The sequence below is a fragment of the Malaclemys terrapin genome, chromosome 3, assembly GCF_027887155.1.
Source record: "Malaclemys terrapin pileata isolate rMalTer1 chromosome 3, rMalTer1.hap1, whole genome shotgun sequence".
Lineage (NCBI taxonomy): Eukaryota > Metazoa > Chordata > Testudines > Emydidae > Malaclemys > Malaclemys terrapin.
The window spans coordinates 207,053,226-207,185,482 of record NC_071507.1 but is presented as its reverse complement, the minus strand read 5'-3'; the positions used below and the strand labels follow the sequence as shown (position 1 = coordinate 207,185,482).

Here is a 132,257-nt window from a genome sequence, read left to right as displayed (position 1 = left end):
TGCCCCGATGTCGCGGGGGGGACCCGGGATTATTCCAATGACACTCGGGTGGGAGCCCGGGGCGTGGCCCGGGGCGTGGCCGAAGGAGCCTGGAGTTCTCCAGCTGCAGGAGGTGGAGGGTGTGACGAAGTGGGACTGTTCTTAATGTTTCCTCTGAATGCTGTGTGCGTGCCTCAGTTTCCCCTATGCATTTCTTAAGTCTCCAGGTGGAGGGATAAAGGCCAGTGTGCATAAATCACTGACACTCTGTCAACAAATGGCCAGGGCTCCTTCCCCCCCTGCAAGGAAATAGCTAAAGGTGAACAAAGAGATCAGGTGACCTCCGGGGGGGGGGGGGGGGAAGAGACAAAGCCCAGAGAAGGAGGGGCTGCAGGGGGGTTTCAGCTGGAGCTAGCTGGGGATGGGGAGGGAGGCAGACGGGGGTGTCTGGCTCTCTGAACCCCATAATGGACCCGGCCGAGGGGTCCCGTTCGCCGCTGTACCTACAAGCTCTGTTTTAGACCGTGTTCCCGTCATCTAATAAACCTCTGTTTTACTGGCTGGCTGAGAGTCACGTCTGACTGCAAAGTGGGGGTGCAGGACCCTCTGGCTTCCCCAGGACCCCGCCAGGGTGGACTCGCTGTGGGAAGCGCATGGAGGGGCATATGCTGAATGCTCCAAGGTCAGACCCAGGAGGTGAAGCCGTGTGAGCTCCTTGCCCTGAAGACAGTCTGCTCCGAGGGAGAGGAGGCTCCCCAAAGTCCTGACTGGCTTTGTGGGGAGCAGTTCCACAGCATCGCCCGGGGACTCCGTGACAGAGGGAAGCGCGGGAACCCCTGGCACCGGGCTGGGCTGGGTGGGAGGCTGGCACTGCACAGCCTCAGTCTGGGTACCACGTAACTCTGCCGCTTCCTTGGCTCCCGCAGGCTCTTCGGGTCAGCAGGCTCCGGCGGAGGGGGACGGAGGGCGAGGAAGAAGGTAAGGCCCTGCCACATGCTCCCTGCTGGCTCCCGGGCTCAGAATCCCAGGGCCTCTCCCAAGCCCTACACCCTGGCCCAGGGGTCCCACACGAGGCCCCCAGGCGTGGCCTGCCCCTGGGGATGGGAGCGGGAGCCAAGGTGCTGACTGGAGCCCGGATAAGCTGACATGGTGCTATCGAACTGTCGTCTGGGGGCTTTGCCGCGATGGAGGCAAACGCCCGATTGTCTGTCCCCTCTGGCAGGTTGTCCCCATGTCCTCCAGGGCTTTGTGCAGGCTAATGGTGAGCATCGGGGGGGGGGGGGGGGGGGGGGGGGGGAAGGGGGGAGGGGCTACCTGCCCTTCCCAGGAGCCTCCAGAACAGGGCAGCTTTGCCAGCAGGAGGCACTGCCCACTACCCAGCAGATCTTGTCTTTCTTTCACCCCGTCTGCTCTGGCTTGGATCGGGGTGCAGCCCCCTGGCACTCCGTTGCTGTGCATTGTACCAGGGCTTGCAAGGCCAAGGCTGCTAGGTGCTGCCAGCCACTGGCATTTGCCAGAGAGTTTTCCTGGGATCCCGCACACGGGTGAGACCCATTTCTGCAGGATGGGGCACCGGCTGGGTTATTTGCACCAGGGTGAGGCACCATCTGGGTTTCTGGTACGGGGACAGCGCACCGGCCAGGTTCACAGCCCTGGCACGATGCCCTGGCCGGGTTCACGGCCTGGCACGATGCCCTGGCCGGGTTCACGGTGCTGGGACTTCACCCTGGCCAGGTTCACAGCCCTGGCAGTGTGTGAGAGGGGCCCGGCGTGGTGCTGGCGGAGTGTTTCATCGGGCCCCGGGCTCTCACAAGCTCAGAGTGCGAGGTCCTGGAGCAGCAGCGCAGAGTGGCCTGGGGCCAGGGCACTGGAATGAGGGGGCCGGGGGGCCATGCCTTCTGACTTTTGACTGGCTGTAAGGGCGAGCAACGGGAGGCCGGGGGTGTAGAGAAGAAGGGTCTTGGAGGGAAGCAGTGGCGGAGGAGCGGGGGCTTGGTGTGGGGGCGAGGCCTTGGGGGGAATGGGTCACAGGAGGGCGGGCATGGGGCGGGGCCTCGGGGTTAGGAGCAGGGCGGGAGTGGGGATTCGGGGTTGGGGCGGTACGGGTGGGCGGGGTCACGGTTCGGGTGCCCGTGGCCCCCGCTACGTTCAGACCCCGTCTCTCCTCAGAAGCCCTCTCTGCTGTTCTGTTCTGGGTGCAAAGAAGCAGCGGGGGAAGCAGCCGCATGAGCGGCTGGGCCGGGACCCCCCCAAGCCGTGCTCGCCAAGCCCCCGGGCGCCGCTCCATCCGCCAGCTGCTGGGTGACGACGCAGACTGCGCCCTGTGCAACGCGGCGGCCCCGGCAAGCCGAGTGGCTGCTGTACACCAACAAGGCCAGCGCATGGGTCCCTGCCGGGCCAGGGCCACCTCCCCCTCCGGCTCCAAAGGGAGGCACGTGCTGGACAGCCGCCATGGCCCGGGGGGAAGCAGCCTCTGTCTCGGGAAATCATGGGCCCCCTGGAAATGGACTATTGCACGTGCTCCTCTCCGTCGTCTCTGGAGGGCAGCGAGTCCAGGGCCTCTGACTGGTCTGCAGGAGAAAGTGCTCGCGCAGCCTCTCGCCCAGCGCCCGAGGAGCCCACACTGGTACAGGTGCATCTTGCTTCTCCGTGGGCCGCGGCACACCGGCTGGACTTCCACCTGGCGCAGAACGCTCTGGGCTCCTTCAACCTGCCGCCCTACGTCATACGCTCCCAGGCCATCCCTGCCGACCAGGAACACCGGCGGGAAATGAACATCCGGCTGCAGCGCAGGAGGGGCCGGAAAGCCAGCTGGGAGAAAGAGCCACCGAGGTCACATCCGGGACAGTCGGAGCATCTCACCTGGAGCGCCGTGGGCACCTGTGTGCCCTGCAGGACAGGATGCAGGCCCGGCGGAGGAAGCTGTCCCTGTCACTCAACAGCGCCGCCTCCGAAGAGGAGAGCCGCCTCCCGGCCTTGGACGAAAGTTAGGGTTGGGGTTTGCAGTTGGCTAATAAACCTCTGTTCTCCGTGCAATCTGCAGGAGTGATCTGGGGCCCGACACAGCAGCAGGGGAGGGCAGGGTCTAGTGGCTGGCACTACGGTTGCCAGGTGTCCAGTTTTCGACAGGCCTGGTCGAAAAGGGACCCTGGCGGCTCCGGGCAGCACCGCTGACCAGGCCGTTAACAGTCCACTTGGCGGCACAGCGGGGCTAAGGCAGGTTCCTGCCTGCCGTGGCTTCACACCAGGGCCGGCTCTAGCACCAGCAAAGCGAGCACGTGCTTGGGGCAGCCCATTTGCAGGGGCGGCAGCCGTGGGATCCAGCCTGGGAGCTGAGACCCAACAGGGGCCCTGGGAGCTGTAGTTCCTTGGTTCGCTCCCTGCCTATAGAGCCAGCCCTGGAGCCGGGAAAGAACTACATTTCCCAGCATGCCCTTGGCCACTACCAACAGGAAAGGGGGGGAGGGAGGGAGTGTAGAACTGAAACCTCGTGCTGCAATGGTAGGGACAGAGCCAGGTCTAGGTATTTTGCTGCCCCCCCACCTCAGCCCTGGGCTCCCCCCCCACCCCTGTATTGCCCCAGCCCTGGGCTCTCCCCCCCCACCCACACCCCCTGCTGCCCTGGGCTCTCCCCCCACCCACACCCCCTGCTGCCCCAGCCCTGGGCTCTACCCCCCACCCCTGTATTGCCCCAGCCCTGGGCTCTCCCCCCACCCACACCCCCCTGCCGCCCCGGCCCTGGGCTCTCCCCCCGACCCGCTCCCCCTGCTGCCCCAGCCCTGGGCTCTCCCCCCACCCACACCCCCCTGCCGCCCCGGCCCTGGGCTCTCCCCCCGACCCGCTCCCCCTGCTGCCCCAGCCCTGGGCTCTCCCCCCACCCACACCCCCCTGCCGCCCCGGCCCTGGGCTCTCCCCCACCACCCACACCCACCTGCCGCCCTGGGCTCTCCCCCCCCACCCACACCCACCTGCCGCCCCGGCCCTGGGCTCTCCCCCCGACCCGCTCCCCCTGCTGCCCAGCCCTGGGCTCTCCCCACCACCCACACCCACCTGCCGCCCTGGGCTCTCCCCCCACCCACACCCCCTGCTGCCCCAGCCCTGGGCTCTACCCCCACCCCTGTATTGCCCCAGCCCTGGGCTCTCCCCCCCCACCCACACCCCCTGCTGCCCTGGGCTCTCCCCCCACCCACACCCCCCTGCCGCCCCCGGCCCTGGGCTCTCCCCCACCACCCACACCCACCTGCCGCCCTGGGCTCTCCCCCCCACCCACACCCACCTGCCGCCCCAGCCCTGGGCTCTCCCCCCACCCGCACCCCCTGCCGCCCCGGCCCTGGGCTCTCCCCCCACCCACACCCCCCTGCCGCCCAGCCCTGGGCTTCCCCCCCGACCCGCTCCCCCTGCTGCCCCAGCCCTGGGCTCTCCCCCCCACCCCTGTATTGCCCCAGCCCTGGACTCTCCCCTGCACCTCTGTATTGCCCCAGCCCTGGCTCTCCCCCCACCCACACCCCCTGCCGCCCCGGCCCTGGGCTCTCCCCCCGACCCGCACCCCCTGCTGCCCCAGCCCTGGCTTCCCCCCCGACCCGCTCCCCCTGCTGCCCCAGCCCTGGGCTCTCCCCCACCACCCACACCCACCTGCCGCCCTGGGCTCTCCCCCCCCACCCACACCCACCTGCCGCCCCAGCCCTGGGCTCTCCCCCCACCCGCACCCCCCTGCCGCCCCAGCCCTGGGCTCTCCCCCCGACCCGCACCCCCTGCCGCCCCAGCCCTGGGCTCTCCCCCCACCCGCACCCCCTGCCGCCCCAGCCCTGGCTCTCCCCCACCCGCACCCCTGCCGCCCCGGCCCTGGGCTCTCCCCCCACCCACACCCCCTGCCGCCCCAGCCCTGGGCTTCCCCCCCGACCCGCTCCCCCTGCTGCCCCAGCCCTGGGCTTCCCCCCCGACCCACTCCCCCTGCTGCCCCAGCCCTGGGCTCTCCCCCCCACCCCTGTATTGCCCCAGCCCTGGACTCTCCCCTGCACCTCTGTATTGCCCCAGCCCTGGGCTCTCCCCCCACCCACACCCCCTGCCGCCCCGGCCTGGCTCTCCCCCCGACCCGCACCCCCTGCTGCCCCAGCCCTGGGCTTCCCCCCGACCCGCTCCCCCTGCTGCCCAGCCCTGGGCTCTCCCCACCACCCACACCCACCTGCCGCCTGGCTCTGCCCCCCAACCCACACCCACCTGCCGCCCCAGCCCTGGGCTCTCCCCCCACCCGCACCCCCCTGCCGCCCCAGCCCTGGGCTCTCCCCCCCGACCCGCACCCCCTGCCGCCCCAGCCCTGGGCTCTCCCCCACCCGCACCCCCTGCCGCCCCAGCCCTGGGCTCTCCCCCCACCCGCACCCCCTGCCGCCCCGGCCCTGGCTCTCCCCCCACCCACACCCCCCTGCCGCCCCAGCCCTGGGCTTCCCCCCCGACCCGCTCCCCCTGCTGCCCCAGCCCTGGGCTCTCCCCCACCACCCACACCCCCCTGCTGCCCTGGGCTCTCCACCCCCCGACCCGCACCCCCCTGCCGCCCCAGCCCTGGGCTTCCCCCCCACCCGCACCCCCTGCCGCCCCGGCCTGTGCTCTCCCCCCACCCGCACCCCTGCCGCCCCGGCCCTGTGCTCTCCCCCCACCCGCACCCCCTGCTTCCCCAGCCCTGGGCTCTCCCCCACCACCCGCACCCCCTGCCGCCCCAGCCCTGGGCTCTCCCCCCCCACCCACACAACCCTGCTGCCCCAGCCCTGGGCTCTCCCCCCACCCGCATCTCCTGCCACCCCAGCCCTGGCCCCCACCCACTCCCCCTGCTGCCCCAGCCCAGGGCTCTCCCCCCACCCACACCCTCTGCCCTGCCCCAGCCCTGGGCTCTCCCCCCACCCACACTCCCTGCCGCCCCAGCTCTGGCACCCACCCACACCCCCCTGCTGCCCCAGCCCTGGGTTCTCCCCCCACCCGCATCTCCTGCCACCCCAGCCCTGGCCTCCACCCGCTCCCCCCACTGCCCCAGCCCTGGGCTCTCTCCCTACCCGCATCTCCTGCCGCCCCAGCCTGGGCTCTCCCCCAAAGAAAGAATTGGGTGGACTAAATGGACAGTGCCCCTCTCTATCTGAAGCCTAGCAAGGGAGGTACGTGGATCCCACTAGAATTTAAAATGAAAAGTAAGGGAGGGGAGGCTCTACTAGGACCTGGGCAGCTTTAGCTACAGTACCAGGCACGTAGGAGGATTTCCACTTCTGAGCCATGGAAGCAGAAATTGACTTTTATTTTCCAGATTTAGCTAATATTCAGAAAGGGAATCCAGCACCTGCCTTCCAGATCTGAACACCTCAAAATTCAGGAGGGCTCCAGCTCCGTTTGGGCGGCTGTTACTTCATTTCCCCCAAATCAAATCTACTGATCCACTGGAACTTGCTGTAGGAAACGTAGGATAAAATGGAGCAAGAAATGCTTCCCAGTGGTTATTAGGACTGGAATTGCTATTTTCAACAGCCATTGCCTTGTTTGTTTGTTTAAAAGGAAGACAGTGATATCGCATTGGCAAATTCCCCATAGAAAGAAAGAGGGAACAAAAGAATAATAAAGACACCTCAACTTTCCCTCGTTTATGTAGGACAATCTTATAATACTGCAGAGCCGGCCCTGGCCTTGGAGCCAAGAAATGATGACGTAAGTGACCAGAAAATAACCCGATGCCCTAAGATTATGGGAAAAGAGGCACCAAGTGGTGATATTGCGCAAAATTACCCAAAAGATTAATATTCGATCATGAAAATACTGTAAAGCTGCATCTGTCTCCGATATGTGTCTTCACCATGGGCTACAGGTTGTGTCAATGCTAATGAGAACAAAGGGAACTTACACAGCCTATAGAAAATGTGGGTCCCTTAAATTTTCAGGGGACACAGACCAATAAGAGAAAAGAGGGTTGACACGTTGATGGGCATGTGCCGAATGTAGGTATAGACAGAATCACATTATAAAAAGGGGATGCCCAGAATGGGAAAACTGAGCTAGCCCACGAAAGCTTATGCCCAAATACATCTGTTAGTCTCTAAGGTGTCACAAGGACTCCTCGTTCTTTTTGCTGATACAGACTGACACGGCTCCGCTCTGAAACCCATCCCTCTACCAATGATCAAGCCATGAGAGACCCGTCAGACCCTAACACGGTTGTTAAGGATGGGAGTAGAACGATATTTGTAACTTGTGCATAGGTCTGTATAGAATCTCTATATGCTTGGGTAATCATAACTTGAATTGTAACTTTAATAACAATTGTAAAACAGTCTAAGCCTTGTACTGGTCAGTGTCTGTGTGGTCACTGCCCTTGGGCTTTATGTGTCCTAGAGACTCGAACTCTGAAGCAAGCAGCAGAGGTGACTTTCACTCTATTAAGCTTGACACTGTAGCCACCAGAGCCGAACCCACAGTGGTGTAATACCACATTACAAAACTCACTTCAAATAAAACAAAATCCATCTGCAGACTGGATTCGGTGGACGGGAGAGCCATTCTACTTGAGGACAGGGGTCTGTGGTTGAGGCAGTGTATTCTCAATGCCCAAGAGTGTCCCACTTGAAGAGTAACCTTTTTTTTCTGGGTCTTAGGGCAGCCACTAGACTGGATTTTTACCTGGGCCAAAGGACTAGTCTCAGGTACGTCTCCCCTCAACGGGGGTTTCCCAAAGAAAACTAACGGAAGAAAAAGATGCAAACCAAGAACGGATTTATTGACAGACGACAGTTAACAAGGTAAAGGTGAACTCAGGGAAGTATAACACGGTAAGTATTAAACAAAACATTAGGGACTCCCAAACTACAACCAAACGGGACCAAAAACGGGCACTGGCTGTAACAGAGGAGGGCTTGAAGCCCCAACCCAAGGCTACTCCCAGATTAGGCTCGGTAGAAAGAAAGCCGTTGGGTCTCTCCCACATTCTGCAGCTTTAGCCAAGGGCAGCGGCACGACAGGACTGGCTTCGGTCCCAGGTCCAGATGGCTCGGCAGGAAGGAAGACAGGACCTCCTGGCACAGGCGGATGGATGCTCTGTTCTCGCTCTTCTTGCAGCTCTTCTTCCCTGCGGCAGCGTGCGTGGAGGTATGCAAAGGATCAGCACGGCAGACGATGGCTCATTCTTGAGTGCAGGTGTGTACCCTCCCGCCAACCCTTAGTGTGGTTCTAGGCCGACCCTTCCAAGTGAGCAGCAGCAGCACGTGCTACCTCCCAGATGGGCAGCCCCTCCTGACTGGAGACCAAAGCCTTATATACTGCCCAGTCTCTGGGCAAACGACCAGTTTCCCGCCCTTAGATGAAAAAGGGCGCCAAAACACAACAGGGGGTGAGGAAGAAGGATATCAAACATGGATTCCCAGTGGTTGTTACAGAAATCCAAGATGGCGTTATGGGGAAGATGGTGCTATAGGGATATTGCACAACACAGGAAAATTTCCCCCTGCAGTGTGACTCCTTTTGCCAGTCTGACAATGAGGCCTATGCAGCACTGAGTGGCTCAGGGTTATAGTTCAAGTTGGGATAGTTTGCACTTTCACTAGAGTGGTGGTTAAGCAGAATGAATGTCTTCAGAGGTGTCCAGTTCAAACCTCTGGCACCACTGGTGACATCAACTGCAGATGTGATTGGGGGAGGTTTAGGTTGGATATTAGGAAACACTATTTCACTAGGAGGGTGGTGAAGCACTGGAATGGGTTCCCTAGGGAGGTGGTGGAATCTCCTTCCTTAGAGGTTTTTAAGGTCAGGCTTGACAAAGCCCTGGCTGGGATGATTTAGTTGGGAATTGGTCCTGCTTTGAGCAGGGGGTTGGACTAGATACCTCCTGAGGTCCCTTCCAACCCTGATATTCTGTGATTCTATGTGTCCAACAGTGGTTGGGTGCATCTGAATCATCTGTCTGTGCGAGGGCATTGGTCTCATCAGAAGATTGTGCATATCAGCGTGTTAGGGTTCAGAGCCATTTGTCTGGCCCTCAGATCATTCCTTCCTCACGTGCAGGGAAAGGTGGTGCCTGTAGTAACAGACAATACTGCTGCAGTGGGTTATGTCAGCAGACAGACTTTGTGCAGAAGCGCTAAGGGTACGGGATTGGTGCAGCCTCCACAGTGTGTTCCCAGTGGCCCTGAACTTGGCAGGAGAGAGCAGTGTGCTTGCAGACTGTCTCAGCAGAGACACATCTCAGATGCATGAATGGTCCCTGAAGGATCAGTTGGCTCGCAACATATTCGCTAGATGGGGTCAACCAGCTGTGGACCTGTTTCCAACAAGGTTCAACAAGAAGTGTCACCTCTTCTGCTCCAAAGCCAACAGGGACAGTAGATGCTTTTCTACTGCACTGGGGGGAAAGCCTGCTGGATGCTTTCCCCTCACGTCCATTGATCCAGAAAGAGGTAAGGAAGATATGACAGGCCAGTGCAAGGAGGATTCTCATCACCTCTCGTGGCCACCCCAGCAGTGGTGTTACTGATCTCCTCCAGCTGTCCAGAGGAGCATTCACGCCGCTTCCTCTGTCACCAGATTTGTTGGCTCACCAGGAAGGGAGACTTCTTCGTCCGGACCCACTGTCCCTCCATCTGACAGCTTGGGGTATCGGACTTTGACTGTTTAATCTCGAGCAGTTTGTTGGTTGTTCGCGAGATGCTGTTTCATGCTAGGATGCAGTCAATCAGACAATGTTACAAAACAGACCGGATATGTGACTTGGGTGACTGAGAAGGGTGGTTCTGGTTCGCTTGCTTCAGCATCCATACCCTGTGCTCTAGAATATTTCATGTTTTTAAAGTCTGAAGAGTTATCTAACTCCTCATTAAGGATTCATGTGGCAGCCATTTCTGCCTCTCATTCTTTAGTTGACGGTGGATTACTGTACAGAATATCATTCAGAAGTTTATGAAGGACTTACCTAAAGAGTATCCTCCTTTGCGAGAGATGCTGTCCCTCCTTGGGATCTCGGCTGGGTTCTAGCTAGTGTGACGGAACCACCCTTTGGACCTTTGGGAGATTGTTCTTTCCATGATTTATCTATTCAAATGGCTTTTATTGTTGCTAAAACATCTCCCAGAAAGGTGAGTGAGCCAAATGCTCTTATGACTGATTGTCACGGAGTATTGGGGGACTCAGGGCCCTGCACCCCCGGCTTCCTGCGATTCACCATGACTCTCAGCCAGCCAGTAAAGCGGAAGGTTTATTTGGATGACAGGAATACAGTCCAAGACAGGTCTTGCAGGCACAGACAACAGGGCCCCCCTCAGTTAGGTCCATCTTGGGGTCCCAGGGCATCCCAGCCCACCCCCCTTTGGGGGGTCAGAGCAATCTCTGCCTCCCAGCCATCTCTCCAGCCCGCTTCCAACACTCTGCCTTCAGCGACCCCTCCCACCGCCTTTGTTCAGTTTCCCGGGCCAAGGTGTCACCTGGCCTCCAACCCCTTCCTGGGTTCTCATGTTACACGCTCAGGTATTCTCCTCCGGGCAATCTCCCATCCCCCAATGCAGACTATCCTAGCCACACTCCCCTGTCAGCATTCACAGACCACAGTAAGAACAGTCCCAGTTCGTCACATCTCCCCCCTTCGAGACCGAACTGAGCGGGGTCACTTTAGCCAGTTACCCGGGGAAGTTCGAACCTACCCCCGTTCCCATGGATGCCCCCGCATCCCTCCCATTCCAAGGTGAGAATTACACCAGGCCCCTCCAGTTTCACGCCCCCCCTTAGGTCGGGGGTGCTTGATGGCCCTCGCAGTTCGCATGTGGGAAGGTTTATGCGGCCTGTGCCCTTTTCCCACCCCCATACCTCTGGGGTTCCAACTGGGCTGTGGTCTTCTCCCAGCGCTCCAGTCTGGAGGTCTGTGCTTTGGGCTCTCTTGGTTTAGAGCCGCCCTTTTAACCTTGGCCACCCTCCGGAAAGGATCCCTTATGCTGGGCAAGGGTCCTAAAGCTGTTTTCCCCTTGTCCCAGGCCTTCCTCCCCCTCTGACAGGGGTCACAGGATCCGCAGTACTGTCGGACAGTAACAAAGACCCCAGGCCAGTAAAAGCTCCGTAGCAGCCTCTGCTGGGTACGCCAGGTTCCCTGGTGCCCTGAGAGAGGAGTGTCATGGGCCCGGCACAGCAGCTGGCGGCGATACTTCTGGGGTACCACTAGCTGCCTCCTGATCCCCCCTGACTCCATTTTCCCTGGGGGAGCCCATTCTCGGTACAGGAACCCCTTCTCCCACAGGAACCTTTTCCGGCCACCTCGTCCCATGGTCTGTACCGCATTGAGGTCGGCCAGGTCCCTTATCTTCCGCAAGGAGGGATCTCTCTGTAACTCGGCCTGGAACTCAGCAGCTGGGACAGGGATGGCCACCTGCTCTTTCTCGCCCACTGGGTCTGAAGCTGCAGCCTCCCTGAGCCGTGTCCCTGGGTGTTCCCTCCCCACCAGGTTAGGGTCCTGCGCCTCAGGCAAGGCACCCCCCCCAAGGCCAGGGCGCAGTGCCCCTCGCCGGCTCTGACTGCGGGTCACAACCAGTGCCCTCTGGGGGTTGCTTGGCCAGTTCTCCAGGTCCCCCCCCATCAATACCTCAGTGGGCAAATACGGGTGTACCCCCACATCCTTGGGGCCCTCCTTGGCCCCCCACTTCAGGTGTACCCTTGCCACGGGCACTTTGACTGGTGTTCCGCCCACCCCCGTCAGGGTCAGGTAGATGTTGGCCACCACCTGATCTGGGGCCACCACCTCGGGCCAGGCCAGCGTCACCTCGGCGCCCGTATCCCAGTATCCATTGACCTTTCTCCCATCCACCTCCAGGGGAACAAGGTACTCTCTCCGGAGGGACAGCCCCGCGCCCACCGTATAAACCAAAAACCCTGAGTCTGGAGCATCCAGCCCCCTAGAGGAGCTGGCCTGGAGCTCTCCTCCCTCCTTAGCAGGTGGTACTCTGCCAGCCCCCCTTCCCTGGGAATGCTGCCTCTCGCCGGGCTGGGTCTCTACCCAGTCAACCCTCTGTGGGTTCGGTCTGCTCAGTCTGTCCCTGAGCCTGGGGCACTGGGCCCGTATGTGGCCTTTTTGGCCACAGTGGTAGCAGCCCATGTCCCATGGGTCACCCCGAGTGGGTCGGATGGTCCTGACGCCGGATGTTCCCCTTTGATGGGGTTTTCCTGTATTTTCCCATGGGGAGGTCCCATGGTGACTCTCTCTCTGCATTGTGGTGGGACTGTTCCTTTGGGACTCCTCCCTGTTATCTCCTGACCGGCTCTTTACAAACTCATCGGCCAGCCGGCCTGCATGTCGCGGGTTCTCTGGCTTTCTGTCCACCAACCACAGCCTCAGGTCGGATGGGCACCGCTAATACAGTTGCTCCAGTACCAGCAGTTTGACCAGGTCCTCCTTCGTCTGGGCCCCATCAGCCCACTTGCTGGCGTATCCTTCCATGCGGACGGCTAGTTGCAGATATGAGATCTCAGGGGTTTTATCCTGACTCCAGAACCTTTCCCAGTACATCTCAGGAGTCAGCCCAAACTCACGTAGCAGGGCCTTTTTGAATAGTTCGTAGTCCCCTTTCTCTGCCTCTTCCAGTTGGCGGTACAATGCCACGGCTTTGGGGTCCAGTAAGGGGGTAAGGACCCGGAGTCTGTCCGCGGGATCAACCCGGTGCAGCTCGCAGGCCGTCTCAAAGGCCTCCAGGAAGTCATCCATGTCCTCCCCCTCCTTGTGTGGGGCCAGGATGCACTTATCAAAGCTCCGTGCAGTCCTGGGTCCCCCCTCACTCACCGCAGCCGGGGGTTCGCTGCCCTTCAATCTCGCCAATTCCAGTTCATGCTGACGCTGTCTCTCTTCATGCTGTCTCCGTTTCTCTTTCTCCTCCCGTTCATGCTGATGCTGTCTCTCTTCATGCTGTCTCTGTTGTTCACGATCCTCCAGCTCTCTCAGTTTTAGCTCTTTCTCCCATTCCAGCCAATTCCGCTCCACGGATGCCGAACGTCGCCGGGAGGATCCTCTGCTGGGCAGCGAGCTTCGCCGGGAGGATCCCCTGCTGGCCGGGGGGGTCACGGCGCCCTCGGTATTTGCTGGGCTCCTCCCCACCCTTCCCCTAGGCATAGGAAGGAGGGGTCTCGGGAAGCCCTCAGCAGCCAGCTGACCACTCCCAGCTGGGACAGACACTGGTGCCTGCGCTGCATTTGCCAGGCTGCTTCCCTGAGACACAGGGATCAGTTATTCGCGCGATCTTCCGCCTCCAGCCGGGCAATGAGCTGTTCTTTGGTGAGCCTCCCACTGCGCAGCCCCCTCTGCTTGCACAGCTCCACCAGGTCGCTCTTAAGCTGCTTGGCATACATCTTCCTGCTGGCCACTCACCGGCCTGTGTGCTCACAGCTCCCCACCATTCCCAGGGAGACCCCTAGTGTGCCAGCCCTTCTCGAGGTCACCACCTCTCTGCCAGGGTCGAGCTGCAGACTCCTCCGCCCCTGGGACCACTCGCTGCGATCCCCCCGGGGGACCCTGTTACTGCAAAAGTCCTTCTCGCTGGTCACACACTCCCAGGGGTAATAACCGTCTCTCTCTCACTCTTCAGCACGCCTGGTCCCCGTCAATCCCCCTTCGTTTTACTGCTCCCCAGTCACTTACTGCAGGAAGCGCCATCCACGGGGTGCAGTAGATCCCGCCCCTGCCACCAGTTGTCACGGAGTATTGGGGGACTCAGGGCCCTGCACCCCCGGCCTCCTGCGATTCACCATGACTCTCAGCCAGCCAGTAAAGCAGAAGGTTTATTTGGATGACAGGAACACAGTCCAAGTCAGGTCTTGCAGGCACAGACAACAGGGCCCCCCTCAGTTAGGTCCATCTTGGGGTCCCAGGGCATCCCAGCCCCCCCCCCCCCGCTTTGGGGGGTCAGAGCAATCTCTGCCTCCCAGCCATCTCTCCAGCCCGCTTCCAGCCCTCTGCCTTCAGCGACCCCTCCCACAGCCTTTGTTCAGTTTCCCGGGCCAAGGTGTCACCTGGCCTCCAACCCCTTCCTGGGTTCTCATGTTACACGCTCAGGTATTCTCCGGTCAGTCTCCCATCCCCCAATGCAGACTGTCCTAGCCACACCCCCCTGTCAGCATTCACAGACCACAGTAAGAACAGGCCCAGTTCGTCACACTGATCCACTATTCATTATTGCCCATAAAGAGAAGGTGGTTCTTCGGCTTGATCCCAGGTTTTTGCCAAAGGTGGCTTCTGATTTTCATGTCGATCAGTCCATTAATTTGCCATTCCCCCCCCTCCAAACCACATCCTAACAATGCTGAATGGGCTTTACATGCTCTGGATCCAAGGAGGGGCCTTGCTTATAATTTAGACAGAACTGAAGGTTTTTGTAACTCATCCAGATTGTTTGTGTCTTATGCTACAAAATGCCATGGGATATATGCTTTCTTTCCAGATTGAGCAAGGTATTGTTGAATGTATTTCCTCAGCAGGGATCCCTATACCTGGAACAATACATCCACCTTTTACTAGAGTCATGGCAGCTTCTTTCGCTTGCCTTAAACAAGTCCCTGCTGTGGAGATTTGCAGAGCTGCTACCTGGAGTTCTGTTCACACTTGGACTAAGCATCATGCATTGGACTTGTCATCTAGGGCAGATGCTGGATTTGAGAGAGCAGTGCCGCAGCCTGTCCCCAGGTCCGGGTAATTTTCAGCCCTGCTAATCAGTCTGTCCCAGACGTGGGAACACACAGAGCCACTCAACGAAGAAATGAAGGTTTACTTACTTGGAACAAGAGTTCTTCGAGATGGCTCTGCACGGTCACACTTCCCCTCGGTCAGAGTCCTGGTCGCTCATTGTTCTCTGCTGTTGCCATGGAAGGGACTGAGGTGCTGGAGGGTGCTCCATCCCCTAGATAGACTTGCGCTTGGGCCATTCAGCGATGCTAAGGGTGCGAGCGCGCTCTAAGGCAGCGGCTCTCAACCTGTCCCGATGACTGTATCCCTCTAGTCTGATTTGTCTCGTGTACCCCAAGTTTCACCTCACTTACAAACTACATGCTTACGAAATCCGACGTAAAAATACAAAAGTGTCACAGCCACACTAGTAATGACAAATTGCTGACTTCCTCATTGTTACCGTAGAATTATAAACCAATTGGAATATAAATATCGTACTTATATGTCAGTGTATAGTCTATATAGAGCAGTAGAAACAAGTCAGTGTCTGTAAGAAATGTTAGTTTGTACTGACTTCGCTAGTGCTTTTAATGTAGTCTGTAGGCAAATCTCTAGATGAGTTGACGTACCCCCCGGAAGAGCTCTGCGTACCCCCTGGGGTACGTGTACCCCTGGCTGAGAACCATTGCGCTAAGAAAACAACGAGGAGTACAGTGGCACCTGAAAGACTAACAGATTTATTTGGACATAAGCTTTCGTGGGTAAAAAACCCACTTCTTCAGATGCATGGAGTGACAATTACAGAAACAGGCATAAATATATATTGGCACATGAAGAGAAGGGAGTTTTACCCACAAACGCTTATTCCCTAATAAATCTGTTAGTCTTCAAGATGCCACCGGACTCCTCGTTGTTTTTGCGGATACAGACAAACACGGCTACCCCCTGATACATTGCTAGTGGCTAGTCCAAGGGACACGGCTGGGAGAAGGAGCTCCCGTAAGGCACCACACGGCGGCGCAGTATCCATGAGTGTGACTATGCACAGCCATCTCGAAGAACTCTAGTTCCAAGAAAATAAGCTTCACTTCTCTGGCAGCCGGTTTGTGGTCCTGGATTGAGGCAAGGTCTCCTGGGAGATAAGGCCGCTATAAACCGAGCCCTTTCCCTAGCCGAGGAGTCAGGCTGGGCCTGGGGGGCTCTTCAGTGAGTTATGGGCAAAGATCCCACTTTTTCCAGTTGCATTTTGACTTGGGAAAGGCTTGGAGGTGGAGCCCTTGGGGAGGGGTGGAGCCGATGTGAGACGCCTCTTGGAGTGAACTGGGACGTCCAGAGCTAAAAGCACAAGCTAGGCCAAGGCTCTGTGGGTGGGACTGTACTGACCCCTCTCCTCTGGACTGGCAGGGAACGCAAACTGGCCACCGGTCACACCAGCTTCCGGAGGCTGCGGCTAAAGCCCCCGCAGAAAGGGTTTCATTTTCTTTTGCCTCCTGTTTGGCCAGCCACACTCCCCTCCCCACGTCCGGCTCCAGGGCACTCATCAGTCCTGTTGCTTCTTTCTCCTTCATACAAATCCACCCTCTTCCCCCAGTTCCTTGGCCACATCCTGATCAGCTCTTGCTCCCTCTGGCCCCCCCTTTCTCTTCCCCTCCCTCTGTCCACACGGCTGCTGCAGAGCTCCCCCCCCCCCGCCCCCAGAGCAACTTTCCCTGCTGACAAGTTTCAGAGTAACAGCCGTGTTAGTCTGTTTCCCTGCTGACTCTTGTTTGCATCCCCTCTTGCTCAGTGGTTTGAGCATTGGCCTGCTAAGCCCAGCGTTGTGAGTTCAAGCCTTGAGGGGGCATTTAGGGATCTGGGGCAAAATCAGTGCTTGGTCTGCTAGCGAAGGCAGGGGGCTGGACTCGATGACCTTTCAGGGTCCCTTCCAGTTCTAGGAGATGGGATATCTCCATATCTCCATCTCTTCTGCTGCCCCCCATGCTCAGTGGGAACAATCTCCACCTCCTTCCTCATCCTCTTCCCCTAGAGTCTCCCTGCACCTGAGCTGCCATGTCCTGTAAGCTCCTGGCTCTGTACGGACACAGGAGTCAGTGTCGGGACTGGACAAGACTGAGCCTGGGAAACATTCGTCTGGCACGTGTGAAACCTTTCCCAGCAGCAGGGAGAGCCCTTGGGCTGTGGAACAGTCTCCCTGACTGGCGTGGACACTCCATTGCTTGGACCATGGGAGGTGAGATGAGACGAAGCCCTGGAGAATACAGAGGTGTGTAGGGGAAAGCCCTGCCCTGCCCTCTGCGGGCCTAGTGGTTCTTCTTTCTCTCCAGAACCTGTGGTATAGGAGCGAAGCTCATTGCTGGGCTCACACTTGGTTCCCTTCTGTTAATAACCGGGAGCACTGCACTGGCTGCCCTCCACGCCCCAGGAACAGTTGCTGCTAAAGGCTAGATTTCATGGGCCCAACGCATCCCTGGTGTCATTGCGCTGAAGACAACGGGGATGCCCTAGGGATTAACTTGGCCCCAGAGCTGAAGCGGGGACTCAGCGCCTTCAGAACTCTTGGGTGGGAACCGTCTACCAGGGCGGGGCAGCAGCAGGGTCTAGCGGGCCGAGGACGCAGCAGGAGGTCCTGGGTTCTGACCACATCCCGCTGGGTGTGTTGTACTTAAAGTACTGCACAGGATCTTTTCAGGGGGAATAAGACAAAACGCCACATTTATTAGTAATACATGTATTCATTAACACTGTATCATATGCATATAATATATTACACTTACACTCACACACACACACAAACCCATTCCGTCTTGTTGTTACCAATTAGTTGCTCCCCTTAACTTCACTGGCCAGGTGAGTTAGATGGGGGAGGGGGTGGAGCCGGGCTTCTGCCGATCCGGATTGATGCTCCCATGTTGACAAGACGAGACCCGGGGTCCTCTGCAAGACACCTCACTTTTATAGCAGCTTTTCTCTTATGCAAATCTAGACCAGATTCAAACTCTGTGTTTGTGTCCATTGGTTCTTTGTGCTGGTTTCTTTTGAGTGTTGTCCCAATGCTGCAAAGAGGGTGTTTCCAAAAGAAGGTGCTTGCTTCTAACCCCGGAGGCCGTCCGTATGTCTGCTCGTCTTTAATGAGCCCACTTGACACGTTTTATTGTCCTTGGGTCTGGCTCCCAGCCCCTCTCCAACAGTTGAGGCTGTCTGGAGGTGCTGCCTTCCATGCCTTGCTCATCCACACCTCATTCATTCAAAAGGGCAATTGATTAAGAGTGGGGGGGGAGAGCTCTTGTTCTACTGCTAGCAAAAAGAAATTTTTCTTCTATCTTATTCTATCCTTAGGGGCTATAATATTCTACCAAGGGCAATGCAAAGTTTCTAAATGAGGCTTTGATACAAAGTTCCATGAAAACAGAGGTCACACATGGGTAGACCCACCACAAGGTTATATGAAGAGGCACAATGTAAAGTCATATGAAAATTATCAGAGATTGATCTACATTGTCCCCCTTTTGACCTCTCAAGAACAATTCTTGAGTGGTCACCATATAAATCTTTTGTATTTGTTGCAAACAAACCAAACAATTATAACCAGGTGAATATAACTAAAACCATTACAATTGACTAAACGCCAGATATAACATAAACACAAATGCAAACAATTATAATTATAATAATTGGAAATACAACAAAACCATTACCATTACAATAATTGGGTACATTGACAAACAAAATGAGGCCCAAGTTTGATGCTGCAATAGCCATCAAACAATAAAAGTCACTGAGGTCAGGACCTTCTTAAGCACACACAACAAATAAGATTTTGTAGGAGTACCACAGTTATGCAAGGTTAAGCTGATTTGGACTTAAACTAACATTTAGTTGCTAAAATGTTGTAGAATTTTCTATTTTTAACAGTTGTTTTCAGAGGTTTCTGGGGACCTGAAAGATGGGGCCATACAATTATGGGCCAAGGTCTTACAGGTTATGGGGGCCCAAGAACTACCCTCTAGGGTTTGGGAAGAAGAATCGGAGGGCATAGAGGAAAGTGTGGAATTAATAATAATACAAGCAAATGTAACTAACAATACAAATGTATTAATAACAAAAATTAACAACAAAATGATTATTAGAGAACCTAACAAAAAATAAACCTGATGCCCTGGGGACCAAAGTCTTTTGGACACAAGTGGTGATTGATAAGTTGGATGGACATGGGGGAAGTAGAGAGAGGAAAAGACATTTGCCCTGTCTAGTGTAGTATCCCCTCTTTTTCTAGACCCAATGCTAGCACAGGACACCACTAGAGACAGACACAGAACACTGAACACAGACTTTGTCATGACACTAGAACCATGGTATTTTATAACTCTTCAGCTGGTACCAGCTCTCCTGATGTTCTGGTCCAGAGCCTGAAAGATAGAAGCTTGGAAACAAATTAGCACAGTGCTTCCACCCTGGCAGAACCTGCTTGGTCTCTGCCACAGTGTGTTTGGTACTTGGGGCTGCACAAATGCTAATTAAGTGGTGCATTTCTTGTGAGTGTAAATGCTCCCTTTCTCTCAGTAAAAGGGCGTTAACACTCCATCTAGAAAAAAAATTCTGTTTTAAAATCTTTAGCCATTTTGCCATGGCCTGGAGATCTGAGGCAGAAGCAGGCACTGTGGTTAACTGTTTTAATGGCATTTTGGCCCTGGGAGGAGGAATTTACCCAAATATCCCAAATATCCCCCTTCCCAATCTCCAGAGGGGTCCCAAAGGTCTGCCCCCTTCTGGGGTCTTAAATGTTTCTTCTCCTGATGTTACTGCTGCTGTAAGATTTGAGAGTGCTGTTTTAACTCTCTGTACCCAACATGTTTTTTAGTTTCTCTATCTGTTGCTTGCCTGGGCCCGATCCTGCTTTTTCCAATAAACAGTTTCTTTCCATGGGCACAATCCTTGTTTCACTACTAATTTAGCAAGGAGGGTGGGCTTTCCAATCAGCCCCCACCCTTCCTGGTCCTGTTTCTTAAACATTTTTTTTTAATTGTGAAATTACCACAATATTACTTACAAAAAAACAAACAAACAAACAAAAAACAAACAAACAAACATAAACCACACTACACTGCCCAAACTCCTATATCCTTCAGAGTTTGGTTTAACAGAACAAGATCTGTATTTTATGTTTTTAACCCACTCTGGGCCAGAGGGAGAGATGCTAAGCCTCCCTCTTTATTACTCGGTCTGCTACCACCGAGGGTTTATACACCAATTGTACAAATCCTTCCCCGGATTAGATCCTTCCCCGGATCAGAGTGAGAAACACTAAGTTCTCGTCTTTACCTCAGCCTTCCTATGGCTGAGGGTGTATGTACCTCTACAACACAATTGAAACCTAAACTCCTATATCCTTCAGAGTTTGGTTAGATCCTTCCCCGGATCAGAGTGAGAAACACTAAGTTCTCGTCTTTACCTCAGCCTTCCTATGGCTGAGGGTGTATGTACCTCTACAACACAATTGAAACCTAAACTCCTATATCCTTCAGAGTTTGGTTAGATCCTTCCCCGGATCAGAGTGAGAAACACTAAGTTCTCGTCTTTACCTCAGCCTTCCTATGGCTGAGGGTGTATGTACCTCTACAACACAATTGAAACCTAAACTCCTATATCCTTCAGAGTTTGGTTAATCCTTCCCCGGATCAGAGTGAGAAACACTAAGTTCTCTTTAGCTCAGTCATGAACACAATTTAAACCTAAACTCCTATATCCTTCAGAGTTTGGTTAATTAACTGAAAGTTTACGCTCTTTTTCCTATAGTGCCAGGCTTGCTAAAGCTGGCGGTGTGCACACCAGTTTGATAATAACTGTGGATTTTATGCTTGCTCCCCCTTTCGCATTCTCCACCAAACTGTTGTACGTAAAGTACTGCACAGGATCTTTTCAGGGGGAATAAGAAAACGCCACATTTATTAGTAATACATGTATTCATTAACACTGTATCATATGCATATAATATATTACACTTACACACACACACACACAAACACACTCCGTCTTGTTGTTACCAATTAGTTGCTCCCCTTAACTTCACTGGCCAGGTGAGTTAGATGGGGGAGGGGGTGGAGCCGGGCTTCTGCCGATCCGGATCGATGCTCCCATGTTGACAAGACGAGACCCGGGGTCCTCTGCAAGACACCTCACTTTTATAGCAGCTTTCCTCTTATGCAAATCTAGACCAGATTTAAACTCTGTGTCTGTGTCCATTGGTCCTTTGTGCTGCTTTCTTTTGAGTGTTGTCCCAATGCTGCAAAGAGGGTGTTTCCAAAAGAAGGTGCTTGCTTCTAACCCCCGAGGCCCTCGGTATGTCTGCTTGTCTTTAATGAGCCCACTTGACACGTTTTATTGTCCTTGGGTCTGGCTCCCAGCCCCTCTCCAACAGTTGAGGCTGTCTGGAGGTGCTGCCTTTCATGCCTTGCTCATCCACACCTCATTCATTCAACAGGGCAATTGATTAAGAGTGGGGGGGGAGAGCTCTTGTTCTACTGCTAGCAAAAAGAAATTTTTCTTCTATCTTATTCTATCCTTAGGGGCTATAATATTCTACCAAGGGCAATGCAAAGTTTCTAAATGAGGCTTTGATACAAAGTTCCATGAAAACAGAGGTCACACATGGGTAGACCCACCACAAGGTTATATGAAGAGGCACAATGTAAAGTCATATGAAAATTATCAGAGATTGATCTACAGGTGGCCTTGCCTAAGTGCAGCTCCGCTGCTGCCTCGGCGGGGGCTGGCAGGACCAAGTACTTGGCATTGGCTGTTTAGCGTGGGGCCTCTCCGTGCACTGAAGGGTGATTGCAGGGGGGTCATGGTAGCTGTGACAAAGTGGGAATGTTCTTAATGTTTCTCTGAATACTGTGTGGGTGCCTCAGTTTCCCCTGTGCCTTTCTTAAGGATCTAGGTGGTGGGATAAGGGGGTGTGATTGTTGCAGAGCCCTAGGCAGGTGTGCTGTTGTCTGCACAGAGAATGGCCGACATCCTGTATCCTGGCAGCTGATGGCCTGGGCCCCTGCCCTGCAAAGGTGCCAGCTGAAGGTGTTGGAGAACAGAGAGATCAGGTGGCCTCCTGGCCCGGGAAAGAGACAAAGGCCAGAGGAGGGGTTGGAGGGAGAGTCAGTTTGGAGCTGGCTGGGGAAACGGAGGGAGGTTCAGCACCAGGGTTTGGGCTGCCTGCCCCCCAAGATGGACCTGACTGAGGGGGTCCTGTTGTCTGTACCTACAAGCTCTGTTTGGGACTGTGTTCCTGTTGTCTAATAAACCTTCTGTGTTACTGGCTGGCTGAGAGTCCCGGTGAACTCTGTGTTACTGGCTGGCTGAGAGTCCCGGTGAGGGACCGAATGGCTAGGTAGCAGTTCTGCTGAAAAGGACCTAGGGGTCACAGTGGACGAGAAGCTGGATATGAGTCAACAGTGTGCTCTTGTTGCCAAGAAGGCTAACGGCATTTTGGGCTGTATAAGTAGGGGCATTGCCAGCAGATCGAGGAACGTGATCGTTCCCCTTTATTCGACATTGGTGAGGCCTCATCTGGAATACTGTGTCCAGTTTTGGTCCCCACACTACAAGAAGGATGTGGAAAAATTGGAAAGAGTCCAGCGGAGGGCAACAAAAATGATTAGGGGTCTGGAGCACATGACTTATGAGGAGAGGCTGAGAGAACTGGGATTGTTTAGTCTCCAGAAGAGAAGAATGAGGGGGGATTTGATAGCAGCCTTCAACTACCTGAAGGGGGGTTCCAAAGAGGATGGAGCTCGGCTGTTCTCAGTGGTGGCAGATGACAGAACAAGGAGCAACGGTCTCAAGTTGCAGTGGGGGAGGTCCAGGTTGGATATTAGGAAACACTATTTCACTAGGAGGGTGGTGAAGCACTGGAATGCGTTACCTAGGGAGGTGGTGGAGTCTCCTTCCTTGGAGGTTTTTAAGGCCCGGCTTGACAAAGCCCTGGCTGGGATGATTTAGCTGGGAATTAGTCCTGCTTTGAGCAGGGGGTTGGACTAGATGACCTCTTGAGGTCCCTTCCAACTCTGATATTCTATGATTCTATGATTCTATGAACTGCAGGAAGTGGGGGGTGCAGGGCCCTGACTCCCCCACACTCTGTGACAACTGGTGGCCGCGGTGAAATGTACTGCACCTCGTGGACGGCGCTTCCTGCAGTAAGTGACTGGGGAGCAGTAAAACGAAGGGGGATTGACGAGGACCAGGCATGCTGTAGGCTCAGGGAGGGGCGGTTTTGGGGGGCGGAGGAGCTACGCTTAACCCCTGGGAGTGTGTGACCAGCGAGAAGGACTGTTGCAGTAACAGGGTCCCCCTGGGGACTGCGTTGAGCAGTCTCAGGGGGCAGAGAAGTCTGCAGCTCGCTCCTGGGAGAGAGGTGGTGACCTGGAGAAGGGCTGTCACACTAGGGGTTCTTCCTGGAAACCGTGGGGAGCTGAGAGCGCACAGGCCTGCGAGTCCACAGCAACTTGGGAACAGTGAAGTGATGGCCTGTCACCATCTCCAAGCACAGTTAATCGTGCAGCTGGAGGACGATGACCGCTCTAAGGAGCAGATTCCTGACCCAAATGGGGCTTTAAGAGGATCTGGGAGCAGCGGGAGTGGTAGCCAGGCATCCCCAAGACTCCTGTCCCCGACCAGATGGGGGTCTTCACGATCGGAGTCCCCATCAGGGGATTGGAGACGGATGGGATTGGAGCGGAGTCCGAGAGAGCTGGAGGATGGTGAGAAGGAGCGAGAGGACCGCGAGAGACAGCGAGAGCCTGAGAAAGCTGTAGGAGAAGCAGCACGAACTGGCGATGGTGGAGTGGAGAGGCATAGGGGACTTCCCAGGGGTGAGTGGGGATAGGCCGTGGGGTGCCAGTTCCGCAGGGAGCCTCCTGGGTAAGGAGGGGGGGATGTGGATGCCCACCACACGGCCTTCGAGCAGGTTGGCGATTTGAACCAGGGGGACCCTGCGGAAAAGCCCTGGTATCTAGCCCCCTTGCTGGGTCCCAAGGCCATAGACGCTGTCAGCCAGATGGGTGGGGTGGTGGATAGGCTCCCACTCCTGGCCCCGGCCTATATGTCTGCATGGAGTCTCCTGGGCTCAGGCCCCTCGGACCCCCAGTGGGAGTGGAAGGTGGTGGTCAGTGGGGAGACATGCCTGGGATGGCGAGACCCTGGGACAGAGAGAACCGTTGTCAGGCCCCGCATGGTGCAGCTTCACCTGATACTGAGGGGCTGTGTGACCTGCGTGAAGGTCCCAGGGATGAAGCCCCTCGCCCTGCCTATGGCCCGGATCCCTGTGCAGACCCAGGAGGGGTCGGGCTGGCTGGTAGTTGGGGTTCTCCAGGATATCGGCTGTGAGGTCCTGTTGGGGGGTGACTGTGTCTCTTTGGGACAGGATCCAGGCCCTGCCCCTGTAACGGCCGAGGATTTGAAGTTGAATCCAGGGAACCAATTGGCTGAGACTGAAATTGTCATTGAAAATGCAAATGACCGGCTGGCAGGGGGAGGAGCTGCTGGGCTCAGGATGCCTGCCTGTCTGTAACCAGACCCCTGGGGCTGAGTGGGAGGGAGAGATGCTCCCCGCCCCCCTGCACACCGGAGAGGGGGCTCGAGCTGGCTCTGATGCTGCGACCAGAGCAGAGAGCTCGCTGCCTACCCCCACTGGGACAGCAAGGGCAGCGCTGAGCATGGTGGGAGCTGAGACCCCAGCTGAGTGGGGGGACACACTGGCAGGGCAGGACGGCTGCCAACCAGGTTTGCCTGGTCCAGACTGCTGTTGGGAAGTGATTACACAGCAGAGAGGGAGCGACCAGGGACAGGGCTCAGCGGGGCTGTGACCCCAGACCCATCCAGCGAGAGGGAGCAGGTCCCACTCCCTTTCCCAGCAGCTGAATTCCAGACCGAGCTGCAGAAGGTTCCCTCCTTGGAGATGCTGAAGGAACTTGCTGGCCACAGCGCTGCAAACCCCCTGGGGGAAGGCTGCAGGGACAGGTTCCTGCGGGAGAAGGGATTCCTGTACCGGGAATGGGCTCCCCAAGGGGAAGTGGAGTTGTGGGGGAATCAGGAGGCAGCTGGTGCTGCCCCATAAGTATCGCCACAGGCAGAGCCGGCTCCAGGTTTTTTGCAGCAGCTAAATGTAAGCGGGGGAATGGTCCCGCTATTGTGGGGAACTTTCCTGGCTTCTGCACTACCCCGGTGAAGTGGGCTAGCGAAAGGATCGGAGTCCTCGCTCCCACTTCCTTTACCCAGGGGCCTCCCTGCCCTTGAGGACTCCCCTTTCACTCTCCTGTCTGGCAGAGTCCTCATAAACCCCGACAAGGCTGGGCCCAGGATTCCTGGGGGGCTCGACCCCCAACCCTGCTGTGGTCACCCAGGACAGGGGCTAGGGTGTCCCCACTCCGGGGTACTCTCTCTGCACTGGGCACCTCCCTGACCCACTGATCATTTCATACAATTTAAAGCAAATACAAGTTATTTAATTAACAATTAATTTTAAAAAAGAATAAGGAAAAATGGGAAAGGTTAAAGGAAAACACATCACCCCGCTCTGTGGCAGGGAACATTACAAACAGTGTCTCTGGAACGTCAGGGCAGTTCAGTCTGTTCCTTGTAGGTCCCAGGCTCCTTCTCAGGCCCTGTCTGTGCTGCAGGGACGCTGTGGGTCGGACACTTGCTCTGGTGGTGGCCACACGCTCTCAGGCTCTAGGTGGCAGGACCCTTCTGCCCAGCGTCGCCCCCGCCCCGTCAGGGTTACGATCCCCCTGCAAGTCTGGCCTGCAGGGCCTCTTGGCTGAGGCGTCTCCCTGCGCTGGGCCCACTGCCCAGGGTCCCCCTCACTCTCCCCAGCTGCTCCCCGCACCCAGCTCCGGACGGCTCCAGCCCCGGCTCCAGCTCCACTCGGCCTCAGCACAGCTGCTGCTGCTGCTGCTCTGCCTCCAGCTCCCTGGGCTGCTTCTCTGGCCTCTCTGGCTCTGGTGGCTGGAGCTCTGCCCCCAGCACAGCTCTGCTCTGCAGGCTGCTTCTGTGACTCTGCTCCCAGCTCTGACCTGCTTCCTGGCTGCTTGTCTGGCCCCTCTGGCTCTGGTTGCTACAGCTCTGCCCCCAGGGCAGCTCTGCTCTCTCTGGGCTGTGCTCTGGCTCTGGTTGCTACAGCTCTGCCCCCAGGGCAGCTCTGCTCTCTCTGGGCTGTGCTCTGGCTCTGGTTGCTACAGTTCTGCCCCCAGGGCAGCTCTGCTCTCTCTGGGCTGCTTGTCTGGCTCTGGTGGCTGCGGCTCTGCTCCCAGGGCAGCTCTGCTCTCTCTGGGCTGTGCTCTGGCTTTGGGCTGCGGCTCTGCCCCCAGGGCAGCTCTGCTCTCTCTGGGCTGTGCTCTGGCTCTGGTTGCTGCAGCTCTGCCCCCAGGGCAGCTCTGCTCTCTCTGGGCTGTGCTCTGGCTCTGGTTGCTGCAGCTCTGCTCTCTCTGGGCTGTGCTCTGGCTCTGGTTGCTGCAGCTCTGCCCCCAGGGCAGCTCTGCTCTCTCTGGGCTGTGCTCTGGCTCTGGTTGCTGCAGCTCTGCCCCCAGGGCAGCTCTGCTCTCTCTGGGCTGTGCTCTGGCTCTGGTTGCTGCAGCTCTGCTCCCAGGGCAGCTCTGCTCTCTCTGGGCTGTGCTCTGGCTCTGGTTGCTGCAGCTCTGCTCCCAGGGCAGCTCTGCTCTCTCTGGGCTGTGCTCTGGCTCTGGGGCTGCGGCTCTGCTCCCAGGGCAGCTCTGCTCTCTCTGGGCCGTGCTCTGGCTTTGGGGCTGCAGCTCTGCTCCCAGCAGCTCAGCTGGGCCCCTGCTCTCTCCTTAGCTCGGCCCCCCTCTGTCTGACCCAGGCCATTCCAGTTCACACGGAGGACGGGACCCCCCTGGCCTCCTACTCTCTGATTAGCTGCCCGCCCTGTCAATCAGGCTGATCTGGAGCATTGGCCTCTCCCCATTGCCCCTGGGGACTGTCAGTCTCAGGCTCCTGATTTGCCATCGACCCGCCCCTTTTAGTGCTGGGAGCTAGCGACCAAACCCCCCCACTGAGTGTTAGTACGGGGGCAACAGTCCCCTTACATAAAGGAAGAAGAGAGGGACTGAGGGACCCGCTGCCAAACTGCCACCAAAGACCCGGATGTGCCACCCCTTTCCATTGCCTGCCCCAAGCACCTGCTTCCTTCGCTGGTGACTGGAGCTGGCCCTGGCCACAGGCTGTTGTACCTGGCCCACGATGTCCCTCTCTCAGGACACCAGGGGATCCAGCGCCCCAGGCAGTGGTCCTGCATCTGTGACATAGTCCAGCAGTACTGCAGGTCCTGTGACCCCTGCCAGACGGTTGGGGAAGGCCCGGGATAAGGGTGAAGCTCCCTTGAGACCCCGGCCCATCATAGAGGAACCTTTCCATAAGGTGGCTATGGACATAGTGGGGCCTCTCAGCAAGGCGACCCGGTCGGGGAAGAAATCCATCCTGGTGGCGATGGATTCCGCTACCCAGAGGCGGTGACTCTGTCCTCCACCGAGGCAGGACTGACGGTAAAAGCTGGAAAGTGTAAGGTGGGGTAGCAGAGGTGTCGTACCTGGGCCACAAGGTGGGGAGCGGCTGCCCAAGCCCAGAGCCGGCCAAGGTGGAGACAATCAGAGATTGGCCCGTTCCCCAGACCAAGAACCAGGTCCAGGCCTTTATCAGGATGGTGGGGTACTACTGGAGGTTTGTACCCCACGTTAGCTCCCTAGCTGCCCCCATCACTGAGCCAGACGAGGTAGTCTGGACCAAGCAGTGCCAGAGGGCTCTCTGTGCGCTGAAGGAGGCTCTAATCCAGGGCCCAGTAAATCTGGTAAACCCAGACGTTGCCAAGCTCTGTACAGTGTTCACGGACGCCTCGGACGCAGGGCTGGGCGCGGTGCTGATGCAAGCCGATGCTAAGAGGGAGAGACACCCTATCGGGTACCTGAGCAAGAAGCTGCTGCCCCATAGCAGAACTATGCAACCATAGAGAAGAAATGCCCGGCCATGGTGCAGGCCCAAAGCTGCAGCCTTATCTATGTGGGCGGCGCTTTACTGCGTATACTGACCCCTCTCCTCTGACGTGGCAGCACCGAATGAAAGGGGCTGATGCTGAGCCGCTGGTGACACAGGCGCCTGGTCAGAGGGTGGCCAAGGTCAAGTTGAGGCACTGGGAGAAGACCCAATCTCAGTTTGAACCCAGGGGTATTGGGGTGGGAAAAGGGCACGGGCCACATAAACCTTCGCACATGCAGCCTGCGAGTGCCATCGAGCACCCCCGCCCTAAGGGGGGGCATGAAACTGGAAGGGCCTGGTGTAATTCTCACCAAGGAATGGGAGAGATGATGGGACATCCCTGGGAGCGTTAGTGGGTTCGAACTTCCCCAGGTCACCAGCTAAAGTGACCTCGCTCAGTTCGGTCTCGAAGGGGGGAGAGATGTGACCAAGTGGGACTGTTCTTAATGTTTCTCTGGGGGTTTCTGGGTTGCTCCAGGAGCTCTCAAGGGAACACGCTGCCGTCTGAAGTCCCTACCGCCTGTCGCAGGTGGTTGTCTTTCTCGCTGCCATCACGTTGCACCTTTGATGACTAGCTATGTGGGGAGGAGGGGAGTGCGGGACAGTGGGGGGGGGGCTATATGAGGGGTGGGCGGTTGTGGGGGGCAGGGAGGTCTGTGGGGATGGGTAGTGGCAGGGGCTATTTAAGGAGCATGGGAGTGCGGGGGCTGTGGGGGAGGGGGCTATATGAGGGGTGGGCGGTTGTGGGGGGCAGGGAGGTCTGTGGGGATGGGTAGTGGCAGGGGCTATTTAAGGAGCATGGGAGTGCGGGGGCTGTGGGGGAGGGGGCTATATGAGGGGTGGGAGGGTTGTGGATGGGCAGGGAGGTCTGGGGGTTCAGGGGCTGAGGGGGATGGGTAGTGGTGGGGGCTATGTAAGGAAGATGGGGGTGCGGGGGCTGTGGGGGAGGGGGGCTATGTGAGGTCTGAGGGGGCAGGGCTTGAGGGGGATGGGTAGTGGCGGGGGCTATGTAAGGAGGATGGGGTGCAGGGGCTGTGGAGGAGGGGGGCTATGTGAGGTGTGGGGGGCTGGGGAGGTCTGTGGGGAGGGGGTGTGTGGGGGATGCGGTAGGGGGACTATGTGGGGAGTGTGGGATGTGGAGGTTGTGAGGGAAGGGGCAGGGGCTCTGTGGGGAGGGGTTTGGGGGTTGTGGGGGGCAGGGGCTGTGGGGGATGGGGTAGGGTGGGGGCTGTGGGGAGGAGGGGGTGAGGGGCTGTGGGGAGGGGGGCTATGTGGGGAGTGTGGGGTGCGGAGATTGTGGGGGAAGGGGCAGGGGCTATGTGGGGAGGGGTTTGGGGTTGTGGGGGGCAGGCGCTGTGGGGGATGGGGTAGGGTGGGAGCTGTGGGGAGGAGGGGGTGCGGAGGGAGGAGGGGGAGGGGGGCTATGTGGGGAGTGTGGGGTGCGGAGGTGGTGGGGGAAGGGGCAGGGGCTATGTGGGGAGGGGTTTGGGGTTGTGGGGGGCAGGCGCTGTGTGAGATGGGGTAGGGTGGGGGCTGTGGGGAGTAGGGGGTGTGGAGCTGTGGGGATGGGGGCTATGTGGGGAGTGTGGGGTGCGGAGGTTGTGGGGGAAGGGGCAGGAGCTATGTGGGGAGGGGTTTGGAGGTTGTGGGGGGCAGGGGCTGTGGGGGATGGGGTAGGGTGGGGGCTGTGGGGAGGAGGGGGTGTGGAGCTGTGGGGATGGGGGCTATGTGGGGAGTGTGGGGTGTGGAGGTTGTGGGGGAAGGGGCAGGAGCTATGTGGGGAGGGGTTTGGGGGTTGAGGGGTGCAGGCGCTATGGGGGATGGGGTAGGGTGGGGGCTGTGGGGAGGAGGGGGTGCAGAGGGAGGTGGGGGGCTATGTGGGGAGTGTGGGGTGCGGAGGTTGTGGGGGAAGGGGCAGGAGCTATGTGGGGAGGGGTTTGGGGGTTGTGGGGTGCAGGCGCTATGGGGGATGGGGTAGGGTGGGGGCTGAGGGGAGGAGGGGGTGTGGAGCTGTGGGGATGGGGGCTATGTGGGGAGTGTGGGGTGCGGAGGTTGTGGGGAAGGGCAGGAGCTATGTAGGGAGGAGTTTGGGGGTTGTGGGGGGCAGGGACTGTGGGGGATGGGGTAGGGTGGGGGCTGTGGGGAGGAGGGGGTGCAGAGGGAGGAGGGGGGCTATGTGGGGAGTGTGGGGTGCGGAGGTTGTGGGGGAAGGGGCAGGGGCTATGTGGGGAGGGGTTTGGAGGTTGTGGGGGGCAGGGGCTGTGGGGGATGGGGTAGGGTGGGGGCTGTGGGGAGGAGGGGTGTGGAGCTGTGGGGATGGGGGCTATGTGGGGAGTGTGGGGTGGGGAGGTTGTGGGGGAAGGGGCAGGGGCTATGTGGGGAGGGGTTTGGTGGTTGTGGGAGGCAGGGGCTGTGGGGAGGAGGGGGTGCAGAGGGAGGAGGGGGGCTATGTGGGGAGTGTGGGGTGCGGAGGTTGTGGGGGAAGGGGCAGGAGCCATGTGGGGAGGGGTTTGGGGGTTGTGGGGGGCAGGCGCTGTGGGGGATGGGGTAGGGTGGGGGCTGTGGGAGGAGGGGGTGCAGAGGGAGCATGGGGGCTATGTGGGGAGTGTGGGGTGCGGCGGTTGTGGGGGAAGGGGCAGGGGCTATGTGGGGAGGGGTTTGGAGGTTGTGGGTGGCAGGGACTGTGGGGGATGGGGTAGGGTGGGGGCTGTGGGGAGGAGGGGGTGTGGGGCTGTGGGGATGGGGCTATGTGGGGAGTGTGGAGTGCGGTGGTTGTGGGAGGAGGGGCAGGGGCTATGTGGGGAGGGGTTTGGGGGTTGTGGGGGGCAGGGGCTGTGGGGGATGGGGTAGGGTGGGGGCTGTGGGGAGGAGGGGGTGTGGGGCTGTGGGGAGGGGGGCTATGTGGGGAGTGTGGGGTGTGGAGGTTGTGGGGGAAGGGGCAGGAGCTATGTGGGGAGGGGTTTGGGGGTTGTGGGGGGCAGGCGCTGTGGGGGATGGGGGAGGGTGGGGGCTGAGGGGAGGAGGGGGTGTGGAGCTGTGGGGATGGGGGCTATGTGGGGAGTGTGGGGTGTGGAGGTTGTGGGGGGAGGGGCAGGGGCTATGTGGGGAGCGATTTGGGGGTTGTGGTGGGCAGGGGCTGTGGGGGATGGGGTAGGGTGGGGGCTGTGGGGAGGAGGGGGTGCAGAGGGAGGAGGGGGGCTATGTGGGGAGTGTGGGGTGCAGAGGTGGTGGGGGGAGGGGCAGGAGCTATGTGGGGAGGGATTTGGGGTTGTGGGGGCAGGGGCTGTGGGGGATGGGGTAGGGTGGGGGCTGTGGGGAGGAGGGGGTGCGGGGCTGTGGGGAGGGGGCTATGTGGGGAGTGTGGGGTGCGGAGGTTGTGGGGGAAGGGGCAGGAGCTATGTGGGGAGGGGTTTGGGGGTTCTGGGGGGCAGGGACTGTGGGGGATGGGGTAGGGTGGGGGCTGTGGGGAGGAGGGGGTGCGGGCTGTGGGGATGGGGGCTATGTGGGGAGTGTGGGGTGGGGAGGTTGTGGGGAAGGGCAGGGGCTATGTGGGGAGGGGTTTGGGGGTTGTGGGGGCAGGGGCTGTGGGGAGGAGGGGCTGTGGGGAGGAGGGGGTGCGGAGGGAGGAGGGGGACGGGTGCTGTGGGGATGGGGCTATGGGGGGAGGAGGAGGTACCGGGGGAGGAGGGGGTGCGGGCTGTGGGGAGGAGGGGGTGCAGAGGGAGGAGGGGGGCTATGTGGGGAGTGTGGGGTGCGGAGGTTGTGGGGGAAGGGGCAGGAGCTATGTGGGGAGGGGTTTGGAGGTTGTGGGGGCAGGGGCTGTGGGGGATGGGGTAGGGTGGGGGCTGTGGGGAGGAGGGGTGCGGGGCTGTGGGGAGGGGGCTATGTGGGGAGTGTGGGGTGTGGAGGTTGTGGGGGAAGGGGCAGGAGCTATGTGGGGAGGGGTTCGGGGGTTGTGGTGGGCAGGGGCTGTGGGGGATGGGGTAGGGTGGGGGCTGTGGGAGGAGGGAGTGCAGAGGGAGGAGGGGGGCTATGTGGGGAGTGTGGGGTGCGGAGGTGGTGGGGGGAGGGGCAGGAGCTATGTGGGGAGGGATTTGGAGTTGTGGGGGGCAGGGGCTGTGGGGGATGGGGTAGGGTGGGGGCTATGGGGAGGAGGGGGTGCGGGGCTGTGGGGAGGGGGCTATGTGGGGAGTGTGGGGTGTGGAGGTTGTGGGGGAAGGGGCAGGAGCTATGTGGGGAGGGGTTTGGGGGTTGTGGGGGGCAGGCGCTGTGGGGGATGGGGGAGGGTGGGGTCTGAGGGGAGGAGGGGGTGTGGAGCTGTGGGGATGGGGGCTATGTGGGGAGTGTGGGGTGTGGAGGTTGTGGGGGAAGGGCAGGAGCTATGTGGGGAGGGGTTTGGGTGTTGTGGGGGGCAGGCGCTGTGGGGGATCGGGTAGGGTGGGGGCTGTGGGGAGGAGGGGGTGCAGAGGGAGGAGGGGGGCTGTGGGGAGGGGGGGTGCAGGGCTGTGGGGGAGGAGGGGGTGCGGAGGGATGGGGGCTATGGGGGGAGGAGGGGGAGGGGTGCGGGAGGAGGGGGTGCGGTGCTGTGGGGGATGGGGTAGGGTGCGGAGGGAGGGGGGCTATGGGGGGAGGAGGGGGTGCGGGGCTGTGGGGAGGGGGGGTGCGGAGGGAGGAGGGGGAGGGGGTCTGTGGGGAGGGGGGCTATGGGGGGAGGAGGGGGTGCGGGGCTGTGCGGAGGGGGTCGTGCGGAGGGAGGGGGGCTATGGGGGAGGAGAGGGTGCGGAGGGAGGAGGGGGTGCGGGGCTGTGGGGAGGAGGGGGAGGGGTGTGGATGGAGGGGGGCTATGGGGGAGGAGGGGGAGGGGTGCGGAGGGAGGGGGCTATGGGGGGAGGAGGGGGTGCGGGGCTGTGGGGGATGGGGTAGGGTGCGGAGGGAGGGGGGCTATGGGGGGAGGAGGGGGTGCGGGGCTGTGGGGAGGGGGGGTGCGGAGGGAGGTGGGCTATGGGGGGAGGAGGGGGAGGGGGGCTATGGGGGAGGAGGGGTTGCGGAGGGAGGAGGGGGTGCGGGGCTGTGGGGAGGAGGGGGAGGGGTGTGGAGGGAGGGGGGCTATGGGGGAGGAGGGGGAGGGGTGCAGAGGGAGGGGGCTATGGGGGGAGGAGGGGGTGCGGGGCTGTGGGGAGGAGGGGGAGGGGTGTGGAGGGAGGGGGGCTGTGGGGGAGGAGGAGGGGGTGCGGAGGGAGGGGGGGTATGGGGGAGGAGGGGGAGGGGTGGGGAGGGTGGGGGGCTATGGGGGAGGAGGGGGTGCGGGGCTGTGGGAAGGAGGGGGAGGGGCGTGGAGGGAGGGGGGCTGTGGGGGAGGAGGAGGGGGTGCGGAGGGAGGGGGCTATGGGGGGAAGAGGGGGAGGGGGGCTGTGGGGAGGAGGGGTGTGTGTGGAGGGAGGGGGGTATGGGGGGAGGAGGGGGTGCGGGGCTGTGGGGAGGAGGGGGAGGGGTGTGGAGGGAGGGGGGCTGTGTGGGGAGGAGGGGGAGGGGTGCGGAGGGAGGGGGCTATGGGGGGAGGAGGGGGTGCGGGGCTGTGGGGAGGAGGGGGAGGGGTGCGGAGGGAGGGGGCTATGGGGGGAGGAGGGGGTGCGGAGGGAGGAGGGGGAGGGGGGCTGTGGGGAGGAGGGAGAGGGGGGATGTGGGGGGAGGAGGGGGGGGTGTGGAGGGAGGGGGGCTGTGGGGGGAGGAGGGGGAGGGGTGCGGAGGGAGGGGGCTATGGTGGGAGGAGGGGGTGCGGGGCTGTGGGGAGGAGGGGGAGGGGTGCGGAGGGAGGGGGCTATGGGGGGAGGAGGGGGTGCGGAGGGAGGAGGGGGAGGGGGGCTGTGGGGAGGAGGGGGAGGGGGGCTGTGGGGGAGGAGGGGGTGCGGGGCTGTGGGGGGGCCCGGCCCGGCCGTTGCGGCGGTGGTTGCCATGGCTCCGGGATGGGGTGGGGGGGGCAGGCCGGGTCCCCGGAGGGGGGGCAGCGGCGCATGCGCGGTGCGGCCCCTCCCGCAGAGCCCGGCTCGGTGCAGACGCAGGGGAGCAGCGGCCGGAGCGACCCGGCGGCCCGAGCGCGGTGAGTGCGGGGCCGGGCCCGGCTCCGACCCCCGCCCCTCGGCCCCCGCCCCGGGCACAGCCCCGGCCTCCCCGAGCCCGCGGGGCCCTGGGGGCGGGACACGGGCGGGGGGCTGCGGGGGGTGACCTGGGGGCCCCGCTGCCGGAGGAGATGTGGGGTGACGGGCTGGGGGCTGGGGCAGGGCCCCGCTGCCGGAGGAGATGTGGGGTGACGGGCTGGGGGCTGGGGCAGGGCCCCGCTGCCGGAGGAGATGTGGGGTGACGGGCTGGGGGCTGGGGCAGGGCCCCGCTGCCGGAGGAGATGTGGGGTGACGGGCTGGGCAGGGCCCCGCTGCCGGAGGAGATGTGGGGTGACGGGCTGGGGCAGGGCCCCGCTGCCGGAGGAGATGTGGGGTGACGGGCTGGGGGCTGGGCAGGGCCCCGCTGCCGGAGGAGATGTGGGGTGACAGGCTGGGGGCTGGGCAGGGCCCCGCTGCCGGAGGAGATGTGGGGTGACGGGCTGGGGGCTGGGGCAGGGCCCCACTGCCCGAGGAGGTGTGGGGTGACAGGCTGGGGCAGGGCCCCGCTGCCGGAGGAGATGTGGGGTGACAGGCTGGGGGCTGGGGCAGGGCCCCGCTGCCGGAGGAGATGTGGGGTGACAGGCTGGGGGCTGGGGCAGGGCCCCGCTGCCGGAGGAGATGTGGGGTGACGGGCTGGGGCAGGGCCCCGCTGCCGGAGGAGATGTGGGGTGACGGGCTGGGGGCTGGGCAGGGCCCCGCTGCCGGAGGAGATGTGGGGTGACAGGCTGGGGGCTGGGCAGGGCCCCGCTGCCGGAGGAGATGTGGGGTGACGGGCTGGGGGCTGGGGCAGGGCCCCACTGCCCGAGGAGGTGTGGGGTGACAGGCTGGGGGCTGGGGCAGGGCCCCGCTGCCGGAGGAGATGTGGGGTGACGGGCTGGGGGCTGGGGCAGGGCCCCGCTGCCGGAGGAGGTGTGGGGTGACGGGCTGGGTGGGTGTGGGGTGGCTGGTGCTGATGGCGGGGTGCAGGACCATGCATCTCTTTGCCGGCTGCGTGTGGTGGGCATTGCCCCGAGTGGCTCCTCACACCCCGGGTATTTCCCTGCTCTGCGGGGTAACGGCTCTTGCTGGTCCCCAGCTGACAGGGAGCGGTCTGAGCCCCGCCACGCTGTGGCCCGAGCGCACCTGTGCCAGCCCATCCCACCGTGGGATTTTTAGTTTTGTGACAGAACTGAAGGTTCAGCGTAGCTGTCGCTTTTTGGTAGCTGTCCGTCCGCTGGGGGTGGATTAAACCCTTCTTGTTCCTGACATAAACGTAGCCGTGATCCACTGGGCCAGGCTGTCCGATGTGTACGTGCTCAGCGACAGAGCTGGAAAAGTCTCTGATCACTTCACTGCTTTTGAGATTAGAGCCTTGGACTCCAAGACTGAGTGTAAACCTATTCTGTGCTGTATGGATGAGTGGGAAAACCTCCTCCGAGGGAGAGTAATCGTCTAGACACTGACTCCCCGTGCAAAGGGCCTGCTGCTGCCAGGAGCTAGAGAGCTGAAAAGCCAGCAGATGCCAGCCTTAGTTTCTGTGATATTTTACCTACTATAAATTGCTTTGTATGCACATTTCCCATACCCCAGGGATCCCTGACCCTTCTCCTACCAAGGGCTACGTCCGCAACTCGCCAAGAGCCCTAGGGCTGCGTGGAACTTGCAGATACCCTCGCCTTTAATATGGAGGAGCAGACAACTAAGACTACATGTCCCAGCATGCTTGGGATGTTTTGTTCTGGGAGCTCGTATGGGTGTGGGGCAATGCATACTGGGATCTGTAGTCTTTCTGGCCACCAGCTAAAGATGAAGGTGGCGATGGACCACTCGGTCTGCCCCAGCAGAGGCACATGGAGATCTGAAGTCAGGGCTGTAGCTCTGTGGTGGTTGGTGAAGCAGAAGGTGGTGGAAGTGTATCGGGAACCCTGAGGAATGACTTGGTGAGCGCGGAGAAGAGAAAGCCGGACAAGCAGCAGAAAGCGTCTCTTTGTGCTCCTGCCTTTGGAGAAGCAGTGGTGGTGGGGGAGAAATGCACACAATATGGGGCAGCTTAGCGCTGTGATGGGAAGTGCAAGAAGATGGTTTTGCAGAACTGGTAGTTGCCATCGGTGAACAGTGGCCATAGAACATGAATGTATGCAATTCAAATCCACTCTTGGGTTACAGGCTTTTCTGAGATATGGCTGAAAGAGTAAAGAGCAGTTCCTAACTTAAACCGGCTGGGCTACTGCAGATGTCACAGTGTATTTGGTGCAGTGGCTGTGCTTATGGGGCTGTAGACAAAGACACCAGGTCCCAGAGGAGCTTACCGATATAACAGGGTTACGGTGGTGGCGATCAGCAGGGATAGAGGAGAGAGGCATCAGTAAAGCTCAGGTCTCTGCATTTCTAATGTTGCCGTCACTCAAAATGAAGGATCACCTAGGAAAGGAACTAAACGCTTGTCCCCGTTATCAGGGTTCTGTCTCACTGGGATCAGGCTTGGAGAAGCTTTGCTTGGCCCCTCTGTTAACTGCACAGTTGCCTGCTTAGAGAAGAGTCTTGTGCTAGGCCTTAAAATGGTCAGGTGCTGGCTCCTCCTGGTCCCTGGGGGTGGGGAATTCCACAGCCCTGTGCTGTGACATCCTCGCCCGGCAACAGTGTGCACGTGGAAGTGTGGTCACCGAGGTAAACAGGTCTGGAATTGGATGAGGGGAAGTCAGAGCAGCACCCTGGTGTGAAGTGCTCACCTCCACCCTTCCCCAGTTCCTAGGGCTCAGGGTGTAATCTTCTGTGGGTTTGCTGGGCCTTTTACCAGTGAAAGGGCCTTACGCAGTAATATCCTTACCCTCTATTAATTATCAGTTACCAACACAGAATGCGCACGCTACGCATACAATGCTCACCACTCCCCATAGGGCAGATGAACTTTTCCTGCTGGCCAGTCAGGATCCGGTCATCCGAGGGCTCCAGCTTCTGCACGGTGTGGTTGGCAGGGTGTTGAGGTCTGGCAGCTCTGATCTTGGAGCTGTGTCCTGGAGTTGTTCCCAAAGAACTTCCTTTTGGACCCCAGTTTATATGGTGAAACCTGAGTCCTGCTTAGCTGTACCTTCACCAATCATAGTAAACTAAAGTCCTGCCAAACAGTATTTTTCACCCATCCTAGCCCATTATGAAACAGTTCTTTACCCAATCAGACCCCACCACCTTAGCTGATTTACATCTTACAGAATTAGTTATGCAACAGACAGAGACCCTACAGATCAACAATCGAGAAGTAGGGACCATAAAGGCAAGACAATAGAAGTAGAGATTTCACAATCACAGCTTTTAAGGGGTTCCTTGCCAGGCAGAATGCCATCAAACAAAGTTTTCTTTAACAATCTTAAGCTCTGTTTCTGGCTCTGGGGGTGGTGGGCACTGTGAGGACAGGAGTCTTCTGAGCAGCCCCCAGGACAGTTTTGGTGCAATGAATGGAAGGTGAGGCTGTGACTCTCTGCAGGTTAGCTCAGGGCCGCTCTCTTTCAGTCTGGCTGCTATTTTTACTGCAGAAGAAGGTGGGATGATTGCAAATCTCTGCTTGCCTGTTTCCAAGCGATTTCTCACCAGCTTTAGACTTCTTATAAATCTGGCCAGTAAAGACGGAGGTACCGACCGTACTCTGAAAGTGTACTTTGCAGCAATCGCTCCACCTGCGTGAGTGGAATTGTTTCTTTCCCGTTACCCTCCATGCCAGGGCCAGTAAGCAGACTTTGCTGTCCCTTTTTCTGACTGCCCTGCAAGGCTGTGTTAGTCTGCTTCAGAACCAGTGGAAGGTAAGAGGATCAGAATGCACTCGACATTAATATTTCAGAGGATATTGTGTAGGGTAATTATGTCTGAGTAGGCGAGTCCAAGAACATAGTCACTAAATGAACCCTGTGGGGTGTCATCCAGAGTCATCAGTTTTCTGCCTGGACTCTCTAATAGATACTAAATGGTACTTAGTTTACTCAAGACCAGAGGACTGTGAGTAACTCCAGTGAGATCTAACCAGGCTAACAACCAGACATCAACGACTCGATGTCTAGTTGGCAGCCGGTATCAAGCAGAGTGCCCCAGGAATTGGTCCTGGGGCCGGTTTTGTTCCACATCTTCATTAATGATCTGGATGATGGGATGGATTGCACCCTCAGCAAGTTTGCAGATGACACTAAGCTGGGGGGAGAGGTAGATACGCTGGAGGGTAGGGATAGACAAATTGGAGGATTGAGCCAAAAGAAATCTGATGAGGTTCAACAAGGACAAGTGCAAATTCCTGCACTTTGGACGGAAGAATCCCATGCACTGCTACAGGCTGGGGACCAACTGGCTAAGTGGCAGTTCTTCAGAAAAGGACCTGGGGATTACAGTGGATGAGAAGCTGGATATGAGTCAACAGTGTGCCCTTGTTGCCAAGAAGGCTAATGGCATATTGGGATGTATTAATAGGAGCATTGCCAGCAGATGGAGGGAAGCGATTATTCCCCTCTATTCAGCACTGGTAACGCCATATCTGGAGTATTGCGTCCAGTTTTGGGCCCCTCACTACAGAAAGGATGTGAACAAACTGGAGAAAAGAACAGGAGTACTTGTGGCACCTTAGAGACTAACCAATTTATTAGAAGAACAGGAGTACTTGTGGCACCTTAGAGACTAACACAAAGGTGCCACAAGTACTCCTGTTCTTCTTTTTGCGGATACAGACTAACACGGCTGTTACTCTGAAACTTGTCAATTTATTAGAGCATAAGCTTTCGTGGACTACAGCCCACTTCTTCGGATGCATACCTGGAGAGAGAGAGTCCAGTGGAGGGCAACGAAAATGATTGGGGGCCTGGGGCACATGACTTAGGAGAAGAGGCTGAGGGAACTGGGCTTATTTAGTCTGTAGAAGAGAAGAGTGAGGGGGGATTTGATAACAGCCTTCAACTACCTGAGGGGGGTTCCAAAGAGGATGGAGCTCGGCTGTTCTCAGTGGTGGCAGATGACAGAACAAGGAGCAATGGTCTCAAATTGCAGTGGGGGAGGTCTAGGTTGGATATTAGGAAACACTATGTCACTAGGAGGGTGGTGACGCACCGGAATGCGTTCTCTAGGGAGGTGGTGGAATCTCCTTCCTTAGAGGTTTTTAAGGCCCGGCTTGACAAAGCCCTGGCTGGGATGATTTATTTGGGGTTGGTCCTGCTTTGAGCAGGGGGTTGGATTAGTTACCTCCTGAGGTCTCTTCCAACCCTAATCTTCTATGATTCTAGGTGAATGGGCACCATGATGGCAAATGCACTTCGATGAAGATTAATGCAAATAAATGCGTAGCAGAGAGAAACTGAAGCTGCTCATACATTACAGGGTTTTAAATTAACAATCAGCTCCGGAAAGGGACCTGGGCGTCCCCAAAAACCTTTGCTTAAATTGTGGCTATGTGCAGAAGAGCACGCGAGGTGTCAGGGGGCGTAAGGAACAGGGTGGAGAGTGATAGGCTGTATTAATGCAGTTTTGTGGTGTGTGCAGAACAGCCCATCTCACACAGGGTCCTGCAGACTGGACGGGGCTCAGAGAAGAGTGATAAGAATGATGAAAGGCTTGAAAAAAACCTCGGGGATGGTTACCTTGGAAAGGAGACGAATGAGGGGGGATGTGATAAAAGTATTGTGCTGACCAATATTGTCTCACGGTTTCCTTGTGCTCCCCCGTCTGTCTGTCTGTCTCCCTCTGGTGTCTCTTGTCTGGTACTTAGAGTATCAGCTCCTTGGGGCAGGGCTCATCTTTGTGCTCTGTATTTGTCCAGCGCCTGGCGCGAAGGGGTTCTGCTCTGTGAGTAGGGTAGGGTGACCAGTCAGCAAATGTGAAAGATCGGGACAGGGGGTGGGGGGTAATAGGAGCCCATATAAGAAAAAGACCCCAAAATTGGGACTGTCGCTATAAAATCGGGACATCTGGTCACCCTAGAGTAGGTCACCCCTAGGCGCTATTGCAGTACAAAACCGCAGCGATGCTATGATAACAACACTAATAATACGATGAATGGTCTGGAGAAGGGACATCAGGAATTTCTGTCGGGCAACTCCTGTGTTCCTGGGGGAGACCTAATGTGGGGGCAGCTTATCCCACATCTTACTACAGGGTTCTTACACCTTCCTCTGTAGCATCTGGTGCTGGCCACTGTCAAAGACGGGCCTCGAGGCTGCTTCACTTTGGCAGTTCCTGTGCCCCTAGGATATATTCAGGTAGGGAAGGCTGATCTCAGACAGATCTGTAAAGAAAACCCTCCATACAAGAGCCTGTTGCCCAGGAGGGAAGTCTGATGTCATGTGTTGATCTGTCCCGCTGGCACAGAGCACTCCGTTGTTGTTATGTACAGCATCTTCACACAAACATTGGCGTTCTGTGGGAGGGAGGGGAGGGAAGGGAGAAAAGAGAGGGGTTTTCAGCTGAGGGTTGAAGCGAGCAAGAAAATCTGAGGTGGGAGAGAGCAAGTGAGGCAGTTCAAGGCTTCCGAGGAGAAGGCTCTTGCACCAACAGCAGCTGGGTTGTGTGAAGAGCTGGAGGAGACAGCTGGTAGAAGAGCAGAGAGAAACAAGCTCTCAAGGATTTAAAACCAAGGAAGGCAGGTGTGAATGGGGGCCAGCGGAGGCAGGTGGGGATGCACTTCTCTATATTTGTGCTAGTGCTGTCTCATCTCAGGGGTAGCCTGGAGGTGCTGGGATACCTTACCAGCACCCTGGCAGGCAGGAGAGAGGACCCATTGGAAGGAAATGGAGAGATCTGGGCAAGCCCTGGGATAAGATAAAGGAATTCTCAGCTCTGGCAGGTGAGCAGGGGTCTTGCCAATGGGGATTAAGCATGTGGGCATCAAAACAATTCCTCCTGGTTTTCTAGCCACTGTTCCACCCTGGTCTGACTTCTGGCCACACGAACTGTCCAGGCTAATTCATCTGACTTTCCAGTCTTTGTTTACTCATCATTTTAACAAGCATCATAGAGATGGTCCTAGAACGGGGTGGACAAACTATGGCCCACGGGCCGGATCCGGCCTGTGAGCCGTGTTAAGCCAGCCCATGAGCTCCTGCTGAGGAGCGGGGTCCGGGGCTTGCCCCGTTCTGGCGCTCCAGGCGGGGCGCCGGGTCGGGGCCTGCACCACATGGCTCCGGGAAGCAGGCCGCTCCACATGTAGGAGCTGGAGACGGGACATGGCACTGCTTCTGGGAGCCGCTTGAGGTAAGTGCCACTTGGAGCCAGCCTCTCCCCCATGCCCCAACCCTGATCCCCCTCCCGGGCTCCAACCCTTGATTCCAGCCCGGAGCATCCGCCTGCACTCCAAACCTCTCATCCCTAGCCTCACCCCAGAGCCTGCACCCCCAGCTGGAACCTGCACCCCTTCCCGCCCTCCGAATCCCTCGGTGCCAGCCCAGAGCACCCTCCTACACCCCAAACTCCTCATCCCCAGCCCCCCCCCCCCCGAGCCCTCACCCCCTGCTGCACCTCCACCCCAATTTTGTGAGCATTCATGGCCTGCCATGCAGTTTCTAGTCCCCTCCGTTCCCTCCAAAAAGCGTGCCCACTCCTGTCATAGAATAGAAGACCTGCTATAAGCCTTTGTAGTTAATGATTCCTCCCAGCAGGTATTCCTGCATGATTACTCTGGAGTTGGATGAGGCCACCCAGCTGCTGTTTGTTTGTTCACCTCTATGACAAGTCAGGAGAAACATGCAAAGTCACTGAGATCACAACTTATTGCAGTGAGTTTGTTGGCGTGCTACAGCAAGCAGGGCCAGGGCTGAAATATGAAACTGATTCCCACTCACACATGCATAAGCAAATCTCCCGAAGCATTATCTCGCTCGGCTGTAATCTGTACTGCTTAGTTATGTTTGGGGAGAAATGTTGGCAGATTCTTCCGTTTTTTTCCTTGGTTAATTGCCACAGGTTATCCACACACTGATTGCCCGGCTTCTGGTGGAAAATAATTCAGAGCAAGTAACAACCAGGATGAAAAGTTGATAATGAGGTTTTGGCAGCAGTCCTGGCTGTTTTGCCTTTAACACTGAATAAACAAGTCCAACGTTGTGACTGATTTCATTCTTCTCCTGCCTTCTTTTTTTTTGGCTGGACTGTGTTTGTTTAAAACTGCATGCTTAACATTTGTGACATTTGCTTTTATTATACATGAAGTATTTGCAGTTGTTTTGTCGTCTTCTGCATCTAATTGGGGATCTTCATTAGGAGTTGAGCTAATAACCTCCAGAGACTCTTGTGGAAAGAGGTCAGGACTGTGCAGTGATTCTCTGAATAAAAACATATCCAAGCATTGTTTAACGATTGGTCATTAATTAAACAACATTCAGTAGTTCAACCATAAAAATGCCAGGGAAGCTAAATTCCAGCTTTGCCTTGCAAGCGTTTCTGGTGAGGAAGCGGGAGGCTTCTGTGGACAGTTTCAGAATAGAGTGCTGGGAGTGAGAAGAGACCTTTGGACATCTTTCCCTGATGGCCTTGGCAGCATGTCTGGGAAAATCCATCTCTGCTCTGAAAAGGGAACGCGACCGTTGCAAATTCCCTCTGCTCTTCGCATGCTTCGACATTTGCTTTTCCTGGTGTTCCTTAATTTCCTTTGTGTCTAGAGTGCTGATGTCCTTCAAGGTGGTTATGGAATGAGAAGTGACGGTGTAAAAATAGCATCACACCTGGCAGGCTTTGCACAGCGCTGCTCCTGCCTGTGTCTCCGGTCTCGGTTCTTCCGTCCCCCATCTCATGTTGGCGTGAGTGAGCTGGTGCTTGATATTTTACTGACCCAGCCAGTCCCTGCAGGTCTGAACATTGAATTGTGCTTGGCTTTGATCTAGAAATACCAAGTCTTGTCACCTGTCTGAGCCCGCAGTCGGAGGAGTGGGTGTATTGAATCTTTAACAAAATGCTCTTCTCTCCCAAGCATTTGGCAGGAGTTTGAGTTAAATAGGTGTTAACAAAAACAAACAAGAAAACAGTCTGACTAAATCTCTTCTCCTTTCCGCTGTCGGATTTCAGGCTCTGGGCATGTGGGTAGGTTCTGAGAGCTACACCTTTTTAAAAAGCCAAAGAAGACATTTTTGAGGGAAAGAGGGGACTGGACTTTCGGGTCACATTCGTCCATTGCGAACACTCCCCTGTGTTTTCCTTTTCAGGTACCTTTGTGGAGGTGGGGATTTGCCCATTCACGTAGATGAGGTGATGGCCCTGAAGCCCATTTAAATGTCACCCCCTAATGGTTTTGTTGGTGATCCGTTTCCCAGAATCATCTACTCTGGGACTGTGGCAGGAGCCAGAGTCTCGCCCCTGCCTCCCTCACTGCTCTGTGTGTCTTCCTCCCACTCCTGCCTTCACACCTTATTCCTGAGCTCGGAGAGGACGGGAGCCAAACACCCTTGTGAGAGTTGCTTCTTCTGTGGGTTGTGCCCTCAGTAAGAGCTGTTGTCACACTCGTCCTCCAACCCAGGCCCATCCCCTGGCCCCAGCCTCTGGTCTCGATTGTTTTGTCTGTGAGCTCTTGGGGGCAGAGTGTGTCACCCCCTCTATTTTGTACAGCACCATCACACAGCCAGGGACATGTGCTCAGTTCTGGGCATGACATTAATGGAAGACAGAGCCAAGCTCTAGCAAAACCCCTGATTTTGCAGGGTGTGAGGGGGGAGCTGGGGTGACGGCTGTGCCCATGGATGGGGCCGCATGGGGAGGAGTGAGTTCTGGAGGAGACAAAGTGAGCAGTCGGGAGAGAAGAGCTGCAGAGGCACCGGGAGGAGGAGGAGGATGGCAGAGGCAGGCAGAGCTGCCCTAGGGAGAACGCGGCAAGTGAGGAGAAACTTGAACCAAATGTGGTGTGAGCTGGGACGCCAGTACGTAGACTGACTGGGGAGACGTGGTCAGAACAGCGCGTGCGGGGGAGGATGGATCTTGGCAAATTCAGAGCAAGCCCAGCTCCAGAGGGCTCATTTGGCAGGAAGCTGCATGGTGCGACATGCCCGACGGCCTAGGCCACTGTTTGCTCTCACTGGACATGGTACTTGGGAAGGGCTCTGCAGTGAGCATGGGGCTGTGAACGCAGCCCAGGCAGTTGTGGTTCTGTACCAGGGGAATGTTGTCTTTCACTAGGACCAGGAGCCGAGCACCTGGGTGGGGAGGAGGCAGCAAGATGGGCCTGGACAACTTAGTGCTGGAATTCTGTGACCCTGCTGGGGCCCAAAGGGTTCACGAGCCCCAGGATTGCTTGTAAATGCATCTGGCCTTACTCAGAGGGACTTTGGTAGTGTTGCGACTGACAGCCTGACCTGGGCAGGGTCTGGCTTGTGCCATCCAGAGGTGTAAGAGGGGAGTTTGGAAAACATCCTGAACATTTAAAAAAAGCCTGCAGTGACTGTTCAAGGGGAAGCGTTCAGTAACCGTCCAAGCATCAGCTTAGCCTTGGGGCGGGGAAGGGCTGCCCGTCTCTGATTCTCGCGCACAGCTTGTACAAACGCTCTCAGCTGGGATTGGTGCAGACTGTTGAGTTTTCTTCCATGAAATGCTAGCAGCGTGCCTAGTGCTGAAGTAGCCGCTGGTGCTACGTACAGGCCTCAAGCTCTCTCTTGGCGGCTGGGAATGAACTTGAAGCCAAGTCATGGGTGCTATTGAAGAACGTTTTATAGCGCGTTCTCTGAAATATTGCAGTTGCACGTGACCCTGCTGTCTACACCCAGTCAAACGGCCTTTGACTTTGGATTTTTTTACAAGCTACGAGTCAGGGGAGACACGTATTTCCTGTGCTTGTTTCTCCGACGCTGGTAAGGGGAGCATGCGGAAAGGGGGGAATGGGATGGGTTTGAGTACATTTGTCAGTTTCAGCCACAGAGGTAAGTGGGAAATATTGCTTTTCTAGGGAATGTTGGTGCTCGTACGTGTGTTAACCATCTGTGGCTGGTTCCATGGGTGGCAGAGAAGGACACTGGGCTGGGCTAGCTTTCATTTCAGCTTGCCAGTCTGTGTGCTTTTCCCAGAAATGGATCAGTCTCCTTAAAGTATTTTAAGTTTACTGAAGCAAGATTATCCCATTCCATGTTACAGGGAAAAATCACAGCCATGTGGAATCATGCTAGGCAGGGCAATTACAGGATGGGTTTGTCTTGGGAGGGATGCAGATACCATCCTAAGTGCTGGCTGGATGGCAGGCAAGAAATAACTGAGTGGCTTTTTCGGTTGTACCTTTTACATCTGCAGAACAAGCTTGTCACCAATTTAAGCCCCAGATTCATCCTACCTTGAAGCTCTTCCACTGGGCTGGGCAGAATCCAGATTCATTGTCCTGATTTGTTTTTCTTGGCTCCCACTCGCTGCGCTTTTGTTGAAGGCACACGCTTGTAGAGCCCCATGCAGTGTTTTCTGCGGCAGCAGGTAACAAGTCTAACCAGCCCTGCCCACGCAGGGAGGCTCTGCCGGATCTGGCCCAGATCCTGTAGTTTCGTGAAACATTGCGTTGTACCTGAAGTGGCAGATTCTGGTTCATGAGACAGTTTGTGTTCTATAGTGTGTGAGATTTTGAAGGCAACATTAAACCAAGGCCCTGCTCTGTGTGGACGTTGGGCTGCTCTCAGAAGAGCAGTGGTTTGCCTTGGCATCCCCTGCAGTGTGGTGGGATCCAGTGTCCCTCCCGCCCCTGGGCTTGGAGAAGGCAGGCTTGCCCAGAAGCACATTCAACCTTTAGTTTGGTATTTCTTGGCTCTTATGTGGGCAGCCTTCGCTCTTCCCCCCGTGCATGTGCAACGTGAGACAGCCTCTCCGCACAGGAGCGGGCACCTTTTTCTGCAGAGTCCCTCTGGCCTCAGCACTGAGCCTCAACGCATGTGGACGTGCAGAGAAATGCCTCATACGTGCACGCTACCAAAAGGACACTGAGGGATTGTGCAAGGAATGAGAAATTCCACTTGATTTCATGGAGACAAGATGGATGAGGTCAGAGTGTCACGAGAAGCACCTTTCCCAGACCTGAGGAAGAGCTCTGTGTTAGCTCGAAAGCTTGTCTCTCTTATCAATAGATGTTGGTCCAATAAAAGATATTCCCTCCCCCACCTCGTCTGTCTAATATCCTAGGACTGACCCGGCTACAACACTGCGTCTTCTATCTCATACTCACCTGTACACGGTGCCAGTGGCATGCTGGGAAAGGTAGTGAAAAACCTATTGCCGTAACAGAAAGCAGTGACTGCTTGTGCAAAGTGCGTTGTAAACCTCTGTAATCTACCTACTCCAAAGTCTCTCTTTGGGTGGCCGGTCAATGACCGTCTCTGTAGCAAACTGCGGGTTCCTCTCGCTGCCTGCTGACGGGCTGCAGCTGGGTTGTTTTTTAAGTTGCACAATGGCGACTGTATGTATATCAGTCTCTTCCTGCTTGGAAGTGGCGTAAGTTTCTCTTTAGATTTTCAAAAAAAATATTGTGCTCAACTGAGACCCAAGGTGGAAAATGTAATCTGGAAAGTTAAACATTTGACACAGTTATAAGCTACTGAAAGAAGCTCTGTGGATTGTGTAGTCCTTAAGAAACTGATCTCCAGGTGTCACCACCTGTAACCAGAGAGAGAGACCCCCTCCAAGTTATCCCCACCCCCTCTGGATTTCCCAGGTTCAGCCCATCCTCTGTGTGACTGTTTCTTATACACTGATCCTATGCTCAATCCCCTAGAGAGGAAGTCCTCCGCAGGGCTGGGGCCCTGACTGTACACTCCTTAGGATGGGCACTGCCTGGGTTTGTTTTGTCGAATTTCAAGCAGGTCATTGGTGCAGAATAGCAATGATGAATTTGAAACTAGGCACGAAGTGTATGAAAGAAAACTGCAGCTCATGGCTGATAAAGGAATATTTTATTTTATCCTGAAGCACTTCAGAGCACTTAGATTTATACTCCTACAGGTCCTCAGAAATGCAGCCACCTCTGGGGTGGAGAGAGCCATCCAGACGACAGCTAGCATACTGGTCAGCATAGGGAGGTAAAACTGAGCAAAGGATAGCAGGCCACAAGACTGTTACGACGAGAGCTTCGTTCCAGTAACAATGTCACGTTTCTGTCTCATTGTGTTGTAATAACCCTCCACTCTTACATCCATGGATCGCTGTGTGTTTTATTAATGTGACTACGTACAGCACCTAGCACAATAAATAGGGCCCTGATCTCGGTTGGGGCCCTAGGGACTATCATCCTACATAGAATCATAGAATATCAGAGTTGGAAGGGACCTCAAGAGGTCATCTAGTCCAACCCCCTGCTCAAAGCAGGACCAATTCCCAACTAAATCATCCCAGCCAGGGCTTTGTCAAGCCGGGCCTTAAAAACCTCCAAGGAAGGAGATTCCACCACCTCCCTAGGTAACGCATTCCAGTGTTTCACCACCCTCCTAGTGAAATAGTTTTTCCTGATATCCAACCTGGACCTCCCCCACTGCAACTTGAGACCATTGCTCCTTGTTCTATCATCTGCCACCACTGAGAACAGCCGAGCTCCATCCTCTTTGGAACCCCCCTTCAGGTAGTTGAAGGCTGCTATCAAATCCCCCCTCATTCTTCTCTTCTGGAGACTAAACAATCCCAGTTCCCTCAGCCTCTCCTCATAAGTCATGTGCTCCAGACCCCTAATCATTTTTGTTGCCCTCCGCTGGACTCTTTCCAATTTCTCCACATCCTTCTTGTAGTGTGGGGCTCAAAACTGGACACAGTATTCCAGATGAGGCCTCACCAATGTCGAATAAAGGGGAATGATCACGTTCCTCGATCTGCTGGCAATGCCCCTACTTATACAGCCCAAAATGCCGTTAGCCTTCTTGGCAACAAGAGCACACTGTTGACTCATATCCAGCTTCTCGTCCACTGTGACCCCTAGGTCCTTTTCAGCAGAACTGCTACCTAGCCATTCGGTCCCTAGTCTGTAGCAGTGCATGGGATTCTTCCGTCCTAAGTGCAGGACTCTGCACTTGTCCTTGTTGAACCTCATCAGGTTTTTTTCGGCCCAATCCTCTAATTTGTCTAGGTCCCTCTGTATCCGATCCCTACCCTCTAGTGTATCTACCACGCCTCCTAGTTTAGTGTCATCTGCAAACTTGCTGAGAGTGCAGTCCACACCATCCTCCAGATCATTAATAAAGATATTAAACAAAACCGGCCCCAGGACCGACCCTTGGGGCACTCCGCTTGAAACCGGCTGCCAACTAGACATGGAGCCATTGATCACTACCCGTTGAGCCCGACGATCTAGCCAGCTTTCTATCCACCTTACAGTCCATTCATCCAGCCCATACTTCTTTAACTTGGCGGCAAGAATGCTGTGGGAGACCGTATCAAAAGCTTTGCTAAAGTCAAGGAATAACACATCCACTGCTTTCCCCTCATCCACAGAGCCAGTTATCTCCTCATAGAAGGCAATTAGGTTAGTCAGGCACGACTGCCCCTTCGTGAATCCATGCTGACTGTTCCTGATCACTTTCCTCTCCTCTAAATGTTTCATAATTGATTCCTTGAGGACCTGCTCCATGATTTTTCCAGGGACTGAGGTGAGGCTGACTGGCCTGTAGTTCCCCGGATCCTCCTTCTTCCCTTTTTTAAAGATGGGCATTACATTAGCCTTTTTCCAGTCATCTGGGACCTCCCCCGATCGCCATGAGTTTTCAAAAATAATGGCTAATGGCTCTGCAATCTCACCCGCCAACTCCTTTAGCACCCTCGGATGCAGCGCATCCGGCCCCATGGACTTGTGCACATCCAGTTTTTCTAAATAGTCCCGAACCACTTCTTTCTCCACAGAGGGTTGGTCACCTTCTCCCCATGCTGTACTGCCCAGTGCAGCAATCTGGGAGCTGACCTTGTGCGTGAAGACAGAGGCAAAAAAATCATTGAGTACATTAGCTTTTTCCACATCCTCGGTCACTAGGTTGCCTCCCTCATTCAGTAAGGGGCCCACACTTTCCTTGATTTTCTTCTTGTTGCTAACATACCTAAAGAAACCCTTCTTGTTACTCTTAACATCTCTCGCTAGCTGCAACTCCAAGCGTGATTTGGCCTTCCTGATTTCACTCCTGCATGCCTGAGCAATATTTTTATACTCCTCCCTGGCCATTTGTCCAATCTTCCACTTCTTGTAAGCTTCTTTTTTGCGTTTAAGATCAGCAAGGATTTCACTGTTTAGCCAAGCTGGTCGCCTGCCATATTTACTATTCTTTCTACACATCGGGATGGTTTGTTCCTGCAACCTCAATAAGGATTCTTTAAAATACAGCCAGCTCTCCTGGACCCCTTTGCCCTTCATGTTATTCTCCCAGGGGATCCTGCCCATCTGTTCCCTGAGGGAGTCAAAGTTGCTTTTCTGAAGTCCAGGGTCCGTATTCTGCTGCTCTCCTTTCTTCCTTGTGTCCGGATCCTGAACTCGACCATCTCATGGTCACTGCCTCCTAGGTTCCCATCCACTTTTGCTTCCCCTACTAGTTCTTCCCTGTTTGTGAGTAGCAGGTCAAGAAAAGCTTTGCCCCTAATTGGTTCCTCCAGCACTTGCACCAGGAAATTGTCCCCTACACTATCCAAAAATTTCCTGGATTGCCTGTGCACCGCTGTATTGCTCTCCCAGCAGATATCAGGGTGATTAAAGTCTCCCATGAGAACCAGGGCCTGCGATCTAGCAGCTTCTGCTAGTTGCCAGAAGAAAGACTCGTCCACCTCATCCCCCTGGTCTGGTGGTCTATAGCAGACTCCAACCCCCTGGTCTGGTGGTCTATAGCAGACTGTGCCAGGACTTCCAGTTCTCCCTGCTTGTTTCCCAGGCTTCTTGCATTTGTGTATAGGCACTTAAGATAACTCATCGATTGTCCCTCTTTCTCAGCATGAGACAGGAGTCCTCCCCTCTTGCGCTCTCCTGCTTGTGCTTCCTCCCAGGATCCCATTTCCCCACTTACCTCAGGGCTTTGGTCTCCTTCCCCTGGTGAACCTAGTTTAAAGCCCTCCTCACTAGGTTAGCTACAAATGATACGTCTTTCTGTTTTTACTAGTAATGTGGCGTCTCCCTGCCGGGCGAGCCTGCTGCCCAAGGGACCTAGCGGGGCTCTGGTGTGAGTGTCCTAGGTGGGGTTTCTGTCTGAGTTAAGCAGTAAGCTCTCTGGGTAGGAGCAGTAAGGCAGAGTGGGATGGGTGCTTCTCAGGCTCTGGAATAAACAGGGCATTCTCTGGGCGGCGATGGGTGAGGTTTGGGAATAGGGGAGGCCCCACCCAGCTAATGAGACTTCAGTGCAAGGACAGAGGCTGGTGTTCTGGGTTTCCTGCTCTGCTTTGGGAGGGGTTGAGCTGCTCTGGTATTTGCAGAGGGCTCTGCGGGGACGACTCTCGGAGGAGGGTTCTGCATGCGTTATGCAATCTGCACTATGTTGTCTGCGGCGGAAGTGTCTGGCAATCATTGGTCATCAACCGTGCCATCCTTCCATCCCTCTCTGGGGGCCTAGGCAGTAAGGCAGCAGATCCCTTGGTGGCTGTTAGCTGCAGGGAGCTGTGCTGTGCTGGCATGTGAATGTGGACTGCTGAGTTGGAGTAGATGGGCTGCCCACGCTCTGCAGCTAGGAGCCATGCGGGGCAGACATCAGGGTCTGCACTTCTCAGCAGCTCCATTCTCACCTTTAATATGGAGGGGTGGCCGGCTGCCACTACAAATCCCAGCATCCCCTGCTCCGTCTCGAGCCAGGTGGAGGCTGCTTGGCTCGAGACGGAGCATGGCTTTCTGGGACCTGTAGTCTCAGTGGGCAGCAAGCAGAGGGCTGGGGGCAGGATTTTGACTACCCCTTGAGTAAATCATGTGTCGACGGCATGTGAGGAACCGCGGAACGTATGAATTTGTGAGGTGCTTGTCTCCTGCTTGTGCACAAGTTCTAATAGCCGTGAGCAGATCAGACTGACTGGCTGTGATTAGTTGGATTCTCTTTGCATCCTGGAGTTAACTGTTTGTGTTCAAAATAGGCAGGTCTGAGCACGCCAGAGGGGTGGGATTATTACAGCGTCACGCACCTTGGGTGTAGCAAGGGGCATGAGGCCACAGCGTCTTCTGCACCGGGTGAGTGACAACATCCTCTGCGTGGGGTTAGAACATTGTATTGGGTAATAAGCTCCGACCTGTGCGTCTGTGATCTGGGTTATGTGGCTCACAGTCCTGGTGAGCCAATCAGCGCACTCTGTTATCAGTGTGTATGCACAGAGACCTAATTACTCCCTGCTTGGCTGATGAATGATGCATGGGCCGTGCCTGGAAATGCAGGTTTCTTTGGAGTTCTGGTTGTGTTCCAACGTGCGAGCAGCCCGTGCTGTCCTACCAGCTCTCACTGAGCTCCGTTGGGAATTGCTAAGAGCTCAGCCTGCTCCCTGCTTCCCATCCTAGCCCTTCTCGCACAGGAGCGAGACGAGCTGCGTCCACCTTTGGGGTAGGTACCGTATTGGGAGGACAGCCAGGTGCCTGGGAGACACGGCGGTAGAGTCGGGGGCTGCCTCGTGGAGAAGGCTCTTCACCCTTCAGGGGTGTGGCGGGGGACCTGGGTAAGGCGTCTTTGGGGAGAACTGGTGGCTGGCAGACGCTGGCGGAGCGTGCGGGGATGTGCTTCGAGGATGTAACTGCTACAGAGAATGCCGAGGCCGTGGGCGGGAGTTCCGGGAGCGAAATCCTAGGCTGAATATCAAGGGCGACGTTCAGAGTGAAAAGAACAGGAGTACTTGTGGCAGCTTAGAGACTGACAAATTTATTAGAGCATAAGCTTTCGTGGACTACAGCCCACTTCTTCGGATTCAGAGTGAATGATCAGTGAAAGAGACTTAGCAGCTTGTTTCAGAGTAGCAGCCGTGTTAGTCTGTATCCGCAAAAAAGAACAGGAGTACTTGTGGCACCTTAGAGACTGACAAATTTATTAGAGCATAAGCTTTCGTGGACTACAGCCCACTTCTTCGAGTCCACGAAAGCTTATGCTCTAATAAATTTGTTAGTCTCTAAGGTGCCACAAGTATTCCTGTTCTTTTTTATCGGCTTGGTTCATTTGAGATTGGCCTGGCCAGAGCCCTAGAGGACAGACTGTAGCCCGTGACCCTGGCCTGCCCTGGGATGGGCTAGGTGAACACAGCTTTCCCAGCGCCGGCATGGCTGCTCTAGCAGGCTGAGCATGGCCGTGGACAGCTCCTCGCAATGGGGTGGTGTCAAGTGCCTTCCTTGTGAGTTTATGGTGGTGGTCAATTTACAACCCTGTCGTTTCTCCTGGAGGGGTGCTGTTGGCTTGCTCCTAGCCAGCCAAGTGGGTGCATTGGCAGATCTCTAGGTCGCTGGGGGCAGCTTTGAAACCAATCTCCTGGATTTGGCAAGTGCTTTTATCTGCTCTGGAATTGGCGCCCCTTTTCCAATAGCCCGCAGAACTCCAGAAAGGGAGGCTAGACGGGCTGGCTGTGAAGAAGATGTAGAAGCAGAAGGGACTTGGTCTAGGACACCCATCATGTGAGCGCAGAGGTTTCCTGGCCCATGCTTAGACCTGACCAGTTCCTGTCCTCCTCAAGTTTTCCAGCAGCTCTGGATTGATGGCTTCTTTGGGGACTTTGTAACATCCCACTGGAGCTGCCAAAAATAAACCTTCTGAATAGTCTGTGCTCCTGCCCGAGGGTTAGATGGATCAGGGGTCGGGACAGAAATCTGCCATCTGGTTAAACCAGGGAACGATCCTGGAAATTAACGAGCCCCAGCCCCTGCTCTCTTGGCTTGCTTGCTGTGGGCTGAGGGTGATAACGAGCGCACGTCATTTACTCACGCCGGGTCAATGGGTAAGCATTGGTTAAGTCATGACTGCACGAAAGGAATAAATATCTGTCCCAATCTTGGGATTCAGACATGGGAACTGGGGTCTGGCCGTTTGAAGCAATAGTGTGGTACCATATTTATCACCCTTACTTTGCAAAGAGGCATGACTCCCTCTTTTCCCCCTGCTGAGAGCAAATCTCCCTTCGTATTGCAGCAGCCCACAGGCCTGTCCGTCTCCCCTTCCCAGATATTTGGCAGCACTTGTTCTACAATCCACTGGGCAGCTGGTCCCTTCCTGATGACCAGTGTTCTGGATCTCCATCTCAGCCAGTCGGTCACAGGAAGGGATTTGTCAAACAGGTCGTTTTCCTTCTGTGTTTTACTTGTAACTGTTGTGCATGATGCAGGGGCACTTGGGATGTCTCTGGTACACTGTAGCAGAGTGCATTTGGGGCCCTGTGCCCGCCATGGGCCCCATGGGAACCCAAGAGCCTCGCCTCGCTTGCGTACCGAGGAGCAGACTGCTCCCACCCTCCTCTGTAGGATCTGTACACACACTGCACAGTGCTCCTTTCTGGTCCTAAAAAGCAACAGAGGGTCCTGTGGCACCTTTGAGACTAACAGAAGTATTGGGAGCATAAGCTTTCGTGGTTAAGAACCTCACTTCTTTAGATGCAAGACTTGCAAGCTTATGCTCCCAATACTTCTGTTAGTCTTAAAGGTGCCACAGGACCCTCTGTTGCTTTTTACAGATTCAGACTAACACGGCTACCCCTCTGATACTTTCTGATCCTAGTGGAGGCTGCAGAGATCAAGAGGGAGCCTTGCATGCTGGGAATTGTAGTGTCTGTATGTGGGGAGCCCGTTTGTGGAACTCCTCTGGCTGCAGTACGACCACGGGGTTCAGGGAAGGCAAAGGCTCATCAGGGTGGTGGAAACCACTGGCTCCATCCTCCCTGGGCCAGGCAGGACAGGTGGCTGCTCTCAGCCTGTGGACAAAGGAGCTTTGAGCAGAGGCCTGCTAATTCCAGGTCTTTGGCCCTGCTGCAGGGCTCCTCCCTCCATGGTGTGCCTGACTCAGCAGGTGTCCTCCTCTATTCATTAAACCCTGGAGCTGGGCCAGTTGTTGATGGTTTTCTCCTACACTTACAATGCCCTCGCTCTCTCTGAAGCTTCTCCTAGTCATCACCCACTAACACAGCCTTGGCAGGACAGCGGCTGGGTAAACCCGAACAGCAGAGTTGTAGTGTGGATGGATGGAGACGGATCTGCCGGCTCTGTGCTGGGGAGGGGAGGGATTGGCGGGTCACTAGCATGTGAAAGAACCGGAGCAACACCGAGCCTGGACGCGGCTCAGCGCAGAGCATCTCTTGTTTGTCTGAGTGCAGTGAAGTGCTGCAGAAAGGGATTATCTGGGCTTGCAAAAGACTTAATATACAGCAGGCGTCCGTCAATGGGAGGATGGAATGCACCATAGGGCTCTGGTTTTCTGGGGTGGCATACAGCCTGGGTACGCAGAGAGCAAGTCAGCCGGGGCCTCCTCCATCGTCCATGCGCTGGGCCTGAGCAGAGGCTGCAAACGGAGCTCGCTGCATCTCTCAACCTAACCGTCTTGTGGCTCCCACGTCCGGAAGGGACCGTTGTGATCATCTGGTCTGGCCCCCATGTGACACAGGGTTGGGCTGGGTTTTACTGTGAGAAGCGACTTCTAAGCCAGTGGCTCCAAAACGGGGGTGTGGAGCGAGCCGGCGGGTCAGAGGGGCACGCGTCTTTCCTAGCTGCTTTGGCCACGAACAGTGCCTAAGCCCTCTCTCCTAGTCACCCTCTTCCCTGTAAACAATTCCAAATGTTCTCCCACCAGGGATGGGGACAGCGTCCCGGCAGCAGTGGGGGCGAGTGCACGTCATTGTGAAAGCGAGCGGGGTGCCCGGGAGACTGTGCACTGTGCTGTGGAAGCGGTCACCGGGCAGTGTCCCCACTGAACACTACCCTGGCGTGGGGTCCGGCATTCTGGGCTAGGCACGGCGCTGTCTGGTGAATCAATGTCCTGTTGGCTGGTGGTAGTTAGAGATCCCATGAGCTTTTCAGAAGAGCACAGGAGAATGAACCCTGGTGTCCTGCCCAGACTCATGTGCAGGCAATCGGTGTGTCTCCCGCAGCTTCCGGCCGCCTTTCCTCTGCTCTGTGCCCCTCACTCTGCAGCCGCCAGGAGCTCCGCCCTGCCCTCTCTGGGAGCTTGAAGACCCCTTCCCCTTGGGGTCTGTGTGGGGAGATGACTACGGGGCTTTCGCTGTGCTCCTCTCTCTGCCTAGGGACCCCTGGGGGTCTCCCAGTGCCAGGCACTTGCTCTGCACATCCAGCAATTACCGCAGGTCCCCTCTGCCCTGCAGCTTTCAGGCCTCCCCTCTGTCATAGCCTGAACTGCCCCAGGCCTGCTGCTCTAGTGTCTGCCCGGACTGGTTCCCCTTGGGGAGCTGCGCCCGCCTCTGGGGTGCCAGTTTCCCCTCAGGCCACAGGCTGGCTACTTCACCAGTTTGCCTTCTGGTGTGTTCAGGTGAAATGAGCACCTGTGAGGATAAACCAGGACCAGCGCTGGCTAGAACGAAGCCTGGCACAAGCTCTCACCCTGCAGGCCCCACGCAGCGAGTCGGGAGGGAGCCTGGAGCCCCCGGCCTGGGAACTGCTGCCCTGTGGAAAATGGGAGGGAAATTCCCTGTGCCCTCCCCTGAAATGAATGTGCCGTGAGATACGGCTGGTGTTTAGGTGGGATCAGGGCTCCAGAACGGTGCCTCAGTGCCCCTTAGTCGCTTGGTCACAAACCTGGGTACAACACAACCCCCGCTGGCTAATTCCCGGGGCCTGGATTCCCCCCACCCCCTATGCCGGCTAATGCCTGGGCGCCCCCACATCCCTCTCCTCCCCCACCAACTAACACCCGGGGCAGAGGTCCTTTGGTTTGCAGCACCTTTCCAAAGTCTCAGGGGCCGGGCAGTGCTAGCCCCGTGGGTAATAACTCCAGCAGTGCAAACCCCAGTGGCTGCGCTGCACAGGGCTGTTTACCCAGGAGTCGCCCCCCTTCGCCTCCGTGCCTGTGTCCATGCAGGGGCTGCAGCGCTGTGACTGCGGGCGGCCTCCGGCTTTCACTCCTTGCAGCTCCCCCATCGCTGCCGGGACGTGCCCTTCATTAGCCTCCCCTGGCGCCCTGCAGGCTCCTGCAGTACGGTGGGCGCTGGCAGCGTGAGCCCTTGTGCGTGGGGATGAGGGGAGAGCGGGTTAAACACAATAACTGCATCTCGCCCCGTGTTCCCCTCTGCCCCCGCAGCGCGGCCCTTTGCTGCTCCAGCCTGCTGTCCAGCTGCTGTCTCGCCCCCAGTCCCGCAGCCGGCAGTACCGCCCAGGGGTTTGCATCCCCGTCTCCAGCGCCGGGCTGCCAAGCCTGAAACACCATTGCTGCTTCTTGGTCCCTGGCCTCATTCCACTGCACACACCACAGCCTCACCCGGGCCGCTTGTCCCGCTGGCTCCAGATAAACTAGGTCAGGCTGCGCGCCTCAGGCCGGCCAGGAGCCTCCGCGTGTCCTCTCTGCCAGGCCCTCTGGATCGGGGCTCTTCGCTGCCTTGTGTCCATGCTCTGCCGCCTGTAGCAAGGTCCCTTCCAAGTGCTGGCTTCAGAGCGGTAACTGCCTGCGCCGCAGGGCTGGGAGGAGGTTCTGGCCCCGGTAAGGACGTTGCTGGTTATATATGCATCACTTCCCTACTCGAGAGAAACACCAGGCAGGGAGAGGAGTTATTGAAGCGAAGCGCCCATGTGGACACAAGAACATGTGGCTTGAAACTGGCCATCAACAGGTTTAGACTTGAATTTAGACGAAGGTTTCTCACCACCAGAGGAGTGAAGTTCTGGAGCAGCCGCCCAGGGGGAGCAGTGGGGGCAAAACCCCGAACTGGCTTCCAGGCTAAGTGTGATCAGTTTATGGAGGGGATGGTGTGATGGGGCTGCCGACGATGGCATGGAGCCGATCTGCGACCGCTAGCAGCAAATACCCGCAGCGGCCGGTGATGGGACACTGCAGAGAATTCTTTCCCAGCTGTCTGGCTGGTGGGTCTCACCCACATGTCCAGGGTCTGACTGGTCCCCGGATTTAGGGCGGGGAAGGAATTTCCCCCAGCTCAGATTGGCAGAGATCCGTGGGGGGGAAGGGGGAGGTTCGCCTCCCTCTGCAGCCTGGGGCCCGGTCACTCGCTGGTTTGAACTAGTGTGAATGGTGGAGTCTCTGTCACGTGAAGTCTTTAATCCCTTCTGACCTTAAAGTCCATGAGATCTCCCCCCTCTGCCCCTCCAATTCTGCTGTCTGACCAGGTTCCGGGGTCTGGGCCAATGTTAAAAGCCACTTCAAATATCCTGTCAAAGTTTCTACCATAGTTCTTTACAGCGTCTTGAGCCAACCGTGTGACTTTGATTTACGCAGTGCCCTAAGCGTACTTCGCTCTCTGCATAGCCCTGGCATGAGCGGTCCTGCCCGACGCAATCAGGCATAAATCATCTGCCTGGGGCTGAGTCAAAGCTGTCAGTCCCAGTGGCAGCCGTTCCCGGCCACAGGTCAGTGTTCCTACCCCTGCGTTAAGCTCTTGGGCAGGGATTGCTCCCCTCCACACTGTAACAGAGGCCCCAAGAGGAGCGGGGTAGCAGCCGGTGAGAGGTTAGGACAGGAAGTGAAGGAGAATACTATATCCAGCTGAAAATGCAGGGGAAAGGTTTGGGAGGCAGAAGGTAACCATAGGAGACCTTCACCAGGGCCGTTCTGAGGAGCACCTTGTTCTCACAGTGACCTGGGGGGAGACCCCCCCTGCCCTGGAGCAGAGCCTCTTAGTGTCATGCGTGGTATTGACTGTTGCTGAATCTCACCCTGAGCTCTCCCATCCAAGCACTCCCAGGCCAACCCTGCTTAGCTAATGGGTTCACGCTCTGCATAGCAGGTGTGCTTGCAAGTTGAGCTATTGGGTTCCTTGTTGATTTTCCAGATAGGTACTTTACTGTAAACACTAACTGCGCCAAGAGGCTGCCGGGTGTACCCAGACAGCAGTGCCCTCCAGAGGGGTGTTCCCTTCAGTCCCAGGCTGCCGGGTGTACCCAGACAGCAATGCCCTCCAGAGGGGTGTTCCCTTCAGTCCCAGGCTGCCGGGTGTACCCAGACAGCAATGCCCTCCAGAGGGGTGTTCCCTTCAGTCCCAGGCTGCCGGGTGTACCCAGACAGCAGTGCCCTCCAGAGGGATGTTCCCTTCAGTCCCAGGCTGCCGGGTGTACCCAGACAGCAGTGCCCTCCAGAGGGATGTTCCCTTCAGTCCCAGGCTGCCGGGTGTACCCAGACAGCAGTGCCCTCCAGAGGGATGTTCCCTTCAGTTCCAGGCTGCCGGGTGTACCCAGACAGCAGTGCCCTCCAGAGGGATGTTCCCTTCAGTTCCAGGCTGCCGGGTGTACCCAGACAGCAGTGCCCTCCAGAGGGGTGTTCCCTTCAGTCCCAGGCTGCCGGGTGTACCCAGACAGCAGTGCCCTCCAGAGGGGTGTTCCCTTCAGTCCCAGGCTGCCGGGTGTACCCAGACAGCAGTGCCCTCCAGAGGGATGTTCCCTTCAGTCCCAGGCTGCCGGGTGTACCCAGACAGCAGTGCCCTCCAGAGGGATGTTCCCTTCAGTCCCAGGCTGCCGGGTGTACCCAGACAGCAGTGCCCTCCAGAGGGATGTTCCCTTCAGTCCCAGGCTGCCGGGTGTACCCAGACAGCAATGCCCTCCAGAGGGATGTTCCCTTCAGTCCCAGGCTGCCGGGTGTACCCAGACAGCAGTGCCCTCCAGAGGGATGTTCCCTTCAGTCCCAGGCTGCCGGGTGTACCCAGACAGCAGTGCCCTCCAGAGGGATGTTCCCTTCAGTCCCAGGCTGCCGGGTGTACCCAGACAGCAGTGCCCTCCAGAGGGGTGTTCCCTTCAGTCCCAGGCTGCCGGGTGTACCCAGACAGCAGTGCCCTCCAGAGGGGTGTTCCCTTCAGTCCCAGGCTGCCGGGTGTACCCGAACAGCACTCCCATCCGGAGGGGTTGCTCCCTTCAGTCCCAGGCTGCCGGGTGTACCCGGACAGCGCTCCCGTCCGGAGGGGTGCTCCCTTCAGTCCCAGGCTGCCGGGTGTACCCGGACAGCGCTCCCGTCCGGAGGGGTGCTCCCTTCAGTCCCAGGCTGCCGGGTGTACCCGGACAGCGCTCCCGTCCGGAGGGGTGCTCCCTTCAGTCCCAGGCTGCCGGGTGTACCCGGACAGCGCTCCCGTCCGGAGGGGTGCTCCCTTCAGTCCCAGGCTGCCGGGTGTACCCGGACAGCGCTCCCGTCCGGAGGGGTGCTCCCTTCAGTCCCAGGCTGCCGGGTGTACCCGGACAGCGCTCCCGTCCGGAGGGGTGTTCCCCTCAGTCCCAGGCTGCCGGGTGTACCCGGACAGCGCTCCCGTCCGGAGGGGTGTTCCCCTCAGTCCCAGGCTGCCGGGTGTACCCGGACAGCGCTCCCGTCCGGAGGGGTGCTCCCCTCAGTCCCAGGCTGCCGGGTGTACCCGGACAGCGCTCCCGTCCGAGGGGTGCTCCCCTCAGTCCCAGGCTGCCGGGTGTACCCGGACAGCGCTCCCGTCCGGAGGGGTGCTCCCCTCAGTCCCAGGCTGCCGGGTGTACCCGGACAGCGCTCCCGTCCGGAGGGGTGCTCCCTTCAGTCCCAGGCTGCCGGGTGTACCCGGACAGCGCTCCCGTCCGGAGGGGTGCTCCCTTCAGTCCCAGGCTGCCGGGTGTACCGGGACAGCGGTCCCGTCTGGAGGGGTGTTCCCTTCAGTCCCAGGTCAATAGCACATGCCCTGTTTGTCCTCTGAGTCGGGAGCTTCACATCTGCAGTTTAAGCTACACCTGCAAACACGTTCCTGCTTGGGCTCCAGCTGGGAATTCCTCCCGGACCGGAGAGTCTGTCGGGGTGAACAAGAAAACTAAGCTGCTGCCATCCCGCCCCTCCATGCATGTAGCAGCGGGGCCTTGCGGCATTGGGCTGGGTGGGGGTAGCACATGTCATGCGCTCTGGGCAGGTCAAGCTCAAGTCTTCCCTGAGAGCCAGATGCTGCTGGGGTTTTTCCTTTTGCATGTGAGCCCTGGAAAACAACTTGATGTGTCGACACCCCCCTGCCAGGGATGGTCTAGTTATTACGTCAGTGCCGCGGGCTGGACTAGATGACCTCTCGAGGTCCCTTCCAGTCCTGCACTTCTCTGATTCTGTGTCAGCTCCTGCTAAAACCAGCAGCAGCTGAGTCAGCGTTTTTGCTGTGCAGTTTTACACACCAGGAGCCTAATGAACGCTGGCAGAGTTCAGCCAGCGAACGGGAACTAGCCAGGGAAGGGTCAGGCCCCAGAGCACAGTCTGCTTGTCTCAGGCGCTCGTGGAGGCAGCTGTGTTAATTCTGGGAAGGCCACGTACGCCGTTGGGCAGACTCCTATTATATTCCAACAGGCCTCGCGTTTCAGGGCGTAAATCGCAGCGTTTGTACGGCATGAGTTACACCCAGGCTGTCCCTGCCGTCAGCCGTGTCGAGCTGGCCCAGCTGTCTCCTTCTCACTTGCTTCATCGCGCTCGGGATTTTGCATTCCTGCTTTTCTCTGAATGCGAGTGGGTATCAGTTACTCGCCCATGTCTGGCATTTCCCTATACTGGCATCTCAATTATTTGTACCTTCCCTGGACAAATGGTGGTGTGGCTGTGTCAGAGTTGTGTATTGCAGGCCTACTGCCCCAGCCAGGGGTGACATGCCATCCCCGCTAGAGGGTCCGGAGGGGAATGTAGAGTGAAAATCCTCCGTCCCAGCCATGGGAATGCACCTATGCCTCCGAGCCCTTCTGAACTCTCCGAGCCCCGCTTTGGGGTCACGTGCTCTAGGCATGGCATTTCAAAAGTAGACTAGACGCTTCTGGGCCGTCTCATGTAGCAAGTGCACAGATGTGCTGGCCTCAGCTGCTGTTCCCTTCCCCAGCTTGCTGTAGTTGCTGGAGGGAGGAGTTGGCAGTAAAAAGCGCCTTGGGTATGTCAGTTTTCCTTTCTCGGCTGCCCTGGCATCCTCGCATCCCTCAGCTGGAACCAGATGGGTCTGTGCGTACAGCTGTTTGCTCTTTTTAAAGCAGCCCAACGTTTTGGGGCCCGCTGGGACACAGAGTTAGTGTGTGCACTTCAGGTCCCTCCGTGGAGGGAGCCTGCTTCTGGGTCTGTATTGAAGAAAGACCCAGTGGGCAGAAGGGTGGCGGGGGAGAGGCACTCTTTGTCAGAATGGGATTACCTGTTTCCGAGGCACTGATAACTCTGTCAATCCATCCCAGGGATAAACACCAGGCTGGGAGAGGAGTTATTTAAGTTAAGCACCAATCTGGGCACAAGAACACATGGCTAGAAACTGGCCATCAACAAGTTTAGGCTTAAAATTAGATGAAGGTTTCTAGCCATCAGGGGAGTGAAGTTCTGGAGCAGCCTTCCAAGGGGGGCAGTGAGGCAAAACCCCAAACTGGCTTCAGGGTTGAGCGTGATAAGTTCATGGAGGGGATGGTGTGATGGGGCTGCCTACGATGGCCGATCTGCGACTGGTGGTAGCAAATATCCCCACCGGCCGGCGATGAGACATGGAGGGGTAGGGGGTGGCTCTGAGTTGCTGCAGAGAATTCTTTCCCAGCTGTCTGGCTGGTGGGTCTCACCCACATGCTCAGGGTCTAACTGATCCCCGGATTTGGGGCTCGGAAGGAATTTTCCCCAGGTCAGATTGGCAGAGACTGGGGGGGGGAGGGGGGGGTGTTCACCTCCCTCTGCAGCCTGGGGCCCGGGTCACTCGCTGGTTTAAACTTATGTGAATGGTGGAGTCTCTGTCACGGGAAGGCTTTACATCCTGATTTGAGGCTGTCAGTGACTCAACCAGAAGTGGTGAGCGAGGTTTTCTGGCCGGCAATGACTAGATGATCATGATGATCCGTCCTGACCTTAACGTCTAAGGATACGTCTACACTACGGGGGGGGGGGGGGGGGTGTGATCGATTTCAGATACGCAAATTCAGCCACGGGACTAGCGTAGCTGAATTCGACGTATCTGATCCGACTTACCCCGCTGTGAGGACGGCGGCAAATCGACCACCGCGGCTCCCCAGTCGACGGCGCTTACTCCTACCTGGGCTGGTGGAGTACGCGCGTCGATTCGGGGATCGATTATCGCGTCCTGACGAGACGCGATATATCGATCCCCGATAGATCGATTTCTACCCGCCGATCCGGGCGGATAGTAAAGACAAGCCCTCAGAAAAGGATCTGGAATGCCTGTAGATCAATGTCCTAACAGACAAAGCACAAGATGGGGCACTACTTGGTGTCTGCTACAGACCCCCAAATGACATGAGGGAACAGGAGGACTGGCTCCTAACGCACCTATGTGTAATGTGTAGGAAATAGCTGCGTGATCATGGAGTAACAAGTGCGGGAGGTCTCATGCTGCCAGTAACTAAAACATCCCTGGAATTTCTGAACAGTACAGATGACAGTCTAACTCAGTAAGTGCTGCAGCCAAAACAGGGGAATTCTGTATTAGCCCCTGTCCTAGCCAGTAAAGAGGAACTCATTGCAGAACTAAAAGCTACTGGTAGCTTAGGTACAAGTGATCATGACTTGATCACATTTAGAAAGTGCAAGCAGAATAAAGTCCAGATCAGTAATAGACACACTTGGTGCTTTAACAGGGCCAGTTTCACAGAGCTGAAAACAATTATCAGCCAAATCAGCTGGGAAGAAGAATTGAAGCAGAGAAATGTGAATAATTGGGAATTATTTAAGAGCACCTCACCAGATGCCCCCAAAGTCACAATTGAGGAAGAAGGCCATATTGGTTAAAAAACTGACCTGGTTTAGCAGGGAAGTGAAGGCAGCTATAAAAAATGCTAAATATATATATATATAACAAAGGGAAAGTTAGCAGTAATGAATATAAGTCAGAAGTGAGGAATTGTAGAAAATTGACAGGGGAAGCAAAGGGACACAAGAATAAATCAGTGACCTGCAGAAGTGTTCAATAGTGATTTCTGTTCTGTATTTGGGGAAAAGGAGATGGGCACCTTCCCCTGCAAGTGACTGAGGCCGCGTCCCCAGACTCCCAGGCCCGCTGGAGTCACTAGGCGGGAATGTCCGCGCCAGGCAGGCTGAGTGCAGCCTCCCGGAGCAGCGCTGTCCCCGTGAGCGGGCCGCAGCCTGGGTGACTGGTTCGCACCGTTCCAGTAGCTCCGGGTGCTGCTGTTCCTATAAATAGGGACAGCTTTGCCATGAATTATTCACAAGGTGCCCTACATTCCCCGGCGTAGAGAACGTCACACCAGGCCGGGGAGTAGGTAGCCCCTCCTTACGGTGCCGCTCGGATCTTCCCACACTGACTGTCAGAGGGGCAGAGCTGGGTTCTCTCTGCCCTCTGGGCTGGCCGCAGGGCTCGTCCGCAGCCGGCGGGTGGGACCTGGGGCTCTCAGTGACTGGCAGACCACGAGCAGCACCCGCAGTGCTGTGTGAGGGAGGGCCGCTGGACGGTGCCCTAGTCCTGTGTCCCTTTCCTGCCAGCACCCCGTTCGGAGTCCTTTCCCGGGGCTGCTGGGAGCCGCAGAGCCGCTGACCTCAGTACCTGGCCCTGGGCAGTGACAGAGGCGTCTGTGCTGTGACTCCTGGCGTCAGTGATTGCTCCTTCGCAAACCGTCTGGTTCCCGGGGCTGTCCCCTCGGGGTGGTTTTAGGAAGCTCATGAAGGTGCTGTGGCAGGGGGCGTGTGGTCACTGGAGGAGACGGGGCAGGGCAGATCCTTGCACAGCAGTGTCATGGGGAGGTGGAGCAGGCTAGGAGCCCTGGGGCAGACATGCTGCTTTCCAGGGGTGTCTGCCAGACACTCTCCAGCCTCCATGAGGAGGCAGCACCCCAAGGAGTCGTCCCCAGCCCCTCCTGCTTCCCCGTGTTTGACACACCTTCCCTGGGCACTGGGCTCTGGCCCGGCCTGCCATACTGAAAGGAGACCTGTTTGGTGGGCCTGTTTACAAACATTATCGTCCACTAGTCTGAGGGAAACTGAGGCACAGAGGAGGGCTGACTTGCCCAAGGGAACGCAGCAGAGCCAGCATTAGAATCCAGTACTGCCTGGTCCCAGCCCTGTGTTTGCTCTGCTGGGCTCCCATTGCAACCCGGGATGCAGCCGGCAGGAGCTCCAGCCACGGGAACTGGGCCAGCCGTGCAGATGCCGGAGCTCAGCCCCGATGGCCGGCAGCGCTCTGGAGCTAGCTCTGTTATGGGCTGCTCGGCAGGCACCTCTCTGCTTAAGAGCAGTCGGGTTGGGCGCTCCTGCAGGACCAGCCTAGGCGTTTCCTGGGTACTGGGAGGCGGGACGTGCCAGAAGCTCTCTATCGCAAGGGGACTGAAACCTCTGACACACCTTGATCCGGCACTGGGAGAGCGCTCTCCTGCGGGGAAGACAGACAGCTCTGCCCAGCCTCAGGGCTTGCCGGCCCTAGCGCAGCTCCCAGGCTTCAGTTGGAATGCAATGGTCTGCTCTGACCAGCGGCCTGTCTGCGTGGGATGCTGGGACATGTAGTCCCCGCCTGACAGCTGGCTTGTTAAGCATGAGGACAGCAGTGGGGCGGGTGTGGGGAGTCTCTGGACAGTGTGTGGCTGGGTGTCAGGCTGTGAGACTGACTCGGGATGGAGGTTACCAGACCACCTGGGTCTCCCAGCTCCGCTCAGGGTTGTGGAGGTCGGCTCTAGCCTTCTCCATCCTGCCCGCTCCCTGGAGCCCTCCCCATGGTACCGTCGCAGGCGCAGCCCCGTAGGAGTGGCAGCGTATGCTGGGCAGAGTCACTGCCGTTGGACTCTGGGTGTGTGGAGGGACTGGCCGTGCAGTTCCTGCCCCCTTCCTGGGAGCCCCCCCATCTGCGTGGGAGGGGGAGAGCAGAGCTGCAGCCAGGCAATGTGGGGGGAGCAGGACTAGCCCCATGGGTCCCCCTTCAGGAAGTTTCAGACCCCTCTGGCCAGTGTGTGAGTAATTTTTCCTCCGCCCCCCCCCCCCCCCCGAGCCTGTGTTTTCCCATGGTGGGGGGGTGGAAGGTGAGTGCTGGAGCAGGTCGGCTGGGGCCCCGGGGCGGAGAGCAGGGCTATTTGGGAGATTGTGTATACCCAACAAGAGAAGCCTGCGTGCTGTCTCTGTCCTCTAAGGATGTACACTCCTCGGGCAGTGCCGTGTCTGGGCTGGGCTCACCGGGGACTGGTCCCCATGGACAAGCACAGCACATGGTGACAGCTGGTCTTTGTTAACCCTCCGTGCGCCACGGGGCTAAGCACAGCAGTGCTGGTCTGTCTGCACTGACCTGGGCACTCAGTCTGCACGATGGCCCCTGTCTCTGTCAGCAGTGTGAGAGCGCCACGTGCAAGCCGTGCCAGACTTTCTGGGCCTGGCCCTGGGCTGCTGGGGAAAGCCTTCGTTGCTCACTCAGACGCTGCCTCCATCCGTCCCTGAGTCCACTGAACCCCCCCGGCTGATCCAGATGGCCACTCCCCCCTTCTTCCAGCCCGTCCTCCGGAGCCGTCTCTGCCGTGCCCCCGCGCGGCTCGCGGTCACTGAGGATTGTCTCTACACCTGTCTAGATCGGAGCACCGTGGCCCGCCCCCCGTGTTTGGCTGCGGATTGTGCGTTGCTAGGGCAGGGATTGTGCTGCGACCTGTCGCTTGGAACTGTGCGTCTGGCAGGGGGAGTTACAGAGCCTTTGCCGTGGCTGCTGTCTGTGCTAAGCCAGCTGCTGCTGCGTCACTCCCAGCCCCCACAGCATCCTGAGCCTGGCGCTGCGTTCCTGAGCGGCCGTTTCTCGGCCCAGCCTCCTGCCGTCCGGGGAACCCCGGCTCAGCCCAGCCTCTCCCCACTAACGTCGTCCTGTTTCAAGGGAGCTGCAGTTACACTGGGGCCTGCATTCGGCTCCAGGGCCACCCGCAGCCTTGCAGAGGACAGACGCTCACATCTGAGGACAGGCCCCGGGAAGTTGGTTCCCTCTTCCCAGCTGCGACCTGGGCTCCTGCAGCAGCTACGGATAGCCCTTTGCTCGTGGAGTGCCATCCAGCCCAGGGCTCGGAAGCACGTGGCAGGACGGGAGGACGGTAGGAGCTAGAGGCGGCCATCGAAACCAGCCCCAGTGCAAGCCCGTGGTGAGGACAGCCCCTTCCCCAAATGCTTTATACGCTAGATGGACAGTGATGCAAGGGCGAGCCGAGGCATAGGGAGGGAAGTGGTCGCCCAAGGCCACACTTACGTTAGGGAATTACCCTCACAGCCCTCGGGGGTTGGGCTCTGCCTCCCTTGCTTCCATTGCAGGTCTGGGGAACAGAGCTGCAGAGGGGAGGTGATTTGCTCAGAGCCGCAGCCTGTCGTCCAGCTCCCGGGCCTCCTTCCCCGGCAAGGGGCAGGACACCGCCAGTCTGGCTCAGGCCCGGGTCCCATCACTGCCCGTGGAGCACCAGTGGCTGCGGAGGTGGGTGCACGAACCCCCAGTAGGGTAGCCTGAGGTAATTGCCCCCCAAGTCTCCCTCTGAGCTCAGGACTCAGGGTTGGCTCGAGCCCCTTCCCTGCTCTGTTGGTAGGTCTGCACTGCAGCGGGGAGGTGGGATTAGCAGCGTGGGCAGCCAGGCGCCAGCTAACAGCAGTGTGGCTGCAGGGGCAAGGGTGGTGGTGTACCTGGGACAGCAGACGGGATTGTACTCAGGTGGCTAGTCCTGTGCCTCTGTGATTAGCCAGACGTGTACACCCGCACAGGCTGGGACTCGCACCTCCCAGCCGGTGCTCGCGCGGCCTGGCGACTAGCCATGGGAACGCGCAAGCAGCACTGAACAGGCTTTGAGTTCTTCCTAGGGGAGGGGAAGGCAGGTCTGGGCAGACTGGTCGATCCCGGAGCCTTTCTGGTGATGGGGCGTCTGTTGGGCTGTACATGCTGTGTGTTGTTCTTGAGTCGGGAGTGCAATTCATTTTTCACAGATTCACAGCAGCGTTTCCACTCACTGTCCAGGTTCTGAGAGCTCTTGAGCTAGGTGACAATTACAGGCCGGCTCAAACAAGCCAGCCTGTCCGATTGGCTCCCTTCCTCTTGTGCTGCTCCGGTGTCGAGGCTGGGAATGTGAAGTGTGCTGTGCTTATGTCTCCATTGTAACCTTGCTTCTGCGCTGAAGGGAGCTGGCTCCACGTTTACACCTGGCAGGGAACGCTGGCAGCGAGCGCAGCTCTCCCCGGATCAGCTGCAGACTCCGGGCTGCTCCACGCTACTGCTTAAATCGCTATGATTTATGTCGCTCAGGGGTGTGAAAACAACACCCCCCTGAGCGACTTAAGTTACATCGCTGTAAAGCGCTGTCCTCGCCGCGCTATGTCAGCGGGCGACGCTCTCCTGCCGACATCGCTTCCGCCTCTCCCGGAGGTGGAGTAATGAGAACTCTCCCGTTGGCATAGCGCGTCTCCAACAGATGTGCTACAGCTGTGCTGATGTCGCGCCGTAGTGTAGACATGCCCCGTGGAAAGGATCGGCTGGCGCTGGGGTGTAGCGCTCTCGGGGATTATTGGGGATGGTGGGTTGGGATGACTTCTCTAAAGGCCTGTATTGGTGCCAACACGAGCCCAGCATGAAAGGGGGGAGCACTAGCTCAGGATGGCCTGTGGCTTGGAAGAGACAATGGCAAAGGAGGAAGTGGAGACAGCAGTGGTAGTGTAGACGTGTCCCATGCAGACTCCTCTTCCTAGCCAGTCTGGCTGCATTTCTGCAGGGCCCATCACCCTGGTATCTGACGGAGGCCAGGCTCTATAGTCCCTGCTCCCAAGCCAACGCTGGTTGTTCCTATAGTTGCTTTTTTGTCGTTTTATCCAGGCTAGTTGTAAACGTGCCCAGTGATGGGGCTCCCAGCCCTTCCCTGGGATAAGATTCCACAACTTGCTGCATCGTAACATAGGGGTGTCATCTGGGATCTGTGGCAGTCTCACGCAGCGGGTAGTAGAACCTCGGGCGAGTTTCCAAACATAGACGATGATAATTTTCTACCACAAGGTAACTGTATTTGGGCCTTCAGGATGACCGAGAAATATGAAGTGAACACTGGATTGGAAGCTGGCAGCTGCCTTGGGACCAGTGACCGGACCTGATTACATTCAGAATGGCCAAAGAGAGGACAGACCCAGTCAGTAATATATGTCATTGGTGCTTAGAAGGGGCTCATTCCCCACAAGCGAGGGAAATGATGAACAAAACTGATGTGTAGGAAAAATATGAATGAAACTTGGGAGTTGTTTAAAAAGAGGTTGAGATGGCCCAAAAGGCAGAATTTCACAATCAAGAAGGAAAGAGGACAGTGGGGAAGTGAAGGCAGCAATTCAAACAAATAGTAGATAGTATCAGAGGGGTAGCCGTGTTAGTCTGGATCTGTAAAAAGTGAGAGAGAGTCCCGTGGCACCTTATAGATGTATTCATAAAATATTAGGGTTGGAAGGGACCTCAGGAGGTCATCTAGTCCAACCCCTGCTCAAAGCAGGACCAATCCCCAGACAGATTTTTACCCTCATTCCCTAAATGGCCCCCTCAAGGATTGAGCTCACAACCCTGGGTTTAGCAGGTCAATGCTCAAACCACTGAGCTATCCCTCTCCCCATGAAAGCTTATGCTCCAGTACCTCTGATAGTCTATAAGGTGCCACAGGACTCTTTGTAGTAGATAGTAATTGATATAAATTAAATGTTATGATGTGTGGAAAATTGATGAGGGAAGCTAAAGAATTCAGGGACAAATCCATGGCTGGCAGGGGTAAGGACGACAAGAAGGCGTTTAAGTATATTAGGAACAAAAGAAACCCTAGCGATGGTATAAGAACATAAGAGTTGCCATAATGGGTCAGACCAATGTCCATCTAGCCCAGTGTCCCATCTACAACACTGGCCTGTACCAGAACATCGGGGGAGTGTACAGAACAGGGCAATTACGGAGTAATTCACCCCCTCGTCACTCCCCGGCTTCTGGCAGTCAGAGATTTAGGGCCTGTGCATGGGGCTGCATCCCTGACCATCTTGGCTAATAGCCATTGATGGACCTATCCTTCAGGAACTTATCCAGTACTTTTTTGAACCCAGTTATACTTTTGGCCTTCACAGCATCCCCTGGCAACGAGTTCCACAGGGTAGTTGTTCGTTGTGTGAAAAAATACTTCCTCTTGTTTGTATAAAACCTACTGCCTATTAATTTCATTGAGTGACCCCTGGTTTTTGTATTGTATGAAAAGTAGGGCTGGCAAGCGATTAAAAAAAATAATCGTGATTAATCGCACTGTTAAACCATAATATACCACCATTTATTTAAATATTTTTGGATGTTTTCTACATTTTCAAATATATTGATTTCAATTACAACACAGGTTTCAGAGTAGCAGCCGTGTTAGTCTGTATCTGCAAAAAGAAGAACAGGAGTACTTGTGGCACCTTAGAGACTAACAAATTTATTAGAGCATAAGCTTTCGATATATGCATCCGAAGAAGTGGGCTGTAGTCCACGAAAGCTTATGCTCTAATAAATTTGTTAGTCTCTAAGGTGCCACAAGTCCTCCTGTTCTTCTAATTACAACACAGAATACAAAGTGTACAGTGCTCACTTTATATTATTATTTTTATTTCAAATATTTGCAAAGATTCACATGTCCCTTCATGCTTCAACCACCATTCCAGAGGACATGTGTCCATGCTGATAACGGGTTCTGCTCGATAACGATCCAAAGCAGAGCAGACCGACGCATGTTCATTTTCATTATCTGAGTCAGATGGCACCAGTAGAAGAGGTTCCGGGTCTGTAGTTTCCACATCGGAGTGTTGCTCTTTTAAGACTTTTGAAAGCATGCTCCACATCTTGTCCCTCTCAGATTTTGGAAGGCACTTCAGATTCTTAAACCTTCGGTCGAGTGCTGTAGCTATCTTTAGAAATCTCACACTGGTACCTTCTTTGCGTTTTGTCAAATCTGCTGTGAAAGTGTTCTTAAAATGAACAACATGTGCTGGGTCATCATCCAAGACTGCTATAAGATGAAATATATGGCAGAATGCAGGTAAAACAGAGATGGGGACATACAATTCTCCTGTCCCCCAAGGAGTTCAGTCACAAATGTAATTAATTTATTATTTTTTTAACAAGCATCATCAGCATGGAAGTATGTCCTCTGGAATGGTGGCCGAAGCATGAAGGGGCCTACGAATGTTTAGCATATCTGACACGTAAATACCTTGCAATGCTGGCTACAAAAGTGCCATGTGAACGCCTGTTCTCACTTTCTGGTGACATTATAAATAAGAAGCAGGCAGCAGTATCTCCCGTAAACGTAAACAACCTTGTTTGTCTGAGGGATTGACTGAACAAGAAGTAGGACTGAGTGAACTTGTAGTCTCTAAAATTTTACACTGTTTTATTTTTGAATGCAGTTATTTTTTGTACATAATTCTACATTGGTAAGTTCAACTTTCATGATAAAGAGTTTGCACTACAGTACTTGTATGAGGTGAACTGAATACTGTTTCTTTTATCATTTTTTACAGTGCAAATATTTGTAATGATATCAAGAGAGCACTGTACGCTTTGCATTCTGTGTTGTAATAGAAATCAATATATTTGAAAATGTAGAAAAACATCCAAAAATATTTAATACATTTCAATTCATATTCTATTGTTTAACAGTGCGATTAATCATGATTAATTTTTTGAGTTAATCACCTGAGTTAACTGCAATTAATCGACAGTCCTAGTGAAAAGGTAAATATAATTTCTCTGTTCCCTTCTCCACACCGGTCAGGATTGTAGAGACCTCTGTCATCTCTCCCTTTAGTCTTCTCTTTTCTCAACTGAATAGCCCTAAACTGTTTAATCTCTCCTCGTGAGGAAGTAGTTCCATACCCTTGATCCTCATTGCTGCCCTTCTCTGAACCCCTTCCAGTTCCACTCTGTCGTTTGTGAGATGGGGTGCCCAGAGCTGGACGCAGTATTCAAGATGTGGACGCACCATTGATTTATATAGTTTTCTATCCCTTTCAGTAGTTCCTAGCATACTGGTCGCCTTTTTGACCACTGCTGCCCATTGAGCTGAAGTTTTCAGAACTATCCACGGTGACTGTAAAATCTTCCTTACGTGGCACCAGCTGATTTAGAACCCATTTGTATTTTTCCCATGAGCATTTCTTTGCACTTGTCAACACCGAATTTCATCTGCCATTTTGTTGCCCAGTCACCCAGTTTTGTGAGATCCTTTTGTAGCTCTTCACAGTCTGCCTGGGACTTAACTATCTTGGGTAGTTTTGTATCTTCTGCAAATTTTGGCACCTCAGTGTTTACCCCTTTTTTCAGATCACTTTTGAATGTGTTGAACAGCCCTGGTCCTGGTAAAGATCCTTCTCTCCACTGTGAAATCTGACCATTGATTCCTACCCCTTGTTTCCCGTCTTTTAACCAGTTACTGATCGGTGAGAGGGCCTTCCCTCTTATCCCATGGCTCTTTAGTTCCCTTGTAACGATGCTGCCTCTGGTGGGACCCAACTGAGAGTGACAATTCAGGACAAATTGCTCAGAGCAGGGCAGTCACAGCCCAAAGCGGGGTGTCCTTTATTACTCAGGCACCAAACCAGCCAGACAAAGAGGACTTTGGTTTCACCCCACTGCCTAACCACAAGTCACACAAGCAATTCCCTCAGACACTCCAGTTTCACCACCAGTGCCACTCACTATGGGGAGAGATGGTTATGAAAACCAATACCCCAGTAAAAGAAAAAAAAGGTCCTCTCGATCCCAAAGGACCAAGCCCCAGACCCAGGTCAATATTATACAAGTCAGATCTTACCCTGCATGCCTTGCAGAGTCACAAGGTGTATCTGCCTTCTCTCAATGGGTCAGCTGTAGCTGATGGCCCTTAATGGGCCATCAAGCAGGCTAGGCAGTGCTGATGCCAAATTGTCTGGGATGTCACCCAGAAGCATAGCACAAGTTTGAGATACAGACAGTGTAGAGCCATACTTATAACTTTAAATACAAAAATGATCCATGCACACAGATAGCGTAATCCTAACCAGCAAAGCATAACCTTGTCATAGACACCTGATTTCACCTCCTTTGTATAAGATTTGGTGCCACTACAGGACCTTGGTTGCAACAATGATCTCTACGGTCCCAGTTCATATTAATAACATCCCAGATGCCCAGATGGCTGGTGCCGTGGGCCAGTGCAGAAAGGCGGTTGGTTCCTGTCTGCCCCTCACAATGGGCTGCTCCTTGTAGGTGCAGGCGAGGAGCTTAACTGCATCGTATTTGTTTTGCACTGAGTCTCTTGTGCGTAATAGTGACCCGGATGATTCCCTGTGAGGAATATCCCTCAGTTTCCGAGCACCCGGCCTCCACCTGCACCCTCTCCGGGTGTGCTATGGCTGTCTGCCTCTCCCCCGGGGCCTGTGGGATACAGCCAGCAGTAGTGTGTCTTACGGGAGTGCTGGCAGTGGGGTACAAATGTAGCATGGGCCCTGCCCCCCAGGAGTGAGACACCCCAACATGGCAAGTGGCAGTACTGGCTGAGGTGTGCAGAATCCGGGAGCCTGGAGCATTGCCTCCTGGGACCTGCAGGCAGCCCCTGCGTAGGTACGGGCAGCTGCGTTCTGCTCTGGTTTGTGCAAATCGCATGCAACCCTTTGGCGGCTGGTAAATGACCAGGGTGGCACAGCTCTGGGCACCACGTGGGTGTGCCAGCGGTAAGTGCGTGGTTCACCGCGGCCTTTGCAGGAAGCCTGGTGCTTTGTGGGCTGCTTGGGCCCGCGACACTGTTGGATTTTGTTGGAACAAGGAGGAGATTTGGTGTCAGTGCTCATGGCACTGGAGCCAGGCTGCCCCAGACCATGGCCAGGCGGGTCAGGGCTGGGGGACAGAACGCTGCTCCATGTTACTCGCATGGTATTTCTCACTGCAGCACTATCCCCCCACGCCCCCATGTCCTGATTTCCCAAGCCTGCCATACGGAGTCGTTTCATCTGATCTTATTTTGGTGCATATTGTTTAATAATTAAGTGTGTCTTGCTGCGTGATGCTGTCACACTGCTCTGTGAACAGCGGAACTTGTCACTGCTTTAAGCAGGGATCCTGTTTGTGCACCGGGCCCCAAACACCCACGCTGGGCAGCGCAGTCTGCGTGGGACGATCCTGTTTGTGCACCGGGCCCCAAACACCCACGCTGGGCAGCGCAGTCTGCGTGGGACGATCCTGTTTGTGCACCGGGGCCAAACGCCCACGCTGGGCAGCGCAGTCTGCGTGGGACGATCCTGTTTGTGCACCGGGCCCCAAACACCCACGCTGGGCAGCGCAGTCTGCGTGGGACGATCCTGTTTGTGCACCGGGCCCCAAACACCCACGCTGGGCAGCGCAGTCTGCGTGGGATGATCCTGTTTGTGCACTGGGCCCCAAATGCCCACGCTGGGCAGCGCAGTCTGCGTGGGACGATCCTGTTTGTGCACTGGGCCCAAACGCCCACGCTGGGCAGCGCAGTCTGCGTGGGACGATCCTGTTTGTGCACTGGGCCCCAAATGCCCACGCTGGGCAGCGCAGTCTGCGTGGGACGATCCTGTTTGTGCACCGGGCCCCAAACGCCCACGCTGGGCAGCGCAGTCTGCGTAGGACGCTTAGTCTCTCGTGGGTGCCTGGAAGTGGGACATGATTCCTTGTGACCTGCTTTTGTAGGGCAGCTAAACCTGGCTGGAGCAGTCTGGGGCACTATATTGCAAACCAGAGGAGCTTTGAATCCGACAAGATGGTTGTATCTGCTGCTCTGAGCGGTGATGTTTTCTGTGTGGGTCTCATAGGTAATTGTGGGAGGGGTGGTTTCCTGCACTCCATCTCTAATCCCCGTTCTGAGCAACCTGTCTGCATCTCTGGCAGCAGGACACTGGGGGAGTGAGACAGGCCCAAATCCCCTCTGCGTGCAGCAGGGGACGATGGCCCTAGCAGGAGGTGCCTGTTTCAGGACAGCAGGGGCCCAGAAGCCCTGACAGCTAACTGGAGGGTGAGCTGGCTGGGGGTGGGGCCCTGTGCACTGATGAGGCAGGTCTGTCACGACGGGGTGTGCGACGGTGCTGCCCTTGGGAGCCAGCTGAGGTCACTCAATCAGGTGAACTGCAAACAGACCGGGGCAGACAAACCCCAAACGCTGGTGGATATTCCAATACCTAGATTTACCAACCAGCACAGAACAGCTTCTATAGGACCTCACTGGTTACTGAGAAGTCCAAACAACGCAGTTCCCTTAAAGTGCCCAGCCTCAGGCCTCCGTCCAGACACACCTGTCAGATATGATGATGATTATTGAAAATCTTATCTCATCATAGAAAAGAAAAGGTTCTTCCAATCCTAAAGGATCAGCCACATACCCAGGTTCAATTATAACTTAGATCTTACCCAAAATACACGCTAATAGCCAATTCTTATTAACTAAACTAAAATGTATTAAAAAGAAAAGAGAGAGAGTTGGTTAAAAGATCAATCTACAGACAGACTTGAATTCAATTCTTGAGGTTCAGGTACATAGCAGAGATGAGCTTGTAGTTGCCAAAAGTCCTTTTAGAAAGAGTCCATAGGTTATAGTCCAATGTCCATAGTCAGGGTGGCTCCAGTCAGTGACTGGGGATCTCAATCCTTGTGGCTTAAGGTTTCCCCCTCTTGAAACCCAAAGCAGATCTGAGATGAAGCAGGATCATGTCCCAGGGTTCTTATACATTTCCAGCAGCCTTTTGGCCCGAGAAAACAATAGGCTTAACTCTCCTTCTTCCAAACATCCTGGCAATTAGCACAGGGTAATTTATCCATTAAACAGTTCCGATACAGGTTACCCCGACCTTCAAAGAGACATAGAGACAATAATACTATTTCCCTCAAGTGTCTTCCTAAATACTAATACTCCTTTTTTGATCTTTGAATCAAAGCTATAGCAATAGACAAGACTTGTTGTCTTACATCACAAGACCTGAGCAAACAGCTCCCCTTCTATCTCTAACAATGCCGGCTGCATTTCAAAGCTCTATTCCTTTACAGATCTTCCTAACCAGTCTCTACAGTTCAGCCGTGTCAGGTCAGTCTGGGAGTTAATTAACTCTTTGTGGCCCTGTCACCTTCCAATGAGATATATTATACTCAGAACGTCACAGAGGGTCTCTGCGTTAGGATTTCGGGAGATGGGGCGTTGGCGGGGGAAGGGAGAGGTCCCCGGGGCGTGGAGTTCACTCCCCCAAATCTCTCCATATGTAACCATCGGAAAGCCTAAAGCTTCTGAACCCCACGCTGTGTGGAGGAACCTTTCCGGCTCCCCACCAGAGTTCTCAGTACGTAATGCATCGTGGGAACATGGGGCTTACCAGCCCGGTCAGCCACGGGCCACCTCGTCTGGATCCAGGGGGGCCTGTGTGCGAGAAGGGTGCAGGGAGCCCCCCCGTGCACAGTTAGACTCTCTGTGAAGCCCCCTGAACGTTTGCGGCTGGGCTGGCAGGCCAGCTGGGCGTGTAAGCTCTGTGGGCAGAAGCGCCAAGCATGCTTGGGCGTGCTAAAAATAAATACACAGCTACTACTGGGGCAGTTGCTGAGTGGAAATAGTTGCTTCTGTGACCCTCCTTCTCCTCCCCAAAATAATCTGCCCCTTGCAAACCTAGCCGGTCCCCCCTCCCAGGCACCTGCTCCCGTTCCCTCTGCTTTCCAGGGCTGAGCGGCGCCTCCTGTCCGTCACACGTCTGCCCCAGATTTCATCCTGAGCGTCTGACTGCCCGGCCCCGTGCCTTTCCCAGAGCCTAACGCCTGCTCCGGTGAGCGGCCGGGTCTCCCTGGCTCTGAGCCCAAGTGCCCCTTGTTGCTGGGCTCCTTGTACACCGAGATCTTCCGGTCTCACTGCTCAGCAGCGTCTGACGAGTCTCTGCTGTGACCACCCTCGTGTGGCTCCACGTGCAAACCCCAGAGACGGGGGCAGAGCAGGAGAGCCTGTGAGTGAGTGGGACATGCACGCCAGCACCGGCCACACTGCCTGGGCCTCCCTGGCTTCCTCGCTCGGTGCCGGACCGACCCCCCAGCACTGTCGCTGGCACTGCCACCGACCCCCCGTTAGCAGGGCGCTGAGATCTGTGGCTCATTAGGGAGCAGCGGGCAGCCCCGCGCTGGCAGCGCAGGGAGCAGATTGGAGCTGCTGGAATCACTGCCGTCGGCTGGGTTCTTGTAGCTGTCCAGGCCCAGGATATGAGAGAGACAAGGTGAGAGAGGTCCCTCACCCACCTGGCCAGCTTTAACAGTGCAGCCTGGCTGCTGGAGTGTTGCATGCTGGGAGCTGTAGTCTGCGCTCTGCAGGCCTCATGTAGCTACCTTGCTCCAGCCCCAGCCAGGATCTCCCCCGCCTCAGCTCACGCGCTGGGGCTATTTGGGGGAGTGCTGGAGATAGCCTGGAATGGGTTTTTGGAGCACGTGCCCTGTGTGGGGGCCGTTCCAGCTGGCTGGCTGCTGGCTGAGCGACACCAGAAGGGCTGCAGACGTCAAAACACAAACACAACGCCCAGGCAGAGCCTGACTCCACAGATCGGGGCCCGGCCCTGCAGGCGTGGGGCTGCCTTTCGGCCGGCCTCAGTTCATGTCCGAATGGGCTCTGAGCACCAGGCCACGCCGCCTGCTGAGAGGGGCCCAGGGGCTGGTGAGGGAATGGTGCGCACTGCCCCGGGGGATACGGTGCTGGTGCCAGGCACCTGCCCTCACTGCTGGTTTGTTTCCAGACATGGTCAACGCGCTGTGTTTGGTCTGCGGCGCAGCCTGGCTGGGCCCTGGCTGTCCTGGAGAAGTGGGGGGTAATAGGTGCCTAGATAAGACAAAACCCCCCATATTGCGACTGGTTTCAGAGTAGCAGCCGTGTTAGTCTGTATCCGCAAAAGGAACAGGAGTACTTGTGGCACCTTAGAGACTAACACATTTATTAGAGCATAAGCTTCCGTGGGCTACAGCCCACTTCATCGGATGCATATAGAATGGAACATATAATGAGGAGATATATATACACACATACAGAGAGCATAAACAGGTGGGAGTTGTCTTACCAACTCTGAGAGGCCAATTAAGTAAGAGAAAAAAACTGGGCTAGCTTGATTATCACTTCAAAAGTTTTTTTTTTTCTCTTAATTAATTGGCCTCTCAGAGTTGGTAAGACAACTCCCACCTGTTTATGCTCTCTGTATGTGTGTATATATATCTCCTCATTATATGTTCCATTCTATATGCATCCGAAGAAGTGGGCTGTAGCCCACGAAAGCTTATGCTCTAATAAATGTGTTAGTCTCTAAGGTGCCACAAGTCCTCCTGTTCTTTTTGCTAATATTGAGACTGTCCTTCTTATAAAATCGGGACATCTGGTCACCCTACCTCCAAGGAGGGCCTGGGGCTGCGGGCGGCCCAGCAGGGGCTGTTCTCCTATTGGACCCACTTCTGCTGGGGAGAGATGCTTTCGAGCCACACACAGCTCGTCTTCAGCTCCCGGAGCTCTGGGTGGCCCGGGCCAGCGCTTGTCTCTGTCCCAACAATCCAAGCTGTTACCTCCCCCACCCCGTTTCTCTGATCTCCTGGGACCCACCCGGCTACAACAGCCCTGCAAGGAGCAGTGCCGCTATCCCCTGGCACTTTCCTCCAGCCCCAGGGCAGAGGCAGCGGCTGTGGTGTCTGCCCAGAACTGAACCGTAAGTTGTCCTGCAGTGGGGCAGAGATGGTGATAGTGGTGCTTAGCAGTGCGTGAGCATTCAAAGCACCTGACAGTCACTAACAAAGGAGCGGGGCGCTCCTCGCCGGCTGCCCAGCACGGGTGGCTGCGTTGCCCTGGCAGGTGAGTGACATTGATGAAAGCTGGTCTTACTGCCCACTGAGAGTGAGCACTAAAGCAGGCGGAAGTCAGGCAGTGAGAGGTATTAGCTGCAGCCCTAGTTCTCCTCCCCGGTGTGCAGCGTGCATGGAGGCACCACCTTCGTGTGCTGAGAGCGCAGGGCTTCTCCAGTGAGCCAATCCACGGGCTGGCTGCGGCCTCGGAGCCTGTCTCAGCCAGTGGTACGACCACAGACGCCACGCTCAGACCTCTGCACACGGGGCAGAGCTCACACTGAACTTTCCACCTCGCCCCTGTGCTGGCACGCCTCGCCCCTGTGCTGGCACGCCTGGCACCTGTCCTGGCACGCCTCGCACCTGTCCTGGCACACCTCGCACCTGTAGATGCCCTCTCTAAAGAGATCTGTAATTCAGCGAGACCGCCCTCTGGCCAGCCCCAGTCATCGCAGGGGTGGGAGACAGCAGCTGAACCCTGCCAGCAGTGGCAGAGGGCTAGGAGGCACAGAGCCCCCTCAGCAGTGGTGAGATCTCAGGGGCAGCCTGGGGCCTCTGCTGCCAGGTGTCCAGCTCTCCCCCAGGGCTCCTGGATAAGAGGGTTCGGAGGGGGGGCAGTGTTTGTTTATTTGCAGGAGCCTCTTCCAGCCCACTTCCCTTCTCTCTGGTGTCTCCCCAGATGGCGGGCAGGCTGGTGGGCACGGGGCTGGATGCTGCGTGCCTTGTGGCTAGGATAAGAGGGGCTGGGACATGCTTCCTTACCCTCCTGAGCCCAGACTCAGCCACTGTGACACTGCCCTGGCCTTCCCCAGCTCCGCTGAGTTACCCGCCCTGCGCTGGGGAGACCGTTCGGGGCTCTGGGGCCCACACTTGAGAACATGCTGGCTGACTGGAAGGGGCGACAGGGCCTGGCAGGGAGAGGCTAAAGGATCTCAGAGACAGCTGAGAGGTGCCTTGATCGGGACCGGCTGGACGGCACGTGTGCGGAGAGATTTCTGAGAGCGGGCAGCTCCGGAGTCGCAGCCAAAGGCAGAACCAGCCCAGGGCTGGGGAGTGAAATGGGACAGATTCCAACAGGCTTTACCCTGCCGGTTATTCATGGTGAGGGGAGTCAACCACTGGGGCCGCTGGCCAAGGGGCCATGAATTCTCCACCACTCGGAGATGTCACATCAGCACTAGATTTCTTTCTAAAATTATTCTTCTTATTTGGGTTACCCTAGGACCTGGGCCCCCCATCATGACCCAGTCAGCCCCCGCATCGTGCTGGGTGCTGGACAGACAGAGAACAGCCAGTCCTTGCCCCATGGGGCTGACAATCAAAGTTTAATGAAACAAGAGAGCCCAGCTGCGGACAGACAGGCAGCCGTGGGAGGACCAGGAGGCAGCGCTGGGCTGCAGCCTCCCCGGGGTCAGGTTTGGCAGGCAAAGGAGAGGTTTGCAGGAGAGCTGGAGTAGCTCTGGGGCTGTTCCCGGAAGGGAGCGGGGCGGTGGAGGCTGGCCCCAGGGGCAGATGGGGGTGGGAGGAGACACCTCGGTAGCAGGGCAGCGGTGCTAGGTAGCCTGGGACAGGCCAGAAAGAGCCTCAAGAGTGGAGCTTATGTTTGATAAGCTAGGGAAGAGGCAGGTGACATAAGAACAGCCAGGCTGGGTGAGGCCAATGGTCCATCCAGCCCCGGTTCCTGTCTTCCCACAGTGGTCAGTGCCAGGTGCCCCAGAGGGAGTGAACAGAGCAGGGAATTGTCCAGTGATCCATCCCCTGTTGCCCATTCCCAGCTCCTGGCAAACAGAGGCTAGGGACACCGTCCCTGCCCAGCCTGGCTAATAGCCATTGATGGACCTGTCCTCCAGGAACTTATCTAGTTCTTGTTTGACCCGTTATTGTGATGAACTGGGACTGTTCTTAATGTGGTCTTTGAACGCTGAGTGGGGAGTGTTGGCTGGGAAGGCAGGGGAGTGTGGCTAGGACGGTCTGCATTGGGGGGTGGGAGACTGCCCTTGTGGGAAGATACCTGAGCATGTAACGTGAGAACCCAGGAAGGGGGTTGGAGGCCAGGTGACACCTTTGCCTGGGAAACTGAACAAAGGCTGGGGGAGGAGCCGGGGAGAGGGGGATGAGAGACGCTGGAGGGAGTTAGTTTCAGAGCTGGTTGGTGTAATGGGGGGGAGCCCAGATGGGGCTCTGACCCCCCAATGGGGCAGTGGTGCCCCTGGGACCCCAAGATGGACTTAACTGGGGGGGGTCCTGTTGTCTGTGCCAGCAACATCTGTCTTGGACTGTGTTCCTGTCGTCTAAATAAACCTTCTGCTTTACTGGCTGGCTGAGAGTCATGGTGAATCGCAGGAAGCCGGGGGTGCACGGCCTTGTGTCCCCCCACACTCCGTGACAGTTCTAGTCTTGGCCTTCACAACATCCTCTGGCAAAGAGTTCCACAGGTTGACTGTGCGTTGTGTGAAGAAATACTTCCTGTTGATTGTTTTAAACCTTCTGCCTAGTAATTCATTTGGTGACCCCTAGTTCTTATATTTTGAGAAGGAGTAAATAACACTTCCTTATTTACTGTCTCCACACCAGTCCTGATTTTATAGACCTCTATCATATCCCCACCTTAGTTGTCTCTTTTCCAAGCTGAAAAGTCTCAGTATTATTAATCTCTCCTCATATGGAAGCCGTTCCAGCCCCCTAATAATTTTTGTTGCCCTTTTCTGAACCTTTTTTCCAATTCCAATAGATCTTTTTTGAGATGGGGCGACCACATCTGCACGCAGTATTCAAGCTGTGGATGTACCATGGATTTATATAAAGGCAATATGATATTTTCTGTCTCATTATCGATCCCTTTCTTAATGATGCCCAACATCCTGTTCACTTTTTTGACTGCCGCGGCACATTGAGTGGATGTTTTCAGAGAACTATCCACAATGACTCCAAGATCTTTCTTGAGTGGTAACAGCTAATTTAGACCCCATAATTTTATATGTAGAATTGGGATTCTGTTTTCCAATGTGCATCACTTTGCATTTCTCCACATTGAATTTCATCTGCCATTTTCTTGCTCAGTCGCCCAGTTTTGTGCCAGGTTTCAGAGTAGCAGCCGTGGTAGTCTCTAAGGTGCCCCAAGTACTCCTGTTCTTTTTCCAGTGTTGAGAGATCCTTTTGTAGCTCTTCGCAGTCTGCCTGGGACTTAACTATCCTGAGCAGTTTTGTATCATCTGATTATTTTGCCACCTCACCATTTACCCCTTTTCCCAGATCATTGATGAATATGTTGAATAGGACTGGGCCCAGTACAGACCCTTGGAGGGCACCACTATTTACCTCTCTCCATTCTGAAAACTGACCATTTATTCCTACCCTTTGTTTCCTGTCTTTTAACCAGTTACCAATCCATGAGAGGACCTTCCCTCTTATCCCGGGGCACCTTACTTTGCTTAAGAGCCTTTGCTTGGTGAGGGACCTTGTCAAAGGCTTTCTGAAAATCTAAGTACACTATATCCACTGGATCCTGCCCCCTTGTCCACATGCTTGACCCCCTCCAAGAGCAGAATAAAGTGGGGAAGCCAAAGCATGCGGGGGGGTGGGCAAGGGGTGACACAGTCTCACATCCTAGCTGTGGGGGGTTGAGCTGGAGATGGTTGAGGGGAGGACGAGGATGATGGAGGCCTGGGTCCAGGTGATGGGGGTGACACTCACTGGGGTGGTTGCAGGCGAACCGCTGTTGCTGCTGCTAATTTTTCAGAAAAAAAAATGGGGTGGGGGGGAGTCAGGGGGTATTTAACAGCCTGTCTGCCCCCAGCCAAGCTTCCCCTGGGTGTGGGGGGACAGCGACACCCTCCCACCCTGTGAGCTCATTGGGTGTCCCCTCTGCCACCCACGCCGCCCTGTGGGGCTCGCTGCTCTGAACCAGACAGGCAAGCACCCCTCTCCCCCAGCAATCACCTCCCCCGGCAGTCTCCCACTCAGGGCTGTGCTGACTCCGGATACGGCCGGGTCCCCCCGCTGGGCCGTGGGGGGCTGATTGCACTGGGACTGGGGGGAGCCCCACAGAGGGTGGGGGAACTGTCCAGGCTGGCTGAAGCTCAGGGGCTGGCTCAGCTCTCACACCTGAGACCCCCGCCCCCCACACTGCCCCTTTGCCCACTCTGTGCTGCTTGGCAGCCGGGGTGTGACTTGCCCCAGGCTTCCCCCTTTGCCATTGGGCTCCATGGCTGCTCGGTCTCCGGTGCCCCCTTTCTCCGCCCCTCCCTGGAAATCCCGTACCCCTCTCCCAGCATGGCGGTGCCCGCGGCTCGGCCTGGCTGAGGCTGGCAGGGAGGGGAATCGGCAGGTCCACGGCTCTCGCTGGCAGGGGAAGGGGATGACTCGCCAGCCAGCTCGAAGCACTCTGCTTAACCCCTCAGTCGCTGCTGCGGAGCGTGTGCAGACTGCTGGGCTGGCGTGTGCCCTGGCCAGTGCGGGCGTGGCTAGGAGGGGGTTAATGTGGGCTTGCCAGCTGGAGCGCCTGACCCCAATAAAGTCCTGGGCAGATGCTGCCGGCCTGAGCCTTTGTAATGTGCCCTGGGGCCGATCTCAGGCCGGATTAAGAAGCGATTGAGGCTGAAACGGGGACCCCCCGTAAGCAGCTTATCCGCTTAAGGTTTCCCCAGGAACCCCCTGCACAGAGTGACTCCTGGCAGGGCCGCTCCACCCCGCGGGCTGGCTCAGGGCCACTCCACCCTGGCTCCAGCCCTTCTGGACGGCAACCCATGTGCTGCAGCCAGCCAGCCAGCCAGCCAGCCGCCTCCCAGGCCTGGGCTGAGATCCTCCTTCCGGCACCGGGCAGGGCTCCCATGACCGCCCCCGCTGGGTCCGAGCCTCGTCCCAGCACGGTGTGGCCAGCGCGTGCTGCAGGTGCCAGCGTGCTCCGGGCCGAGCTGGGCCGCAGGCTACAAGGGCTCCCGCCGGGTGGGGAGCACAGCTGGCCCTCGGGCTCCCAGGCAGCGGCTAGCAGGGCCTTGCTGCCCCCCAGGCCACGCTGGCCAGAGCCCGCTGCTGAGCACTGCGCCCTGGGGACTGGTCCCTGAGGGGTCACTGGGATAGCCCAGAGCCGGGGCACACCCCCGGAGGGATCGCCCGGCTTGGGCCACGGGGGGCTGAGTAGGGATTGGTGCAGGGTAGTGGGGGCATGCCCCCTCCCCTCCCATGGGGCCGGGACCCGCCGGACAGCACAGCCGGACCCAGCTACAGCTGGTGCTACCCACATGAGGACCCAGGCCCCGGGCCCAGGGACACGCACACGTCCTCCCGCCCTGTCAGTGCCTCTGGCTCCGCCTCGGCCCCCCAGCCACGGGGGGGGCCTCCATTGCTGGCAGATCTCAGGGGGCGCTTGGCTCGTTCCCAGGGAGTGGCAGCTCTGAGAGAGGCCACAGGCCAGCTGGAGGGCAAGCTCCCCTCCCCCCCAGCACCCCCCAAATCACATGGGTGAGCCTGGCTGGGCCCTGGGGGGGGTGGGGGCGCAGCTTGTCTGTCCCCCTAGGAGTCAGGCTGCACCTGGAGATGTTTTCAGGTTGTGTCAGGTCTGGGCCTAAATGTTCCAGCACAGGGCCCCCAGCCCTTCCCAGGGAGACCCCTTCCCCCCCTGCCAGACCCATCTCCCTGCTGGGGAGTGACGGAGCCCCCGGCCCTTCCCGGGGAGACCCCCCCCCCGCCAGATGGGATCGCACCCCATCCCTCCTTCCCCCACCAGGTTTCCCCCAGCCAGTACCCTCCCCCCCCCCCCCCAGACCTGTGTCCCGTCCCTCCAGCCTGCCCTGCCCTTTGTGTGCGGGAGGCGAGTGTCGAGGTGCCCTCAGCCCTGCCATCTGATTGGCTGAGAAGGGGGGGCTCTGTGACACAGCGGCTCAGTGCCCCGGGGGGGGGCATGGCCCTGTTGAGGTACTGGGGCCGCTGCAGGCCGGAGCCTCGTCCAGGTGACTCTGCTGGGAGCGCTGGGGGCTGCCTCTCCTGGGGCGGGGGCTGCCGGTGGGGGAGGGCACGGGCTGCCTGGCAGCCCTGCCAGCCCCAGGGGCCGGGCACAGAGGGGCTGTGTACAAACAGGGCTGCTCTCTCCCTGGCCCCCCCCCCGGGGGGGCTGCTCGCTTCCTCTGCTTGGGGCTGCCCTCCTCCCCCCCCCCCGACTGTTCACTGCCCCCCTGGGCTGCCCTCTTCCTCCCCCCACCCAGGGCTGCCTGCTTCGCCCTGCTGGCCACGGGGCAAGCTCCCAGCCTGGGCGGAGAGACCGGCACTAGTGGGGTTGAGCTATTAGTCCCGTGTGGACGCAGCGGCCGGGCAGAGATCCTGGTTTACACCCGCGCGCAGGCTGGGGGTCCGGGGGGCTGTTTTAGCCGCGGCACCCACACTACCAGTTTTAGGCACTGGCTGGAGCCCCACTAGTGCCTGTCTGTCTGTCCAGCCTGGGTCCCCGCTGCAGTGTAGACAGCTGCTAGGCGCCTGGTGCTGCCTTACGAGGGGCTCCCCCTGGTGGTGAGATTGAAATGTGCTGGGGGAGCCAGAAAGCCGGAGCGGTGCAAATCCAGGCCAGGGCTCCCTCTGCCCCACGGCACATGGGGTGGCTCTGCATTGGCCCCATGGGGAGAGGGGAACCACTCCAGCCCCAGGGAGGAGGGGGCAGCTTGCCTCGCGGCATGACTGACAGCAGCCTCACCCCGGCTGGGTCCTGGCTGCTCCCGTGGTGGGACCTCCGGAGAAAGCTCAGGTGCTGGGGGGCGCAGAGTGGGGGGGGCTCACCGGGGGGGCTGTGCGGGGGGGAGCAGAGAGGGGGCTCACTGGGGGTGCTGTGCGGGGGGGCGCGGAGTGGGGGCTCACTGGGGGGTGCTGCGCGGGGGGGCGTGGAGTGGGGGGCTCACTGGGGGGTGCTGTGCGGGGGCGGGCGGAGTGGGGACTTGTGGGGGGGCGTGGAGTGGGGGCTCACCAGGGGGCGCTGTGCTGGGGGTGGCGGAGTGGGGGCTCACCGGGGGGCACTGTGCGGGGGGGCGCGGAGTGGGGGCTCACCGGGGGGTGCTGTGTGGGGGCGGGCGGAGTGGGGACTTGCGGGGGGTGTGGAGTGGGGGCTCACCGGGGGGGCGCTGTGTGGGGGGCACGGAGTGGGGGCTCACTGGGGGGCACTGTGAGGGGGGGCGTGGAGTGGGGGCTCACCGGGGGGCACAGTGCTGGGGGTGGAGGAGTGGGGGCTCACCGGGGGGGGCATGGAGTGGGGGGCTCACTGGGGGGTGCTGTGTGGGGGATCACAGTGGGGGCTCACTGGGGGGCGCTGTGCTGGGGGTGGAGGAGTGGGGGCTCACTGGGGGGGGCTGTGTGGGGGGTCACAGTGGAGGCTCACTTGGGGGCGCTGTGCTGGGGGTGGAGGAGTGGGGGCTCACTGGGGGGAGCTGTGTGGGGGGTCACAGTGGGGGCTCACTGGGGGGTGCTGTGCTGGGGGTGGAGGAGTGGGGGCTCACTGGGGGGGCTGTGGGGGGGCACAGAGTGGGGGCTCACCGGGGGTGCTGTGCGGGGGGTCACAGTGGGGGCTCACTGGGGGGTGCTGTGCTGGGGGTGGAGGAGTGGGGGCTCACTGGGGGGGCTGTGGGGGGGGCACAGAGTGGGGGCTCACCGGGGGCGCTGTGCTGGGGGTCACAGTGGGGGCTCACTGGGGGGTGCTGTGCTGGGGGTGGAGGAGTGGGGGCTCACTGGGGGGGCTGTGGGGGGGGCACGGAGTGGGGGCTCACCGGGGGCGCTGTGCTGGGGATCACACTGGGGCAGAGGATCTGCAAGTGGTTTTGTTGCTATAGCCCATTGGGATGCATGTGAATCAGCTGAGAACTGACTGCCTGGTTCGTCTGTCCGTCCGTCCGTTTCCACTTCCTGACCCGTCTCCATGGCTGGCCTGGCAGCAGGGCCGGATTAACTGTTTGCTGGGAGCACCCACGGGGAAAAATTGGTGGGTGCTCTACCCCCACCGGCAGCTCCCTGCCCCAGCTCACCTCCGCTCCGCCTCCTCCCCCGAGCACGCTGCCACGTCCTGCTTCTCCCCCCACCCTCCCAGCACTTGCACCGCGAAACAGCTGTTTCACGTGGCAAACCTGGGAAGGGGAGGAGGGGAAACACAGTGCGCTTGGGGAAGGAGGTGAGGATTTGGGGAGGGGCCCAATAGGGGCAGGGAGGGGCAGTGTTAGGGTGGGGGCTTTGGGGCAGGGGTTGGGGCGGGAGTGCGAGCACCCACCGGAGCAGAAAAAAGTGGCACCTGTGATAGCAGAAACGGTATCATCTTGAACATCGTGTTTATAACTACGGTGATATGTTGTATTACTCGGAGCAGTTGTCTGTATTTAACCCATTAGGCTCTGGCCAGCGGGAGGGGGACTCTAACCTGCTGGGAAGTAACTGTTTGTCTGTGCAAAAGAGCAGTTGGTCTGGGAATGAAGTGTCTGAATGTCTGTCTAATGTCTCAGACGTGAATCTTGAGCTAGATCGAGCGCAGAAAGATCCCATTGGCCAGGACAGTGTTTCTCAGGAGCAGATTAAAGTGGATGGTCAGGTGGAAGCCATAGCTGAGGAAGGAACGGGGAGATTTTGGACGGGTGACGGATTGGTGGCTGATACAGCTTGGAAAAGGGAACCTGAAAAGGGTCACTGTGATTTGCTGGCAGTAGCTCAGTGTCGTGAGAAGAGCGGCAGCGTATCTGTTGGGAGTGGCAAAGTGCCTGGTAAGGAAAGCTTGGAGGAGCCTGGGCAGCCTTGTGAGCTGATGGCTTTATCTAGTCAGCAGTTTGGGAAGGCCAGGAGAGTGGAAGATGAGTGTCCCTATCCCTTACCTGTTTCCTGTGTGGAGAACTGTGACAGTGAAGGAAATGTGCCTGTGTCTGTCAGGGGTATTGACTTGCCTATGGAGGAAGCTACCTCGGTCTCCAAGCAGTTGTCTGTGAACAGCCCTGTGTGCTGGGACAAGGGAAAGGAGATCCCGAGCTGTGTGTCTGGTAAAGGGGAAGGTTTCTCCAGCTCTTCTTTGTCTGTGAAGCAAACAGAAAGTGCTGCTATTTGACACTTTATCAGTGGTCCCAGAGTTGGTTCTGGATACAGCTAAATCATAGAATATCAGGGTTGGAAGGGGCCTCAGGAGGTATCTAGTCCAACCCCCTGCTCAAAGCAGGACCAATTCCCAATTAAATCATCCCAGCCAGGGCTTTGTCAAGCCTGACCTTAAAAACCTCCAAGGAAGGAGATTCCACCACCTCCCTAGGGAACCCATTCCAGTGCTTCACCACCCCCCTAGTGAAATAGTGTTTCTTAATATCCAACCTAGACCCCCCCCCCACTGCAACTTGAGACCATTGCTCCTTGTTCTGTCACCTGCCACCACTGAGAACAGTCTAGATCCATCCTCTTTGGAACCCCCCTTTCAGGTAGTTGAAGGCTGCTATCAAATCCCCCCTCACTCTTCTCTTCTGCAGACTAAATAATCCCAGTTCCCTCAGCCTCTCCTCATAAGTCGTGTGCTCCAGCCCCCTAATCATTTTTGTTGCCCTCTGCTGGACTCTCTCCAATTTGTCCACATCCTTTCTGTAGTGTGGGGCCCAAAACTGGACACAGTACTCCAGATGAGGCCTCACCAATGTCGAATAAAGGGGAACGATCACGTCCCTCGATCTGCTGGCAATGCCCCTACTTATACAGCCCAAAATGCCGTTAGCCTTCTTGGCAACAAGAGCACACTGTTGACTCATATCCAGCTTCTCATCCACTGTGACCCCTAGGTCCTTTTCAGCAGAACTGCTACCTAGCCATTCGGTCCCTAGTCTGTAGCAGTGCATGGGATTCTTCCGTCCTAAGTGCAGGACTCTGCACTTGTCCTTGTTGAACCTCATCCGATTTCTTTTGGCCCAATCCTCTAATTTGTCTAGGTCCCTCTGTATCCGATCCCTACCCTCTAGTGTATCTACCACGCCTCCTAGTTTAGTGTCATCTTCAAACTTGCTGAGAGTGCAGTCCACACCATCCTCCAGATCATTAATAAAGATATTAAACAAAACCGGCCCCAGGACCGACCCTTGGGGCACTCCGCTTGAAACCGGCTGCCAACTAGACATGGAGCCATTGATCACTACCCGTTGAGCCCCACGATCTAGCCAGCTTTCTAGCCACCTTACAGTCCATTCATCCAGCCCATACTTCTTTAACTTGCTGGCAAGAATCAGGGCCGGCTCCAGGCACCAGCTTAACAAGCAGCACGTGCGGCAATTCGGGGGCGGCAGGTCTCTGGGAGCGAAGGACCTGCCGCTGAACTGCAGCCGCCGATAGCGACTTTTTTTTTTTCCCAATTGCCGCTGCCGATCGCAATCGCGGTCTTTTTTTTTTTTTGCTTGGGGCGGCAGAAATGCTGGAGCCGGCCCTGGCAAGAATACTGTGGGAGACCGTATCAAAAGCTTTGCTAAAGTCAAGGAATAACACATCCATTGCTTTCCCCTCATCCACAGAGCCAGTTATCTCCTCATAGAAGGCAATCAGGTTGGTCAGACATGACTTGCCCTTGGTGAATCCATGCTGACTGTTCCTGATCAGGAAGGGAATGGTCCTAAGTCTGTGTCTGCTGGGGAGAATGGCACTGGAACTAGGTTGCATCCAGTTAGTGTCTTAGCAAAATCCCAGAGACCAGACAATTCTGGTGCTTGTTGTGACGGGTTGGATCACAGACACCCCCTTGGGAGCTGCCACCTGATGTGCAAAGACTACCCCTGCTTCTGTTTTCCCTGCCAGCTCAGGACTCCAGCACCCTGTCTTGCTGAGCCAGACACTCCCGTCTGGCTCCACACACAGACCAGGGTCTGAATCACTTGTCCCAAAGCTGCAAGTTTACCTGAAAACAGCTCAGAGTAGTGTGCTTGTCTTTAGCACTCAGATGCCCAACTCCCAATGGGGTCTAAACCCAGAAAAATCCGTTTTACCCTGCATAAAGCTTATGCAGGGCAAACTGATAAATTGTTCGCCCTCTATAACACTGATGGAGAGATATGCACAGTTGTTTGCTCCCCCAGGTATTAATACATACTCTGAGTGAATTACTAAATAAAAAATGATTTTATTAAATACAGACAGTAGGATTTAAGTGGTTCAAAATAGTAACAGACAGAACAAAGTAAGTCACCAAGCAAAATAAAGTAAAATGCGCAAATCTATGCCTAATCAAACTGAATACAGATAATTTCCTCACCAGTTCCAGAGTGCTCCCTTTTACAGGCTAATCTCCTTTTAGCCTGGGTCCAGCAATCACTCACACCCCCTGTAGTTACTGTCCTTTGTTTCAGTCTCCTTCAAGTATCCTGGGGTGGGGTGGAGAGGCTCCTTCTTTAGCCAGCTGAAGACAACATGGAGGGGTCTCCCACAGGTTTAAGTAGACTCTCTCTTGTGGGTGGAGACCCCCCTCCTCCCTCCTATGCAAAGTCCAGCTCCAAGATGGAGTTCTGGGGTCACCTGGGCAAGTCACATGTCCCTGCATGACTCAGTCTTTGCAGGCCGACGCCATTGTCCACATGGTATCTTGCATGTCTCCAGGAAGACTTCTCATGTGGATTGGAGCATTCCAAGATGCATTGTTCCCTAAGTGTCTCCTGATCAGGTACTTAACCTGGCGAATTCCTTCCTAAAGAAGCTGACCAAATGCCTCACAAAGCTTACTTAGAAATCAGGCAAGCACACAGCCCATATTCTTAACCTCGAGTAGAAAATGATATATATGTACAAATAGGATGAATAGATCTAGTAGATCATAACCCTTACGGAGATATGTTACATGGCACAGGCAGCACAAAACATATTCCAGTTATGTCATACATACATTTATAAGCACCCCCTCCCCATAAAGCCTTATGGGGTACACTGTCACACTTGTATTTTCCTGTTGCTAGTATGTTGCTGGGAAAGGGTGTAGCAGCTGTGTCTGATCAGGGTGATACCCTAGCCAGGGCACAAGGAGAGCATGAAGGTGATTTGATTGTGTTACCCACTGACAGTTTGGAAACTTGTAGCAAGAAGGAAAAGATTCCTGAGCTTGTGTGTGGCAAAGGGAAGGAGAATGCGTCTGCCCTTGTGACTATGGAATCGAGCAGTTTGCCGGAGAGGGGATGGTGTAGGAATCCACCAGATGGGCCCGAGGGGATTCTGGATGGAAGTGAAACTCAGGAGTTGGTAGTGGCTCAGCAGAGCGATGCTTCTGTGGAGCACGGTAGAGGGGAATTGGTGCTTAGAAAGATTCCCAGAGCGAAAAATGTTCATGGCAGTCTGTGCAAGCAGTTTCTGCAACTGAAGGGTGTGAAAGTGATTTAATCAAGGAAGTTTCAGTTCCTACCAGCCAGAAATGTTCTGTTGTGAATGGATCCACTGACTTTCCTTTCAAAAGGTCCAGTGTGGGGAGCTCTGAGAAGGTCTCAGATGGAGTAAGAGCTGTTAAGAAAGTTTCGCAGCCCTATAACCCGGTGGCTGTGCTTGGGCAGCTTGGGGAGACAAGGCTGTTGTGAGAGAAATGTCTCCGTTCTGATTCTGTAAGTGAGCAGTCTGTGCTTCAGGGTCTGAGGACAGATGTGGTTACTGGTGTGTCAGAGCAGAACGGTTTGATGGCTGAATGCTTGAGGATGCGGGGGAGAGCAAGCAAACTCTCCCCCTCAGACTCTGGATTTGTGTGGTGTCTCTGTAAGACAGAGTCCAGCCTTGGGATTGGTAGCAGTTAAGGATCTGAAAACTGGAGAACAGGCTCCTGTCTGTGTTGATGCCAATGACCTGGCTGACCGAGGGAGACAAGCCTTGCTAATAGCTGTTAGCACAGAGAGCCCGGCCAATCCGCCAGTGGATTCCGTTAAGATGCAGACTTCAGCCAGTTTCAGTGGCTGCGAGGTAGGCAAGTGTCGCTCCTCGGCGGGGCAGAGAGGTGCCACCGTCTTGGGCTTGTTCACAGAAAGAAAACGCAGCAGCTCTGTGCGAACCGGCCATGCTGCCGTGAGCCAGGCAGCGCGCTGCCCTAGGGAACGGCAACGTGTCACGTCCTCCTCCCGGTGCCAACCGCGGCTCGGCAAAACGGCAGCAATTCCAAGGCCAGGACGTGGCAGAATTCACAATGGTCAGAGCTGGAATTCGGGTTCCATTCTCTGCTGCACGGGCCTGGGTGTGTTCGTCACCTGTGGGTTTCGGGCGCGGACTCTTGCTACGACACCACTCCTGCGGCACTGTCCATGCAAACTGCAGCACTTCTCCCAGCGCAGCCATTCAGCTGGTGAGCTGAACGTTTCCGGACCTGTTGGCTGCTCCGGTAACGCCTGAAATCTTCCAGAATTTCCCTCTCACTGCTCTGCGTTGCCAACAGCAGCTGGCGTCTCAAACCGCTCCCATGTACAGTCTCAGCAGTTCTCCTCCAAAGTGGCCTGGCCTTTCTTCTTCGCTGCAGCTGCGCGTACCAGCACTTGGCCCCTTGCTCCAGCCGCGGGAAGAATCCCTTCGTCTCCAGCAGCAGGGGAGTTTTCACTCCGCAAGCCGAAGCGCTGGTGTGACGAACTGGGACTGTTCTTGCTGGGGTGTGGGAATGCTGACAGGGGAGTGTGACTAGGATGGTCTGCATCGGGGGATGGGAGCCGGCCCAAGGGAACATACCTGAGCTTGTAACATGAGAACCCAGGAGGGGGTTGGAGGTCAGGTGACTCCGGGGCCCGGGGAAACCGAATAAAGGCTGTGGGAGGGGTCGCTGAAGGGAGTGTGCTGGAAGCAGGCTGGAGAGATGGCTAGGAGGCAGAGATGGCTCTGACCCCCCCAAGGGGGGTGGGCTGGCATGCCCTGGGACCCCAAGCTGGACCTAACTGAGGGGGGGCCCTGTTGTCTGTGCCTGCAAGACCTGTCTTGGACTGTATTCCTGTCATCCAAATAAACCTTCTGCTTTACTGGCTGGCTGAGAGTCATGGTGAATCGCAGGAAGCCGGGGGTGCAGGGCCCTGAGTTCCCCGATACTCCGTGACAACTGGTGGCAGCGGCGGGATCTACTGCACCCCGTGGACGGCGCTTCCTGCAGTAAGTGACTGGGGAGCAGTAAAACGAAGGGGGATTGACGGGGACCAGGCCTGCTGAAGAGTGGGAGAGAGACGGTTATTACCCCTGGGAGTGTGTGACCAGCGAGAAGGACTTTTGCAGTAACAGGGTCCCCCGGGGGGATCGCAGCGAGTGGTCCCAGGGGCGGAGGAGTCTGCAGCTCGACCCTGGCAGAGAGGTGGTGACCTCGAGAAGGGCTGGCACACTAGGGGTCCCCCTGGGAACTGTGGGGAGCTGTGAGCACACAGGCCGGTGTGTGGCCAGCAGGAAGATGTATGCCAAGCGGCTTAAGAGCGACCTGGTGGAGCTGTGCAAGCAGAGGCGGCTGCGCATTGGGAGGCTCACCAAAGAACAGCTCATTGCCCAGCTGGAGGCGGAAGATCGCGCGAATGAACTGATCCCTGTGTCTCAGGGAAGCAGCCTGGCAAATGCAGCGCAGGCACCAGTGTCTGTCCCAGCTGGGAGTGGTCAGCCGGCTGCTGAGGGCTTCCCGAGACCCCTCCTTCCTATGCCTAGGGGAAGGGTGGGGAGGAGCCCAGCAAATACCGAGGACGCCGTGACCCCCCCGGCCAGCAGGGGATCCCCCCGGCGAAGCCCGCCGGCCAGCAGAGGATCCTCCCGGCGACGTTCGGCATCCGGGGAGCGGAATTGGCTGGAATGGGAGAAAGAGCTAAAACTGAGAGAGCTGGAGGATCGTGAACAACAGAGACAGCATGAACGGGAGGAGAAAGAGAGACAGCATCAGCGTGAACGGGAGGAGAAAGAGAGACAGCGTCAGCATGAACGGGAGGAGAAAGAGAGACAGCATCAGCGTGAACGGGAGGAGAAAGAGAGACAGCATCAGCGTGAACGGGAGGAGAAAGAGAGACAGCATCAGCGTGAAGAGAGACAGAGACAGCATGAACGGGAGGAGAATGAGAGACAGCGTCAGCATGACCTGGAACTGGCGAGATTGAAGGGCAGCGAACCCCCGGCTGCGGTGAGTGAGGGGGGACCCAGGACTGCACGGAGCTTTGATAAGTGCATCATGGCCCCATACAAGGAGGGGGAGGACATGGATGACTTCCTGGAGGCCTTTGAGACGGCCTGCGAGCTGCACCGGGTGGATCCCGCGGACAGACTCCGGGTCCTTACCCCCTTACTGGACCCCAAATCCGTGGCATTGTACCGCCAACTGGGAGAGGCAGAGAAAGGGGACTACGAACTATTCAAAAAGGCCCTGCTACGTGAGTTTGGGCTGACTCCTGAGATGTACCGGGAAAGGTTCCGGAGTCAAGATAAAATCCCTGAGATCTCATATCTGCAACTAGCCGTCCGCATGGAAAGATACGCCAGCAAGTGGGCTGGTGGGGCCCAGACGAAGGAGGACCTGATTAAACTGCTGGTACTGGAGCAACTGTATGAGCGGTGCCCATCCGACCTGAGGCTGTGGTTGGTGGACAGAAAGCCAGAGAACCCGCGACACGCCGGGCAGCTGGCCGATGAGTTTGTAAAGAGCCGGTCAGGGGGTGGCAGGGAGGAGCCCCAAAGGAACAGGCCCGCCGCGATGCAGAGAGAGAGTCACCCTGGCACCTCCCAAAGGGGGAATATGGGGAATCCCCTCCCACGGGGAATGCCCAGCGTCAGGGATAACCGACCGGCTCGAGGGGACCCACAGGACATGAGCTGCTATTACTGCGGCCGAAGAGGCCACGTTCGGACCCAGTGCCCCAAGCTCAAGGACAGACTGAGCAGACCGAACCCGCATAGGGTTAACTTGGTAGAGGCCCAGACGGACGAGGGGCAGGCTTCTCACACAAGAGGGGCTGGCAGCTTATCAACTGCTCAAGAGAGAGAAGGGCCCCAGGCCAGCTCCTCTAGGGGGCTGGATGCCCCAGACTCAGGGTTTTTGGTTTATACGGTGGGCGCGGGGCTGTCCCTCCGGAGAGAGTACCTTGTTCCCCTGGAGGTGGATGGGAGGAAGGTCAATGGATACTGGGATACGGGCGCAGAGGTGACGCTGGCCCGGCCCGAGGTGGTGGCCCCAGATCAGGTGGTGCCCAACTCCTACCTGACCCTGACGGGGGTGGGCGGAACACCAGTCAAAGTGCCCGTGGCAAGGGTACACCTGAAGTGGGGGGCCAAGGAGGGCCCCAAGGATGTGGGGGTACACCCGTATTTGCCCACTGAGGTATTGATGGGGGGGGACCTGGAGAACTGGCCAAGCAACCCCCAAAAGGCACTGGTTGTGACCCGCAGTCAGAGCCGGCGAGGGGCCCTGCGCCCTGGCCTTGGGGGGGGTGCCTTGCCTGAGGCGCAGGACCCTAACCTGGTGGGGAGGGAACGCCCAGGGACACGGCTCAGGGAGGCTGCAGCTTCAAACCCAGCGGGCGAGAAAGAGCAGGTGGCCATCCCTGTCCCAGCTGCTGAGTTCCAGGCCGAGTTGCAGAGAGATCCCTCCTTGCGGAAGATAAGGGACCTGGCCGACCTCAATGTGGTACAGACCATGGGACGAGGTGGCCGGAAAAGGTTCCTGTGGGAGAAGGGGTTTCTGTACCGAGAATGGGCTCCCCCAGGGAAAATTGAGTCAGGGGGGATCAGGAGGCAGCTGGTGGTACCCCAGAAGTATCGCCGCCAGCTGCTGTGCCGGGCCCATGATATTCCCCTCTCAGGGCACCAGGGAACCTGGCGTACCCAGCAGAGGCTGCTACGGAGCTTCTACTGGCCGGGGGTCTTTGTTACTGTCCGACAGTACTGCGGATCCTGTGACCCCTGTCAGAGGGGGAGGAAGGCCTGGGACAAGGGGAAAACAGCTTTAGGACCCTTGCCCAGCATAAAGGATCCTTTCCAGAGGGTGGCCAAGGTTAAAAGGGCGGCTCTAAACCAAGAGAGCCCAAAGCACAGACCTCCAGACTGGAGCGCTGGGAGAAAACCACAGCCCAGTTGGAACCCCAGAGGTATGGGGGTGGGAAAAGGGCACAGGCCGCATAAACCTTCCCACATGCGAACTGCGAGTGCCATCAAGCACCCCCGACCTAAGGGGGGGCGTGGAACGGAAGGGGCCTGGTGTAACTCCCACCAAGGAACTGGAGGGATGCGGGGGCATCCATGGGAACGGGGGTAGGTTCGAACTTCCCCAGGTCACTGGCTAAAGTGACCCTGCTCAGTTCGGTCTCGAAGGGGGGAGAGATGTGACGAACTGGGACTGTTCTTGCTGGGGTGTGGGAATGCTGACAGGGGAGTGTGACTAGGATGGTCTGCATCGGGGGATGGGAGCCGGCCCAAGGGAACATACCTGAGCTTGTAACATGAGAACCCAGGAGGGGGTTGGAGGTCAGGTGACTCCGGGGCCCGGGGAAACCGAATAAAGGCTGTGGGAGGGGTCGCTGAAGGGAGTGTGCTGGAAGCAGGCTGGAGAGATGGCTAGGAGGCAGAGATGGCTCTGACCCCCCCAAGGGGGGTGGGCTGGCATGCCCTGGGACCCCAAGCTGGACCTAACTGAGGGGGGGCCCTGTTGTCTGTGCCTGCAAGACCTGTCTTGGACTGTATTCCTGTCATCCAAATAAACCTTCTGCTTTACTGGCTGGCTGAGAGTCATGGTGAATCGCAGGAAGCCGGGGGTGCAGGGCCCTGAGTTCCCCGATACTCCGTGACAGCTGGAAAGAAAGATGCTTTCAGAGCCTTGCCAGGAACCGATGTTCCGTTTGTCATTTGAGTTTCTGTGGATTGTATCCCTCGCTCTTTCCTTGGATTTGTCTTTATACTGCAGGGCCTTGCTGGGAGCTGGGTTCACTGCTCAGTTTGATGGGATCTGTAAGCATACGAGGCATTGCGCTCGTCCATCGCTAAATTCCATAACACCAAACTCAGTGTCACTGCCTCAAACGGGCCCTTGGCCTTGGCTTCAGCGCACCTAGCAGGACTAGAATTAGGGCCTTTTAAAAAGTCTCCATTTTAATGTCATTTGCTCACACATGGTACAAATGTATTCCACTTCCACCGCCAGACGTCTCAGCAAAAAACCGATGTTGCTTCGGATTTGCTGTCCCAGGCAGTGAGTGTTTTTCGCTGACGCTTGTGCGGTGAGCGCCGCGGGGCTGTTCGTGCGACAGGAACGTGCAGCGCGGTGAACGCAGCGGGGCTGTTTGTGCGACAGGAACATGTAGCGCGGTGAGTTCTGCGGGGCTGTTCGTGCGACAGGGAACGTGCATTGTGGCGAGCTCCGCGGGGCTGTTCGTGCGACAGGAACATGCAGCGCGGTGAGCGCCGTGGGGCTGTTTGTGCAACAGGAACGTGCAGCGCGGCGAGCGCCGCGGGGCTGTTCGTGCGACAGGAACATGCAGCGCGGTGAGCGCCGCGGGGCTGTTCGTGCGACAGGAACATGCAGCGCGGTGAGCGCCGTGGGGCTGTTTGTGCAACAGGAACGTGCAGCGTGGTGAGCACCGCAGGGCTGTTCATGCGACAGGAACGTGCAGCACAGCGAGCGCCGCGGGGCTGTTTGTGCGACAGGAATGTGCAGCGCAGTGAGCGCCGCGGGGCTGTTTGTGCGACAGGAATGTGCAGCGCGGCGAGCGCCGTGGGGCTGTTCGTGCGACAGGAACATGCAGCGCGGTGAGCGCCGCGGGGCTGTTCGTGCGACAGGAACATGCAGCGCGGTGAGCGCCGCGGGGCTGTTCGTGCGACAGGAACATGCAGCGCGGTGAGCGCCGTGGGGCTGTTTGTGCAACAGGAACGTGCAGCGTGGCGAGCACCGCGGGGCTGTTCATGCGACAGGAACGTGCAGCACAGCGAGCGCCGCGGGGCTGTTTGTGCGACAGGAATGTGCAGCGCAGTGAGCGCCGTGGGGCTGTTCGTGCGACAGGAACATGCAGCGCGGTGAGCGCCGCGGGGCTGTTCGTGCGACAGGAACATGCAGCGCGGTGAGCGCCGCGGGGCTGTTCGTGCGACAGGAACATGCAGCGCGGTGAGCGCCGTGGGGCTGTTTGTGCAACAGGAACGTGCAGCGTGGCGAGCACCGCGGGGCTGTTCATGCGACAGGAACGTGCAGCACAGCGAGCGCCGCGGGGCTGTTTGTGCGACGGGACATGTAGTGCGGCGAGTCTCATGGGGCTGTTTGTGCGATAGGGAACATGCAGCGCGGCGAGCGCCGCGGGGCTGTTCGTGCGACAGGAACATGCAGCGCGGTGAGCGCCGCGGGGCTGTTCGTGCGACAGGAACATGCAGCGCGGTGAGCGCCGCGGGGCTGTTCGTGCGACAGGAACATGCAGCGCGGTGAGCGCCGCGGGGCTGTTCGTGCGACAGGAACGTGCAGCGCGGTGAGCGCCGCGGGGCTGTTCGTGCGACAGGAACGTGCAGCGCGGTGAGCGCCGCGGGGCTGTTCGTGCGACAGGAACGTGCAGCGCGGTGAGCGCCGCGGGGCTGTTCCTGCGACAGGAACGTGCAGCGCGGTGAGCGCCGCGGGGCTGTTCCTGCGACAGGAACGTGCAGCGCGGTGAGCGCCGCGGGGCTGTTCCTGCGACAGGAACGTGCAGCGCGGTGAGCGCCGCGGGGCTGTTCCTGCGACAGGAACGTGCAGCGCGGTGAGCGCCGCGGGGCTGTTCGTGCGACAGGAACGTGCAGCGCGGTGAGCGCCGCGGGGCTGTTCGTGCGACAGGAACGTGCAGCGCGGTGAGCGCCGCGGGGCTGTTCCTGCGACAGGAACGTGCAGCGCGGTGAGCGCCGCGGGGCTGTTTGTGCGACAGGAACATGTAGCGCGGTGAGTTCTGCGGGGCTGTTCGTGCGACAGGGAACGTGCATTGTGGCGAGCTCCGCGGGGCTGTTCGTGCGACATAGAACGTGCAGCACAGTGAGCGCCGTGGGGCTGTTTGTGCGACAGGAATGTGCAGCGCAGTGAGCGCCGTGGGGCTGTTCGTGCGACAGGAACATGCAGCGCGGTGAGCGCCGCGGGGCTGTTCGTGCGACAGGAACATGCAGCGCGGTGAGCGCCGCAGGGCTGTTCGTGCGACAGGAACATGCAGCGCGGTGAGCGCCGCGGGGCTGTTCGTGCGACAGGAACATGCAGCGCGGTGAGCGCCGTGGGGCTGTTTGTGCAACAGGAACGTGCAGCGTGGCGAGCACCGCGGGGCTGTTCATGCGACAGGAACGTGCAGCACAGCGAGCGCCGCGGGGCTGTTTGTGCGACGGGACATGTAGTGCGGCGAGTCTCATGGGGCTGTTTGTGCGATAGGGAACATGCAGCGCGGCGAGCGCCGCGGGGCTGTTCGTGCGACAGGAACATGCAGCGCGGTGAGCGCCGCGGGGCTGTTCGTGCGACAGGAACATGCAGCGCGGTGAGCGCCGCGGGGCTGTTCGTGCGACAGGAACATGCAGCGCGGTGAGCGCCGCGGGGCTGTTCGTGCGACAGGAACGTGCAGCGCGGTGAGCGCCGCGGGGCTGTTCCTGCGACAGGAACGTGCAGCGCGGTGAGCGCCGCGGGGCTGTTCGTGCGACAGGAACGTGCAGCGCGGTGAGCGCCGCGGGGCTGTTCCTGCGACAGGAACGTGCAGCGCGGTGAGCGCCGCGGGGCTGTTCGTGCGACAGGAACGTGCAGCGCGGTGAGCGCCGCAGGGCTGTTCGTGCGACAGGAACGTGCAGCGCGGTGAGCGCCGCGGGGCTGTTCCTGCGACAGGAACGTGCAGCGCGGTGAGCGCCGCGGGGCTGTTCGTGCGACAGGAACGTGCAGCGCGGTGAGCGCCGCGGGGCTGTTCGTGCGACAGGAACGTGCAGCGCGGTGAGCGCCGCGGGGCTGTTCCTGCGACAGGAACGTGCAGCGCGGTGAGCGCCGCTGGGCTGTTCGTGCGACAGGGAACGTGCATCGTGGCTGTTCGTGCGACATAGAACGTGCAGCACAGTGAGCGCCGTGGGGCTGTTTGTGCAACAGGAACGTGCAGCGTGGCGAGCACCACGGGGCTGTTCATGCGACAGGAACGTGCAGCACAGCGAGCGCCGCGGGGCTGTTTGTGCGACAGGAACGTGCAGCGCAGTGAGCGCCGTGGGGCTGTTCGTGCGACGGGACATGTAGTGCGGCGAGCCTCATGGGGCTGTTTGTGCGATAGGGAACGTGCAGCGCAGCAAGTTCTGCGGGGCTGTTCGTGCAACAGGGAACGTGCAGCGCGGCGAGTGCCGCGGGGCTGTTCGTGCGACAGGGAACGTGCAGCACGCCGAGCCCCGCGGGGCTGTTCGTGCGACAGGAACGTGCAGCGCGGTGAGCGCCGCGGGGCTGTTCCTGCGACAGGAACGTGCAGCGCGGTGAGCGCCGCGGGGCTGTTCGTGCGACAGGAACGTGCAGCGCGGCAAGTGCTGCGGGGCTATTCGTGCAACAGGGAACGTGCAGCGTGGTGAGCCCTGCAGGGCTGTTCGTGCGACAGGGAACGTGCAGCGCGGCGAGCGCCGTGGGGCTGTTTGTGCGACAGGGAATGTGTCGTGCAAACAGAACTGGTGGGTGTGTCGAGTTCATCGGTAGGCAAGGCAGCCCCCTGGGGTCTGCAGACCCCAGCTTGGGAACCGCTGCACTAGGGGGTGCTGTCCCCTCAGACCCAGTGCTGAGAATAGGGGGCTCAGTGGGGGGCTCTGCTGTGGGGCTGAGGCTCAGTGGGGGGCAGTGCTGCAGGGCGGGGGCTGGGTGGGGGACTAGGGGCTGCGGGGCGGGGTCTGGGCGGGGGGCTGTGCTGTGGGACGGGGGCTCAGTGGGGGGCAGTGCTGTGGGGTGGGGGCTGGGTGGAGGTCTGGGGGCAGTGGGGCGGGGGCTGGGTGGGGGGCTAGGGGCTGCGGGGCGGGGGCTGGGCGGGGGGCTGTGCTGTGGGGCGGGGGCTCAGTGGGGGGCTAGGGGCAGTGGGGCGGGGGCTGGGTGGGAGGCAGTGCTGCGGGGCGGGGGCTGGGTGGGGGGCTAGGGGCAGTGGGGCGGGGGCTGGGTGGGGGGCTGTGCTGTGGGGCGGGGGCTGGGTGGAGGTCTGGGGGCAGTGGGGCGGGGGCTGGGTGGGGAGCTGTGCTGTGGGGTGGGGGCTCAGTGGGGGGCAGTGCTGTGGGGCGGGGGCTGGGTGGGGGTCTGGGGACAGTGGGGCGGGGGCTGGGTGGGACACTGTTCTGTGGGGCAGGGGGCACTAGGACATGCTGCCATACAGGGCTGAGACCCGGCCGTGCACACCCCTCACCCATCCCTTGGCCCTTTCCATCGCATGGGGCGCTTGCTCCCAGCACCTGCTTCCAAGGGGGCTCCGTGGGCGCCCCCGCCCCTCGCTGCTCCTTGTGGGGTGCAGCCTGGTGGCGTTCTGCTTTCGGGGGGAGCCGGCAGGGCACTGCGTGTGCCCCTGGCATGCCTTGCCCCCAGCAGGGACTGCGTGTGCCCATGGCCCTGCACAGCCCAGCATCCGGTGCCCCCGGGCCCCCCAGTGTTTCCTGGGGACACGTCACACCTGAGCCCAGCGGGGTGGCAGGCGACCCAGGCCGAAGCTGCCCAGTGGGAGCGCTGGGCCGGGGGAAGGGGGTGGGTCGCTGAGCCGGCCGTGACCCGTCTCTCTGTGCACCAGCTGGGGCATGGCCGTCAATGTGTATTCCACATCCGTGACCAGCGAGAACCTGAGTCGCCATGACATGCTGGCCTGGGTCAACGACTCCCTGCACCTCAACTACACCAAGATCGAACAGCTCTGCTCAGGTAGGGGCGCCCGGGGGCCTGACCCGGACCGCTCTAGGGCCAGGAGAGGAGGGGCCCAGCCGGGGAGAGGGGCCCCCTGGCCAGCACAGCCCCTGCCCTGGCCCAGCCGGGGAGAGGTGCCCCCTGGGGTGGCTGAGTCCCCAACCCCTGCCCTGTCCGTGCCCCTGCCAGGGCAAGGGGGGGCCCAGGGCCGGGATCCAGGGGCTGGGGGGCGTCGGCAGAGCATGGAAGCCAGGTGCCCTGTGCCTGTGCTGCCTGCAGAGGGTTGCCAGGTGTTCGGTTTTTGACCGGAACACCCAGTGAAAAAGGGACCCTGGCGGCTCCCGTTGGCACTGCCGACTGGGCTGTTAAAAGTCCGCTCGGCAGCACAGCCAGGGCCCGGGACTAATGCAGGCTCCCTACCTGCCCTGGCTCCACGCAGCTCCCACAAGCAGCCGCCGGGTCCCTGCAGCCCCTAGGCACATGGGCGGCTGGGGAGGTGCCATGCGCTGCCCCCGCCCCAAGTGCCGGCTCTGCAGCTCTCATTGGCTGGGAACTGCGACCAATGGGAGCTGCGGGGGCGGCGCCAGCGGGCAGGAGGGCAGCGCATGGCACCTCCCCAGCCGCCCATGTGCCTAGGGGCTGCAGGGACCTGGCGGCAACTTCCTGGGAGACGCGTAAGTGCCACTGGGACTCTGAACCCTCTCCTGCCCCCCAACCCCCCAGCCCAGAGCCCCCTCCTGCACCCCAACCCCCCAGCCCAGCCCTGCCCCCCCTCCTGCCCCCCAATCCCCTGCCCTGAGCCCTCTCCTGCACCCCCACCCCCAGCCCAGAGCCCCCTCCTGCACCCCCACCCCCCAGCCCAGTGAAAGTGAGTGAGGATGGGGGAGAGCGAGCAATGGAGGGAGGAGGAAGGAGTGAGCAGGGGCGGGGCCCCAGAGAAGGGGCGGGACAGGGGGGGTTGGTATTGTGCAATTAGAAAGTTGGCAGCCCTGTGCCCGCAGGTGCTGCCTACTGCCAGTTCATGGACATGCTGTTCCCGGGCTGCGTGCACCTGCGGAAGGTGAAGTTCCAGGCCAAGCTGGAGCACGAATTCATCCACAACTTCAAGGTGCTGCAGGCCGCCTTCAAGAAGATGGGGGTGGACAAGGTGGGTCCCTGTCCCCCCATCCACCCTGGGGGTCGGCACCCGGGGGACCCAGCCGGCTGGACTGGCCTGAGGGCCTGGACTGCTCACCCTCTGCCCCAGTCACTTGGATGCCATACGGCTTGGCGGGGGGGCTGGGCCCCCTCTCCTGACTGCCCTGCCAGGTGCTGAGTCGCCCCTGGAATGTGGGGACCCCGGTGTCAGAGATCGGGGGGTGGGAAGCCCAGCTGGAAGCCTGAGGCGAGTATGGACAAGGCAGAAGCACCAGCCTCCCCCCACCCCGTGACAACCAGCCTCCCCCCCGTACCTGCCAGCCACCCCCCACCAGAACCCCTGTGCGTGCCTGCCTGCCAGCCTCCCTCTGCCAGCCTCCCCGAGCTTGCCAGCCACCCTCTGCCAGCCTCCCCCGTACCTGCCAACCTCCCTCTGCCAGCCTCCCTGTGTCTGCCAGCCACCCTCTGCCAGCCTCCCCCGTACCTGCCAGCCTCCCTCTGCCAGCCTCCCCGTGCCTGCCAGCCACCCTCTGCCAGCCTCCCCCGTACCTGCCAGCCTCCCTCTGCCAGCCACCCCTTGTGCCCACCAGCACCCCGTGTGTGCCTGCCAGCCACCCTCTGCCAGCCTCCCCCATACCTGCCAGCCACCCCCCACCAGAACCCCTGTGCGTGCCTGCCTGCCAGCCTTCCTCTGCCAGCCTCCCCATGCCTGCCAGTCACCCCTTGTGCCAACCAGCCTCGCTCTGTGCCAGCCAGCAACCTCTCACACTTACCAGTCACCCCTCCGCCAAGAGCGCCGCATGCCCACCAACCACCCCCTGCAAGATTCCCCATGCCTGCCAGCACCCCCCGCATGCCTGCCAGCCACCCCCTGCCAGCACCCCCTGTGCCCGCCAACACCCCTACATTCCTGACAGTACACCTCCCACGTGCCTGCCAGCCACCCCTCACCAGCACCTCCCTGTGCTGCCAGCAGCCCCCACCAGCACCCGCTGCCCCCACCAATGCTTTGGACTGACAGACGGGCCAGTAGGAATTGGCATTACCCCAAAGTCTCTCAGCAGCCGTGGTTGTGGGCAAATGCCAGTTGACCTGCAGGAGCTGCCCCGGCACTGCCCCCGGGCGCGGTGGGGGAGCACGGGCCTGTCAGCCCCTCACGCACTGCCTGTCGTTCCAGATCATCGCTGTGGAGAAGCTGGTGAAAGGGAAGTTCCAGGATAACTTTGAGTTTATTCAGTGGTTTAAGAAATTCTTCGATGCCAACTACGACGGGAAGGACTACAACCCGCTGCTGGCGCGGCAAGGGCAGGAGGTGGCACCGTCTCCAAACCCAGGTGATCAGAACTTCAACAAACCCAAGAAACCCATTGGCACTGCAGGTAATGTCGCCGACCCCTGGAGGCAGCTGGCACCCCCGCCCCTGCGCCTGCAGGATCCCGACTCCGCCTGGGTCGCCCAGCTTGCTAGCATGGCCTTCGGCTGCCTGCCCCAGCCCCTGGTGCCAGTCGGGCCCTGCCCCTGGGTGGCGTGGTGCTGCGTGCGTTGTGTTGTTGGCTTGGGAGTGCCCGACCACCAGTGTCAAGTAGGTTTGGAGGGGATGGGGCAGCGCTGGGAGCGGGGTGAGTGCAGAGCTGGGGCTGCCTCCGTGTTTGGCCCCCCAGTGCCCGCCGGCAGCCACGGGAGGACACGGTCCAGCTGTGCCCGGCCACAGTGAAGGGATTGGCTGCCGAGCACACTGGGACCCTGATCTGCTCCCTAGACCTGGCCTGGGTCCTGGCAGGCAGCCCCGGAGCGATTCTGCGCTGGGGGCTGCCTCGGCCCGGGGTGTGGGGTGCCCCATGGCAGGGCCCATTGCCCACGCGGGCGCATCCTCTTCCCGCAGGCCCCTCCCCAGCGCGATGCAGAGTCCCACCAGTTCCCTGCCTCCCTGCGTGGCATCTCCCCCAAGCGCCCGCCCTCCCTGAGGACCCTGCCCTGCCCACAGCAGCCCACGGCCCTGGCCTCCCACGCCAGCCTCCGGCCGTGGGTCATCCTGGCCGCGGGCAGGGCATGGCTGGCTCAGGCTGGCACTCAGACACAGAGGGTGTTCTCCTTTCCCTCTCCCGTCCCCATCTCAGTCCTGCCCAGCCTGGCTCTGGCTCCCCCGTGGGACCGGGCACAGCCCGTTGTGTCCCCGCACTGGGAGCCCTGGCGTGGCCGCGCTGAGCGCTGGGGGCGGACGCCTGCGGAGTGAGCCCGGCCCGGCTCGGAACGGCAGGGCAGGGAGCAGCTGGGCGGGCACATGGCTGCGGCTCCTTTCAGCTCCTCCTGCTGCTTGGGGCCACGTGTCCCGTCAGGGCAGGGGGCGGCGAGGGGGGTGCAGGGCGATGGGCTGGGGGGCAGGGGGCGGCGAGAGGGGGCAGGGGTGGCGAGGGCGGTGCAGGACGATGGGCTGGGGGCAGGGGGCATCGAGGGGGGTGCAGGCAATGAGCTGGGGGCAGGGGACGGCGAGGGGGGTGCAGGACGATGGGCTGGGGGCAGGGGACGGCGAGAGGGGTGCAGGACGATGGGCTGGGGGCAGGGGGCGGCGAGCGGGGGCAGGCGATGGGTTGGGGGTAGGGGGCGTCGGGGGGGCAGGTGATGGGCTGGAGGGCAGAGGGCTGGAAAACGGGGTGTGAGATGGGGGTTGGCAGTAAGGGGGGCGGGACAGAGGTGGGGGGCAGTGATGGATTCGGTCGGCGAGGCGGGCAGGATGGGGGGAGAGCGAGAGGATGGGTGGTGAGGGGGCGGGAGGCCAGCATGGGGAGGCAGGATTGGGGGGACAGCGAGGGGATGGGTAGCGAGCGGGCGGGAGGCCAGCGCGGGGAGGCAGGATTGGGGGGACAGCGAGGGGATGGGTAGCGAGCGGGCGGGAGGCCAGCGCGGGGAGGCAGGATTGGGGGGACAGCGAGGGGATGGGTAGCGAGCGGGCGGGAGGCCAGCGCGGGGAGGCAGGATTGGGGGGACAGCGAGGGGATGGGTAGCGAGCGGGCGGGAGGCCAGCGCGGGGAGGCAGGATTGGGGGGACAGCGAGGGGATGGGTAGCGAGCGGGCGGGAGGCCAGCGCGGGGAGGCAGGATTGGGGGACAGCGAGGGGATGGGTAGCGAGCGGGCGGGAGGCCAGCGCGGGGAGGCAGGACTGGGGGGACAGCGAGGGGATGGGTGGCGAGGGGGCGGGAGGCCAGCGCGGGGAGGCAGGATTGGGGGACAGCGAGGGGATGGGTAGCGAGCGGGCGGGAGGCCAGCGCGGGGAGGCAGGATTGGGGGACAGCGAGGGGATGGGTAGCGAGCGGGCGGGAGGCCAGCGCGGGGAGGCAGGATTGGGGGACAGCGAGGGGATGGGTGGCGAGGGGGCGGGAGGCCAGCGCGGGGAGGCAGGATTGGGGGACAGCGAGGGGATGGGTGGCGAGCGGGCGGGAGGCCAGCGCGGGGAGGCAGGACTGGGGGGACAGCGAGGGGATGGGTGGCGAGGGGGCGGGAGGCCAGCGCGGGGAGGCGGAATTGGGGGGACAGCGAGGGGATGGGTGGCGAGCGGGCGGGAGGCCAGCGCGGGGAGGCAGGATTGGAGGACAGCGAGGGGATGGGTAGCGAGCGGGCGGGAGGCCAGCGCGGGGAGGCAGGACTGGAGGACAGCGAGGGGATGGGTAGCGAGCGGGCGGGAGGCCAGCGCGGGGAGGCAGGATTGGGGGGACAGCGAGGGGATGGGTAGCGAGCGGGCGGGAGGCCAGCGCGGGGAGGCAGGATTGGGGGACAGCGAGGGGATGGGTGGCGAGCGGGCGGGAGGCCAGCGCGGGGAGGCAGGATTGGGGGGACAGCGAGGGGATGGGTGGCGAGGGGGCGGGAGGCCAGTGCGGGGAGGCAGGATTGGAGGACAGCGAGGGGATGGGTAGCGAGCGGGCGGGAGGCCAGCGCGGGGAGGCAGGACTGGAGGCCAGCGAGGGGATGGGTAGCGAGCGGGCGGGAGGCCAGCGTGGGGGTGAGGGATGGGGCGGGGGGCCGGCGAAGGGGGCGGGATGGGGAGTTCCTCCTGCTGCGGATCTGCCCCGCCCCACCGCTGGGAGTGAGCACTGGCCTGGCAAAGGCCCTGCAGCGTTGCAGTGTCAGCAGCGGGGTGGGGGGGGTCCCGTGGGGGGCTCAGCCGCCCCTCCCCTGTGTGGAGCTCAGCCGAGGGGAGCTGGGGAGAGGCAGAGACCCGCTGCCCAGGCTCTGGGGGCAGGCGGGTTCCCCGGAGCGCAGCGAGTGGGGGCTGGCTTGAGGAGGGGCCCGCTGAGCTGGGGCAGGGTGGGGGGCGCAGCAGGGGAGGAGCCTGCTGAGGTCTGGGGGCCACGGGGGAGGCACCGAGCTGGGGCAGGTGCGTGGCTGTGCGTGGCACCTCCCCAGCATACGCCTGGCAGGGGGGAGCGCCAGTTCCAGGGGGCAACATCCGTACCCCGCTGCCCCCAGGGCCATGGGGCTGCCCCACAGGCATTCTTGTGCCCTGCCCTTCCCTGTCCCCCACAATTGCTAATGAACAGCCCCCCGAAGCCCGCACCACCATGGGGGAAGACCTTGTTCTCCCATGTGGGGAAACTGAGGCAGGAAAGACCCAGGACTTAGGGCATGGAACCCAGTCCTGTGCTCTGAGCAGTGCCACCCTGCACCATGGTCTGTGTCTGCAACCCCCTGCCCAGCACAGCCCTGTGTGACCCCTGGCTAGCGCCTGCCTGACCCGCTGCCCCCGCACCCCGCATGCCCGTGGCCCGCACCCCGCAGGGGAGGGCAGAGGCTCTGGGAGCAAGCTGTGCCTGGGTGGTGGGGGGCCGCGCCGGGACCCGTGCTAACCTCTGGCTGTCTCGGGCGGCTCTCTCCAGCCCCCCAGAGAACCTCCCCCACAACCCCGAAGACGATGCCGGTGCCAACCCGAGTGACCAACGTCATCCCCAGCAACATCACCCGGAAAAACCCACCTGCTGCCCGCAACGGGGGCAGTGAGGCCGACACCCAAATCCTGGAGCTCAACCAGCAGGTGGGCAGGGGCCGGAGGGTGGGGCTGCTCCAGGGGCACAGACTCCAGTCCCACGGGGGGCGCTGGGGAGCCCAGGTGCCAGGTCCCACGAGGGGCACAGACACCAAGCCCCATAAGGGGTACTGGGGGGGGCACAGGCACCAGTCCCGCTGAGGGAGTCCAGGGGGGCACAGGCGCTGGGTCCGTGGGGCTCTGAGGGACACAGAAGGCGGGTCCCGCAGGGCGCAGGGGGGCACAGGCACCGGGTCCGTGGGGCGCTAGGGGACGCAGATGCCGGGTCCCGCCGGGCACCGGTAACAGCCCCTCTCCCTGCCCAGCTCATGGACCTGAAGCTGACGGTGGACGGGCTGGAGAAGGAGCGCGATTTCTACTTCAGCAAACTGCGGGACATCGAGCTGATCTGCCAGGAGCATGAGAGCGAGAACAGCCCTGTCATCTCTGGCATCATCGGCATCCTGTATGCCACCGAGGTCAGTGCCCACCCGGGCGCCACGGGCGGCGTCTCCCGCTGCTGAGCGTCTGGGGGAGGCGGTCGTCTCTCGGCCCTGCCCCGGGCGGGGTCTGGGGCTCACCCAGACTGGTGCCAGGGCAGATCTTTGTGCCTGGCTCCATTCCGTTGTGTGGGTCTCTCCTCAGCGCCTGCCTGCTGGGCACTGAGCGCGGGTGGCTCCCGGGGAGGCCGGTCGGAGCCGTGCCCCTGGCGCTGGGAGCGGCTGGGGCTGAGGTCTCTCTGGTGGGAATCTCTGCGGGGGGTTTCCGTGGCCCGGGAGGCTCACGCCGTCTCTGTGCCCCCCACAGGAAGGCTTTGCGCCTCCGGAGGATGAGGAGGTGGAGGACCAGCAGCCAGAGGACCAGGACGAATACTAGCTCTGAGCCCTCCTGCATCCCGTGACGCCGCCCGGCCGTGCTCGGCCTGACATAGACACTGGAGGGTTTGCGGGTACAGCCGCGGCCTGCACTATCACACATTATAACAGTTTCAACCAACCAGCCCACCACCCCAGTGCTTTCTGTCCAGCCGCAGATCCTGGGACCCCACGGACTCCAACAAAGGCCTAGAGAGGAGAACCGACTTGTAAATACACATGGGGCTGCCGGGGGGGGAAGGGCCCTGGCCCCCTGCCCCGGCCCTTCGGGCCCCTCAGCACCTCATCCCCCTTATTTATTTCAGTTGTCACCTTTGGTGTGAGTGCTGCAGCCTTCCCCGGGAGGCTCCCGCCCCCGCGCCGCCCCGCCTGGCCCCTGTATTATAGCTACAGCCCGATCCCTTTGTATATTGCCCCGGGATGGAGTTGACTTGCACTTTGCCTGTTGTGGTCACGGGCGCCCGGTTGTCATGGCCTGGGAAGCGTGCGGGCTCCAGGAGCGTCCTGTGCCGCATGAGGCTTGGCCTTGCCCCGGCCTCGCAGGCACTGGGACGTCGCGTTTATTTATTGGTCTCACTTCACGTTGTCAAAAACGACGACTACGCTGCAAATGTGGCTTTCCCGGCGCACCGCCCCCCGCCTGCCATGCCCGGGGCAGGGGGTGCGGTGTCCGCACTCTGCTGGGCTCCTTAGCCTGGGGGCTGGCAGGATCCCAGAGCAGGGATGTGCCGGGGGGAGCGGGAGCCCCCAGGCTCCACACTGAGATCTGGGAATGTTCTTTTTCCCCTTCTGGTCACCCACCAAGAGCCCCTCCCTGACTGCAGCGCAGGGCACGTGGCCTGCTGCTGAGGGTGCGGGCCCCGGGCCTGGAGGTTCAGTGCCCGCCCCCCTGGGTTCCAGCACCACCGCCGGGGAGGTCCTGCCGTTTTGATGAGAATGCCACACAACCGCTGCTGCCTTGCCCGTCTCCCTGTTCGTATTGCCTGTCTGCCCAGTCGCCTGCTGTGCAAACCTGCATCTGTGTTACGTTGGATTTCAATAAACTGGTGTGGTAAACGAGTGTCCGGGGGCATCTCTAGCTCGGCTGCCCGGGCTGCCCCAGGCCGGGGGATGGAGCACGGGGTTCTGCCGGGGCCCAGCTCCAAAGGGGGTGGGCGTCTCAGGAGGGCTGGGCCCTTTGGAGCTGCGGAGGGATGGGCACCTAATGCCCTGAGGTGGGGGCAGGGCCCCGCCATCACTGCACAGAACGTGGCATCATGGCCAAAACCCAGGATTCCAGGGCAGAAGCAGGCGGTTCCCATTGGCGCACCTCCCCAGCACCCTTCTTCCCTCCCTTGGCACCTCTTTGCTGGACCCTCGCTCAGGCCAGAGCCAGCCCTGCGGGGCCCGTACAGGAAAGCCCCAGAGACCCACACTGCACCCCCCATCACTCAGCTTCCCCCAGGAGCTCCCCCTACAACGTACCCGCTCAGCCCAAGAGCCGGCTGCGGCCTGGTCAGACGTAGCTACAGTGTGAGAATCCCCCTCCCCTCGAGCTAACCCGCCCGGACCCCTGGTGTGTGGATCCAGCTCCGTCAGCAGACGCGTTCTGCCGCCGCTCGGGGGGCTGGAATGACAGCGCCAGACCCCCCGCCGCTGGTGCAGTCCGTGTCTGCGCTACAATTCCTCTGGCACCCACAGTGCGGACACGGCCTGAGAACGGGGCTGAGGCTGTCTAGGCTAAACACGTAACTACAGCCGGTGCAGTAATTCCTGCGTGCATGTCCCCACTGCCCTCCTCACCTGGCGCCTTTCCACCCACCGCGGGCCAGGAGCCTAGCCCTCCGGAGGAGAGGAGACTCCCGAGCACCCCCCTTACCCTGCCTGCAGCCTGGGCCGGTGGGCATCAGCTCCCCACCGCCACCAGCCTGGTGCCCCTCCAGCGCTGTCCTCTGGCCTATGCCAGCCTCCACGTCCCGACCAAGGGATATCCAGCCCCTGGGTGCCCACCAGAACCCAGCGCCTTGTTGCCCAGTTTTACCTCAGCCCACTGGGCCTGTGGCCACGCAGCACCAGGTCCATTAGAGACCCGCAAGAACAGCGAAACCAATGGGTGAGATGGGGCCAAACGGGTCCATGGCAAATAAAACGATAACGCATCCTAGGGCTGGACATCCCTGCTCTGCTGCAGGCCGGAGTACCCCACGGGCCAGCGTACCCCGCAGGCCAGAGTACCCCCACGGGCCAGAGTACCCCCACGGGCTGGAGTACCCTGCAGGCCAGAGTACCCCACGGGCCAGAGTACCCCCACGGGCCAGAGTACCCCCACGGGCCAGAGTACCCTGCAGGCCAGAGTACTCCACGAGCCAGCGTACCCCGCGGGCCAGCGTACCCCATGGGCCGGAGTACCCCACGGGCCAGCATACCCCCCAGGCCAGCGTACCCCATGGGCCAGCGTACCTCACAGGCCAGCATACCCCACGGGCCGGAGTACCCCACGGGCCAGCATACCCCCCAGGCCAGCGTACCCCATGGGCCAGCGTACCTCACAGGCCAGCATACCCCATGGGCTGGAGTACCCCACGGGCCAGCGTACCCCGCAGGCCAGAGTACCCCCACGGGCCAGAGTACCCCCACGGGCTGGAGTACCCTGCAGGCCAGAGTACCCCATGGGCCGGAGTACCCCCACGGGCCAGAGTACCCCACGGGCTGGAGTACCCTGCAGGCCAGAGTACCCCGCGGGCCGGAGTACCCCACGGGCCAGCGTACCCCGCAGACCAGAGTATCCCACGGGCCAGTGTACCCCACAGGCTGGAGTATCCCCTAAGGCTACTGTACCCCCGGGCTGGCGTACCCCACAGGCCAGCGTGTACCCCACAGGCTGTCCCTCTGATTGCAGCCACTTTGGGTGAGGACCTGTCTCACGAGGGAGCCGCTGGCAGCGTGTGCTTATGGACTGAAGGGTGCCCGGGTTCCACCTGCCCCCCAAACATACCAGAAGACACCTTTGCTGTTCACCTCAAGCTAGCCCCCCCGTTCCCGTTCCCGTTAGCTTCCTCCCGAGGCCTCCGCCAGCTCTTCGCCACCAGTATTAACTGGGCCTCCATTGCCAAGCTCCCAACTCCTCCCACACACATCGAGCACAAAACGGGTCTCCCCGCCCGGCTGGGGGGCCATGCGAGAGCTGTTGTACTGCTCCGTAACTCCTGTCCCCTGCGCCACGCCTGAGCCCAGCAGGACCCCGGCTTTCAGCGGAGACCTCCCATGCCACACCGCGGTGAGTTCGAATGTAAATCCCCACCCACGGGATCCCGGTCACCCTTATGGCCAGTTGGCATCAAGTGGTCCCTGGGTCGCAAACCCTCGTCTCCCCTCAGTCTGTCTTGCCAGCCTGTCTACGCAGGGGGTTTGTCGCTCTGACCATCCTTGGGGGTGTCACTGCCTGCGCAACACCCGACTCCCTTCCCCTGGGCGGGCTCCTGTGCCCAGCTGCACAACATCAGCCTTGCCCAGGGGCAGCAGCCGGGCTAGCGGGTGGCACCGTCAGCAGAGGTAAACGCTCCTGTGCGGCTGCGCCAGTGAATCGCTCCTGTTACTCCTAGCGCGGCGCCAGGGGACCACGTGGCAGTGCCTGCTGCCTGGGCATCCACAGCCCTCCGGTCGCTGCTGGCAGAGGAGTAACAGACTGGCTGGGGCCCTGCACTTCTTGTCCCGCTGGCACCAGTGCCCCAGCAGGGGCTGTGATTCTGTTTGCAATGATGCTGTGTTAGCGCCTTACTAACCTGCATGGGCAGGACACCCCCTAGCTCCCGTTCAATGCTGCTGGCTCTCAGGGTTTCTCTGACAGCCCCAGCTCCTGGAGTCCCGGGATTATCAGACTCGCCGCTGGCAGTCAAAGGAAAAGTGTATTTCTAGCACGTCTGGCTGCAGGGAACAGCTGGAAAATGGGATCAGCAGGAAATCAACTGACAAGCCCAACTGTGATTGGCTTAAAAGTCAGAGAGTTTTAAATTTACTCTTTTTTTTTAACCTTGGGGGTTGGCAACAGAGCACAGCTGTCCCTGGCCTGCCCTGCTCCTGGCCAGCCTCAGCCTCGGCCGAGCACACACTGGTCTGTCCCGCAGGGGTGTCCCCAGGGCAGGATGGGGCAGTGTCAGTGCCTGCCCTGTGACCCCGGCTGACTCCGCACGGTGCAGCTTGGCTCTGAACTCTGACACCCTCACCTTGGCTGCCACACAGCGAGACCCACCAGCCCCAGTGCCCCAAGCATTTCCTCTGCCGTACCCAGCCCCTCTCCTGTCAAAGCCTTGGGGCATTGGCTGCTCCACTAACGGGACTATCCACAGCACCCGGCTGGGTAATAAAACACCGAGCCCCCAAAGTGCCCCAAAGCAAAGGGGTTTTGCTACCAATGGTTACAAACAAACAGGTACAAATATGCTGTGAGGCTTGAACCAAATTTACAGACTAGAAGCGTTGCTTCAAAGTAGTTTGCTCACCACAGTTTTCTTCCAGCATGGCTGACCCGGGCATAGCCAGGAGCTGGCTTTCTCTAGCTCTCCAGGGGACGGAGACCAAAATGGCTTTATCACTCTACTTAGATCATGTACCTAGACCCCACACTAACTCCTGACCAGCGTCACCCATACCTACACCCCACGCTAACTCCCCTGACCAGCGTCACCCGTACCTACACCCTACGCTAACTCCTGACCAGTATCACCCATACCTACACCCCACGCTAACACTACTGACCAGCGTCACCCGTACCTACACCCCATGTTACTCCCCTGACCAGCGTCACCTGTACCTACACCCCACGCTAACACTACTGACCAGCGTCACCCGTACCTACACACCACACTAACACTACTGACCAGCGTCACCAGTACCTACACCCCATGCTACTCTCCTGACCAGCATCACCCGTACCTACATCCCACACTAACTCTCCTGACCAGCATCACCCGTACCTACACCCCACGCTAACTCTCCTGACCAGCATCACCCGTACCTACATCCCACACTAACTCTCCTGACCAGCATCACCCGTACCTACACCCCACGCTAACACTACTGACCAGCGTCACCAGTACCTACACCCCACGCTAACTCCCCTGACCAGCGTCACCCGTACCTACACCCTACGCTAACTCCTGACCAGTATCACCCATACCTACACCCCACGCTAACACTACTGACCAGCGTCACCCGTACCTACACACCACACTAACACTACTGACCAGCGTCACCAGTACCTACAACCCATGCTACTCCCCTGACCAGCGTCACCTGTACCTACACCCCACGCTAACACTACTGACCAGCGTCACCCGTACCTACACCCCACGCTAACTCCCCTGACCAGCGTCACCCGTACCTACACCCTACGCTAACTCCTGACCAGTATCACCCATACCTACACCCCACGCTAACACTACTGACCAGCGTCACCCGTACCTACACCCCACGCTAACACTACTGACCAGCGTCACCCGTACCTACACGCCACACTAACACTACTGACCAGCATCACCAGTACCTACACCCCATGCTACTCTCCTGACCAGCATCACCCGTACCTACACCCCACACTAACACTACTGACCAGCGTCACCAGTACCTACACCCCATGCTACTCCCCTGACCAGCGTCACCCGTACCTACATCCCACACTAACTCTCCTGACCAGCATCACCCGTACCTACACCCCACACTAACACTACTGACCAGCGTCACCCGTACCTACACGCCACACTAACACTACTGACCAGCATCACCAGTACCTACACCCCATGCTACTCTCCTGACCAGCATCACCCGTACCTACACCCCACGCTAACTCGTCTGACCAGCATCACCCGTACCTACACCCCACACTAACACTACTGACCAGCGTCACCAGTACCTACACCCCATGCTACTCCCCTGACCAGCGTCACCCGTACCTACATCCCACACTAACTCTCCTGACCAGCATCACCCGTACCTACACCCCACACTAACACTACTGACCAGCGTCACCCGTACCTACACCCCACGCTAACTCCTGACCAGCATCACCCGTACCAACACCCCATAATAACTTGCTTGACCAGCTGTGACAATGTGGTTCTGGCGGAACCCAACTGAGAGTGCCAACTCAGGACAAATTGCTCAAACAGGGCAGTTACAGCCCAAGGCTGGGGTTTTTTCCACCTCTAAGGCAAACCAAACCAGCCAGACTAGGAGGACTTCGGTCTCACCCCACTGGCTAACCGCAAGTCTCACAAGCAATCTCCTTAGACACTCCAGTTTCCCAGTATTACCACCAGTGCCACTTGTTATGGGGACAAATGGTTATGAAAACCAATACCCCAGTAAAAGAAAAAGGTTCTCCTGATCCCAAAGGACCAAGCCCCAGACCCAGGTCAATATACAAATCAGATCTTACCCACAAATCACGCTGTTGCCAATCCTTTAGAATCTAAAATCTAAAGGTTTATTCATAAAAGGAAAAAGATAGAGATGAGAGTTAGAATTGGTTAAATGGAATCAATTACATACAGTAATGGCAAAGTTCTTGGTTCAGGCTTGCAGCAGCGATAGAATAAACTGCAGGTTCAAATCAAGTCTCTGGAATACATCCCCCGCTGGGATGGGTCCTCAGTCCTTTGTTCAAAGCTTCAGCTTGTAGCAAAGTTTCTCCAGAGGTATGAAGCAGGATTGAAGACAAGATGGAGATGAGGCATCAGCCTTATATAGTCTTTTCCAGGTGTAAGAACACCTTTGTTCTTACCGTGGAAAATTACAGCAAAATGGAGTCTGGAGTCACATGGGCCAGTCCCTGCATACTTTGCTGAGGTACAAGGCATATCTGCCTTCTCTCAATGGGTCCATTGTATAGCTGATGGTCCTTAATGGGCCATCAAGCAGGCTAGGCAGAGCTAATCTCAGCTTGTCTGGGATGTCACCCAGAAGCATAGCATAAATTTGCCATACAGACAGTATAGAGCCAATATTCATAACTTCAACTACAAAACTGATACACACATATAGACAGCATAATCATAACCAGTAAACCATAACCTTGTCCTAGACACCCCATTTGGCCCCCTTTATACAAGATTTGCGTGCCACTACAGGACCTTGGTTGCAACAATGATCTATATGGTCCCAGATTATAACAATAACATCACACCAGCGTCACCCGTACCTACACCCCATGCTAACACTACTGACCAGCGTCACCTGTACCTACACCCCACGCTAACACTACTGACCAGCATCATCCGTACCTACACCTCATGATAACTCACTTGACCAGCGTCACTCACACATACACCCCGTGCTAACACTACTGACCAGCGTCACCTGTACCTACATCCCATGCTAACTCTACTGACCAGTGTTACCTGTACCTACACCCCATGATAACTCGCCTGACCAGCGTCACTTGCACAAACACCCTGTGCTAACACTACTGACCAGCATCACCTGTATCTACAGCCCACGTTAACACTACTGACCAGTGTCACCCGTACCTACACCCCACGCTAACTCTCCTGACCAGCGTCACCCATACCTACACCCCACACTAACACTACTGACCAGCGTCACCCATACCTACACCCCATGCTAACTCGCCTGACCAGTATCACCCGTACCTACACCCCACACTAACTCCCCTGACCAGCATCACCTGTACCTACACCCCACGCTAATTCCTGACCAACGTCACCCGTACCTACACCCCATACTAACACTACTGACCAGCGTCACCCATACCTACACCCCACGCTAACTCGCCTGACCAGCATCACCCGTACCTACACCCCACGCTAACTCGCCTGACCAGCATCACCCGTACCTACACCCATATTATAACAATAACGTCACACCCCCAACGCAAAATTGATGCAGGAAGGGATGACACAAACATCACTGACTGCATCCCAAGAGCTCCCCATCCTTGGGTTTATCTCACTATGGCTAGTATCGGGGTTAGGCACTATGGCGTAGCTGGCTAAAGAACAACAGAAATGGTTTATCAAAATTGTGTTCAACAACATGATTCAACCTCTTTACAAACTCAAGGTAAAACTTGGTTAGAACAATAGAGGATTGGATCTGCTCTTGCAGCATGGTTCCTGTATGTGTCATGTGATCTTGCCAAGAGCTAAAGAAAACAGCTACTTTATTTATACAAGCTCGGGCAAATGTTTGGAACCCAATTAACATCAAATAAATGCAGATATTAATGATGTTCATAGTACAGGAATCTTGGCATTTAGCCATGAAAGCAGTATGGTAGTGTGCCTCAGTCTTCCTTTTCATACAGCACATTAGGTCTGGAATGTCTTTTCCCCTGTGAAAAGTTCCAATATTGTTTACAGGCATTACCTGTGAAACCCCAGTGTAACAAGGCCTTTTAACATAAAGTGTGTTCTCATGTATTCCTTTTAACATGTTCAAGGGATTTTCCAACAGATTAGGAACATTGTACATTCTTACAATTCTTGGTAGTAGCAACACATCAGTTACAAAATTACCATTAGCATTAACAACAAATCCATTGCAAGTGTCCATCTACAATCATGGTTGTCATGCCACACCTTTGGCTCAATACCATTGGAGTTTGGGCATTTTAGAGTTAACCTGTGGCTTCCCTTTGCAAAATTCAGTTTTCTCTTTCCTCCTTGTCCTGCAGGATCAAACCCTGATTTTTCTTGCTTAACAGAATTCACTGGCTGATGGGGTGGGCCCTCTGTGCTAACAGCTATTAGCAAGTCCTTCCCCTCCCAGGCAGACAAGTAATTTGCATTACCACAGACAGAAGCCAGTCCACCAGTTTTCATATCCTTAACTGTTATCATTTCCAAGGCTGGACTCTGTCTTAAAGAGATACCACACAAATCCAAAGAGTCTGAGGGGGAGAGTTTGCTTGCTCTCCCCTGCATCCTCAAGCATTTAGCCATAAAACTGCTCTGCTTTGAAACCCCATTAACCGAATCTGTCTTCAGACCCTGAAGCACAGACTGCTCACTCACAGAATTAGCATGGAGACATTCCTGTCCCAACACCATTGTCTTCCCAACAAGCTGGCCACACACAGCCACTTGGTTATAGGGCTGCTTAACTTTCTTAACAGCTCTTACTCCATCTGAGACCTTCTCAAAGCTACCCACACTGGATCTTTTGAAAGGAAAGTCAGTGGATCCATTCACAACAGAAAATTTCTGGCTGTTAGGAACTGAAACTTCCTTGATTAAATCACTCTCACATCCTTCAGTTGCAGGGAACTGCTTGCACAGATTACCATGAGGATTTCTTTCCCCAGGAGCTTTTCTAAGCAGCAAATCACCCCTCACAGAAATTTTGCCCTTACCCTCTTCATCTAGGGCCTGCTCTAAAGGAACACTTTCCTGAGAAACGACAGACTTTTTCTGGGTCTTACTTACATCCAGGATCACCTTTGGCCCATCAGGCAGATTTTTACACAATCCCCTTTCAGGCAAACCCATAGACTTCCTAGATAAAAGGTTAGAAACATTTCCCTTCCCTTTGCCACACACCAGTTCAGGAATCCTTTCCTTCTTGCTACAAGTTTCCACACCATTAGTAGATAACACAACCAAATCACCTTCATGCTCTCCTTGTGCCCTGGCTAGGGTATCACCCTGATCAGACAGAGTTGCTACACCCTTTACCAACCACACACTAGCAATAGGCAAAATATAAGCACCAGAATTGTCTGGTCTCTGGGATTTTGCTAAGACACTAACTGGATGCAACTTAGTTCCAGTGCCATCCTCCCCAGCAGACACAGACTTAGGACCATTCCCTTCCTGGGCTTTAGTTGAATTCAGAACCAACTCTGAGACAGCTGTACTATTCTCAACCATCACAGGCTGAAAGGCACCTTCTGTCTGCTCCACAGACAAAGACGAGCTGGAGACACCTTTTCTACCAGACACACAGCTCGGGATTTCATTTCCCTTGTCCCAGCACACCGGGCCGTTCACAGACAACTGCTTGGAGACTGAGGTAGCTTCCTCCATAGGCAAGTCAATACCCCTGACAGATACAGGCACATTTCCTTCACTATCACTATTCTCCACACAGGAAACAGGTAAGGTCTAGGGACATTCATTTTCCACTATCCCTGCCTTCCCAAACTGCTGACTAGACAAAGCCATCAGCTCACAAGGCTGCCCAGGCTCCTCCAAACTTTCCCTGCCTTCCTCTCCTTTGTCCCAGCACACAGGGCTGATTACAGACAAAGACTGGGAGAGTGGGGCAGCTTCCTTACCAGGCACCTTGCCACTCCCAACAGATAAACTGCTCTTCTTACTACACTGAGCCACTGCCAGCAAATCACAGTGACCCTTTTTCAGGTTCACTTTTACAAGCTGTACTAGCCACCAATGCATCACCCATCCAAAATCCCCCCTTTCCTTCCTCAGTTAGGGCTTCCACTTGACCATCCACTTTAATCTGCTCCAGAGAAACATTTTCCTGCCCAATAAGATTTTGCTGCTCTTGATTTAACTCCAGATTCACTTCTGAGACACTAGACCGACATTCAGAAACTTCATTTACAGACAAATAGCTCTTCTCAGACAAACCTTTGGAGCAACCCTCCCCAGGCAAATCATTGCCCACAATAGACACAGGTTTAAGATTATTCCTGTCCTGTGACTGACTACCTGGACTGAACAAAGCTTTAACATTTTCCCTAATCAAAAGATCCTTAGGCAATAAGTTCCTTACCCCAGCTATAACCTCATGCTTAGCACCATTCCATTCAAGGTGGATTCTGGCTAAAGGCACACGGACAGTAAACTCATAGAGGACTACAACATTCACACGCTGATTTGGTAAATAATCTTCCTCTTTGACAAGATCTGCTTTAACCAGAGTGATGTTAGAAGCCATAATTTGCCCTAAACAGCTTTTACCATTGACTTTTACATTCTCTGTGAATCTTTCATTACCACTCTGTGACGGAGCAGGGAGCAGGGCAGATTTGACCTGGGAATGTTGCAGGGGGGTTGCAGTGGGGATGTGGGACTTCCCTTGAAGGAAGCTACCTGAGCTGTAACCTGAGCCAGAAACAGGGGTGGGGAGAATTAACACCTTCTGCCCGGGAAACTGAACAAAGGAGAGGAGCAGCGGGAGGAGTTGGGAGTTTAGTTTCGGTTGGGGCTGGGTGGTGCAACGCAGGGAACCCCAAGCTGGGGTCTAAGCTCCCTAAACCTCCCCGAGGGACCTAATTAAGGGGGTCTGGTCGTACCTACACGCTCTGCTTGAAACTGTGTTCCTGTCCTTAAATAAACCTTCTGCTTTACTGGCTGGCTGAGAGTCGCAGTAAATCTCGGGAAGAGGGGTGCAGGGCCCTAACTCCCCCACAATCCGCAACACACTCCCATACAGAGCATTGGCACAAGTTATGGAGCCACTCTTTACTGAACACACAGTAAAAGCATTTACATAAAAGGTGGCAGAATTGGGGTACATTTGGTTACACCCAGACAACTGCTCAGAGTTATACAACATACCAACATTGTTATAAACCGGACTTTCAAGAGGATACAATTTCTGCTTTTCTTCCCTTGCTTTTTTGACTTGGAGCTGAAATCTTTGCACTTTTGCCTCAGCTTCTAGTTCCTGCAATCGAATTTCTGCCAGTCTTTGTTCATGTTCAAGTTGAAGTTTACTTGCTGCCTTTTGCTTTTCAATTGCTTCTGCCTTCTGATCACTGGCTATTAACAGATCTCTCAGTCCTTGATTTGTAGCTTTCTTTCTAAAGCTTATCCCCTTTTCTGAACACAAATCTTTCAGGGCTTTTTTGTCAAGGCCCTCATATGCTCTTTGCTCACCCATTGCAACTGCTCTTTAACCAACCAAACTCTCAATCCCAAAATTCAAATTTGGACAGCGTGGGGTTCTGACCCAAAGCTTAATTGACCTGGTTCTGTGGATCCAAGCACGACTACGCCACTGTGACGATGCGGTTCTGGCGGAACCCAACTGAGAGTGCCAACTCAGGACAAATTGCTAAAACAGAACAGTTACAGCCCAAGGCTGGGGTTTCTCCACCTCTAAGGCAAACCAAACCAGCCAGACTAGGAGGACTTCGGTCTCACCCCACTGGCTAACCGCAAGTCTCACAAGCAATCTCCTTAGACACTCCAGTTTCCCAGTACTCCCACCAGTGCCACTCATTATGGGGACAAATGGTTATGAAAACCAATACCCCAGTAAAAGAAAAAGGTTCTCCTGATCCCAAAGGACCAAGCCCCAGACCCAAGTCAATAGACAAATCAGGTCTTACCCACAAATCACGCTGCTGCCAATCCTTTAGAATCTAAAATCTAAAGGTTTATTCATAAAAGGAAAAAGATAGAGATGAGAGTTAGAATTGGTTAAATGGAATCAATTACATACAGTAATGGCAAAGTTCTTGGTTCAGGCTTGCAGCAGCGATAGAATAAACTGCAGGTTCAAATCAAGTCTCTGGAACATCCCCCGCTGGGATGGGTCCTCAGTCCTTTGTTCAAAGCTTCAGCTTGTAGCAAAGTTCCTCCAGAGGTATGAAGCAGGATTGAAGACAAGATGGAGATGAGGCATCAGCCTTATATAGTCTTTTCCAGGTGTAAGAACACCTCTTTGTTCTTACTGTGGAAAATTACAGCAAAATGGAGTCTGGAGTCACATGGGCCAGTCCCTGCATACTTTGCTGAGTTACAAGGCGTATCTGCCTTCTCTCAATGGGTCCATTGTATAGCTGATGGTCCTTAATGGGCCATCAAGCAGGCTAGGCAGAGCTAACACCAGTTTGTCTGGGATGTCACCCAGCAGCATAGCATAAGTTTGAAATACAGACAGTATAGAGCCAATATTCATAACTTCAACTACAAAAGTGATACACATATATAGACAGCATAATCATAACCAGTAAACCATAACCTTGTCTTAGACACCCCATTTGACCCCCTTTATACAAGATTTGCGTGCCACTACAGGACCTTGGTTGCAACAATGATCTATATGGTCCCAGATTATAACAATAACGTCACACCAGCGTCACCCGTACCTACACCCCATGCTAACACTACTGACCAGCGTCACCTGTACCTACACCCCACGCTAACACTACTGACCAGCGTCATCCGTACCTACACCTCATGATAACTCACTTGACCAGCGTCACTCACACATACACCCCGTGCTAACACTACTGACCAGCGTCATCCGTACCTACACCTCATGATAACTCACTTGACCAGCGTCACTCACACATACACCCCATGCTAACACTACTGACCAGCATCATCTGTATCTACACCCCACGCTAACTCTCCTGACCAGCGTCACCTGTACCTACACCCCATGATAACTCGCCTGACCAGTGTCACTTGCACAAACACCCTGAGCTAACCCTACTGACCAGCATCACCCGCACATACACCCCACACTAACACAGATGGGTAATGTGTATGTAACCTTCACAACACCTTTTAGATACAGGCTATGCCAGCGGTGCATTGGGTGCACTGAGAGGGTCAGGCCAGCTGAGGCTCACTGCTAGACACTGGGAGCCCCTTGCCCTCTGGCTGTGGGGTGGTCTTGGGGTCACAGATTCCCGTTTGAGCTGCTCGCTGGGGACGGGCTGGCTAAGGCTGTGCTGTCTCCCTCCCCTGGGTTGATCCTCCAAGTGGAAGGGCAGCAAATTCTGCCCCAAGGTTACGCTGCAGCAGACCCCTGCAAAGCTGGGGGGCGGGGGCGACAGGCTGGCTCTAGCGTCTATTGGGTAAAGTCTCTCCCCAGGGGCCTGGCTCGAGTCGGGTGCCTCCCATGCTGCTGGACCTTTTAGTGAGATGCCGCCCAGGAGCCTGGCATCTGGGCCTGGCCTCGGGGCTGCTGGCTGAGCAGAGAACAGAGGCCGGGGGAGAGGGGACTCTCTCCCCGCCTACATGTGTCACCTCCAGGCTTGGTCACAAAGGCCTCACGTTCCTGAACCCCTGTCCCCCACCGATCTTGCCCCCGTCAAAGCGCTCAGAGTCGTGGGGACGCGCAATCACCAGGGCTGGCAGCGGCAGGTTTGCTGAGGTGCCTGAAAGCTGGGGTGGGCTCTGCTGAAGGGACGATCACTCCTTTAGGGTACATCCCAAAGCCTTGTAAGAACTAGGTCCAGGATGGGAGCACGGGCAGGCACCTGCTCTCCCTGTGACAGAGCACTGCAACGCTTGGCTAGGGGCCTTGGCAGACTGGCTGCATTGCACTCAGCGGCAGAGTGGAGCAGGGCCTCAGGGAATCCATTGTGAAGCACTTGGAGGAGAGGAAGGTGATCAGGAACAGTCAGCATGGATTCACCAAGGGCAAGTCATGTCTGACCAACCTGATTGCCTTCTATGAGGAGATAACTGGCTCTGTGGATGAGGGGAAAGCGGTGGACATGTTATTCTTTGACTTTAGCAAAGCTTTTGATACGGTCTCCCACAGTATTCTTGCCGGCAAGTTGAAGAAGTATGGGCTGGATGAATGGACTGTAAGGTGGATAGAAAGCTGGCTAGATCAGTGGTTCTCAAACTAGGCCTGCCACTTGTTCAGGGAAAGCCCCTGGCAGGCTGGGCTGGTTTGTTTACCTGCTGTGTCCGCAGGTTCGGCCAATCGCAGCTCTCAGTGGCCACGGTTCGCCGCTCCGGGCCAATGGGAGCTGCAGGAAGCGGCGCGGGCCCAGAGACATACTGGTTTGAGAACCACTGAGCTAGATTGCCGGGCTCAACGGGTAGTGATCAATGGCTCCATGTCTAGTTGGCAGTCGGTATCAAGCGGAGTGCCCCAAGGGTCGGTCCTGGGGCCAGTTTTGTTCAACATATTTATCAATGATCTGGATGATGGGATGGATTGCACTCTCAGCAAGTTCAGGGATGACACTAAGCTGGGGGGAGAGGTGGATACGCTGGAGGGTAGGGATAGGCTCCAGAGTGACCTAGACAAATTGGGGGATTGGGCCAAAAGAAATCTGATGAGGTTCAACAAGGACAAGTGCAGAGTCCTGCACTTAGGACGGAAGAATCCCATGCACTGCTACAGACTAGGGACCGAATGGCTAGGTAGCAGTTCTGCTGAAAAGGACCTGGGGATTACAGTGGACAAGAAGCTGGATATGCGTCAACAGTGTGCTCTTGTTGCCAAGAAGGCTAACGGCATATTGGGCTGTATGAGTAGGAGCATTGCCAGCAGATGGAGGGAGGTGACTATTCCCCTCTTTTCGGCACTGGTGAGGCCACATCTGGAGTACTGTGTCCAGTTTTGGGCCTCCCATTACAGAAAGGATGAGGACAAATTGGAGGGTTCAAAGGGGATGTAGCTCAGCTGTTCTCAGTGGTGGCAGATGACAGAACAAGGAGCAATGGTCTCAAGTTGCAGTGGGGGAGGTCTAGGTTGGATATTAGGAAGGATATTAGGATATTAGGAAACACTATTTCACTAGGAGGGTGGTGAAGCACTGGAATGGGTTCCCTAGGGAGGTGGTGGAATCTCCTTCCTTGGAGGTTTTTAAGGTCAGGCTTGACAAAGCCCTGGCTGGGATGATTTAGTTGGGGATTGGTCCTGCTTTGAGCAGGGGGTTGGACTAGATACCTCCTGAGGTCCCTTCCAACCCTGATATTCTATGAGTCTATGACACTGGGACGCCAGGGAACTCCCTGAAATGAGAGCCCAGGACACCACTTGTCACAGCACCGCTCTGGTTCCTCACTGTGCATATCGCCTCCGTGCCAGGAGTTGGGGCACAAGGCTCAAAGAAACAGGACTGCAGTGGTGATCCCCACTGAGTTAACACCCTGACCCACAGCTGCACTGGGAGGGGCTGGAGACAGACCAGGCGTTCCAGCCAAGGGCCCTCAGCCCTGGAGTTTGCTATTAGCAAGAGTGAGGGTTTGTTGACCTGCAGGTCCCAGCGCAAGGCCCAGCTACCCTCTCGGTTTTCTAGAGGTTGGGCTAACTCATTGAGAGGAGGGGAAAAGACCTGCGGGAGCTTATGATGAGCGTTTGTGTTAGGGTTACCATATTTAGTGCCTCCCAAAGGAGGACACTCCACGGGGCCCCAGCCCCGCCCCCAGCCCTGCCCATGCCCCCTCCCCAACTCCGCCCCCTCCCCAAAGTCTCCGCTCCCTCCCCTGCTTCCCGCGAACATCTGAGTCGCGGGAAGCCTGAAGCAGGTAAGGGGGGGTGTGGGGGGAGGAGGCGCGGCCCAGGCTGGCCCCCCCGGCGTTTCCAGCCTGGGTCGGCTCGGGCCCTGGGGTGCCGGCCCCGGGCCTGGCCGAGCACCCACGGCCCGCCCAGCACTGCCGGTCCCCGGCCCGGTCCCCGGGCCCCCGGCCGAGCACCCCTGGCCCCCGGCACTGCACCGCCGGTCCCCAGCCCGGCCCCCGGCACCGCCGGCCCGGCCCCCGAGCCCCCGGCCCGGCCCGCTCCGCTGGCCCGGCCCGGCCCCCGAGCCCCCGGCCCGGCCCCGCTCCAATTTTCCCGGACATGTCCGGCTTTTTAGGATTTCCCCCCGGACGGGGATTTGGAGCCCAAAAAGCTGGACATGTCCGGGAAAATCTGGACATATGGTAACCCTAGTTTGTGTGCATGCCTAGAGCACACGCAGGCTGGGCACATGCATATCAACTGTACTGAACTTGCAAACCCAGGGCCTGAGCTGGGGACACAGCCTGTCACAGAGCCAGGTCCTCATGGTCACATCCCACGGGGCATGTGTCTCTCCTGGCTGACTGCAGTGGTTGGCAATGGAAAAGACCTGAGTATTTCTCTGGAGTTTGCAGTAGACCAGGGCATGCTGGAGTCCATCCCTGGTTCATGTGCTGAGAAGTAGAATAGAATCAGAGACTACCAGGGTTGGAAGGGACCTCGGGAGGTATCTAGTCCAACCCCCTGCTCAAAGCAGGACCAGTCCCCAGACAGATTTTTACTCTAGTTCCCTAAATGGCCCCTTCAAGGATTGAGCTCCCAACCCTGGATTTAGCAGGCCAATGCTCAAATCACTGAGCTAGCCCTCCCCACAGAGGTAGGAGCTCAGTAATAGGGATGTAAAATACTAAACGGTTAACCGGTAAGCATTAGTCTTACCAATTAACCAACCCTAACCATTAACCCCCAGCCCTGGGCCAGCCAGCTGGAGCGACCCCAGCCCCAGCCACACCGGCCCGCCGCCCCCAGCCGTGCCAGTTGGCCGGAGACGCACCAGCCCCAGGAGGACCATGGGCTGCGAAGAGACCCCAGTGACCTGACCAGCCAGTTCCAGCCAGAGGGGCCAGAAGACAGAAGAGGGGAGAGGAGGCCCAGTGACACTGTTTCCCTGGAGAGAAGACAATGGACAGAGGCGGGGCCTGGGGCCGGTGATATCAGATGCCCAGCTGGGAGCAGGCGGGGCTCGGGGCTGGAGAGGGGGAGCAGGCAGAGCCCACCTGGATGCAGAGAGACTGGGATATGCTGTGCTGAGGGAGGCCAGGCCTGAGGCCCTGAGAGTTTCCTGTGCTGTGTTCAACTCTCAATAAACCTCCTGTTTCATGCTGGCTGAGAGTCACTCTGGTCTAGAGAACAGGGTTGCATCAACCCCTTCGGGGGTGGAGGCCCCGGGGTCCAGAGCGAGGGGACTCCCTGAGGGGGCCCACGGCAGAGACAGACGTGCTAAGCCTCAGAGAGGTGCGGATCCAGGAGGTGGAGGGGCCTGACCCCGGGAGAGAGTGGACCCCCGAGAAGGGCTGTCTCACTAACAGGGGCACCCCCCACGGACCGCACGGGGCCAAAAGTGGGCACGATCTGTGAGTCCGTGACAGTAGTTAACAAGTTTCAAGGGACCATTCCGTTGAGGATGAGGCCTGAGAAGTCAGATATGGAGCGATTACTTTGTGAAAAGTGTTCGCCCACAGGGTATAGGGTGTTTTTTGTCTTTTATCATTTTCCTGTGTGAGGTCATTCGAGAGCAGAGTGAGTGTCTGGTTTCACCTACGTAGGTAGCTGGTATTGGGGCGCTTAATGCACAGGATGAGGTACACCATGTATTGGGACAGGCTGGTGTATTGAAAGGGAAGTTGTGGGGGGTGTTGATCATGGTAGTAGTGGAGAGAGGTCTGCAGGTTTTATAATATATATGGAGATCTACCTATGTCATAGAACTGGAAGGGATCCCAAAAGGTCATCGAGTCCAGCCCCCTGCCTTCACTAGCAGGGCCAAGTACTGATTTTGCCCCAGATCCCCAAGTGGCCCCCTCAAGGATTGAACTCACAACGTTGGGTTTAGCAGGCCAATGCTCAAACCACTGAGCGACCCCTCCCCATCTGTTATTCTGGCAGGATCTACCACCACTTTGAGTTGGTGGGTCCGGGTCTGTGGGGAGCTTGTTTCTGATGATGAGCTTGGAGGGGCTGGGGGCCAGCAGGGCTGTCCCTAGGAGGGTGGGGGGCTGGGACAAATCGGGCTGTATGGGCCCCCCTTAATAGTTTTTATACAGGTGAAATCTGGTGTGGGGAGGTTGTCACGGAGTGTGGGGGAGTCAGGGTCCTGCCCCCCTCTTCCTGGGATTCACCGGGACTCTCAGCCAGCCAGTAACACAGAAGGGTTATTAGATGACAGGAACACAGTCCCAAACAGAGCGCGTAGGTACAACCAGAACCCCTCAGTCAAGTCCTTCGGGGGGGTTCAGGGAGCTTAGACCCCAGCTTGGGGTTCCCTGCGTTGCACCACCCAGCCCAAACTGAAACCAAACCAAAACTCCTCCTGCAGCTCCTCTCTTCCCCCTCCCCTCTGCGCCTCCTCTCCTTTGTTCAGTCTCCAGGCCAGAAGGTGTCACTTCTCCCACCCCCCCTCCTGGCTCAGGTTACAGCTCAGGTAGCTTCCTTCAAGGGAAGTCCCCCATCCCCAATGTAACCCCCATGCAACATTCCCAGGTCAAATGCGCCCCGCTCCCTGCTCTGTCACAGGAGGGGACACCAGTGCTGAGAGGCGAGGGACGATGGAGAGTCACAGGGTGGCACCTGTGTGCTTCGAGGGGGTCCTGGAAATGGATGGGGTCAGTCTGGCCACAGGCGCCAACTTTTGTTGACGCCGGTGTGTGCTTGCACCCCGCCCCCACCCCACCCCCTCCCCCTCCCTGCCCCTATTGAATCCTTCCCCAAATCCCTGCCCCAGCCCCACCTCTTCCCCAAGTGTGCTGCGTTCCTCCTCCTCCCCTCTCCCTCCCAGCGCTTGCGCCGCGAAACAGCTGTTCTGCGCGCCAAACCTGGGAGGGAGGGAGAGAAGCAGGACATGGTGGCGCGCTCAGGGGAGAAGGAGGAGGTGGAGCAGAGGCAGAGGTGAGCTCGGGGTGGGGGGGGGGTCAGGGAGCTGCCAGTGGGTGCTCCGCAACCACCAATCCAGAGCACCCACGGAGTGGGCGCCTATGAGTCAGGTGCTGGCGTGTTCTGCGGCACTAGGACGCAGCGAGCGGGCGAGTAAGAGAAAGAAATACAACGCCCGTTTCCCAGCGGTGAGTGCGGGCCCGACCCCCACTGCCGGCGCCAGGCCCCTGCTAAACCTGCAGGCCGGCCTGGCCCCCCCCGAACACTTAACCCCAGCTGGCCTGGGCCCCCGGCACCCCAACCCCCCCCCCAGGCCGACCTAGTGCCCCCCTCATGACTCACACACACTGAAGCACAGGGCCCCTCAAAGCACAGGGCCTGGAGCGGTTGCCCCGATTCACCATACCCAAGGGACGGCTCTGGGGGCCAGAAGAGGGGGTTCAGGAGACATTTCTTTCAATGCTGATTATCCTTTGGAACCTTGTGTTTATTCACTGTGGCCACAAGATGGGACTATTGCGGTCTGCAATGCAGAGAAAACCCCACCCGGGCAGGGTGCACACAGGGACTGGACTGGCTTTGTGCATGGTGCTGAGAACACAGAGGAAGATGAGCTTCTTCCTGCTTTGTTGCTCTCCTCTGGACTGTCTCCAATTTGGCCACCTCTTTCCTAAAGAGTGGTGCCCAGAAGTAGGGCCGGCTCTAGGTTTTTTGCCGCCCCAAGCAAAAAAATTTTTGGCTGCCCCCCGTCCCAGCCCTGGGCTCCTTGCTGCACCCCCCTGCCGCCCAAGCCCTGGGCTCTCCCCCACCACCCACACCCCCCTGCTGCCCCAGCCCTGGGTCACTGGTAACTCGCTCCCAGGGCAGGTCATTCAGCAGGAATTTTGGATGTGCACAGAACACAGACAGGATTGGTTCCCATATGGTTACAGCACTGCAGTAAAGTGGAACCATTTTCAGCTCGTGTGACTGGAGGATATCTGGATGCAGATTATAAGAGTGTCCTACATAAATGAGGAAAAGTTGAGGTGCCTTTATTATTCTTTTGTTCCATTCTTTCTTTCTATGGGGAATTTGCCAATGCGATGTCACTGTCTTCCTTTTAAACAAACAAACAAACAAACAAACAAACAAACAAACAAACAAACAAACAAGGCAATGGCTATTGAAAATAGCAATTCCAGTCCTAATAACCACTGGGAAGCATTTCTTGCTCAATTTTATCCTACTTTTTCTACAGCAAGTTACAGTGGATCAGCAAACATGCTATGAGAAGACTCCGATTCTGGCCCTGCAGAAGAGGGAGGTGAAAGAACAAGTCAAGCCTGAAAAGAGGGGGGACAGGTTAACCCTAACGCGGGTGTGGGGGGCACAGAGCAGAAATCTGAAGCTGTCTCTCAGCTATTACCTGAAAATAAACATAAAGCTTCATACAGCACAAACTATTGCAAACCTGGTCTGTTGTACAAGAGGGGAAACTGAGGCACACCACCTCGTAAATTTCATAACTGACCAGTGAGTGGGGTAATTCACTAGCCTGACTATAAAACAAACTAAGAACAGCCTAAAGGTAATTCTCCTGTTTTTCCTGCAATTAGCAAGGAAATTTGTAAAAGGAATTGGTATTATTATTAAGCAATAACATGTCCCCACCAAAGGGGGTAAAAAGAATAACCCTGAATACCACGGATATAGGTTTTGTGGTGTTTGTCTCGCTGCTAGCATGACGTGGGTGGGGGATGGCTTCAAAAGGCTGACAGGGGTGGAAAATGTGTACGAAAACGCAAAATGCTCAACGAGGAGGCCAGCACCTGTGTAACAGCTACCATGGTACCTGAAAATAGAACGGCAACTAAAATTCAGCTTGCTAAAAGTTTACCCCAATAAACATCAAATTGTTTGTGCCTTTGAACTTGGGGTATTGTTGCTCTGTTCATGCGAGAAGAACCAGGAAAGTAAAAGGGTAAAAACATAGGTCCCCTAACACTGGGGAGGGGCTGCAGGGAGCCAGGGTCTTGCTCACCTCTGATGCCTGCAGTCCCTTTGTGATGTCGGGACCCACCTGGTCCTGGCCCTTTATAATGCGTCACTGGAACAAACAGCCTCTCGCGAGAGATCCAGTGGCAGCACCAGCAGGGAGCCCAGTGTCCAGACCGTCCTCCCCAGCACGAGGATGGGGATCACGCAGAGCTGGTTCTGGGCCTGCTGGGACAGCCCCTGGGTGCTGTACACCTGCGTCCTTCTGGTCCTGGTCATCTGGATGGCCATGGCGACCCAGCACAGCTTCTCCAGGAGAAGTAGGATGGTAGGAGGACCCCACCCAGCCCCCCTGCAGCCATCCTACACTCTCAGCAGAGCTTGCCTGGACACTGCCCCATGGAAGGAAGGGAGGGAGGGTGGCCAGAGGCCCCCTGTTCTGACCAGGCCCCATTGGGCTGGCAGGACACATCCACAGAGGGAGACAGGGCCACAGACCGAGCTCGTGGCTCCATTCATTGGTTGTTCCTTACTGCCCCGACCACCCCAGCTAGTGCTAGAAATGCCAGGGCTCTCCCTCGTGGTTCCCTGGCACCCCGGCACTGAGCCGGCTCTGGCCAGTTATTCCCTTACGCTCGGGGAAGCTGACCAGCAAACCCTCCCAGCTCCCTCCCAAAGCCACAAGCTTTCCTGGGTCCCTGGCCTCCCAGCCGGCCAGGGAGAGGACAGGCAAGGGGGGGTAGGGGGAGGAAGGGGGAAGCCGGGACAGATCTTTGGACAGCCGTTGGCTGTGGTCAGTTGGGGATCCTGCCTTGGGCGGGCAGAGTCCTGCCTCCATCCCAGATCAGTTGGGGAGCTGGGTCACAGGTGGGAACCAGGCGAGCCGGGGAGGGAAGAGGAAGTCAGAGCACATTGCGAAGCCCAAGGGCCTAGTCCCCATTCGACTCAGAACACCGGGGGCAGAAATCACCCCCCGCAAGGGTCAGACCCAGGGCCCACGGACAGCGAAGGAGGAGCCTGCTGCCCCTCCCCCCGGGTTACTCTGCGGCTGATGCCGTTTCGGCTCCGGGCAGGAGGTGGAGGGTGTGATGAAGTGTGATTGTTCTTAATGTTTCCTCTGAATGCTATGTGCGTGCCTCAGTTTCCCCTATGCATTTCTTAAGTCTCTAGGTGGAGGGATAAAGGCCAGTGTGCATAAATCACTGACACTCTGTCTCCCTGGCAACAAAGGGGAGGGATAGCTCAGTGGTTTGAGCATTGGCCTGCTAAACCCAGGGTTGTGAGTTCAATCCTTGAGGGGGCCACTTGGGGATCTGGGGCAAAATCAGTACTTGGTCCTGCTAATGAAGGCAGGGGGCTGGACTCGATGACCTTTCAAGGTCCCTTCCAGTTCTAGGAGATGGGATATCTCCATTAATTTAATTTAATTTAATTTAAATGGCCAGGGCCCTTCCTCCCTGCAAGGAAATAGCTAAAGGTGAACAAAGAGATCAGGTGACCTCCTAGGGCGGGGGAAGAGACAAAGCCCAGAGAAGGAGGGGCTGCAGGGGGATTTCAGCTGGAGCTAGCTGGGGATGGGGAGGGAGGCAGACGGGGGTGTGACAATGCGGTTCTGGTGGAACCCAACTGAGAGTGCCAACTCAGGACAAATTGCTCAAACAGGGCAGTTACAGCCCAAGGCTGGGGTTTTTTCCACCTCTAAGGCAAACCAAACCAGCCAGACTAGGAGGACTTCGGTCTCAACCCCTGGCTAACCGCAAGTCTCACAAGCAATCTCCTTAGACACCCCAGTTTCCCAGTATTACCACCAGTGCCACTCGTTATGGGGACAAATGGTTATGAATACCAATACCCCAGTAAAAGAAAAAGGTTCTCCCGATCCCAAAGGACCAAGCCCCAGACCCAGGTCAATATACAAATCAGATCTTATCCACAAATCACGCTGTTGCCAATCCTTTAGAATCTAAAATATAAAGGTTTATTCGTAAAAGGAAAAAGGTAGAGATGAGAGTTAGGATTGGTTAAATGGAATCAATTACATACAGTAATGGCAAAGTTCTTGGTTCAGGCTTGCAGCAGCGATGGAATAAACTGCAGGTTCAAATCAAGTCTCTGGAATACATCCCCCGCTGGGATGGGTCCTCAGTCCTTTGTTCAAAGCTTCAGCTTGTAGCAAAGTTCCTCCAGAGGTATGAAGCAGGATTGAAGACCAGATGGAGATGAGGCATCAGCCTTATATAGTCTTTTCCAGGTGTAAGAACACCTTTGTTCTTACTGTGGAAAATTACAGCAAGATGGAGTCTGGAGTCACATGGGCCAGTCCCTGCATACTTTGCTGAGTTACAAGGCGTATCTGCCTTCTCTCAATGGGTCCATTGTATAGCTGATGGTCCTTAATGGGCCATTAAGCAGGCTAGGCAGAGCTAATCTCAGCTTGTCTGGGATGTCACCCAGAAGCATAGCATAAGTTTGCCATACAGACAGTATAGAGCCAATATTCATAACTTCAACTACAAAACTGATACACACATATAGACAGCATAATCATAACCAGTAAACCATAACCTTGTCCTAGACACCCCATTTGACCCCCTTTATACCAGATTTGGGTGCCACCACAGGACCTTGGTTGCAACAATGATCTATATGGTCCCAGATTATATCAATAACGTCACACCCCCAACGCAAAATTGATGCAGGAAGGGATGACACAAACATCACTGACTGCATCCCAAGAGCTCCCCATCCTGGGTTCTGTCTCACTACAGCTAATATTGGGTTAGAAGCCGTACCAGTGTATAACAGAAATGGTTTATCAAAATCATGTTCAACCACATGATTGAACCTCTTTACAAACTCAAGGTAACACTTAGTTAGAACAATAGTGGATTGGATCTGCTCTGGCAGCATGGTTCCTGTATGTGTCATGTGATCTTGCCAAGAGCTAAAGAAAACAGCTACTTTATTTATACAAGCTCGGGCAAATGTTTGGAACCCCATTAACATCGAATAAATGCAGATATTAATGTTCTTCATAGTACAGGAATCTTGGCATTTAGCTATGAAAGCAATATGGTAGTGTGCCTCAGTCTTCCTTTTCATACCGCACATTAGGTCTGGAATGTCTTTTCCCCTGTGAAAAGTTCCAATATTGTTTACAGGCATTACCTGTGAAACCCCAGTGTAACAAGGCCTTTTAACATAATGTGTGTTTTCATGTATTCCTTTTAACATGTTCAAGGGATTCTCCCAAAGATTAGACACATTGTACATTTTTACAGTCTGTGGCAATAGCAACACATTCATTACAAACTTAAGCAATAACAACAAGTTCATTGCAAGTGTCCATCTGCAATCATGGTTGTCATGCCACCCCTTTGGCTTAATACCATTGGAGTTTGGGCATTTTAGGGTTAACCTGTGGCTTCCCTTTGCAAAATTTAGTTTTCTCTGTCCTCCTTGTCCTGCAGAATCAAACCCTGATTTCTCTTGCTTAACAGAATTCACTGGCTGATGGGGTGGGCCCTCTGTGCTAACAGCTATTAGCAAGTCCTCCCTTTCCCAGCCAGGCAAGTAATTTGCACTACCCCAGACCAGAGCCAGTCCACCAGTTTTCATATCCTTAACTGCTATAATTTCCAAGGCTGGACTCTGCCTTAAAGAGATACCACACAAATCC

General features: G+C 57.4%; 1 protein-coding gene across 3 annotated transcripts; it reads left to right on the top strand.

Moving 5' to 3' along the window:
* Nucleotides 1-33,684: 33,684 nt before the first annotated feature.
* On the top strand, nucleotides 33,685-108,347 carry MAPRE3 (microtubule associated protein RP/EB family member 3). Of its 3 annotated transcripts, none has more exons than XM_054023278.1 (7): nucleotides 33,685-33,761; nucleotides 100,152-100,279; nucleotides 101,263-101,408; nucleotides 102,576-102,732; nucleotides 106,267-106,421; nucleotides 106,739-106,891; nucleotides 107,220-108,347. In XM_054023278.1, exons 2-7 carry the CDS (start codon nucleotides 100,159-100,161, stop codon nucleotides 107,286-107,288), a joined length of 801 nt encoding a protein of 266 aa, XP_053879253.1. In that variant the 5' UTR covers nucleotides 33,685-33,761; nucleotides 100,152-100,158; the 3' UTR covers nucleotides 107,289-108,347. The 3 variants fall into 3 exon arrangements, with proteins under 3 accessions (XP_053879253.1, XP_053879251.1, XP_053879252.1); XM_054023276.1 differs by having other exon boundaries at nucleotides 102,576-102,777; XM_054023277.1 differs by lacking the exon at nucleotides 33,685-33,761 and adding an exon at nucleotides 65,249-65,824 and having other exon boundaries at nucleotides 102,576-102,777.
* Nucleotides 108,348-132,257: the final 23,910 nt, after the last annotated feature.

Bases quoted from the DNA above. Each gene is read 5' to 3' on its own strand.
- MAPRE3 (XM_054023276.1), top strand. From the start codon at position 100,159: ATGGCCGTCAATGTGTATTCCACATCCGTGACCAGCGAGAACCTGAGT. The intron at 102,778-106,266 runs GTAATGTCGCCG...GGCTCTCTCCAG, and splicing joins GAAACCCATTGGCACTGCAG to CCCCCCAGAGAACCTCCCCC. The intron at 106,892-107,219 runs GTCAGTGCCCAC...TGCCCCCCACAG, and splicing joins GCATCCTGTATGCCACCGAG to GAAGGCTTTGCGCCTCCGGA.